Genomic DNA, 144,179 nt, shown 5'->3' on the forward strand with positions numbered 1-144,179 from the left:
TGTAACAGGTAGAGAGGCTAGAGAAAACTCCATCAGAGCAATCCACCTAATTCACTGGGCGCGTGCCTCCCCCGAATCCCCCCCACCTGATCCTGTCTACCGATGCAGAGAAAGCCTTTGATCGGGTGGACTGGGCCTACCTGTGTGCTGTGCTGGAAACATTGGGCCTACGCACACACATGCTTACTTGGATTATGGCTCTGTATTCGGATCCGAATGCCCAAGTCAAAGTGAGCGGTTTCCTTTCCCCAAGATTCCCGATCAGAAATGGCACGAGACAGGGGTGCCCCCTCTCGCCACTATTGTTCACCCTGGTGCTGGAACCGTTTCTACGTACTGTCCGGGGCGAACTCGGATATCAAGGGACTTACGGTGGGGTGTATGGAACATAAGCTCTCGGCTTATGCTGACAATGTACTTTTCCCCCTCACAGAACCCCTGATTTCCTTGCCTAACCTGATGAGGGAACTCCAACACTTCGGGACACTTTATAACTTTAAAATCAATTATACAAAATTGGAGATATTACCTATCCAATTGACGCCTTCCCTGACTGACAGGTTGCGTACTGCCTTTCCATCTACATGGGCCAAAGCGTCCATAAAATACTTAGGTCTACGGCTGACAGACAGGTTTGACACCCTATACTCCACTAACTTCCCCTCCTTACTAAAAGCTGTGAATAAAGATTTGGCCCTATGGACTAAGACGGCCTTCACTTGGATGGGCAGACTCAATATCATTAAAATGAACATTCTCCCACGCGTGCTGTTCTCTATGCAGATGGTACCTGTAGCCCTACCTTAGACCTTCTTTGCCCAGCTATCCAGTCTGATATCAAATTTTGTTTGGAACAATAAGAGACCGAGAATTGCAATTAGATTGTTAAGTCGCCATAGAGACTCAGGAGGCCTGGGCCTCCCTGATGCTTAAAGATACTACAGGGCAATAGTCCTCCAGAGAATACTGAACTGGCGCTTCCATACTCAATCCAAATTATGGGTCTCTCTTGAAAAATATATGGCGGGGAGAAATTTGACCTATGCGCCGTGGCTAGCACGGGAACACAGGGGTCTGTCCACCTTTACTTCCCCGCTGACGATCCAGGCCCTGAGAACCTGGGACCGACTTAATGCCAACTTGACACTAGTGTCCCCTGTGCCCCCACTGGCCCTGCTGGGGGTTACTTATGGTTCCCCCTGGGGGGAACAGGCTGCTTTCTTTGGCCCCTGGGCGGATGATGGAGACGCTAGTTGTGGTAAATTAATACAGAATGGTAAACTAATGTCCCTAGAACTCAAAGAGATCGAAGGGGGAGCTTCCCTATGGACTTCTGGTGGTATAGGCAACTCCACCATTTTTTTAAAACACAGGGAGTCTCTATACGGGACATCTCCTCCCTCACACCTTTCGAACGTCTTTTCATAGCGGAAGAACCAATACCACACATGGTCTCTGAACTGCTTAACTCTGCGTCTCCCACAGTGAAGCCTGCTTACATCAGAGCCTGGGAATGGGACTTGGAGATAATTTTCACCCCTGCCCAAATATCTTGCCTCTACCAACTTACCTGGTCCAGCTCAATTGACTCCAAGAAATGAACTACAAGCTACTGATGCGCTGGTACTGTGTGCTGGCAGATTTAGCAAGGATATACCCATCCACGTCAGATCAATGTTGGCGGGGCTGTGGTCACAAGGGCACTCTTCTGCACATTTGGTGGGATCGCCCTGTGATCAGACCTTATTAGGAGGACATTAAATCTCTGATCAAAGAAATTACAGGCATAGATATTCCTCTGTCCCTGATTCACTTCCTGCTACACATTCCTCCCATGCCAATGAACCAGTACAAGAAGAGTGTGCTGTTTCATTTGCTAAATGCAGCTAAGCGGCTGCTCCCTACTTTCTGGAAGTGTCCGCAAATCCCAAGTAGGGAGGAGTGGGGTTGCAGGGTGGGTGACATCCAGGAGGCAGAGGGGTGGATTGCCACTTGCAGGGGGGCCCATGACCGCTTCACCGCAATCTGGCAGCCCTGGACAGTGTATATATCGGACCCTGGACACATCCCATCCAGTTTGGATGTGGCCCTCCTGGAACTGGCGGAGCCATCCCTAAAGGGAAGCTCCCGGGGCTTACAGATGGGGAACAGGAGCTGAGGAGACTCCAACACTCAATTTATCATTTCATTAATCATGGGCGGGGGGGAAGAGGTGTTATTCTCTCTCTTCACTCATCCTCTTCATCATCCAGCATGTATGGAGAGGTTGACGGGGCTCGGAGAAGAGGCGGAGTCGGACGAGAGGCTTCAGGTATGCTCTAAACCTTTCTTTTCCTCACTTGACTACTTCCTAATACTTTATGACTTGAATTGTTATGGCTGCCTATTTGCAGATGGTCAATATGTTGAGTACCAGGTGACGGGTGAGGAATGGAGGAATTGGGTGGCCCAACAAGAACTGGCGGTCTGACGCCATGGGACAACCTGGCTTGAGAAGGGAAATGGCACTTTGGTGCCACTATGACGCAGGCCTGCCCCCCTCTCCCCCCGCATGCGGCCGTCTGGGATGCCGCCGGTCCCACGTGAAATACCGTGAACATTAAAAACTGACCAAGCGTATCACGCGTGAGAACCCCTTTCAGAAGGACAGACCTGTCCTATACTGAACGAAATAGACTGCGGGATGGTATTACCCAGCCCAACAAACAAGTTGAACTACCATGCTGACCCGTCCCCTGATAACTACTTTCTCAATAACCTAAGCAGTATCAAGTTAACTTATGACTGTTGACTATTCATGTTCTTGTTTCCTCTACAAACGAAAAACAAAATAGGAATGACTGGAGTATTATGTATCAACCTTACCTACAGCAAATGTTTATCCTCTTTGTTCATTTTCATTATTCTTATTCTTTTACATGTACATCGAGATGTAATACCCTGTCTCCTATAAATAAAGATTGTTTAAAAAAAAAAAAAACCTAAAACTCATGACCAACGCGTACGTAAGTTCCTTATCTCTGGTTTCATTTTCAAGTTCACTTCCTAAACAACAATAATTTTACTTGATCAGCAAAATGATAAACTTAAAGGTGCAGCGAATCTTAAGCCTCATACACATGATTAGTGATGGACGAACTTCCGACGGGACGTTTCGCGAACCGGAACGTTCGCGGCGGGCCCCATTGACTTCAATGGGAGGCGAACTTCGCAAACCTACAGGTCAAATTTGCAGCCACAAAATAATTAATAGCTGTGCAAACATAGTCTCACCACATGGCCAATGACATAACACATGTATGAGGTGAATCTGGGATCGACAACTACAAGCATTCTTTTTTTATATGGGAAATTGTTGTGACAATTCAGGACTGTGGAGCACATGAAGGCAATGGAGGAGAGGGAAGGTCAGGGGCCAGGGTAGGCAAAGAAGAGGGTGCAGGAGATGATCACCAGCAGCGTGACATACAGCAATGACACCTGCACCGTGATAGAGTCATCTGACAGCAGCACCGTGATAGAGAGCACTGACATCAGCAGCGTGACATACAGCAATGACACCTGCACCGTGATAGAGTCATCTGACAACAGCACCGTGATAGAGAGCACTGACATCAGCAGCGTGACATAAAGCACTCACACCAGCACCGTGATATACAGCACTGACAGCAGCACTGTGACAGAGAGCACTGACATCAGCAGCGTGACATAAAGCACTCACACCAGCAATGTGATATACAGCACTGACAGCAGCACCGTGATAGAGAGCACTGAAATCAGCAGCGTGACATAAAGCACTCACACCAGCACCATGATATATAGCACCGACAGCAGCACCGTGATGGAGAGCACTGACAATCAGCAGCGTGACATAAAGCACTCACACCAGCACCGTGATATACAGCACCGACAGCAGCACCGTGATAGAGAGCACTGACATCAGCAGCGTGACATAAAGCACTCACACCAGCACCGTGATATACAGCACTGACATCAGCACCGTGATATACAGCACTGACACCTGCACCGTAAGCAGCCCCAGGAGGAAGTCAGCACAGCACAGGGATGGTGGGAGCCCCTCATAATGAGCATAGCACAGGGATGGTGGGAGCACCTCAAAATATGCACAGCAGAGGTACAGCCCCAGGAGGAAGTCAGCACAGCACAGGGATGGTGGGAGCCCCTCATAATAAGCAGCACCAGTAGAAATATGACACCACTCAACCTCTTCAAAGAGGAGGGTACGGGCATATAGTACGGTGTGCTTTTTTTGGACAAGGAGGTGAGCCAAATGAAGAAAGAAGGTCTCTGTGCTCGATTAAAAAAATTGTTTATAGACATATACATGGTCTACTGGTCACATGTGTTGAATTCCTCCGAGATCCATGCCTCATTCATTTTTAGAAATGTGAGGTAGTTAACACTGTTGTGAGCTAGGCGAGTACGCTTATCGGTCACGATCCCCCCTGCTGCGCTGAACGTCCTTTCGGACAGGACACTGGATGAGGGGCAAGCCAACAGTTCGATTGCAAATTGGGCAAGCTCTGGCCAGAGGTCAAGCCATCCCACCCAGTAGTCCAGGGGTTCATCACTCCTCAGAGCGTCCACATCGCCTGTTAACCCAATGTAGTCGGACACCTGACGGTCTAGGCGTTCCCTGATGCTGGATTCGGATGACACCTGTCGATGGGTCGGCTGAAAGAATGACCTCATATCCGAAGTCACCAACACATCTTCAAACCGGCCTCTTCTTGCAGGCGCTGTTGGATTGGTACCCGCAACTCCTTCTCTGGGAGTGGGAATTGCTCCTCTGCCAGCGCACGCAAAAGCAGAATGCAGCATTTCTCAAAGCAAGGCCTGGAAGTGCTGCATTCTGACAGCCCTCTGTGACGGCGGTAACATTTCCGCCATTTTGTGTTTGTACCGGGGGTCTAAGTACGTTGCCACCCAGTACTGGTCCTTGAACCTTATGCTTTTTATATGGGGGTCCCTATTAAAACACTGGAGCATGAAGGCCCCCATTTGCACTAAAGTGGAAGCGGTGTGGTGGCCTGGCTCCTGCTCATCATCCAGGATAATGTCGTCCTCTTCATTCTCCTCTCCCCATCCACGCACAACAGTGATCCCAGAAAGGTTTAAAGCATGCTCTTCTTGCTCCTCATCCACCCTGGCACCATCCTCCTCTGACTCTTCTTCAGACTCCTGTTGTTGACTTGTCTCAGATAGAGTAGCCCCCCCCTGGGAATTCATCCAGCATTGCGACTTCCTCATCTTCCCGCTCCTGCTCCTCCACAGCTTGATCAATGACACGATGCAATGCACGCTCCATAAAGAAGGCATAAGGTACCATGTCACTGATGGCGCCATGGCTGCGACTGACCAGTTTGGTGATCTCCTCAAATGGGCGCAGAAGTCTGCATGCGTCGCGCATGAGCAGCCACTGGCGCGGTGAAAAAAACCCCAGCTCCCCAGAACCGTTTCTGCCGCAGAGTTCATACAGGTAGACGTTAACTGCACGTTTCTGCTGGAGCAGCCTATCAAGCATATAGAAGGTTGAGTTCCATCGCGTCGGGCAATTGCAAATAAGACGTCTGACCGGCAGATTGTGTCGCCGCTGAATGTCAGCAAGGCGAGCCATGGCCGTGTAAGATCTTCTGAAATGGGCCGAGATTTTCCTTGCCTGCCGCAAGATGTCCTGGACCCCAGGGTATTTGACAAGGAATCGCTGCACGACCAAGTTTAAGACGTGTGCCATGCATGGCACGCACGTGATTTTGCCCTGTTTCAATGCGCTAAGCAGATTGGCACCATTGTCACACACCACTTTACCAACTGTCAAATTGAGGGGTGTTAGCCACTGATCTGCCTGTGAACGCAAAGCTGAAAGGAGTGCCGGGCCAGTGGGGCTCTTGGCTTCCAGGCACAACAGATACAGCACGGCATGGCAACGTCTCACCTGGCATGTCGAATAGGTTCTGGGGAGCTTGGGCGGTGCAGCGGAAGAGATGCTAACAGCGGAAAAGGAGGAGTCAGCTGAGGAGGAGAGGGAGGAGGATGGAGTAGGAGGAGGAGAAGAGTCAGGCCTGCATGCAATCCGTGGCGGTAAATCCAAATCTACATGGGTGCCACGGGTTACATGCTTGACGGCCGTCAGAAGGTTCACCCAGTGGGCAGTAAAAGTGATATACCTTCCCTGCCCGTGTTTGCTAGACCACGTATCTGTGGTCAGATGTATCTTGGCACCGACACTGTGTGCCAGAGATACATTCACTTGCCACTGAACATGGCCATATAGCTCTGGGATGCCCTTCTCTGAGAAATACTTCCTTCCTGGGACCTTCCATTGTGGTGTTCCAATGGCCACAAATTTGCGAAAAGCCTCCGAGTCCACCAGTTTATATGGCAGTGGCTATGAGTTCTGACAAGCCAGCCGTCAACCGTTGGGCAAGAGGGTTATCCGGCGTCATCATTTTTTTACGCTCGAACATTAGGCCCACGGAAGCCTGCCTTTTTGCAGAAAAACGTGAGCTTGGCGTGATGGGAGGTGGAGTGGAGGACAATTGTGAGGAGAGAGGAGAAGGAGAAGTAGAAGACGAGGCTGGATGGTGAGAGCCTGCAGTGTGGCTTTGTGTGTTCCGTTGCTCCCACTCGGCTCGGTGATGGCTGCTCATGTGCCTTCTTAAGGCGGTCGTCCCTAGGTGAGTGTTGGGCTTACCACGACCAATGCGTTGACTGCAGAGATTGCAGATGGCAACGCTATTGTCAGCAGCGGACACGTTAAAAAATGCCCACACTGCGGAGCCATGTGCCGGTGTCCTGGGAGCGCCAGATGTGACCATACATGGTCGATGAGTCGCTCCTGATACATTTGCAGTCTGCTTTGTCCCTCCTGTGCAATGTAAGTTATTCCTGCTTCTCCTCCCTATCTGCTGGTCCATATCTCCCTCTGAACTCCCCTCCTCTTCCTCTCTTGTGGGCACCCACGTGACATCACTAGACACGTCATCATCAACGTCACCTTCCCCACCGCTATAAGTAGAGATCTATGAGTAGGCAGCAACACCGGGGACCAACCTCCTCCTTGGGCTGATCTGGGTACTGTCGTCAGACTGCTGAGTAGCGGTTGTTGCTACCTCCTCTTCCTGATCCAATACCAAGAGTGGCTGTGCATCAGAAATGTCCTCTTGATATGGATCGGAAAATAATTCCTGTGACTCAAGCGGAAGGTATGTGGTGGTGGTGGTGGTGTTGTTGGTGGTAGTGTCTTTGGGGGTGCACATAGAGAGTGAAGAAGAGGGTGCAGATCGAGAGGATGAGGAGGGTGCAGAAGAGTAAGGCTGAGCGAGCCACTCAACCAAGTCTGGTGCATCCTTTAAAGTAATTGAACGCACCTTCTGCAACTTCCCACTTTGGCTCAAACCTGTTGCTCCTGCCCTACCCCTACCACCCCTGCGGAAGGGCCTGCCTCTTCCTCTGCCTGTCATTTTTTAAATGACCCTGTGACAAAACTCTCAGTCCCTATACCGATGAAGGACTGCTGCAGTATAGGGCAGCGGTCAGCAGTAGTGCACCTCAACCTTATGTATTGTGGACCGATACCAGTCCTTATAGAATGGCAGACTGTACCTCACTCAACCCTATGTACTGTAGTACCCTATACCTTACCAGTCCTTATAAGGACCTTTGTGGACCAAGTAGGTTGTGTGTGAGTGATTAGCAGACTGTACATCAGTCCCTATACCGATGAATGACTGCTGCAGTATAGGGCAGCGGTCAGCAGTAGTGCACCTCAACCCTATGTATTGTGGACCGATACCAGTCCTTATAGAATAGCAGACTGTACCTCACACAACCCTATGTACTGTAGCACCCTAGACAGACCAAGTTACCAGTCCTTATAAGGACTTTTGTGGACCAAGTAGGTTGTGTGTGAGTGATTAGCAGACTGTACGTCAGTCCCTATACCGATGAAGGACTGCTGCAGTATAGGGCAGCGGTCAGCAGTAGTGCACCTCAACCCTATGTATTGTGGACCGATACCAGTCCTTATAGAATGGCAGACTGTACCTCACTCAACCCTATGTACTGTAGCACCCTAGACAGACCAAGTTAACAGTCCTTATAAGGAGCTTTGTGGAACAAGTGGGTTGTGAATGATTAGCAGACTGCAGCAGAAGGGCAGCAGTCAAGTCTAATATTCTTTCTATATTTGGAAGAAAGAATATTATACGTGTATAAGCCTATTACCATACCACTGATACCAGTCCTGAAAAGAACCTTTGTGGAACTAATAGTAACAGCTACTGATTAAACTGACCCTCACTGCCTGACACACTGCTTCCTGCCTGTCCCTATATAAACTGACAAAACAGAGGCTACTGGAACAATAACTGGAATAGCACTTTTGTGGACCTGATAGTAACAGCTAATGATGATGACTAAACTGACTGTCCCTACAGCAGACACACTGTCCTGTCCCTTTATCTAAACTGACAAAAGACACTCAGGCTGCTGCAACAATCACTAGCACAGCACTGCCTATCCTGAACTACACCTAACACCTATACCAGTCCTGAAAAGAACTTTTGTGTACCAAATAGCTAGCGATTTGGGTCACCGTAATCTCTCCCTGCTCCACACAGCAACCTCTCCCTATAGTGACAGAAGAAAGAATGTAAAATGGCCGCCGGATCGGGTGTATTTATAGGTTAGGGGGAATGTCCAAGTGTCCATGTGCTGTAATGTCTCAATTGGCTGTCCTGTACCTCATGATGGATGTGTCATCATAGGTCAAAGTTCTTTTACACAGTAAACGCAGAAGTCCGCCGGGCGAACGGCGCCAATAGTCCGCCGAACGGGCAGACCGCGAACAGCTGAAATTTGCCGCGAAACGACCGCCGGGCGAACCGTTCGGCCATCACTACACATGATCAGATTTCCGATGGGAATTGTGTGATGACAGGCTGTTGGTGGAAAATCCGACTGTTTGTATGCTCCATCGGACAATTGTTGTCGGATTTTCCATGGACAAGTGATGGATAGCAAGCGTTAAAATTTTCCACGGATAAATGTCTATTGTTGGATTTTCCCGAACGTGTGTACACAGGTCCGTCGGGCAAAAGTCCAAAGTACAAACACGCATGCTCGGAAGCATGGACGAGCCAGAAGTGGTCTGTCTTGTAAACTAGCATTCGTAATTGAGAATTAACATTTGTGACATGGCAAATTATGAAATCTTGAAATGCAGCGCACACACTCCTTTAATGGGATAATGAAACTGCTTTTGCTGCTGATACTGATGGAGTTATTGCAAAGAAGTTTTCAAAGGCTTTTTTTTCTAGTGATATCAAGAATAATATTTTTTTTTTTTGGGGGGGGGGGTTTATTTGGGCAAGTTACCACAACACCATTATCCCATAGTTTTTAAGATCAAAGATACAACTATGTTGGTGTCCCTTGTCAATTTTACATTGTATTTTTTTAAATGCAACTGCCTACTCCCAAAATGTCATTTGAAGTAAAACACATAGCCAAGTATTATTCTACACTATTTTTTTATTGTGCATTAAAAAGGGTAACAAATAAAATTAGACATGCTCTCTGCCAATAGAACTTAACCAAAAAGTGCATTCTATGCATCCAAAAATATAGAAAATATAACAAATCAAATCATTATTATTCAACCAAAAAATGTAATAAAAGCCTCATGCATGTGTCCTGCTTCTTTATATAGGGGGTCAACAATGCCAAGAGTTGGTGAAAGCAGGGGTCCATCATCAGGAGATAATACCATAAAAAAACTTTTGGAATTATTCTGCTGGAGCTCCCACAGCAAAGGCATATGACATAATTGGTCACGATTAATAAAGCAACCAATTTTTGGTCCAAGAACTCCTCCTCCTCCTGTTCCTGGACTGAACTTGGGTCAAAGCAATAACTCCAAGGCCAATAATAAATAATGCGTTATCTCCTCCTATTCCCCAACATGTCTGGTTGATGAAGAGCCTCTCAGAAACAAACTGAAAAGCACAAAATGAAAAGCGCGAAACACTCACCAAACTTCTACTAACACGAAATTAGCAGAAGGAGCCCAAAGGGTGGCGCTAAAGGGCTCAAAAACCACGTAGTACATCACAACGTTTGTGTTTGTTGGCCGACAATTCCTTGCCGTTTGTATGCAAGACAAAATCCAGGCACACGTAAAAAAGTCAAAAGTCTGAGGTTTGCAAAATACAATATGAACAGAAGAGGGTCTTTTTTACATGCCCCTTTCAACTAGTATTTCAATTGTCATGAACTTAACCCATTAATGACAGTTCAAACCATTGCTGGGGCAATGAACTTCATTGTACCAGCAATCAAAGTTTAAAAATCCCTGATCACCCAATTTGTCTGCCGCAATGTCGCAGTGCAGTGCAGTAGCACTCAATTACTAGCAAAAAAAAAGTCCCTAAATCCTTCCTATAGTTTGTAGATGCTATAACTTTTACGCAAATCAATCAATATATGCTAATTGGGATTTTTTGGACCAAAAATATGTAGCAGAATACATATTGGGCTAAATTGATGAAGAAATTCGATTTTTTTAAAAAAATGTATTGGGTATGTTTTATAGCAGAAAGTAAAAAATATTGTTTTTTTTTTTTCAAAATTGTTGCTCTTTTTTTGTTTTGTTTTTTAGTGTCCTTAACAGCTCAGCTTCCAGGCTCTTAACGAGCAGCCATCCTTGTGCGTGGCCCTCTTACTGAAGAGTCCTCCCCTGGTTGCTTGTTGCTGGGCCTCTCCAAACCTGAATCGGCACCGGAAGACCTTAGAATCCTCCTTCCAGTTACTGTGCCTCGAACTAGCCACTTCCGAAACTCGGAAACGGATGGATCCGCACTCCAGGCCATGAGGACCTCTGGGGGCTGGTCAGGAGGACCAGGACCATGGAGTCGGCAACAACTTCCGGACCGGAACCCAGAACCACGTGACTTCAGCACCTTAAGTACCTTCTCCTGGAATACACAGTGGAAGCAACAAGCCCACTGATTGGCTCAGAGAGAGAGATTGGTACGCAATGCGTCCAACCAGACTGCATTCTAATGCCTTTCACAGGTGCAAACCCCACCTATGACCAGGCAGAACCTTGATACAGCTCAGCCAAACTGATGCCAAAGCATAATTTCACACAATTAACCCCAAAACTCAACTAGTTTTGGGCAAAAACTAAATTTACATACATAGCGGGTACTCATCAGGACTACAGGCGCTACACTGTAAAAAATTTCAATGATATGCACCATCAAAAAATGGTTTTGGGAGTTAATTGTGCCCATGAAACCTATACCAATAACATTCTTCCAGATGAAATGATTGAACACCCTCAAAGAAGCCCTTCAGAAATTCCACATCCCAAAAATACTTATTCAGTGACATCGGCATCAGGGGCTTCTGTAAAAATAGCTTAATATTGCAAAAGCTTTGAAATGATAATTGTGTGACAAATTTCTTAATTATATCTGAGTCAGCTTAAATCAAACTATGTGATTTATTGTACACACAAAAATAGGAAAATAAGTACAATAGTTGTACATTAATACAAAATAAATGTAGCTTCAGATAAGTTCAAAGATATGAAATAAAGTTCTTAAAGGCGTTTGAAACCATGTGCTCCTGGTCTTCAAAATATAAAGATGGTCGATTAACCCTTTTTGTGCAGAAGAAAGTCTGCATGCTGTAAAAGAAGATGTGAGGTAGCTGGCAGGCAAGATGGAAAGAGAGCTTCTTCAAGAAGCTTTTACTTTTTATAAACTCAAAGCCTTGTTAAACTTTGTGCCGAAAAATACACACTCCATTTTCTCTCACTACTCCTACCATCCAAGGGTGAGGGTCAAGAGAGTAGAAACATGAGAAACATGAGACCAACATCTTGCTTAACTTTAACCACTTCAGCCCCGGACCATTTGGCAGCTCAATGACCGGAGGACTTTTTACAATTCAGCATTGCGCTGTTTTAAATGGTAATTGTGCGGTCATGCAATGTTGTACCCAAACGAAATTTGCGTATTATTTTCCCACAAATAGAGCTTTCTTTTGATGCTATTTGATTGCCTCTGCAATTTTTATTTTTTGCGATATAAACGTAAAAGAGACCGAAAATTTAGAAAAAAAATTATATTTTCTACTTTTTGTTATAAGAAAAATCCAATAAACCCAATTTTAGTCATAGATTTAGGCCAAAAAGTATTCAGCCACATGTCTTTGGTAAAAAAATGTCAATAAGCTTATATTTATTGGTTTGCGCAAAAGTTATAGCATCTGCAAACTAGGGTACATTTTCTGGAATTTACGCAGCTTTTAGTTTCTGACTGCCTATCCCATTTCTTGAGGTACTAAAGTGGCAGGCCAGTACAACCCCCCCCCATAACCCCATTTTGGAAAGTACACACCCTAAGGAAATTGCTAAGAGGCATGTTAAGCCCATTGAATATTTTATTTTTTTGTCCCAGGTGATTGAATAATGACAAAAAAAAAGTTGTCACTAAATGATATATTGCTCACACATGCCATGGTTATTTGTGGAATTGCACCCCAAAATACATTTTGCTGCTTCTCCTGAGTATGGGGATACCACATGTGTGGTACTTTTTGGGAGCCTAGCTGCATACGGGGCCCCAAGCGCGCCTTCAGGATTTCTAAGGGCATAAAATTTTGATTTCACTCCTCACTACCTATCCAAGGTCTTGAAGGCAATAAAATGCCAAGATGGAACAAAACCCTCCCAAATTACCCCATTTTGAAATGTAGACACCCCAAACTATTTGCTGAGAGGCATGTTGAATCCATGGAATATTTTATATTTTGCCACAAGTTGTGGGAAAATGAAAAAAAATTTTTTTTTGCACTAAATTGTCACTAAATGATATATTGCTCAAACATGCCATGGGCATATGTGGAAATACATGCTAAAATACATTCTGCTGCTTCTCCCAAGTATGGGGATACCCCATGTTTGGGATTTTTTTGGGAGCCTAGTCGCATACAGGGCCCCGAAAACCAATCACCACCTTCAGGATTTTTAAGGGCGTAAATTTTTGATTTCACTCCTCACTACCTATCACAGTTTTGAAGGCCATAAAATGCCAAGGTGGTAACCCCCCCCCCCCAAAATGACCCCATTTTGGAAAGTAGACACCCCAAGCTATTTGCTAAGAGGAAAAGGATTTCAAAAGCTGCGCCACAACCCTTATTAACTGCCTTAACAAATATCAATAATGAGTTAATGTGAATAAATTTAATATAAATCACATTAAATACACATAAATAAATAAGAAAACATCATAGGTCACAGTTCATCAACCGAAACGGAAAAGAACAAACAGGGCTTGTAAGATAAAGTCCTCTATCACAATTCTTTCCAGGACAACGCAGTGAATCCACACAGAACAGCAAACAAGTGCCCGTCACCAAGAAGTGGATGCGCTTACCAGATGGAAGCTCAAATAAAGCCTTATAAATGAATCATTTGTGTCCTTCTCCTTATGTCATAAGCTCATGGATCAGCTAACCCCAATGTGTAACAGCGTTCACACAAACATTTCCCACATTCAGCGATCCCAGATATCACTATCAATGGCTCAAAAAGAAGAGGAAGCCCTCATAGTGTAACAGTGCTTAAATAATTTATTAAAACATGTGGATAATTGCACTTACATTTTAGAATCCATTCAAATAAAGCATAAATTAAAAACGATAAGCTGGCTGGTATTCAATGTCGTTCCCCATTGACAACGTCATTTGTGACGAAACACATCTGGGAAGGCACGCAGTGACGCCAACGTGCTGTACGAGGGGAGGACGGGCTCCCTAATGCTGGCCGGCTTATCAGTTTTAATTTATGCTTTATTCGAATGGATTCTAAATGTAAGTGCAATTATCCACATGTTTTAATAAATTATTCAAGCAGTGTTACATTATGAGGGCTTCCTCTTCTTTTTGAGCCATTGATAGTGATATCTGGGATCGCTGAACGTGGGAAATGTTTGTGGGAACGCTGCTACACATTGGGGTTAGCTGATCCATGAGCGTATGACATAAGGAGAAGGACACAGATGATTCATTTATAAGGCTTTGTTTGAGCTTCCATCTGGTAAGCGCATTCACTTCTTGGTGACGGGCACTTGTTTGCTGCTCTGTTTGGATTCACCGCGGTGTCCTGGAAAGAATTGTGATAGAGGACTTTATCTTACAAGCCCTGTTTGTTCTTTTCCTTTTAGGTTGATGAACTGTGACCTATGATGTTTTCTTATTTATTTATGTGTATTTAATGTGAGTTATATTAATTTATTCACATTCATTCATTATTGATATTTGTTAAGGCAGTTAATAAGGGTTGTGGCGCAGCTTTTGAAATTCTTTTCCAGTCTATTTGAGTGTGTGTATCCCACTTAGAGCTGTGGCCTTTATTTAGTTTTAGAGTATTTGTGTTTGTTTGTACCTGAGCGCAGTTTATTTCCAATTCCATATTTTCTTAGAGACATGTTGAGTCCATGATTTTATTTTATATTTGCCACAAGTTGTGGGAATATTACAAATCTTTTTTTTTTTTTTGCACAAAGTTATCACTAAATGACATATTGCTCAAACATGCCATAGATACATTCTGCTGCTTCTCCTGAGTACGGGGGTACCACATGTGTGTGGTACCAAGCACCGCCTAGGCAGGTACAGACGTTCACTCATCATTCGTGGTTTCAACTTGTTTATTTTTTTTGCTTTATCAGGAAACCACACCATTTATTAGAACACTGCACAAGAAAGGGAAGGAATATCATTAAGAAATATGGTGTACATAAACTATTGTTAACATCCGTCTTATCATCATTATTTTGTGTGTCTTGATTAAACAGGGAGTAACCTACCAAACCACCTATTTCTATATACCCCTCCAGGAGCTGCAGGACCAACAGAAAGAGGGAATCCCTCAGATTATATAGAATATTGTTATAAATAATATTATGTTATTGTAACTTATATTATAATAATATAGTCTTTATTGTACCACTACATTGAAAGCTCCCACATTGCAAGTGTTACTTGCTCATTTATGTCTAGGGCAACAATATAAGGAAATATACTTACCTGATGTTTTGCACCTCCCTGCAGGTAGACTTCCCCACAGCTTCTCACCCCTTCATTCTAGCAGGGTCCTGAATTCATTGAGAAGAAAGCTTGGTCCATAGACCTGCTCTGGACATGAAGATGCCCAAGTGAAAGTCCACTTCAGGATTATGGGGGAGTGCCGTCTGTTGTAGGAGGACAAAATTCACTTAGTGGTTTGCCCTGTTGACCTTCTCCCTCCCAAACTCATTTGATTGAAAAATCAAAGGAACCAGGTGGAAAATTGTTGGGAGAAAGCAGCTGCATCCAGTCAGAATAGGTATTCTGACAACCACCACCGGAAGCTTTTAGAATACAATAGCACAGCAGAGGGTAACACTCCATCCACACTACTGTATGGATGAAAAAATCTGTTAAGATTTGTCAATCAGTGTATGGCCAGTTTAACCTCCCTGGCGGTATGATTATTTCAGATTTTAGGTGCTGAAAGCGGTACCATTATTTTGCATGAAAATTTAGCGTTTTATATTGTAGTCCTGTAATTCTTAGGAATAACTCACTTAAATCTGTCCAAACCAGAGTCTAGCAGACATCCCCGGTATGATAAAGTTTGAAAAATTAAATCATAAATTATAATATAATAAATAACTATAAATAATTATACCAAAAAATAATATAACAATAATAAAAAATATTCAATAATGTAATCACATCAAAAACACTGAAATTTGCTCAGTTGCAGAATTGTCACTGTCATTACTTTTCAGTATTTGATGACGGATCTCCCCACAAATCACTATCGCTCAATTCTGCGAGTGATTCTAATTTATTATCGCTGTTTTCTAGCTGGTCTAAAATCACTTTTGATGTAAAGGTACAGTTTTGGTTGCTATGGACAATCTCCAGTTTCCAGTCATAAAGAACAGTTTTTATATTATAAAACTGCATGCAGGGCACTGGGCAGACCACTAGGGACAAAGGGGATGTGAAATATTTACATACAGCAATGTAATTTGTAAGATTACATTATACTGTATGTATGTATACTGTGTGTTTCACTTTTTGAATTTGGTGCCGTTCTACGTCCCTGTGCGTCGCAACGCTTGCAGGGAACGGAGCTCGGCGATCTGATACATCGGGAGGAGGACGGCTCGCTCGTACAGCGGGGGGACATTGCTGGATCCAGGGGACAAGGTAAGTAACATCTTTCCTGGATTCTGCAATGCGAATGAGCCAAACTCGGGAATATCGCCAGGGGGGGTTAACCTCCCTGGCGGTATAATTATTTCAGAATTTAGGTGCTGAAAGTGGTACAATTATTTTGCATGGAAATTTGGCGTTTTATATTGTAGTTCTGTAATTCTTAGGAATAACTCACTTAAATCTGTCCAAGCCAGAATCTGGTAGACATCCCGGGTATGATAAAGTTTGAAAAATGAAATCATAAATTCTAAAATAATAAATAACTATAAATAATTATGCCAAATAATATTATATTAATAATAAAAATTATTCAATAATGTAATCAAATCAAAAACACAGAAATTTGCTCAGTTGCAGAATTGTCACTGTCATTACTTCAGTGTTTTATGATGGATCTCCCCACAAATCGTTATCGCTCAATTCTGCGAGTGATTCTAATATATTATCGCTGTTTTCTAGCTGGTCTAAAACTGCTTTTGATGCAAATGGACAGTTTTGGTTGCTATGGACAATCTACATTTTCCAGGCAGAAAGAACAGTTTTTATAATATAAAACTACATGCAGGGCACTGGGCAAACCACTAGGGACAAAGGGGATGTGAAATAATTAAATACAGTATGTAATCTGTGTGTTTTACTTTTTGAATTTGGCGCCGTTCTTCGTCCCCCGTGCGTCGCAACGCACAGAGGGGGACATCGCTGGATCCAGGGGATAAGGTAAGTACACAGCGATGCAATCCCAAGTCTGGCTCGGGGTTACCGCTAATGGTACTGAATTTTCACCCCGAGCCAGACTCAGGAATACCGCCAGGGGGGTTAATGCTAGAATGGGCTATTGGAGGCAGTATGTAATCTGTTTCATAAGTAGAGCTACTTTTTTTAATCTGTACATACCACCAAACAAGAGAGTTCTGTGACTCCTGGAGCTGTAGGGATGATCTATTGATGTATTAGCCGTCAGGTGAAACCAGAGCTCACAGCTGGAGTCATAGGCATGCAGCATATCCAGAAATGTCAGATGCTGAACATTCAAGCAAAAGGCGTATCTCTGCAAGAGCGTGAAGAATTGATTTACTGGCAGAGGAAAGGAAAGTCAACAAACAATGTAATGTCCTGCAAGCCACCTCTATACTAAAAGCCCAAATCGGGTCTCTCAAATGACACTCTTATTTTTAACCAGCAGCTAGCGTTGCACATGTCTCATAAACCATGCAAAGATCATACAATATTCTAAAGTATGCTGCGCTTTCAAACATAAAATTGAAATAGTGGAATGAAAAAATGTAAAGATGTGCTATATGTCAACAGCAATAAAGTGATAAGGTGCTAGTTACAAACAATATTCCAAATAAAGTTCTTTCGTGTGGGATATGATAAAACGTCCATATGGTGAGAAAGAGCAATCAATAAAATCCTAAAAACAATATGAGGGTGAACCACACTAAAAAATCCTTATTACAATATTATGTACATGTCTAATATACATATATGTGAGAAAAAGTGCTTCAATGTGCTGTGCAATCCAAAAAAGTTCAAAAGTGCTCCAATGTAATCCATGTGATTCAGTGGTTGCTGTGATACCAATCCAATCTTAAGGTGCTGCGTATGCACTCAGGTGTTTCTCCCAGGTAGTGGCTGCTCACCTTAGAGCGTGTGACCTTGCTGATTAGGCTTGGTCAATGCACGCATTGGAACCTGTAAATGGTTTAGTGGTAAATCCGGATTCCTGTGGTAGCCGCACTCTGTGCTTCATTATGGTAATGGAGTCCCCTTTTTATGCCTCAATACTATGAATAGAAAAAGGAGGACTTCTTTGAAGCACAATCAGAAATTGGGAGGATTTTTGGGTAAAAGAGATAAATAAAATAAAAGATATAAATAGAGGCGATTTATTGAAGGATAATACTAGCAACAAGACTCAAAAAAATGATACCCTGAGCCAGACTCGGGAATACCGCCAGGGGGGTTAATGCTAGAATGGGCTATTGGAGGAAGTATGTAATCTGTTTCATAAGTAGAGCTACTTTTTTTTTTATCTGTACATACCACCAAAAAAGAGAGTTCTGTGACTCCTGGAGCTGTAGGGATGATCTATTGATGTATTAGCCATCAGGTGAAACCAGAGCTCACAGCTGGATTCATAGGCATGCAGCATATCCAGAAATGTCAGATGCTGAACATTCAAGCAAAAGGCGTATCTCTGCAAGAGCGCGAAGATTTGATTTACTGGCAGAGGAATGGAAAGTCAACAAACAATGTAATGTCCTGCGCGCCACCACTATACTAAATGCCCAAATTTGGTCTCTCAAATGACACTCTTATTTTGAACCAGCAGCTAGCATTGCACATGTCTCATAAACCATGCAAAGATCATCCAATATTCTAAAGTACGCTGCGCTTTCAAACATAAAATCCAAATAGCGGAATGAAAAAATTTAAAGATATGCTATATGTCAACAGCAATACAGTGATAAGGTGCTAAGTTACAAACAATATTCCAAATAAAGTGTTTTTGTGCGGGATATGATAAAATGCCCATATGGTGAGAAAAAGCAATCAATAAAATCCTAAAAACAATATTATGGTGAACCAAACTAAAAAATCCTTATTCCAATATTATGTACATGTCTAATATACATATATGTGAGAAAAAGTGCTTCAATGTGCTCCAATGTAATCCATGTGATTCAGTGGTTGCTGTGATATCACTCCAATATGAAAGTGCTGCATGTGCACTCAGATGTTCCCCCCAGGTAATGGCTGCTTGCAGTGCTACAATGTGCTGTGCAATCAAAAAAAGCCAAACTAAAAAATCCTTATTACAATATTATGTACATGTCTAATATACATATATGTGAGAAAAAGTGCTTCAATATGCTGTGCAATCAAAAAAAGTTCAAAAGTGCTTCAATGTAATCCATGCAATTCAGTGGCTGCTGCGATACCAATCCAATATTAAGGTGCTGCGTGTGTACTCAGGTGTTCCCCCCGGGTAGTGGCTGCTCACCTTAGAGCGTGTGACCTTGCTGATTAGGCTTGGTCAATGCACGTATTGGAACCTGTAAATTGTTCAGTGGTAAATCCGGATTCCTGTGGTAGCCTCACTCTGTGCTTCAATATGGTAATGGAGTCCCCTTTTGTGCATCAATAATATGAATAGAAAAAGGAGGACTTCTTTGAAGCACAATCAGAAATGTTGACTAAGGCCGCGTACACACGGGCGGACTGTTCGCCCAATCTTGTCCGCTGAACAGTGTTTGGGCGGGCAGTCCGCTCGTGTGTGGGCTTTCAGCGGACAGTTTCAGCGGACAGTTGGACGGACAAAGTCTTTCGGAAATTCCGAAAAACTGTCCGCTGAAACTGTGTTTGAGCGAACAGTCCGCCCGTGTGTAGGCTACTTTCGAAATGAGCAAACTGTTCCCGCTCGGAGGAAAGTCTGCTCATTTCGAGCGCGTGTGAAGGTAGGCGGGGCCCGCGACGGAGACGTCGCGGGCTCCGCCGCCTGGAATGGGCTTAAAGGGGAACCCCAACGCCGAAAAAAATCGGCGTGGGGGTCCCCCCAAAGTCCACAACAGACCCTTGTCCGAGCACGCTACCCGGCCGGCCAGGAAAGGGGGGCGAGCGAGCGCGCCCCCCCTCCTGAGCCGTACCAGGCCGCGTGCCCTCAACATGGGGGGTGCCTTGGGGAAGGGGGGGCCGCGCGGCCCCCCCACCCCAAAGCACCTTGTACCCATGTTGATGAGGACAAGGGCCTCTTCCCGACAACCCTGGCCGTTGGTTGTCGGGGTCTGCGGGCGGGGGGCTTATCGGAATCCGGGAGCCCCCTTTAAGAAGGGGGCCCCCGGATACCGGCCCCCCACCCTATGTGAATGAGTATGGGGTACAATGTACCCCTACCCATTCACCTGTGAAATAAAGTACAAAAAAAAACACAACACAGGGAAAAAATATTTTATTGCACAGCTCCGGGGGTCTTCCGTCTTCGGGGGTCTTCTCCCCGGACTCCTCCGCTATCTTCGTGTAGCTCTTTTGCTAGCGGAGGAGTCCGGCTTTCTTCCCCCCCTGCCGCCGGCCTCTTCTCCCGACTTCGGGGGTCTTGTCCCCCTCTTCGGTTCTTCTGCCGGGCCACCGCGCCTTCTTGTAGCTCTTTTGCAGGCGGTGGCCCGGTCTTCTGTCGCCGCTGCCTTCCGTTCTTCTGTCGCCGCCTTCGGTTCTTCTGCCGTGCCACCGCGCCTTCTTGTAGCTCTTTTACAGGCGGTGGCCCGGTCTTCTGTCGCCGCTGTCGCTGTCGCCGCCTTCCGTTCTTCTTCTTCTTCTTGTTCTTCTTCTTCTTCTCCAGGAGATGTTGACACGTCGCTCTCTCCGGCCGGAATGCCAGAGCCGCGCTGTGCGGTCACTTATATAGTTACAATGGGGCGGGGTCACATGGTATATGTCACATGGGTTGGTCACATGGTGACCCCGCCCCCTTACGATGTCATAGTCCCCATGTGACATCAACCCATGTGACCAACCCATGTGACATATACCATGTGACCCCGCCCCATTGTCACTATATAAGTGACCGCACAGCGTGGCTCTGGCATTCCGGCCGGAGAGAGCGACGTGTCAACATCTCCTGGAGAAGAAGAAGAAGAAGAAGAAGAAGAACGGAAGGCGGCGACGGCGACAGCGACAGCGGCGACAGAAGACCGGGCCACCGCCTGTAAAAGAGCTACAAGAAGGCGCGGTGGCCCGGCAGAAGAACCGAAGGCGGCGACAGAAGAACGGAAGGCAGCGGCGACAGAAGACCGGGCCACCGCCTGCAAAAGAGCTACAAGAAGGTGCGGTGGCCCGGCAGAAGAACCGAAGAGGGGGACAAGACCCCCGAAGTCGGGAGAAGAGGCCGGCGGCGGGGAGGAAGAAAGCCGGACTCCTCCGCTAGCAAAAGAGCTACACGAAGATAGCGGAGGAGTCCGGCGAGAAGACCCCCGAAGACGGAAGACCCCCGGAGCTGTGCAATAAAATATTTTTTCCCTGTGTTGTGTTTTTTTTTGTACTTTATTTCACAGGTGAATGGGTAGGGGTACATTGTACCCCATACTCATTCACATAGGGTGGGGGGCCGGTATCCGGGGGCCCCCTTCTTAAAGGGGGCTCCCGGATTCCGATAAGCCCCCCGCCCGCAGACCCCGACAACCAACGGCCAGGGTTGTCGGGAAGAGGCCCTTGTCCTCATCAACATGGGGACAAGGTGCTTTGGGGTGGGGGGGCCGCGTGGCCCCCCCTTCCCCAAGGCACCCCCCATGTTGAGGGCACGCGGCCTGGTACAGCTCAGGAGGGGGGGCGCGCTCGCTCGCCCCCTTTCCTGGCCGGCCGGGTAGCGTGCTCGGACAAGGGTCTGTTGTGGACTTTGGGGGGACCCCCACGCCGATTTTTTTCGGCGTTGGGGTTCCCCTTTAAGTCCATTCCCGGCGGCGGAGCCCGCGACGTCTCCTTCGCGGGCCCCGCCTACCTGTACACGAGCTCGAAATGGGCGGATTTGTCTCCGCCTTACGTGGGCGAGTCCGTTCATTTCAAAAGTTGAGCGAACTGTTTGGCAAACAGTTCGCTGAAACAGTCCGCTCGTGTGTGGGCAGGTCCGCTCATGCAAATTTTGAGCGGACTGTTTGCCGAAACTGTTTGACGAACAAGGTTGGGCGAACAGTCCGCGCGTGTGTACGCGGCCTAAGATGTTTCAACATAAAGGTTATCGGGAGGATTTTTTGGTAAAAGAGATAAATAAAATAAAAGATATAAATAGAGGTGATTTATTGAAGGATAATACTAGCAACAAGACACCAAAAATGATACAGGTACCTGTATTGTTCTGGATTACAACTTACAGAATAAGGGGGTTGAGAGAATCATTCAGAAATACTGGAATGTTTTAAAACAGGACACTCAATTTAAAGGGTCTATATCAGAAATACCAGCGATAGTATATAAAAGGGCACCCAATCTGAGTGACATACTGGTGCATAATGTGGTAGAACCTCCTCCCTCCAAACCCAAAATGTTTTGGGATATAAAGGGTTTCCACAGCTGTGGACGTTGCTATATTTGCATTAGGGTTCCCAGAAACACCAAGAAAGTAAAAGAATTCACAAATCCGCAAAATGGTCGACAATACACGATCGGGGATTTCATCTAATGTGATACGGTTGGAGTTGTCTGTGCAGTAAAATGCCCATATGATTTTATCTACGTTGGTAGAACAATAAGGGCATTAAAAGAATGCATGGAAGAACATGTAAGGAACATCATTAAGGGATTCAACAAACATTTTCTATCCAACCATTTTAGGGCATGTACATAATAAAAATACAGACGGCATGCAATTTTGGGGCATAGAGGCACCCTAGCGACACTGGAGAGGCTCAAATTATATAAGGGAAATTAGCAAGAGAGAATTATGGGTCTTTATTGTGGTAAAGACCCAACTAGAAAATCAATTTTGGCTGAGGTTTTACACTAAGCTTACACATGGGCACTTGAGCCCGAGCAACTAAAATTTCAGCTGATTTTCCCTGCCTGGAAAACCCAGGTGCTCTGTACAGCTTCCCATATACATGAATGGCTGTGTGTGGCTGTATTTGGGGAAACATGAGCACAGCATATACTGTAGATTACACAGTATGTAAAAATGTGAACATTTTCTATTTCATGCATATCCCCCTACGCCATACTTGTTCGAACTCTGGCTTATACCCAAGTGTAGCTGCTTATAGCGATTTGATATCTATTGGTGGCTGTACACAACACTTGGACTTTCCAAGCGTGGGAAATAGGCTGAAAGGTACATTGTGTGGGCTCAGGCACCAGTGCCCAAGCCCTACTGGTTTGTGACAATGGAGAATGATGCCTGTGTAATGTGTGTTCAGAAAATCTCTTGTAATCTCCATCAGGGGCCCATGTGACAGAATGAACACATTAAGGAGTCAGGGTAACAGCTATGTCACCCTATAACAGAAAGTGCCTGTACAACAGGGACAGACATATTTTTGGTGGGTGCTATGTTGGTGCCAGAAATATATGAGAGGGAGAAAATGCGGCATGTGCAGCATACCACATTCCATGCTGTTGTGGGCATGACCAAAATATGGGTGTGGACAAAGTAGTGGCTTTATATTGCTTTTGGTCTGTAGTGTCCCACCTTTTCCCTTTTGTGTAGACAAAATAGGGCCTTGGGCCACACTAAAGAGATTGTTGGAATAAAATAAGCCCAAATGAGACCAGCAATAATAATAATTACCCCCCGGAATGCAACAAAAATAAATGCATATCACAATAATTAATCTCCAGCATGGCACAATAATTAACACCAACAGTGCACAATAATTAACCTCCAACCTTGCACAATAATTGACCCCTTAACGTGGCACAATTAAGTCCCAAATGACAGGAACAGCAGCACACCGACATAACGAAAGTCCTTTTATTGAAAAATTGTTAGAGGTACCCAAAAGTACAGGACATACACCACAAGTTCAACAGCCAGGGCTAAGGTTGACACATTTCACACAACTACATTGTGCTTACTCCTAACGATATGATTAAACAAAATGTAGTTGTGTGAAACACGTCAACCTTTGCCCTGGCTGTAGCAGTTTTGGTGTATGTCCTGTACTTTTGTGTACTTCTACCAATTTTTCAATAAAAGGACTTTCGTTTTACTTTGGGGTGCTGCCGTTCCTTTCTTCTAGTTCCTACAAGGCAGGCGAGCCAAGACGTGTACCCGCATGTGGAGTCCCACCCATCTAACCTCACTTGGATTTGCTCAACTGGAGCGGTGGCTCCCTTTGTTGTTCATTCCAATTAAGTCCCACAGTGGTACAGTAATAAACCCCAAAACGGCACAATAAGTCCCAACATGACACAGTAATAAACCCTCAGGAACTACACAATAATTACCTCCAAACATCGTTTATTAAGAAATGTACAGGACTATAGCAGTCAGTGAGCCCCCTTCATTGTGAAACATACAGAGTCTATAGCATATGTGTGTGTGGTTTTGTTGACGTGTTTTATTGCTGCTGTAAAGAGTACCTGGAAACATTTTGTTGTATATATACAATGACAATAAATTATATCTATCTATACCTAGTTGATCCTGCCTTCAGCTGTCCTTCCCATCTTTTCTGTGTCCTCGCTGCAGCCTGAGATTGTGTAGACTAGCTGTTGCAGTTTTAGTTCCCTTCTAAGCTCTTCATTTCCTACTTTTTCTTATCTGTGCAGCCCATGTAACTAAAGAGTCACATGTGAGGGCTTATACACAAAGGTAAATTACACCCTCCCTTCTCCTCCAAGTTCTATTGCTAAACACTATATTTACCTACTTACAGGTTCTTTTTTTTTTTTTAATTAATGTTTATTGAGGAAAAGAAGCATGTACAATAACATAATAAACAATACTTAAACCCGCGCAGGGGACAGGTAAATCACAGTATCAACAGCCATGGTTCAAAACAAATTACTGCCCACGAGAGCCTAGTTAATAAAGGCAGCATATGAACTGGAACCATCGACAGGATTTCAAAGGCACATGACCAGGTGATCGGCATGAATCACTGTCGCTGGAACCGTCCAGCCTCTGCGGTGATAAGAATACACCCTTCTCTTCCATTATTAAAGAGACAATACAATTGACAGATATAGAGAAAAAGAAAAGAAAAGGAAGAAAGGAAGAAAAGGGCAGGAAAGAAAGAATACAGAGAAGTGTGGGGGATGTGAAGGTGGGGAAGGAGGGGAGGGGGGGGGGATGCAGGTCCGCCTCTGATATCAGCCCCAAAATTACCTTAAAAACCTTAAATGTTACGATTACATCACAGTGGTTGAGACATTATTTCTGCATAGCTAGAGGAGTTTTTAAAGGCAACCCAACAGGCCCAAATTTTTGTTGCCAGCTCAGATTTGCCACGGAGGGAGAGAGTCAGGTCCTCCATGTAGTACGTGGCATCCACGTTGAGTAACCAACGTCGGAGCGTAGGGATCTTCCTCAGTTTCCAAAATTGAGGAATGAGGGTTTTTGCGGCATTAAGGAGGTGGGGTGTAATTGATCTTCTATAAGGGCCTGTTGGCTTCCCCGTGCAGTGGAACAAAACATACCATGGGTCATTAGGAACCTCCCATCCCTGGATCTCTTTAATCCAATATAGAATCGTTAGCCAGAATGGACGGATCCTCGGGCAGTACCACCAAATATGAGCATGAGTGGCCTCCTCACCACACTCCCGCCAACACAGTGGTGAGGACAGGGGGAAAAACCTATGCAATACAACAGGCGTGTAGTGCCATCTGGTTAAAAGTTTATACGCCATTTCCGACGTTTTAGACGATCCGGAGGAGGTATGTGCCAGGGCTAGGATTTGTGATTTTTGGGACAGCAAAAGTTCCATTTGTAAATCCCGTTCCCAGTTGCGTAGGAATGTGGGCGTATTATTAGAAGTGAGGGACAGCAGAGCTTGATAAAAGTACGAGATTAGCTTCTCAGTAGGGTCAGTGTCGGCAAATGCGGTTTCCAAAGGCGTAAGCTCCGCCAAGGAGCGTAAGGGTTTTGGGAGCGAACGAACAAAGGCCAATAATTGATGATGTTTCCATTGGTCCATGTATGATATGGGAGAAGCACTCATGATGGTAGAGAGCGGCAGAATGCCAGAGGGGCCGGCGACTTGATGCAGGTAGATGATATTGCCCAGCTGCCATGGATGAGTTTGAGGGTCCATATTACCAGGTGGGAAGAAGTTGTGTCCTATCAAGGGCATCAGGGGGGAATTATACGACCAACCATGTGTCTTACACATAGAGTCCCATACCATCAAGGATGACTGCGTGAGCAGTGACATAGTAGGCAAGAGAGTCCGGAATTTCCTCGGGATCCACAGGTGAGAAACCTGTCGGGCGGGGACAGAGATGTTTAACAGTTCCGATTTGGACATATTAATTTTAAAATTTGAAACCAAGCCATAGGCCGAAAACTCAGACATAAGATTGGGAAGGGTGATCAGCGGTTGTTGTATATAAAACAATATGTCATCAGCGTATGCTGCGTATTTGTGTTCCGTTTTGCCTATTGATATACCATGTATGCTCGGGTTGCGCCTGATGAGGGAGAGGAATGGTTCCAGGGAGATCGCGAACAAAATTGGCGAGAGTGGGCATCCCTGGCGGGTACCATTGTACAAGGTAAAGGGGTCACTAAGGGTGCCATTAATTCGTATTTGAGCAGTGGGACGTTGGTATAAGGCCGATATTTTAGAGCGCAAAGAGGGGCCAATTCCTAGATGCGCCAGCGTTGCCATCAGATATTCCCAGTCCACCCTGTCAAACGCCTTCTCAGCATCTGTGGAGAGTAACAGGGTGGGCTGGGAGGTCCGCCGTACATACGCCATCAAGGAAAGTGTGCGAAGAGAGTTATCCCGCGCCTCCCTCCCCGGGATGAACCCCGTCTGGTCCCGCGAGATCCATTGTGGTGTCAAGGGGAGCAGCCGGTTCGCTATGGCTTTATCATAAATTTTTGCGTCAATGTTCAATAGCGAGATAGGGCAGTAGCTCGCGCAATCACTAGGGTCTTTGCCCACCTTGGGTAGAACAGTGATGTGGGCATGAGTGGTTTCCGGACGAAGGTCTCCGCCGGTCAGGGACACATTAGCATAGTTGGTCAAGTAAGGGAGCAGTATGTCGGCGTACGCTCGATAATAAGTCACCGTGAGGCCATCAGGTCCTGGGGCCTTGCCACAGGCCATGCCCCTCATGGCGTCCAGGAGCTCTGTTGATGTAATACAGGCGTTGATAAAAGTCTCTAAACGTCTTGGCTATTTGGGGGGTATCAAACACCAGGTCTCCCGAGGGGGTCTTAACCTTAGCAATGAATGCCGCGTTCTTACGCTGTCGCACCGAGTTGGCCAATAGCCTGCTGGGTTTATTCCCCCACTCATAAAACCGTTGAGCCACTAACCGAGAGCGTCGTTTTTGGTCCAAATGAAGGAGGGACTTCAGGGTCTCCCATTTTTCAGTCAGGGTGTGGAAAAGGGCCGGGGTCTGATTCAGTTTGTGTTGGCGTTCCAAGCCTCTTTTTCCTGGATCCCAATTCCATAAACTTACCCCTAATATACACCTTATGGGCCTCCCATAACACTCCCGGGGAAACGTCAGGGCTTACGTTAGTCCTAAAGTAAAACTCCAAATCCCCCATCACCTTTTTGTCCGCCTCCTCGGCTATCAGGTCTTCATTCAACTTCCAATTAGTGGATTTCAGGGGTATGGACTCAACTTTGACAGTTAACGAGATAGGTGCGTGATCTGACAGGGGAGAGGAGTCAATGCTTGACTTCACTATGAGCGGAAGGTGTTGATGATCAATGAAACCTAGATCAATTCTGGAATACGTTTGGTGTACAGAAGAATAGTAGGTAAAGTCCCTTTCCCGCGGGTGAGCGATTCTCCAGCCACCCCTAGAGGTGTCCAAAGTAGGTTCCAGCGGAACATTAAAGTCGCCCGCTAATAGGATACATCCACGGGCAAAACTCTGCAAGGAGTTGAGTGTGGAGGCAAGAAAACTCGCTTGATTCTTGTTAGGGGAATACAAGGTAGCTAGGGTACACGGCATGCTGCCCAGGGTGCCCCGCAGAAACAGAAAGCGCCCCGCAGGATCGCTCAGCATAGCATCAAACGTGAACGCGGTTCCCCTACGAAACCCAATGGCCACACCCTTTGCTTTGGAAATGTCGGAAAGGCTGTAGTACCACGTTGGGTACTTCGGGGAGTGTAGCCTGACTAGGGTCGTATGTGTGAGGTGGGTCTCCTGGAGGAAAACCACGTCCCCCCGCAAACGACCCAGCTCCCTATATAAATTGTGTCTCTTTCCCGGAGCGTGGAGGCCCCTAACGTTAAAAGATACAAGGTTCACCGTTGCCATGAGGTCTCTGGGGGAGGAACCGCGAACACCAACATGTAACCAGTACAGTATAGAGGCGGACCACCGCTAAATGGGGTGGAGAGGGCAGGGAAGGGTGTGGGAAGGAGCCAGGGGAGGGGGGAGGGAGAAGAAAAGAAGAAGGAAAAGGAACAGAAAGAGAAAAGACCACATAGTAGTGAGAAAAACAAAAAATACCAGAAAAAATGCTGTCTGACAACAGCTAGTGTTGCACGCATAATCATGCCGTGTGAGAGCGGGCTACAAGCCCGCCACAGGGCCCCCGCGCCCCCCACCCCAGAAGGGGCAAGGACACCAGGGTCAAAAAGGGGGAGACGGGACTCAGGCAAACTGGACACAAACCACACCATAGGGGTCTGAAGCACAGCCCAGTGGCCCGGTGCCGACACCACAGCAGATAACTCACATCATCCAAAATATAGAACAGTAGAACGCCTGTATAATAGAGTACGGAACTAGGGCGGTAAAGCATGCAAGGGGAAACCGCAATCCAACCGAGTGTAAAAAACTAGGGGAGAGAAAATAAAAAATAAAACAACAGTAAATAAAACATATGCACAACAAAGTCAGAGGACCCAGAACGAAAAGATAGCAATGTCCACCCTCAGGTAGGGGGCCCCAGGGAGGCACAAAGGTGTAGTTGGCACAGCAAGGTCTGGCTGGCTAGGTCCAGCAGCCGCTAAAAACGGTCCTTGGCTACATACAACCAAGGTAGGGAAGACATCACCCCCTCAGTACGTTGGTAAACCTTGCGAATGCAGCCCATAAGCCAGCGCGGGAAAGCCAGCGGCAGGGCATTTCGTTGTTTCAAGGGCGGTGATCCTGGGCAGAGGAGCGACGAGCACGACCCACTTTCTGCCATCCCTGGTCGGCTCCATTGGGTAAAGGCGGGATGCTTCTTGTACACTACACTACATTTGTATTTTCTCTCATACACTCATTTTTAACAGCCATCCTGCCAGCCAGGTAGCTCTGGGATATCAACATTCAGATCGTTGCAGAATCTGGGCAGGTCTTCTGGGAAGCGAAGTATCGCGGTTCTGCCATCCTTAGAAGCAATCAGGGCCGCAGGGAAGCCCCACTTATATTTAATGGACGCCGCCCGAAGCAGTTCCGTGAGGGGACGCAGGGCTCTGCGTCTATCCAAAGTCTCCCTCGCCAAATCGGGAAAGAAGGATAACATCGCCCCATCGAAGTCAAATGGCGTGGCGCCCCTAGCCTTCTGCATGATCAGCTCCTTCTCGGGATAATGGTGGACCCGGCATATGACGTCACGTGGGATGTCCGTGGTGAGGTTGCAGGGTCGAAGAGCTCTATGCACACGATCAATCTTTAAGGGGGCATCTGCCGCTCGGCCAAGGAGGCTGTTAAAAATGCATCTGACAGACGGTAAGAGGTCATCATCCCCAGTTGTTTCAGGGAGACCCCGAATCCGAACGTTATTGCGTCTGTTACGATTCTCTTGGTCTTCGAGCTTGTAAACGGTCGTTCGATGAGCAATTGCAAGTTGACGTGTAGTCGCCTGCAAAGTCCGAATAGCGTTCGCATGTCGATCCAGACGTTGTTCAGATTCTTCGACCCGCAGCAATACTTGAGACAAGTCCGCTCGGACCGCGGAGACCTTCTTAATGACCCGCTCCAAGTTTAGCAGCATGGAGGCCAGGTCAGAGGTGGTAGGCATGCCACTCACCTTCGTCGCCGCACCGGCAGAACTAGGCAGGTCCTCTTCGTCGCCCGAGTCCGCAGATGATTCAGGTGAGCGTGGTCTCCGTTCCGGCCTATCGCGGGAGGCGGGATCTACTCCACCTCGCGGCCTAGGCCGTCCTGTCCCTCCGCATCTTCAGGTTCCACGGCAAGGAACCGCTTAATCGATCCCGTGGATGCACCTTTCTTGGGCAGGGACTTGCCCGTTCGCCGGCCTATCGTCAGGCGAGAAGGATGTGAGACAATCCGTGTATTTTAGGCTATTTTAGCGGTGTCGGCCCCGGAGCTCACAGAGCACACGTCCGCTCTATTGCATCGCCAGGCCACTTACAGGTTCTTTTATTCCCATCTGTGCACCATTGGGAAGATTTCCCTTTACTTTTTGTCCATAGACACAACAGGAAGTGAGAGTAAATCCCTCCAACGTGAGGGAATCTCTGGTTGTCACCAGAACTAGCAACGTCATTGAAAGTTTTCCCGTCCATTATCATAGCTTCAAACTGTTCCTATTCTGGAGGAATTTTCCTTTTTTTGGAAGTCTCTCTGTCCCTCTTTCCTCCTCATTTGTCCCTTATTTTGTCTGATGTATATACCTGTATAAAATGCATTATTTATCTCTCATATTGTGTTTTACTGTGCTAACATTTCATTCAATTTTTAAATGATTGTAACTGCATACTTCAGAAGTCAGTAAAAAGAAATAGAAGTGGTAAAAAAAACACTTGTGGGTTAAAACAATAATTTTTTGTGTATAAATTCTCCATGCAACTGGGGTTTGACAGGGGTGTGACTTTTGCCTACATACCTTTTTGTTAATAGGGATCATTTTAGATTTTCTTTCACTCTCTGTAAAAATGGTAAAAAGGATAAATAGAGAGGGTGAATTTCCATAATGGAAACACAGACAGCATAGCAATAAAAACCTGACATTTGTTCCAATCCCAGACTGGCTGGAACAGAAACCGGGGCATCCATGGTTTGTGAATAAAAGGAGTAATTCCCATGGGAAGACTGGAGGGGCCCAGTACCTCCTGATTTAAATTGGTCTATCTGGTCTGGCCATGAGCTGGGAAGTCAAAGAGCCCACGGTGTCAGTGCCCACTGGGAGTTGGTCGCCCCAGGAGTGCCCCTAGTATCATTTGAGCATTGGAAACCCACTGTGAGAGCATATAGCGAAAGCATTTAAGCTTTTTTTCTGCACTGTGCCTCTTTGGGCTAGGCCTTTTGCCTAAGTCCGGTGCAATTTTTCCAGGCCACAGGGCCCAGCCTATGCACCTGTACTGTCACTTATTTGTATAATTTTTTTTTTCTTCACTTTTGTTTGCGTTTCTTTTTCTCACTGGGATGGAAGGTGGGGGTTCTCAGGCCTAACCTGAAATCTGGGGAGCGAATGTGTGGCCATTAAGTTCCTTCTTCCCATGAACTGGGGTGGTCTATGTTTGGGGGAGACCCTCACCTAGTACTCGTTGGTTGGCCTTGGCTGATCTTGAGGCGTTTTTGCTAGGAGGTCCAAGTTGAGCCTTGCGCCTGTTAGAAGCCTTGCGCCCCTGAGGATAGCAGGATAGAGTCCTACTTCTTTGGGAAGTGGACTAAAAGGTTTTTTATCTTAATGCATTCTAATTAGGGGGTGCCTCCCCAGCAGCCCCTGATGCCGAGTACACACGATCAGACTATCCAGCGGACTTAATTCAGCAGACGGACTTTGAAGTGGAGGTCCGCAGGACTTTCTAAATGAGTGGACCTGTCCACACACGACCGGACCTTTTCAGCGGACTAGGTCCGGCGGACAATCTGCCGGACAATGGCGGGAGTCCACCAGACTTTTGAAATCAATGAACTTGTCCCCACACGGAGTAAAGTCCAGCTCCAGGTAGCCGGGACTAATGAAGGAAGTGAATGTCGCCGCCTCCATCAGTGAGATTAACACCTCGCTGACCCCATCCCCTGGTATGGATTTAAAGGGGAACCCTTACACTGAAAAAACGGCGTGGGGGTCCCCCCAAGGTCCATAGCAGACCCTTATCCGAGCTCACAGCCCGGCAGGTCAGGAAAGGGGGTGGGGACGAGTGAGCGCCCCCCCTCCTGAGCCTTACCAGGCCGCATGCCCTCAACATGGGGGGTGCTTTGGGGAAGGGGGCCCCCTGCCCCAAAGTACCTTGTCCCCATGTTGATGAGGACAAGGGCCTCTTCCCAACAACCCTGGCCATTGGTTGTTGGGGTCTGTGGGTGGGGGGCTTATTGGAATCCGGGAGCCCCTATAATAAGGGGGCCCCCAGATACCGCCCCCACCATGTGAATGAGTATGAGGTACGAGGGGAGGTACTCCTACCCATTCACCTGGTGAAAAAAGTGTAAAAAACAAAACAAAACACAACACAAGTTTTTAAAATAATTTATTAGACAGCTCCGGTGGTCTTCTCTTCTTCCATCTTGGAGGGTCTTCTTGCCGGACTCCTCCACTATATTCTGCTCTTTTGCTAGCGCTTTTACTAGCGCAGAAGCCCAGCTTTCTTCTTCGTCATTGCTGCCCTCCGGAGGATTTCTTCCGACTTCTGGGTCTTGTCCCACTGTTCGGGGATTTTGTCCCGCTCTTCGGTTCTTCTTGCCGGGCCTCCACTCTCTTCTTATAGATCTTTACTATTGTTGGCCAAGTCTTCTGTCGCTGCCGCCTTCTTCTCTTCTTCTCTACTTCTCTTCTTCTCTTCTTCCTTGCGATGTTGACACGACGCTCTCTCTGGCCGCAATGGCAGGGATGCGTTGTGCGGCAAATTACATAGGGACAAAGGGCGAGGTCACCGGGTGATGTCACCTGGTGGCCCTGACCCTTATGATGTCACAGTCCCAGCATACTCCAGGACTGTGACATCATAAGTGGCGGGGTCACCATGTGACATCAGCCAGTGACCCCGCCCCTTGTCCCTATATAAGTCGCCACACAACACACCCCTGCCATTGCGGCCAGAGAGATTGTCGTGTCAACATCGCAAGAAAGAAGAGAAGAAGAGAAAAAGAGAAGAAGGTGGCGGTGACATAAAACCGGGCCAACACTAGTAAAAGAGCTATAAGAAGATAGCAGAGGACCAGCGAGAGGAACTGAAAAGTGGGACAAGACCCCCGAAGAGCGGGACAAGACCCCGAAGTTGGAAGAAGACCCCCGGGCAGCGGCAACGACGAAGAAGGAAGCTGGGCTCCTCCAATAGTAAAAGAGCAGAAGATAGTGGAGGAGTCTGGTGAGAAGACCCCCAAAGACGGAAGAAGAGAAGACCACTGGAGCTGTCTAATAAATTATTTAAAAAACTTGTGTTGTGTTTTTTTATTTACATTTTTTTTCACCAGGTGAATGGGTACCCCATACTCATTCACATAGAGTGGGGGGCCAGTATCTGGGGGCCCCCTTATTAAAGTGGGCTCCCGGATTTCCGATAAGCCCCCACCCGCAGACTCCAACAACCAACGGGCAGGGTTGTCGGGAAGAGGCCCTTGTCCTCATCAACATGGGGACAAGGTGCTTTGGGGTAGGGGGGCCGCAGGGCCCCCCTTCCCCAAAGCACCCCCCATGTTGAGGGAACGCAGCCTGGTACAGCTCAGGAGGGGGGTGCTCGCTCGTCCCCACCCCCTTTCCGGACCTGCTGGACTGTGTGCTCGGATAAGGGTCTACTATGGACTTTGGGGGGACCCCCACGCTGTTTTCTCAGCGTTGGGGTTCCCCTTTAAATCCATACCAGGTGACGGGGTCAGCGACGTGTCAATCTCACCGATGGAGGCGGCGACATTCACGGCCACATTCACTTCCTTCGCTAGTTCCGTCTACCTGGAGCCACGTTCAAAATTAACGGACTTTACTCCGTGTGTGGGCAAGTCCGTTCATTTCAAAAGTCCGGAGGACTAGCACACAGACGGGCGTTTTGAGTCAAAACTTCTTTCTAAGTCCGCCGGACCTTTGGGAACAAAAAGTCCGCCGGAGCCCACACACGGGCGGATTGTTCAGCGGACTCTGGTCCGACGGATAGTCCGATCATGTGTACGCAGCATAATACTAACCTTGAGCCCCATCTCTCTCCAGCGATGTCTACATTTCCCTCAGCTGTCCGGGACTCTCCTCCCGTGTCTGTCCATCGGTCAGTAAGCCAATCAGGGGAGAGAGAAGGTGGCCCGGGTCAGGGCTCCATGTCTGAATGGATACACGGAGCTCTGACTCAGCTTGGGTGCCCCATAGCAAGCTGACCTTGTCTGTAGTACAAGTGTTCTAAAGTGATACTAAAGAAAAAAATATATAACAAATACGTAAATACTTACCTGTTCTGAGTGATATAACTTTTTAAACAGAACGCTTTATATGGCTGGATATAGTTCAGGCTTATTTATGCTCATATTAGTTTTCCCTATTCTAAACTGGCATTTATATAAATCATTTGTTAACCACCTCAGTACAGTGCAGTTACACCCCCTTCCTGACCAGACCAATTTTCAGCTTTCAGCGCTCTCACACTTTGAATGACAATTACTCAGTCATCCAACACAGTATCCATATGAAACTTGCGTCCTTTTTTCCACACAAATAGAGCTTTCTTTTAGTGGTATTTAATCACTAGTGGGTTTTTTATTTTTTGTGCTATAAATAAAATAAAACGTAAATTTTGTGAAAAAAATGCCTTTTTCTTTGTTTCTGTCATAAATTTTTGCTAATTATTAATTTTTCTTCATAAATTTTGGCCAAAATTTATACTGCTACATATCTTTGGTAAAAATAACCCACATTAGTATATATTATTTGGTCTTTGTGAAAGTTATAGAGTCTACAATCTATGGTGCCAATCACTGAAAATTCATCACTTCTGATCAGGCCTTCAGTACATCAGGTGTATCTCATTTCTTGAGACTCTAACTAGTCAGGAAAGTACAAATACCCCCCAAATTACCCCTTTTTACAAAGTAGACATCCCAAGGTATTAAGTAAGTAGCATGGTGAGTTTTTTTAAGTTGTCATTTTTTCCCACAATTCTTTGCAAAATTAAGATTTTTTATTTTTTTTTATTTTTTTTTACTAAATTGTCATATTATCAGGTTATTTCTCACACACAGCATATGTATACAACAAATTACCCCCCAAAATACATTCTGCTACTCTTCCAGAGTACGGCGATACCACATGTGTGAGACTTTTACACAGCCTGGCCACATACAGAGCACCAACATCGATGTAGTACCTTCAGACGTTCTACGAGCAAAAATTACGCATCTCATTTCTCAACCACCTATTACACTTTTGAAGGCCCTGGAGTACCAGGACAATGGAATTTCCCATAAAATCACCCCATTTTGGAAAGCTAACACCCCAACGTATAATCTGTGAGGCATAATGAGTCTTTTGAATGGTTAATTTTTTTCCAGAAGTTTTTGGAATATGTGGAAAAAAATTAAAACGCATTTTTTTTTACACAAAATTGTCAATTTATAAGATATTTCTAACACATAGCATGTATATAGCAAAAATTACACCCCAAAATACATTCTGCTACTCTTCCCGAGTATGGCGATACCACATGAGTGAGACTTTTACACAGCCTGGCCACATACAGAGCACTAACATTGATGTAGTACCTTCAGACGTTCTATGAGCAAAAATTACGCATCTCATTTCTCAACCACCTATTACACTTTTGAAGGCCCCGGAGTACCAGCACAATGGAATTTCCCATAAAATGACCCCATTTTGGAAAGCAAACACCCCAACGTATAATCTGTGAGGCATAATGAGTCTTTTGAATGGTTCATTTTTTTCCAGAAGTTTTTGGAATATGTGGAAAAAAATTAAAACGCATTTTTTTTTTACACAAAATTGTCAATTTATAAGATATTTCTAACACATAACATGTATATAGCAAAAATTACACCCCAAAATACATTCTGCTACTCCTCCCGAGTATGGCGATACCACATGTGTAGGACTTTTACACAGCCTGGCCACATAGAGAGGCCAAACATTGAAGTAGTACGTTCAGGCGTTCTAGGAGCATAAATGACACATCTCATTTCATTCCTACCCATCACACTTTTGAAGGTCCTGGACCACCAGGACAGTGAAATTACCCACAAAATGACCCCATTTTGGAAAGTAAACACCCCAACGTATATTCTATGAGACATGGGCTGCAAATAGGTACTCGGGTACTCTGATGGGCTGGAGATAGGTACTCGGGTACTCAGGTGGACTGTGACAGATACTCGGGTACTCAGATGGACTGGAACAGGTACTCGGGTACTCTGATTGCCTGGTGACAGGTACTCGGGTACTCTGATGGCCTGGTGACAGGTACTCGGGTACTCTGATGGCCTGGTGACAGGTACTCGGGTACTCTGATGGCCTGGTGACAGGTACTCGGGTACTCTGATGGCCTGGTGACAAGTACTCAGGTACTCTGATGGCCTGGTGACAGGCACTCTGATGGTTTGGTGACTGGTATTTGGGTACTCTGAAGGGCGGTGACAGGTACTCAGATGAACTGTGACAGGTACTCGGGTACTCAGATGGGTTGTGACAGGTACTCGGTACTCTAATGGACTGTGACAGGTACTCGGTACTCTAATGGACTGTGACAGGTACTCGGTACTCTAATGGACTGTGACAGGTACTCGGTACTCTAATGGACTGTGACAGGTACTCGGTACTCTAATGGACTGTGACAGGTACTCGGTACTCTAATGGACCGTGACAGGTACTCGGGTACCCTGATGGGCCGTGACAGGTACTCGGGTACCCTGATGGGCCGTGACAGGTACTCGGGTACCCTGATGGGCCGTGACAGGTACTCGGGTACTCTGATGTGCCGTGACAAGTACTCGGGTACTCTGATGTGCCGTGACAGGTACTCGGGTACTCTGATGTGCAGTGACAGGTACTCGGGTACTCTGATGTAACGTGACAGGTACTCGGGTACTCTGATGTAACGTGACAGGTACTCGGGTACTCTGATGGGCCGGGACAGGTACTCGGGTACTCTGATGGGCCGGGACAGGTACTCGGGTACTCTGATGGGCCGGGACAGGTACTCGGGTACTCTGATGGGCCAGGACAGGTACTCGGGTACTCTGATGGGCCGGGACAGGTACTCGGGTACTCTGATGGGCCGGGACAGGTACTCGGGTACTCTGATGGGCCGGGACAGGTACTCGGGTACTCTGATGGGCTGGGACAGGTACTCAAATACTCTGATGGACTGTGACAGGTACTCTGATGGACTGTGATTGACAGGTACTATGAGGGGTGGTGACAGGTCCTCTTTATTGGGGGGGGGGGCAATCAGTATGTTTGGTGTACACTGTATGCGGTAACGAGATGTTACCGCAATCTCCTCCTCACACACGATCGGTGTGTGAGGAGGAGAACCCGGTAACATCCCGTTACCGCGGTTTGTTTACATTTTAGTGATCGGCTGTGAAAGGATCACAGCCGATCACGTGGGTAAACAGCCAGCCAATGGCTGTTTACCAGTGTCGGTGACGAGCAGTGTTCCCGGGGAACACGCCGCCACCGACGTGCACGCGCAGCGCGCTCGCGATCGCGCGCATGCGCCGTGCACGTAGGGGGTGTGACCATCTGTGATCGGCCGTGACTTCATCACGGCCGATCACGTGGTAAGCAGCCATAACGAATGGCTGTTCACCCCCTTCGGTGGCGAGCGGTGTCTCCGTGACACGCCGCCACCGAAGAAACAGGGATGCGCGCGCACGATCGCGCGCATCCCTGTTTAAACGGGAGGCCGTCATATGACGGCCTCCCGCCACAATAGCTGCGCCGCCTGGCCGTCATTTGACGGCCGGCGGTCAGCAACTAGTTAATCAAATGCTTTTTTTCTCTACAGTGCCTATTGTTATAAACATGCAAAAAAAGATCAAATTGCAAAAGGTAAGTTACGTTTATAAACGGTGCACCAGAAAACATGCATAGACCAACAATGCACCTCATTCCCGGCTGTGACCTGAGCTGTGTTTGGACAGCTCAATTCATAGTGACAATGTACAGAGCCAGTCAGAGTGGCTCTGTAACTTGTGTTCGCTGTGAAGCAGAGCCATAGAAATGTAAACACTTCCAGTGTTTACAAAACTTTGGCCCTTTTTTAAGGGTCGGTTCACACTGCTGCGAATTCTATTGTGAATTTGAGCCATTGCAATTGCTCAAATTTGCAAGTCATTTAAATAACATAGTTTTGCTGTTCAGATCAATGCGTTGCGAGTCTAAGCTGCGTACAAAAAGGTTCCTGTGTGATGCAAATTCAGCTCCATAGACTGCAATTGAACTCGCAATGAAACCACAATTGTCCATTCACATCACTGCAATATTCATTTTTTTTGCTTCCCCCCTACTCCTCACATCCATTCCTCCTCACAGCCCCTCCCTTCCCCTCACTACCTCACTTCCTGTTTTTTGTCCATGTGCTGTGCTGGTCAGTGTTATATTTAATGCCAACATGCCCAGCAGTAGCAGGAAGACTGGCGTTGAAAATGAGGATCTGATCAGGCTGGTACAACAAAGACAGTACCCCTGGGATAGCAGGGACCCACGACACAACGATTCTGGAAAAAAGAACACAGGAAGGTAAGAGATTGTCAACATCCTGTTTCCAGAGTGGGACAGCCTGACACCTAATGTCCAGAAAGACCTGCGTATGTTTAACTGCCCCTCTGCACACTGTTAGGGTATGGTTAATGTTAGGGTTTGGATTAGGGTTCAGATTAGGGTTAGGCTTGTTTTTGTTAGAATTTAGGGTTCAGATTAGGGTTAGATTGGTCACAATTAGGGTTAGGGTTCAGGTTAGGGCTAGCTTGGTTACAAGTAGTGTTAGGGTTAGGATTAGCGTTCAGATTAGGATTAGGGTTAGAGTTCAGATTAGGGTTAGCTTGGTTACAATTAGTGTTAGGGTTAGGATTCAGATTAGGGTTAGGGTTCAGATTAGGGTTAGGGTTAGCTTGGTTACAGTTAGGGTTAGGATTCAGATTAGCGTTCAGATTAGGGTTAGCTTGGTTACAATTAGTGTTAGGGTTAGGGTTAGGATTAGGGTTCTAGAAAACTAGAAACCAATCATCTGCGAAGTACAGCAAATAAAATGTACCTAGAAATTACATGTGATTGATTATTTACGGTTTCTTTTTTTATTATATATTTCAGCTTTTCTCACCAGGAGTGATAACAAGACCCTAGAAAAACTCATAAGTAACTGTCATGGCTGGCTTAGCCCTTCCTTCTCTGGGCTGGCTGCTCAGCTGTCGGCTAATTGCCAGCTCTCATCTCTCTCCACAGTTACCAGCTGTTTCTGATCCTGCTCGTCTGACCTGCCTACTTAAAGCTGTCCAGCTCACTTCACCTCTGCCTTCGCCTTGGTCACATCACAAGAAACCATCTCCTCCGGTTCTGTTTAAAGACTGGCTTGCTGACATCCCTTCTGGCTCCTTATCCTGCTTGCTGTTGCTCTACTTGGATCCCTGGCTTCTGGCCTGGCTGATTACCCGATCTGGTTATTGAACTCTGGCCTGGCTGACTACTCGATCCGGTTACTGGACTCTGGCTATGCTTTGACTACGCTTTTTCTATTTACCTTTTTATTTTTATTTAATAAACAAGTGTGATCTAAGTTGTACTTCTGTTTCGGTATGATTCATGGTTTCTGTCAATAATACAGCTGAATTTGATATTCCTTCTGTGATATCAGAAATAAACAGAGGACAAAAAATGGGAGATATACTGTATAGATGTCTAAAAATCAATAAGTGGGAAAGCACAGTGGCTCAATGGTTAGCACCTGTGCTTTACAGCAGTAGGCTCACAAGTTCAAATCCCAACCATGACACTGCCTACATGGAGTTTGCATGTTCTCACTGTGCCTACATGAATTTCCATGCAAAGCACACTCTGAGAGGCACCTGTGCCAACCACTTTGTTGAGAATGCAGTGAGCAGCCTCTCAGCACAGAACCAGGAAACTAGTAAAGATTAATGTAGCAATGTCCACCTTAGTGATTTCCAGCTTCAATGGGAATCAGCCAGATATGTTATATACAGTGCCTAGAAAAAGTATTCATACCCTTTGAAATTTTCCACATTTTGTCATGTTGCAACCAAACATGTAAATGTAACGTAAATGTATTTTTTGGGGATTTGATATGGTAGACCAACACAAAGTGGCATATAATTGTTAAGTAGAAGGACAATTATAAATGTTTTTCACATTTTTTTACAAAACAATATCTGAAAAGTATGGCGTGCATTTGTATTCACCCCCCTTTACTCTGATACCCCTAAGTAAAATCTACTTGAACCAATTGACTCCAGAAGTCACCTAATTATCAAATAGAGTCCACATGTGTGTAATGTAATCTCAATATAAATACAGCTGTTCTGTGAAGCTCTCCGAGGTTTGTTATAGAATCTTGGTGAACAAACAGCATCATGAAGGCCAAGGAACACACCAGACAGATCAGGGATAAAGTTGTGTAGAAGTTTAAAGCAGGGTAAGGTTATTAAAAAAAAAAATCCCAAGCTTCGAAAATCTCACAGAGAACTGTTCAATCCATCATCTGAAAATGAGAAGTGTATGGCACAGCTGCAAACCTACCAAGACATGGGTTACATAGTTAGTCAGGTTGAAAAAAGACACAAGTCCATCCAGTTCAACCTTAAAAACAAATAAATAAAATAAAAAATAATCGTACAATCCAGATACCCAATTTTATGCCCACAATTGATCCAGAGGAAGGCGAAAAAAAACCCAGCAGCGCATGCTCCAATTTGCTACAGCAGGGGAAAAAAATTCCTTCCTGATCCCCCAAGAGGCGATCGGATTTTCCCTGGATCAACTTTACCTATGTTAGTACCTAGTTATATTATGTACCATCAGGAAAGTATCCAGGCCTTTCTTAAAGCAATCTACTGAACTGGCCAGAACCACCTCTGGCGGGAGTCTATTCCACATTTTCACAGCTCTTACTGTGAAGAAACCTTTCCGTACTTTAAGATGAAATCTCTTTTCCTCTAGACGTAAAGAGTGCCCCCGTGTCCTCTGGGTTGACCGTACAGAGAACAACTCAACACCAAGTTCACTATATGGACCCCTAATGTATTTGAACATGTTGATCATATCCCCCCTTAATCTCCTCTTCTCAAGAGTGAATAAATTTAGTTCCTCTAATCTCTCCTCATAGCTGAGTTCTTCCATGCCTCTTATCAGTTTGGTTGCCCTTCTCTGCACTTTTTCCAGTTCCTCGATATCCTTTTTGAGAACTGGTGCCCAAAACTGAACTGCATATTCCAGGTGAGGTCTTACTAATGATTTGAACAGGGGCAAAATTATATCTCTCTCTCTGGAGTCCATACCTCTCTTAATACAAGAAATGACTTTGCTCGCTTTGGAAACAGCAGCTTGGCATTGCATGTTGTTATTGAGCTTATGGTCTACCAAAACCCCCAGATCCTTCTCCACTATGGATTCCCACAGTTGTACTCCCCCTAGCATGTATGATGCATGCATATTCTTAGGCCCCAAGTGCATAACTTTACATTTATCAACATTAAACCTCATCTGCCACGGGGGGCAAGGGCGGCGGCGTCATGACGTAGGAGCCGCTGCACGCTGATCTCCCGAGATCCCCACTCTCTCTCCCCCTCGCTACGCTCTCGTCGATGCTGGGCTGGGCGTGACTTTCTTGGTCCACGGAGAGCTCCAGCAACGCCGCGCGGATGCGAACCTCGCTGCGGCGGCCTCCATGATCCAGGCATATGCTGATAGCTACCTCTCTCTCGGCGAATGGGCGGAGGATCGGACGGATGCTTACCCTTCGGTGATGAAGGCCCTCTGATCGGCAGACAGCTGTATCTGAAACTTGGTGTCAGGAGAGGAGCCGTGTATCCAAGGAGCTGTGTCTGCGCTTGTCGGTGCTTGGCGTTCGGTCTATGATGACAGGACAGCGGTAAGACAAGCGGTCTGAAGGGGAGGGGGACAGCCCAAAGCTGGAGGTGGTTTAAAGACACTATACCTGATAGGAAGGGTTCTGTCCCCCTGGTTATAGCTCGGGCTCACCTGTGAGTATCCCCCCTCCCCTCCCTTTAATGGCATAAGAAGGCTGTTACCTAAGGTCTATCTTCGAAGGACAGTGTCTCTTTGCATACTCTAAATTTGCCGCTGCTATAAATGTGCGTGGAGAGGAGCAGGGGAAGCCATAATAAAAGGAAGAAAAATAATCTGCTGGCTGTTGGAAACTCGCCTTAGCTGCTAAACCCTTTTTTTTAGTTGAATACAAAATTACAACTGAACTTGTATGCATATAACCTAAGGATGAAGTGTGCGCTGTTGTGAACAAAGGAGGTTGGATACACCCCGATGCTTTGTTATCTGACGCAAGAGTTTCTTTTGCAGGAAAAACTTATCTAAAACCTTTTCTGGCTGTGTGACTGTGTAGACTGCCTCCATTTAACAGTTAAAGGACTGGATATATGTTTGTTTTTTGTTTTTCTCTGATTTTAGGGTGGGAAAATTTGTCATCAAAGTAAGATCAACTCAGTATAATAGCTGCATTAATATTAATATCAACAACTTTTCGCTGCTTAGCCTATCATACTATAGGTATAATGAGGTTGGATGCATCCCGATGTTTTGTTATCTGACGCAAGAGTTTCTTTTTGCAGGAAAAACCTACTTAAAACCTTTTCTGGCTGTGTGACTGTTTTGATTGTCTCCATTTAACAGCTGAAGGACTGGATATATTTTTGTTTTTTGTTTTATTTTTGATCTCTGGGTGGGAAAAGTTGTTATCAAAGTAAGATGAACTCAGTTCAACAGCTGCAATAATATTATTATCAACAACTTCTCGCTGCTTAGCCTATCACATTTTAGGTATACCGTTGAGTTAGACGGCATGGACTTTGATAGAAGATCTATCCACGGCGTGGAAAGCAGCTGAATTAGGTCCCATCCCCCCCCTCCCCTTCTTATTTTTTTTTTTTTTTCTGAGAGTAAGCTAGCCGTTGTTGTTGTTATCCTTGATCTAATTGTATTTCATTGTGGGTGGTTCTAGGCCTCTGGGAGATTTTCAGTGGTTCGGACGTAGGTATACTAGATTAGGTTGGAGGTAGGAGGGAAGAGCAGGAAGGAAGGAAAAGAGAGGGGGCTGATAGTAAAAAGGAATACCTGGTGAGCGTTAGATAAAGGGAGGAGGGTTTTCAGTCCTGTCAAAATGAGGGGAAAGACAAGTAAAGTTAACAAGACAGTCACCCCGGCTACAAGTCCGGTCGGGATTCAAAAATATTTGGCTGAAAATTCTAGTATAAGAGAGGATGAAGGGACCGATAGCCCCAGAACAGAAAAATCTATTCGCTCGGGCGCAAGTAGACAGAAGGGGGAAGAGGGAAGGGGGGTAAAAAATCCCACCATAAAGTCAAGTGAGCTTAAAAAAAAAAGCGGGGTAAATCTACAGAATGTAGAAGTAGACCAGGATAATCCCCGGGGAGAGGGGGAGGTGGTTAATAGGGAGACAGAAGAAATGGTTCCGGATAGCCATAAAGAAACCCCCCAACCCCCACAAATCAGGGAGATGCTCTCTGAGATGTTCTCGAGAATGGAGATCTCCCTAAGGGCAGATATCGCAACAATAAGAAGCGATATAGGTTTGGTATTGGGGAGAGTTGAGGAGTTAGAAAACAGAGTCGAGACTCAAGAGAGTAAGATGGAGGGAATCCTAGAGCAGATAACAGCCCTCCGGAAATCAAATAGAACAATTAGATATAAGCTGGAGGACCAAGAAAATAGAAGTAGGAGGAAGAATATACGGATAAAAGGTCTCCCCGAGACATATGGTGGGTCCGCCCTGGGAGAGATAGCTCAACAGATTTTTAACCCTTTATTGGACAAGGAAGTCACAGCCCCTTTGAAAATTGATAGAATACATAGAATGACTCGACCCCGGGGGATTAGAACAGAAGCACCTCGAGACGTTATAGTGAGATTTCATAATGTAGTAGAAAAAATGCAGGTAATGAGAAGAGGGAGAATACAGTCTGGGGTGGTCCATGAGGGCACGGAACTGCAGATTTACCCTGATTTAGCGGGTGAGACATTGGGAAGGAGGAGATGCTTAAAACCACTCACTGAACTACTGAGAGCGGCGGACATCCCATATCAATGGGGATTTCCTGCATGCCTCATAGGGAAGAAAGAGGGACGATCTTCAGTTCTGCGCTACCCTGAAGACCTCCCAGAATTTTGTGAACAGTTAGGTATAGACCCCGCCCCTCAGATAGAATGGGGTAGTGAAGATGTATTAGGGGCTGAAGGGAATAGTACCCGGGGGAGGAAAGGGCAGGGCCGACCGAACAGGTGGAGTCGAAAGTAGATTACTGGAATTGAGCTGAACTGATGAATTCGCACTGAGAGTTGAGGGGTGCGGGGGGGGGGGGAGCTGGGGGGAGGGAGGGAGGGAAGGCGAGGGGAGTCTTGGGCGGATAAGGGTTCAAGCTCCAGGGATACTATGGGGGTGAGGCGAACACAAACAGCGGCCCACCAATGCCATAGGCTTAACGGGAAGGGGGGTGTCCTACCCAGTCTCACGAGACGTTCCATTATAGGACAAAGGGGGAGTAGGGAGGGGAGATGGGGGGAGGGAGGGAGAGGGAGGGGGGTGGTTTTTGGTTGCTTTTTGGGGCTCTCACTCGGTCCTCCCATGGGACTAGCGGGGACAGGCACCACTGGATCCACTAGACGCTTAAAAAGGAAAAGAAAAAGGAAAGAAGAAAGGGAAAAAAATAGGGAGGGGAATTACCCCTGTAGAGAGATATGGTAGTCCTTAATGTTGTTACGTATAACGTAAGGGGTTTAAACTCAAAAAGGAAAAGATTCCGGGTAAATGACGAACTGCAATATATGGATGCAAATATAGTGTGTTTGCAGGAGACGCATATAACATGCACTTCTGGGGTTAGACTGAATTCGGCCAATTACCCGGTGTGGTTCTATGGGGATTCCCCATCCCCCTTTTCGAGAGGGGTTGCAATAGGGTTCAGTAGAACAACAAGATTTAACCTAGATGAGCGACTGGTGGATCCGGAGGGTCGTTACCTGTGCCTAAAAGGTATGCTGTTTAATTTTAAATGTACAATTGTTAATATTTATGCCCCAAACAAGAATACGGGTAGATTCTTGAAGAAAGTTTTGAATAAAATAGAAGACTTTAAAGAAGGGAAATTAATCCTGGCAGGTGATTTCAATTGGAGTATGAACCCTAAAATAGATACTACAGGGGCGGGGCCTAGGATATCCGAACATAAACAGAGGATGTTTTTAAGGGCGTTAACTGCATACCAATTACATGATACTTGGAGAACACTGCACCCTAAAGATAGGGATTATACATGTTTCTCCTCGGTCCATGGTTCCTTTTCCCGAATAGATTATATTTTCCTGGAGCATTCATTTTTAAGGGCACTTAAGAAGGCTGAAATAAAGATAAGAACTGTTTCAGATCACGCTCCTGTGTTGATCCAGTTGGAGATCGGGGGGGACCATGGACCGAGGTTGAATTGGAGACTGAATGAATCTCTACTACAGGATAAAGATACAGCAGAAAGGATTGAGCAGGAGATTATACAATTTTTTAGTCTGAATGATATACCGGAAACATCTAGCCCTGTATTATGGGAAGCGCACAAGGCAGTCATAAGAGGCGTATTAATAGGGATTGGCGCAGGGAAAAAGAGAGAGAGGGAGAAGAAGAAATCCCTATTATACGAGGAAATTCAGAGATTGGAACAGTTGGGGAGACCATGGGGGCTTCGGGACACCCAAGACTTAATAACAAAAAAACGTGAGTTAGAGGATTGCTTAGAGCAGAATAGGAGATCGATCTATCATATTCTGGGAAGAGAAAGGTACCAATGGGGGAATAAATCAGGTAAATGGCTGGCTAGGAGGGTGAAGGAAAAAAAAATAGAACTTTCATCCCAAAAGTAAGAAATGCTGCGGGGGACTTACAAAATATGCCAGATGATATTGTTAACACATTCTTCACATATTATCAGGGCCTGTATAATATCGGGCAACAGGATAAGGTTGAGAATCAAGTAGAGGAGGGAATAAAGGAATACTTAAATCGGTTAGATATCCCCAGGGCCAAGCAATTAGAAATGGAAGCATTAGAAGCCCCAATAACAAGGGCGGAGGTTGAGAGGGCGATCAAAAATACAGCTAAAGGAGGGTGCCCGGGGCCCGATGGTTTCCCGATCTCATACTACAAACAATTCCAAAAACAGCTAGTCCCAAAATTATGCGACTATTTTAATGCAGTGGGGAAGGGTGAAGAATTTCGCGAAGAAACACTTCGGACACATGTGGTCCTGATCTTAAAAGAGGGAAAGGACCCGGCGGCAGTAGAAAGCTATAGGCCAATTTCTTTATTAAATTCAGATATTAAATTGTTTGCAAAAATTATTGCAGAGAGATTGGGACCACATGTGCCAGAATGGATATTGCAGGACCAGGTTGGATTTATCGAGGGGAGAGAGGGTCGAGATAACACACTAAAGACCATTATGCTATGCCAAGAAGCGGTAAGACGGGGTACCCCTGCGGTACTCATGTCAATAGATGCGGAAAAAGCATTTGACCGAGTGGGGTGGAGGTTCTTGTTTGAAGTCCTGGAAAGGTATGGAGTGGGGGACCGTATGAGGGGTTGGGTAGATGCCCTTTATACCCACCCTAAAGCTAGAATAAGAATAAATGGGGCCCTGTCCTGCCCCCTCGAGTTGTTCAATGGGACAAGACAGGGCTGCCCGTTATCCCCATTATTATTTATATTGTCGCTTGAACCCCTGTTGAGGGCCATCAGGATGAATCCAAACATTCATGGGATATGGGCCGCTGAGAGGGAGTTCAAGGTCGCGGCGTTTGCCGACGACCTTTTGCTCTACATTTCTAACCCCGGATCTTCCATACCAGCAATAATGGAAGAACTATCAAATTATGGGAAGGTCTCTAACTTTAAGGTTAATATATCTAAATCCGAAATTTTGAATTTGAATATTTCAATAACAGAGCAGAGCCGCCTTCAGTCTAAATTCCCCTTCAGATGGTGTGGGAGGGAATTGGTCTATTTGGGAATAAGGCTGACAGCAGAGGTGAGTGATCTGTTCGAGGCCAATTACATACCCTTATTAAATAAAATTAAACAACATTTGGAAAGGTGTCAATATAAAGCTCTATCATGGACAGGTAGAATAAACGTAGTTAAAATGTTTATTTTACCAATTTTCACCTATACATGCCAAATGATCCCAATAGTGTTACCACAGGTTTATCTAAATAAATTAAAAATTTTGATTAATAGATTTATATGGAAAAAAAAAGCGGCGAGGGTGGCTCGGAATACCCTGATTAGAAGTAAAGAAAGGGGAGGGCTGGCAATGCCGGATCTCCAAAAGTATTATGAGGCCATAGCAATCTCTCGAATACCGGACTGGATTTATAATAAAAAGGGTAAGGACTGGGCTGAATTAGAAATTAAGTTAAGTAGAAGGGAATTAGGGGAAATAGTATGGATACCTGCAAAACACAGAGAATTAGGCCCTAACACAAGCACACTCACAAAAAATTTATTTCAGATATGGGACACAATAAACAAGCGACACAACTGGGAACACAACTCACCATTAATGCCACTACTGGATACTAAATTTTTTATCCCAGGTCAAGAGGAATATTTATATTATAGTAGTTGGGTTAAGAAAGATAACATTAAAGTACAGGAGGTGATGGAAGGTAATAGGATGTGCACATACGAAGAAATTATAGGGAAATGGGGACATAAACCATTAGACAAATGGAGATATTTTCAATTATATTATTTCATTCAGTCTTTACCACAGCCACTACGGGGTATGGAACAACTTAGACCGTTGGAGAAGCTATTAGTGAACCGTCAGTGCCTTCAAAAAAGAATCTCAAAATTTTATAAAATTCTAATAGAAAGAATAGAGCAAAATTACCCCCCCTATCTAGAAAAATGGGAAAGCGAAATCGGGTCCTTAGGTAACGATGGCCATAGAAATAGGATAATTAGACGAACCTATTCGGTTACCGTAGATTCGCAAACACGAGAGATGTCATATAAACTTTTAACAAGATGGTACATAACCCCACAACAAGGAAATAAAATATGTAGTGCGACCCCCCGGCTATGCTGGAGAGGCTGCATGGGGGAGGGGTCTTTTGCCCACATATGGTGGTTGTGCCCTAAGATACAGATATTTTGGGATAAAGTAATAGAAACTATTTTTGAAATAACAGGGGAAAGGATTAGGAGGGATCCATGGGTATGTTTGTTTCATGATATAGAAAAAGGAGAGAAGGAGTATGGGTATTCCTTGATACCCTCTTTATTAAATGCTGCTAAATCATTGATACCGCTTAGATGGAAAAGATCTGACCCTCCCTCAATGAGGGAGTGGGCAGATAGACTAGAAAAGATTCGAATCATAGAAGAGTCAATGTACAAACTGGATAACTTGGAGGAAAGGTACCAGAATAAATGGCGTCTTTGGGTATTGTTTGGTAAAACTGAAAGTTATCTGAAGATGGTGGAATGCTAGTCAAAAGGAGTCCCATGGAGTAGGATCGAGTGAGAGAGGGGTGGGAAGGGGGGGGGGGAGGGAAAAGGAAGATAACCTGTATAAGAAATGATGTTGTATTTATTATGCGAAATGGTTTATATATGAATTGTGGTTTTTTGTAAATTTTGGAAAATCTTATAAATAAAGAATTAAAAAAAAAAAAAACCTCATCTGCCACATAGTCGCCCAATTAGACAGTGTATTGAGGTCGGCTTGTAAATTGGACACATCCTGTAAGGACGTTATTCCACTGCATATCTTGGTGTCATCTGCAAAGACAGAAATATTACTTTTGATCCCAGACCCAATATCATTTATAAAGATGTTAAAAAGTAAGGGTCCCAGCACTGAACCTTGGGGTACACCACTGCTAACTTTAGACCATTCAGAGTAAGAGTCATTAACCACTACTCTCTGAATTCTGTCTTTTAGCCAATTTTCTATCCATTTACAAACTGATATTTCCAAACCTGTAGACTTTACCTTACACATGAGCCGTGTGTGGGGAACTGTATCGAAATGCTTTTGCAAAATCCAAGTATACAACGTCCACCGCCACCCCTCTGTCCAAAGTTTTACTTACCTCCTCATAAAAAGAAATCAGATTTGTCTGACAACTTCTGTCTTTCATGAATCCATGTTGTCTGTTGCTTAAAGTGTTTTTGTTCAGCAAGAACTCGTCGATGTGGTCTTTTATTAAACGCTCCAGTATCTTCCCAGCTATAGAAGTTAAGCTAACAGGTCTATAGTTACTTGGTAAAGACTTTGATCCCTTTTTAAATATAGGCACCACGTTCGCCCTGCGCCAATCCAGTGGGACTATTCCCGTCATTAATGAGTCCCTAAAAATTAGATACAATGGCTCTGAAATTACAGAGCTCAATTCTTTTAGGATCCGTGGGTGGATGCCATCAGGGCCAGGTGCTTTATCCACCTTTATTCCTGTGAGGAGGAGCGCCCCTTTATCTGACTTCTTGGCCCGGCCTGGAACTTTCACTGGAAAAACTCTCTTCAATCGATCGGGGTGGTTATTCAAAAAGGAACCAGACACACACACTGGTTGATTCTGAATATGCACACTTTTAATTTCCTGTTATCAGTCTTTTATGGTTCAAAACATTGTATTACATTGTATTACAAGCCAATGAGATTTAGACAAGCATTCACCAATCAAATAGCGTTGACATTCTAGTGCGTCTAGTGCGTCATACAGTCTAGCGGGTTTTTTTAGGGGAATTCTGATATAAGGTTTCCAGACATACAGACATATATTTTTATATATGACCTTAAGATTACTTATTTTAACACATATAAAATCACCTTATGAACTTATCACTTCCTATAAAATTTCTAACCACAGACACATCCTGTTTTTGCAGACATCTGCAGATCTGCAAAAACAAGTGCCACCGTGAACAATTATAAGTAATATGCTTTTAACTCTTGAAGCTCTTAATATGTATTCCTAGCATAAGCTTAAAGGATGACTCTCCCTACCCTTACAATCCCTCCTTTGATCATGAAGGACGAAGTCCTTTATTGATCATTCTCAGTACCACCTATGTCCTGAGTACAACATGGCCTTGACTGTGTCTGGCTCTGTGTCTGGCTCTGAGGTGGAAAGTTTGATCTTGGTAGCCTTGCCCATCAGACAAAATATAATCTTAATGGTAGCATAGATTGCAATTCCCAGGATAAGTATGATGATGAGGATCATTCCTACTTTCTTAAAGAAATTCATGATACTATCCCAGAATGAACCAAACCAACCTCCCACTCCAGAGAATGGATTCCAGGAGTCTCCCAGACGTCTCATTCGGTCCTGCAATTTTGCCCTCTCATCATTGTGTCCCTTTATTATTTCATAATAATCCGTTATTTGCAGGTCCTCTGAAGGCCGTGTTAGATTATTCATATATGTGCAACACAGGCTTCTGTCCCCTGTAACATCACAGAGCCCAGTGAGGATCATCATGATTCTCTCCTGTCTCTGTTTAATGATTTCTTGCTCAAACAAAATCTTTCTCAGTTCCTCATTTAGCAATCCTATGTCTATGGCAGTTTTATTCATCCAAGAATCCACTAACATCCCGAATTCATCCACCTTGGCGAGAGCATTGTATATACCTGCTCCACCAAATGATGCAAATACCTTATCCCACCAGGTAGTAATTTCCCTCTTGTGCCTCCCGAACTCTAAGTGGCCATGCGCTGGTACCATTGCGACAGGAGAATCTCCTGTTGTGGTTCCCATGAAGGGTATCATTTCTACAAGGGTACACCAACCAGCTGTTTTCCTGTCCATGGGGTAGGGAATAGTGGTGTGGCACCATAAGCCACAACAAACCATCCACCCATGTGGGATATGAGGTGCTGGTACTATTTTGGGGAAACTTCGTTTGGATCGGAGTCCTACAAGACACAGCCAATCTCCCAAGGAGGGGGTATCATTCTCCTCTTCCCCCATCCAAGGGTTTTTCATATGTGTGTCTTGCAGCCATTCAAGTGCTCGGGATAAATTATACCCTCTGGCACATTTGGATATATTATAAAGGGACATATTGGATATCCGATCATCTTGGTTAGGGATATTATGTGTAAGTAGTCCTTCTACTTCTATTGTACCATTTAAAGCTAGGGGCAAATCTAACATGGTGAAATTCACCAAAGCATCTCTACAGAACTGAGCATTATAGAGATCTCTCCCTGCTCCATTTAAGAAGCAGAATTGGGGTTTCCTGGTATATCCAGTGAATAACAGGGGCTTGTTAATTGTGGTTGTATTGGCCAAAGGGACCTGCTGGGTGATATCTAGCAGCTGTTCTAGGGTGATGGGCCTTCCAACCATGGGAACTGAATGTCGGCCCGTGCCCATATGAGAACATACCCAACATTCAGAATGATTCTGCATCCTTGCGAAAGCATGCATCATTATGAAGTGATGTGGGATGGTATCGGGGACTGAATAGGTCTCTGGGTCTAATTGAGCTCCATTATTATTGCTGTTCAAATTTGGTTTTAGGATCTCTCTCCTTGCCTCTCGAAAAGACAATAATTTTAGGTGTGATTCTGACAAAGGGTATTCAGATTGCCTGTGGGACCTTCTATGTTGTATAGTAATATCAATACCCCTGGCTTCCATTTTCTGTTTTTTAAGTTTGCTCACAATTTTTTTTGTTACTAAACTATCAGGATTCATACACCAGGTTTTGTTCTCTCCTTCATATGTTCCTGACAGTACGAAGGCTGTTATATTACATATCCCATCCCTCCTCTGAAAGCGATACTCAGTTACTACTGCAGCTTGGGCTCTAGACATTGTATATTCTGTCTGTATACAGCAAGGATGATCATGCATCACTCTTGTGGGTGTTGCTCTTGTTACTCTCTCCCTGATCTCTATACTGTTATTCCTACTCATTCCGCATGAAGATGTAAGCCAGCACCCAAAAACAGTTAATAAGAATACCTTCATGGTTAATGCAATTGACAAAATAAGAATAACTTTAACATTGCACCTCCTGAGCTTTGTGAATTGGGGCTTGGGGGTTCCTAGTAGGGAGACAGCTTGCCTGTGGGTCAGAGGGGATCTGGGGCAGGGAGTGATGGGATCAGTGTCTCTTCGGGTTCCGAGGGAAAGGGGGTCTGGGGCAGGGAGTGATGGGATCAGAGTCTCTTCGGAAAGGAGGGAGTGGGGGGGAATGGCAGGGGGTGGTTGGGTCAGTGTCTCTCCGGATCCGTTTGGTCCTGGCTTTGGGTCCATCTCTGGTTCCTGCTGCTGTGGCGCTTTCTTTATCCTTGATGCGTGGATCCATTGCGGGCCTTGCTCGGTCAGAATCGCTGTCCTGGAGACCTTGAGGACTTCAAATGGACCTTGGAAGATGGGACCCGGTTGCTTGCGGACTGCAAGTTGCTTGATCAACACTTTGTCTCCTGGTATGAAGGGGTGCGTCGGCTCTGAGGAAATAGGGAAGAAAGTGACAGCAACTCTATCATAGTTTTCAGTAAGGCTACTTACCAGATGTCTCACATGCTCTTCCTGTAAGGAATATAGGTTAGACTCCTCACCTATTTTAGGGGCTTTTTGTGCTGGCCTACCCATTAGGATTTCAAAAGGTGAGAGACCTGTCCTGGCATGAGGGGTGGTCCTTATCTGGAAAATTACCCCTGGCAAGAAATGAAGCCAGTTCTTCATAGTACCCTGTGTGGCCTTCTTTAGCTTGTCCTTAATGTTCCTGTTCATCCTTTCCACTACTCCTGCACTCTGGGGATGGTATGGAATGTGAAGTTTCCATTGTATCCCCAGGATTTTTACTAACCCCTGGGTGAGTTTTGCTGTGAAAGCTGGCCCTTGGTCAGAGTATATGGTAGCAGGTAAACCAAATCTACTGATCCAATGATTGATTATGCACCTGGTGGCTATCCCTGCAGTTTCACCCGTCACTGGAATAATTTCTGGCCAAGATGAAAATTTGTCCACGATAACGCAAAGAAATTTTATATTGCCCTTTTGTTTTGGCATATGCGTGAAATCTATCTGAATATCTTGCAGGGGACCCAAAGGGGGTGGGAGATGCCCATGTAACCCATATTTCGGACCTTGAACATTGTTTTGTGCACAGGTGAGACATGAGTTCACTAGCTGACTAACCAGAGAATGTGCTTTCTGTGTGCAAAAGCTTTGGTTATACAGTTGCAAAAGGGGCTTTTTCCCTATGTGCCCAGGACCATGAAGATATGACAGGATCAAGGGAGCAGCAGCTTCTGGGATCCCTATGGTTCCCTCCTTGTTTGACCATAATCCATCCGGATTACGTGTCAAACCTGCATGAACCCAGGCATCTATATCTTCTTGTTGTGCCTTTCGTTGCATAAGAGAAACTATCGAGTTGAAATCAGGAGAAAGGAAATCTGTTGAGAACAACATTTGAGTTTCCTGTACAGGTGCCCTACTAGCTGCAGCTTTGGCTGCTGTGTCTGCCAAATTGTTACCTTTAGTAGTTTCTGTCTTGTCATAGGAGTGACCTTTCACTTTTATAATATTAACTTTGGATGGTAAATGGAGTGCTTGCAGTAGGTCTTCCACCCACTTTTGATTGGCAATTTGTTTGTTGTCTGCGGTTTTAAACCCCCGATTAGTCCAGATCATTCCATAATCATGGGCCACACTGAAAGCATATTTACTGTCAGTGTAAATGTTCACTTCCTGTCCCTGAAATAACTGACATGCTCTAGTTAAGGCATGTAGCTCAGCTTGTTGTGCTGAACTGGCTGTTAGTGGTTTCGCTTCAATAATTACATCAGGCAAAGTAACTATTGCATACCCTGTTTTGTACGTGTTATCTGAGGGCCTTGAACAACTTCCATCAACAAAAATGTCTAAAAATTCAGGGTTGGGAGTGTCAGTGAGGTCTGGTCTTGGTGAAGTTGTATTGGTCAGTTCTGTAGAACAGTCATGGGTGGGAGTGATTGCAATGGGCAGTCTCAGTAAGGAATGTAACAGTCTAACTGCTGGTGTGGTCTCTGAGCATGACTTGACTGTGAGTCCATGTGTGTTTAATAGCACTATCTCATATCCACTGGATCTTTGAGCTGTCATGTGCTGTGTTGACATGTTTTGTAGAAGATGCACTACAGTGTGTGTGGTATACAGAGTGGTTTCAGCCCCGAGAGTAATTTTTGATGCTTCCTTTACGGTCATAGCACAAGCAGCCACAGCTTGCAAACAAGCTGGCATGCCTTGGACTTGAATTGGTAGTTTCCTTGAAAGGTAGGCCACGGGTCGGTAGTGAGTGCCGTGCATTTGCGCTAGAACCGCAGCAAATGTAGGGCCCCTGACCACACAATATAACACATAAGATTTTCTGTAATCTGGCAAACCCAGTGCTGGGGCACTGGCCAAGGACTGCAATAGAGAGTTAAAAGCTTGCGTCATTTCCTCAGTATATGTGACCTGTTTTGGGGCAGTCAATGCAGTGGCAGGGCGTAGGATTGAGTCATAAAAAGAACAGTCTGGGATCCATTGTCTGCAATAAGTAATCGAGCCGAGAAAGGAAAGGAGTGCCGCCTTATCCTTTGGAGGACCAAGGCAGGTCAGCATCTTGACGCGCTCACGAGACACTTGCCGCGTCCCACCTGAGATAATACATCCTAGGTATTCCACCTTGTCCCTGCACCATTGGATCTTTTTCCGAGACGCCAAATGGCCCTTGAGAAACAGATGGCTCATCAGGCTTTGCGTATCGGCTGAACACTGCGTCCTGCTCTCACTACACAACAGTAGGTCATCTACATACTGTAGCAGTACTGATCCCTGAGGGGGTACCCAATCATCCAATGTGGCCTTCAAAACCATAGAAAAGGCTGCCGGACTGTCTACATATCCCTGAGGAAGACGACTCCAGGTCAGTTGCAGTTTCTGACCCGGGGAACTTACTTCTGGTATCATGGAGCAAGGGTGGCTCCAAGTGAAAGCAAAGATTTCCTGAAAATCTTCATGTACATCAATGCTGAAAAAAGCATTGGATAGGTCTAGTACCGTGTAAATGGTGGATGAGGCAGGTATGCTTAAAAATATGCCCGAAATGTCCGAAACTAAAGGCGGAAGGGGCTGTATGCATTTGTTTATTGCCCGTAGGTCCTGCACCATCCTCCATTCCCCATTGGCCTTTCTAATAGGATTGATGGGAGTGTTCCAGGGGCTGATGATTGGTTTGAGGATTCCCCTTTGTAAGTAATCCTCAATTTGTGGCTGTATACCCTGTAATTTTTGAATGTGTAATGGGTATTGTTTCTGAAAGACGGGAGAAATGTTGGGCTTGAAAGTGGGGACATATGGAGTGCATTTGATATGTCCTACATCTGTCTTGGACTTCGCCCAAATTGGGTGAGTCTCCAGGGGGGCTGGTATGGACATGTAGTAAAATGTCAGATCCCTTCGTTTAGGCATGGTCAAGTCACAGTTAACTGCTTTAGCTGTCATACCCCCTTGTAAGTCAAATTTGATGGTCAGTCCTAGAGATGACATAAGATCTCTCCCCATCAGACACAAGGGGCATTCTGTTAAGATGGCAAAAGTTTGTTTGGTCAATAATTTACCTTCTAGATCTGTCACCTCTAGAGGTGCAGTGATCTTGTGTGAAACATCAGTCCCATTTATTCCCACAGAGCATCCCTCGGTACAATTCTCATTGATAAATTTGGGGTCATTTAAGCTACTGCTACTAGCTCCTGAATCAATTAAAAATGTCACCATGTGTCCTTCAACTTTTAAAACTACTTGTGGAAGTGTTTTCCAATGAGAAGAGAAAAAATGCATTACCAAGGAGGGAATTATATGCTCCGGGCATCCCTATGTTCTAGGGTGGAAAGGGTTATGGGGATTATTATCCCTGTACCCTGGCCAGTCCATCTGAATTAAATCTACTGAATTTCTCGGCTCTATAGGTTGCCTATCAGTATGTTGCTTTGGATAAGATTGATTTGGAGGGCGATCAGGAGTTCTACTTTCACTTTGTATGTGAGCAGGTATCCGTTCTTGCGGATAACCCGTGTTGTTGTTGTGGTGTTGCTGACCTCTCCCCTGGTATCTGCCTCTGAAATCAGCTCTCCTTGGACCACCTCGCCGGGGTCTGTGGCCCTTTCTTTGAGGACAATCAGATTTCCAGTGGGAAGGATCCCCACAGTTAAAACATCCTTGATTGTCATAGGGCTGAGGATATGACCCTCGTGGTCGGTCATTGAGAGCAGGAAACATGGCAGAAATACCAGAGGAGACCTCAGGTGTGGTTTGCGTGAACAATCCCCCTTTTGTATGGAAAACCCCAGAGGATGCTCGTTTTTTCACATCCTCCATAAATTCTTTAGGACTCTGTGTAGCCCAATCAGAATTAACAAATTTTATAATTTGTGTGACTTTAGGGTCCCCATTATTCATGGCTGTACTGACAAACAATTGTGGGCTATCTATTTCACAGGATGTGTAAATTTTAAACAACCGTGACACAAAGGAATAAAAATCTTCCCCTGTTTGTTGTCTACATGCAAGCAAATCATTTATGGGCATTTCTGGTTTATATGCTTTTCTCCAGGCGGCTAGGAGTTTGTTCCAAAAGCCAGCCCAATCTTCCTCATCTTCATATAATTTACACTCCCGTACCCAGTCTGTGACTTTCAGTTCTGCAGTAGTTTCAGGATCTACAGCAGTTATAATAACTTCCAAATCTTCTCCTGACATCCTTGCCCCCTGGCAATATCTTTTAAGAAAGTTTACAGCTGATTTGGGATCTTTTTTAGGTTTAGGACATGTTTCCTTAATTTCCTTGACCGTGCCCAGTGGCAAAGTAATTTGTACCTGTGTAGTGCCCATAGTGATAAGTGGAAATTTAAAGGCTGTTGCATCTTCTGACACTAATTCAGTCTCATCTAAGGTTTTCTGTAAAGGCATTTTAAGGTGACTCATTTTTAGAGAGAGATCTTCTTGTGAATCCTCTATGCCTTCTTCCTCACTCTCTGACCTGATAGGAGAGCGAGAACGACTCCTAGAACTATGTCTCTGAATCACTTGGGCCGTTTTCATCTGAAAACGAGTCTTCATTTGTCCTTCTTCTGTTATTTGACTTAAAACCCTCTTTTTCTCTTCCTCTATCTCCTCCCTTTTATGCTGTCTTTTTAAATTCTTTTCTTTTGATAATCTCTGCCTTTCTTCCTCCTCCTCAAGTTCCCTTTGTTGTTTATGCATTGTTCTATTGAATTCTAATGACCTTCTAGTATCCTCCTCCCGTCTCAACCAATTTTCACCCTTTTCCTCTGCTATGGCTACTAAAGCTCCCATAGTTAACTCATCAGAAGGGTAAAGTTTTGTTCTACTTTTAGGAGATTCTGTATCCGTTTTAACCATGGCATAAGGTGGTGGGGGTGCCAATGATTCATGATTAGTTGCAATCCTTCCTGCATGCCCATAAGGGGTTGCAACAGGAGCAGACGGCACTGAGGGAAGTCTGGAACCTCTGTAAATTGTTTGAGGAAACCTCTTTTTATATTCTTTTAACGCTTTTGACCATATTTTGTAACATTCAATCATGTAATCATTATCATGGGGAAACGGTGGATAATTGTACTGTTTGTGTTGCCCACAAATTTTAGTGACCTCCTCCCAATCCTCTTGGCAACAAGGGCCATCAGTAGTTAAACCTGAAACTTGAAGAATATGAGCTCTGGATAATATGTTTGCCCAGAAGGGTTCAGTACAATGTTTTCCATAATTTCCCGACACGAAATCAAATGGGGTGGGCTGTTCCAGCTTACCTCCTGGACCTCCCTTACCCAGCTGATTTCCCATATTAAATTCTTATACTTTAGCTTATAGTATGACTTCTATTTATACACATCAACTTCAGAACACACTCTTAATGATTTAGGACAGACTATAAATTGTTCACCTGTCCTGAACTCAATGGTACTCCTAACACCTTTAACAGTTAAACCTTCTTGAAACACAAAATTATTATGTATATTAAACCTTAAAGTCTGTATCCGTGGGACTCCCTCACGGAATAATGGACCTTTTCCTATTTTATGGAAATATCCTCCAACAACACTAGACACCAAATATGTTTGAGAACCTTTGTACACAAATAACAGGCCTGTTAAACACTCGGGACAACGTTCTGCGGTCAAATACGCAGGACTAGGTCCAGACATTAATTCTAGAGGTTTCCAGTGAACAGTCCTTTATAACTGAAAACTTAAACTATATTTTTCCCGGCCATCCTAGCGAGGAAAATTCATCCTATTACTGACCCCGGCCCGCCTAGCGAGGGTCTCAACTCTTATAACTCTTTAACTTAGCGAGCTTCCTTTTTTCAAAGACAGAGACAGATTATATCACCGTTTTGAAAACCACAATCAAGTACATGAAGTGTTCTAGGTACAGCATTAAAACAGGCAAGTTTCTCAAAAAAACTTATAAAAAGTAATTTCAAAGAAAACTCACCTGTTCAATGGCTGACCATCCCACTTCTGACACCACTTGTGAGGAGGAGCGCCCCTTTATCTGACTTCTTGGCCCGGTCTGGAACTTTCACTGGAAAAACTCTCTTCAATCGATCGGGGTGGTTATTCAAAAAGGAACCAGACACACACACTGGTTGATTCTGAATATGCACACTTTTAATTTCCTGTTATCAGTCTTTTATGGTTCAAAACATTGTATTACATTGTATTACAAGCCAATGAGATTTAGACAAGCATTCACCAATCAAATAGCGTTGACATTCTAGTGCGTCTAGTGCGTCATACAGTCTAGCGGGTTTTTTTAGGGGAATTCTGATATAAGGTTTCCAGACATACAGACATATATTTTTATATATGACCTTAAGATTACTTATTTTAACACATATAAAATCACCTTATGAACTTATCACTTCCTATAAAATTTCTAACCACAGACACATCCTGTTTTTGCAGACATCTGCAGATCTGCAAAAACAAGTGCCACCGTGAACAATTATAAGTAATATGCTTTTAACTCTTGAAGCTCTTAATATGTATTCCTAGCATAAGCTTAAAGGATGACTCTCCCTACCCTTACAATTCCGTCTAAGTATTTCTGGACCATATCACTTTTGAGCCATTGTGGATCATTTGGGGCTGTGTCACTATCACCCCCATTATGGACATGCGCTCCCCCATGCTCTTTTGTGTACACAGAGCTGAAGAAAGTGCTTAATAAATTAGCCTTCTCTTTGTCCCCAGTCACCAACTCTAGGTTGTTTTGTAAAGGGCCTACATGCTCAGACTTGACCTTTTTACTATTAATATATTTGAAGAATTTTTTGGGGTTTGTCCTACTATCTTTTGCAATCTAAGAAAAAACTGGGCATATAGCTCAGAACAACCAAGAGGAAACAACCTCAAAGAGATAAATTTCCAATTGGTTCAGTGGGAACAGGGACTATTACGGTATCAGAAAATATTGTGAAACAATCGTTAAAACACAATTACATTTTATTATAATTTAATCCATATAACAGATAATACAAAAACATTGCTGTAGCAGAACCACATTATTAAATCCAATCACAGGACCCAATTGGTTCACGTTCTAAACAATTAAATGTTTTACGGAGATACAGAGATGACGCATAAATCCGACCGGTTTCGCGGTACTAAGAACACCGCTTCCTCAGGGAACGTCACTTTTATAAATCTAGTATGAAAAATATATATATAAGTATACAATAATATCATACAAAATATCAAGAAGTTTTTTACAGAAAAAAGAGATAACAGTAACAGCAGTAGTGAATAGACAATACATCAGCATTACATTAGAAAAAATAGTGTTGGATCATAACTCACCCCTGGAGCTCCCAACCCACAGCACACGAGCGACCTACTTCGAGACACCCTCAAAACAGGGTGCCCCCCCTAAGGGCGGACACGGGGGGCAAGGTGGAGAGATCTGAGCAGCGCATACAAGGACTGAAAAAATAATAATGATGCAATGGTCCATTTAGATGGTGTTCAATAGAGAGGGATAAATATATCAGAGACCATGGGCTGGTAAGATAGAGCAGTATAAGAGAATGAGTAAAGAGATGGATAGATAAGATCTCTCATGTTGACAAAAGGCACCCAGTGAGCCATGGTCAATAAACGCAGTGTGCACCTCAGAGGATTATTATTGTTTAAGCGGAAGACATACCCCAAATACATTGGATAGTTAGATCAAATACTTCTAAGGTGTCACCAAATTTTCTATAAGGGATATCCAGAATTTCAATTACAGATTTTTCCTGGTTCAGAATAAAGGGTAAGCATAGTTAGTCAATGACCAAGCATTTAAACGGACCAGGAGAGGAAATGCATGTAGCTGAAACATATATAGAGTCAGAATGAAGGGACAATACCTGAAGCTCAGAAGTCCTACGCATTGCTCGTCTCCACACAGGCAGCGCTCTGAAGATTCAAATCTCGAGCGCGCCATTTAAACCCCCAACCCGGAAGTGTTCAGGGCACAGTGGTGTGCTCCTTAATCCTGTCCCCGCATCACGGCGCATGCGCGGATGTACTCGTGCGCACGGCCGACATATTCCCCATGAACGGAAGACCAGGGGGAATGTCTAGGGGCGTGGCTGGGCGGGGATTTGTGTGACACATAATCCCCGTTCACCATCGCCTCAACCAAGCAGGGATCAGTCCGGGTCAGGCAGCCTGCGCATTGTATTGCGCTCCCATGTAAAGCTGCAGAAAATGTCTGCAGTGAAATGGGAGGTGTGAAAATCACACCAGGGTGCCACACGTCCGCCCAAGGGGGGGAGAACAAACTCCTCAGGTCTATCCAGCTGCGGGACAGGGAAGAACCAATAGGGGAAAGCATAGCAGAGTCATGATCCAAGACTGTAGTACAAAGTTTATTGCTGTGAATGGACTGGGGAGTGTCACAATGACGCGGACCCCCGTCACCAAGCGGGGCGGCAACAAAGGCCACCCTCACCTGGTGGCTCAGGCCGGCCGCAGGTGACAATCGCCAGACCAAACCAGCTAACAAACAAAAAAATATATATATAAAAGTCCTAAAAGGACCGTCCTCAGAATAGCACCTGAATCGTATAGATTCCACATTTAAAGGGGAACCAAATTTTACTTTAAATAAATATGAAAGTTACTAAATAGTGATATGATATCACAAAATCAGTATAACCAAGCGAGTATTAGCGTCTAATGGCAAAGAATTCTAATACTAGGAACGACAGGAGGGGGGGAAAAAGGGGGAAAAAAAGGTGAGCGTAAGAAAAACGTGAAAATGAAACGGAAAGAAGAAGGAAAGAGAGGAAGAGGTAGGGGGAGGGCTAATGTCACTTCCCCCACAGAAACCCTCTTCAGTCCAGTGCCCTCAAACCAAATGCAAGCTTCTATGGCATTACCTGCATTTTTTAAAAAGGGGAGAGAAAGTGTACAGTGTACATGTACAACATATAGCAACTTCAAAGAAAACATATATAGGAATGGGCTTCATTTAGGCCAGGGGGGGTGAGAGCATTCAGCCGCTCTATCCATAATGCTTCGCGTCTCAAAATGGCCTGATCCCAATTACCCCCTCTGGGGTCCTGTGGGATAACTTCAAGGACAAAGAATTTTACTAAATCAAATTGAAATTTGTGGTGTATACCCACATGGCGACCTACCGTGGTCATTTTCCCATTGGTCGAATAGTAGAGATGGTCACCCAAGCGCTGGCGTAATTCCCTGATGGTCTTCCCTACATAAAATGCTTGGCAGGCGCAGACCATCAGGTAAACCAGCCCTCGGGTGCCGCAATCGGCATGGTGTGAAGGCCGAAACATCTCTCCATTCGGTAATATTGTAACCCCTCCTTCTTGAATCCATGGGCATTTAGAGCATTGGCCACATTTATAAGTGCCTCTGGGTCCCTCCAAAGGTCCAGAGGGTATTTGATAGTGACTTTTTGTTAATTCATCACGGAGAGAGGTGGCTTTTTTAAAAACTAATTCTGGGGTAGATTTGACATAGTTTCCTAATATGTGATGTTCAGTCAATAAGTGCCAATGTTGGGACAGAATATGCCGAAGTTGTTGGTGGTGAGCAGAATATTTTGTTATTATTTTAGTGGTAGGGGGCTGTTGTATACGGGCAGGGCCATAGAGCAGTGACTGGCGACTACGGGAAGAGGCTTTATTGAAGGCCTTTCTAAGATTAGTGGGGCTGTAGCCTCTAACTAACAAACGGTCCCGCAATAGATTGGCCTGTCTGTGAAAATCCCCGTCCTCAGAGCAGTTCCGCCTCAACCTTAGATATTGGGCAAAGGGGATGCTGCGAACTAGAGGGCGGGGATGTGCACTAGAGGCATATAGAATCGTATTTCCAGCGGTGGGTTTACGGTAAAGGTCTGTGGTAAGAGAGCCCGAGGGATGTTTCAAGATATTTAGATCTAAAAATGAAATATTGTTGTTATCCGCCGTATAGGTGAATTGTAAATTAAATTGGTTTATATTAAGAACCTTGATGAAACTATCAAGGTCCGGTCTGGTGCCGGACCACACAATGAATAGGTCATCGATGTAACGGTACCAGCACAGGACAGAATCCAGAGAAGGTTGCAAGGTATCCTCCCCAAAGATAAACCTTTCCCACGCGCCTAGGTAGAGATTAGCATACGAGGGAGCACAGGAGGTGCCCATGGCCACCCCCTGTTTTTGTAGAAATAACTGATCATTAAATAAAAAATAATTCCTCGTAAGGATAAATTTAAGCAATTTCAAAATGAAACAGTTGAGTGGCCAGGAGGCAGAGACCTGCTCCTTTAAGAAAGTTTCAACCATCCTGACACCCTGCTCGTGGGGGATGCTCGAGTATAGAGCCTCGACATCAACTGCCACGAGCAGGGCATCAGGAGGGATCTGGATACCCTCGATATGCCTCAGCAGATCCATTGTATCTTTGATGTAGGACGGTAATCCTACAACATGAGGCATAAGGAAGGTGTCCACGAAACGGCTAGCATTTTCCGTCAAAGAACCCAGGCCTGATACAATGGGTCGGCCTGGGGGAGTTTGTAGATTCTTATGGGTTTTTGGTAGGGTATAAAAAGTGGGGGTACGTGGGGTCACAATGTTGATATATTTTAAAGTTACCTCGTCAATGAGGCCCTCATGATATGCGCCCATTATCAATTGGCGAAATTCTAAAGTGAAGGATTCAATCAAAGAAAAATCGATAGGGGAGTACCAAGATGTGTTATGTAGCACCAAGTAACACATTGTTTGATACTGTAGATGTGTCATGAGAACTAGGTTGCCCCCCTTATCGGATTGTTTGATGATTAAATCTGGGTGTTTTTGAAGTGTCCTGATTGCCGATTTTTGTCGAGGAGTTAAATTGGACGGCTGATCCGCCCATTTATATTTCTTAAGAGATTTGATAGACTCGTGTAGGAAAGCCCAGATGGCAGGGCAAGTCATCAAATCTGGAAATGCGCGAGACTTGGCTTTAAGTGTTTGTTTCTTCTGTTTAGGCCCAGATGGGTCTGATAGCTCGGGACCCTGACCGGAAGGCAGGGGATTTAGTCCCAAGGTATTCACAGTGTCCTCATCTGTGGCACAGGCACCCTCATCATAGAGGAGCATCAGGTCACGTAAGGCCCTGAACTCTTCCATGGTGAAACTTTTAGTACGCTCGGCTAGTTCTTTTTCTAGATTTAATTTTTTACGTTCAGGATCATAAATGAATTTGTAAGTGAGATTGCGAGCGAATAAATATAAATCTTTAATTGTTTCAAAAATGTCTATGGGTTCAGATGGGCAAAAGCCAAGACCGAGTTGTAAAACATATTCCTCCTCTATTGTTAATGTGATTGACGTCAAATTAATAATGTTTAATGAAGATGCCTGATCAGGGTGTGTTTCATTGCTATTGGGAGGGTACTTGGGGTTTAGGTTTTGTGTACAAAAGCGTCTAGGCTGCCTTTTCTGGTGCCTTCTGGATGGGTTGAGGTTAAAAGGTTGGAGGGAAAAAGGGACTGGATTTGGGGTTGCAAGAGTTTTGGAATCACACTGTGTAGTGTGGAGGCCGCTGTGTCTGATTTGTTAGAGGAAGAAGAAGGAACTGTTGTACGTATGGCCTGTGAGGCTTTAGCCGATTTCCCCAATTTTCTGTCTTTTTTAGGGTCTTTATGGGGGTGCCCATTTCCAGTGAGTGATCTCTTACGTGGGAGGGTGGGGCCGTAAGACTGAGTATATTGAGATAGGGACTGTGATGATAGAGAGGATAAGGAAGAATCTGATTCGGATAATTCCATTGGTGGTCTAGTTAGGGGTTGGCGAGCATATGCAGGATTTCTCCTGTTATAGGCTCGACCAGCCCATTTATATGCATAGCCGTCAAGGAAAGCTTGTTTATCCAATGAGAATTTACCTTGTTTTTTAAAAATAATTTCCTTATTTAATATCTCTAAACGGTCTCTCAGTTCCTTCCATTTTTCTGAAAAGGTAGTGGAAGTAGTGATATCCGGATATTGCTGTAGTAATCTATCTATTTCTTCATCTAATATGGACATATCATTCGAGTGCTGGGCCATCAATTGCTTCATTAGTTCTATGCTGCATGAGGTCAGGGTCTCTTCCCAGATTTTTTTAAAATCAGTGCTGGGATCTTTTAAAGTAGGGAATACTTGTATCCGAAGGCCCAAAGGGCATATCTTTTCCTGCACATAGAGTTTGAAATATTGCATATGCCAATGAAGATGGGATTTTCTTTTTAACAACTTAAATATTTTTTCCAAAAAGATTTTGATATCATCGTCTAATTTATGACTAGTTAGACACTCAGCCTGTAAAGTGGACATGAAATCACCCCAGCTTGATCCTAAAACATCCATAGTACCAAAAGGATAATGAAATGATCGACTTGTACTCACCAGAGCGCTGTACCCAAAGGATATACAGAAAAGCAAGAACAAACAAGGAGAAAGACAAAATAACTATAGGTCATTAATAAAGATTCAGGTTATAGTCTGAAGGACGAAAATTCTATATCATTAGACAGTTTATACCTTAAACAATTATTGTAAGTGAGGCATACAAGAAAGTTTGGATCCCACAATCCATGGAAGAGTTCAGGGCCTTACGTGACCTGATGCTCCTCTATGATGAGGGTGCCTGTGCCACAGATGAGGACACTGTGAATACCTTGGGACTAAATCCCCTGCCTTCCGGTCAGGGTCCCGAGCTATCAGACCCATCTGGGCCTAAACAGAAGAAACAAACACTTAAAGCCAAGTCTCGCGCATTTCCAGATTTGATGACTTGCCCTGCCATCTGGGCTTTCCTACACGAGTCTATCAAATCTCTTAAGAAATATAAATGGGCGGATCAGCCGTCCAATTTAACTCCTCGACAAAAATCGGCAATCAGGACACTTCAAAAACACCCAGATTTAATCATCAAACAATCCGATAAGGGGGGCAACCTAGTTCTCATGACACATCTACAGTATCAAACAATGTGTTACTTGGTGCTACATAACACATCTTGGTACTCCCCTATCGATTTTTCTTTGATTGAATCCTTCACTTTAGAATTTCGCCAATTGATAATGGGCGCATATCATGAGGGCCTCATTGACGAGGTAACTTTAAAATATATCAACATTGTGACCCCACGTACCCCCACTTTTTATACCCTACCAAAAACCCATAAGAATCTACAAACTCCCCCAGGCCGACCCATTGTATCAGGCCTGGGTTCTTTGACGGAAAATGCTAGCCGTTTCGTGGACACCTTCCTTATGCCTCATGTTGTAGGATTACCGTCCTACATCAAAGATACAACGGATCTGCTGAGGCATATCGAGGGTATCCAGATCCCTCCTGATGCCCTGCTCGTGGCAGTTGATGTCGAGGCTCTATACTCGAGCATCCCCCACGAGCAGGGTGTCAGGATGGTTGAAACTTTCTTAAAGGAGCAGGTCTCTGCCTCCTGGCCACTCAACTGTTTCATTTTGAAATTGCTTAAATTTATCCTTACGAGGAATTATTTTTTATTTAATGATCAGTTATTTCTACAAAAACAGGGGGTGGCCATGGGCACCTCCTGTGCTCCCTCGTATGCTAATCTCTACCTAGGCGCGTGGGAAAGGTTTATCTTTGGGGAGGATACCTTGCAACCTTCTCTGGATTCTGTCCTGTGCTGGTACCGTTACATCGATGACCTATTCATTGTGTGGTCCGGCACCAGACCGGACCTTGATAGTTTCATCAAGGTTCTTAATATAAACCAATTTAATTTACAATTCACCTATACGGCGGATAACAACAATATTTCATTTTTAGATCTAAATATCTTGAAACATCCCTCGGGCTCTCTTACCACAGACCTTTACCGTAAACCCACCGCTGGAAATACGATTCTATATGCCTCTAGTGCACATCCCTGCCCTCTAGTTCGCAGCATCCCCTTTGCCCAATATCTAAGGTTGAGGCGGAACTGCTCTGAGGACATGGATTTTCACAGACAGGCCAATCTATTGCGGGACCGTTTGTTAGTTAGAGGCTACAGCCCCACTAATCTTAGAAAGGCCTTCAATAAAGCCTCTTCCCGTAGTCGCCAGTCACTGCTCTATGGCCCTGCCCGTATACAACAGCCCCCTACCACTAAAATAATAACAAAATATTCTGCTCACCACCAACAACTTCGGCATATTCTGTCCCAACATTGGCACTTATTGACTGAACATCACATATTAGGAAACTATGTCAAATCTACCCCAGAATTAGTTTTTAAAAAAGCCACCTCTCTCCGTGATAAATTAACAAAAAGTCACTATCAAATACCCTCTGGACCTTTGGAGGGACCCAGAGGCACTTATAAATGTGGCCAATGCTCTAAATGCCCATGGATTCAAGAAGGAGGGGTTACAATATTACCGAATGGAGAGATGTTTCGGCCTTCACACCATGCCGATTGCGGCACCCGAGGGCTGGTTTACCTGATGGTCTGCGCCTGCCAAGCATTTTATGTAGGGAAGACCATCAGGGAATTACGCCAGCGCTTGGGTGACCATCTCTACTATTCGACCAATGGGAAAATGACCACGGTAGGTCGCCATGTGGGTATACACCACAAATTTCAATTTGATTTAGTAAAATTCTTTGTCCTTGAAGTTATCCCACAGGACCCCAGAGGGGGTAATTGGGATCAGGCCATTTTGAGACGCGAAGCATTATGGATAGAGCGGCTGAATGCTCTCACCCCCCCTGGCCTAAATGAAGCCCATTCCTATAAATGTTTTCTTTGAAGTTGCTATATGTTGTACATGTACACTGTACACTTTCTCTCCCCTTTTTAAAAAATGCAGGTAATGCCATAGAAGCTTGCATTTGGTTTGAGGGCACTGGACTGAAGAGGGTTTCTGTGGGGGAAGTGACATTAGCCCTCCCCCTACCTCTTCCTCTCTTTCCTTCTTCTTTCCGTTTCATTTTCACGTTTTTCTTACGCTCACCTTTTTTTCCCCCTTTTTCCCCCCCTCCTGTCGTTCCTAGTATTAGAATTCTTTGCCATTAGACGCTAATACTCGCTTGGTTATACTGATTTTGTGATATCATATCACTATTTAGTAACTTTCATATTTATTTAAAGTAAAATTTGGTTCCCCTTTAAATGTGGAATCTATACGATTCAGGTGCTATTCTGAGGACGGTCCTTTTAGGACTTTTATATATATATTTTTTTGTTTGTTAGCTGGTTTGGTCTGGCGATTGTCACCTGCGGCCGGCCTGAGCCACCAGGTGAGGGTGGCCTTTGTTGCCGCCCCGCTTGGTGACGGGGGTCCGCGGCATTGTGACACTCCCCAGTCCATTCACAGCAATAAACTTTGTACTACAGTCTTGGATCATGACTCTGCTATGCTTTCCCCTATTGGTTCTTCCCTGTCCCGCAGCTGGATAGACCTGAGGAGTTTGTTCTCCCCCCCTTGGGCGGACGTGTGGCACCCTGGTGTGATTTTCACACCTCCCATTTCACTGCAGACATTTTCTGCAGCTTTACATGGGAGCGCAATACAATGCGCAGGCTGCCTGACCCGGACTGATCCCTGCTTGGTTGAGGCGATGGTGAACGGGGATTATGTGTCACACAAATCCCCGCCCAGCCACGCCCCTAGACATTCCCCCTGGTCTTCCGTTCATGGGGAATATGTCGGCCGTGCGCACGAGTACATCCGCGCATGCGCCGTGATGCGGGGACAGGATTAAGGAGCACACCACTGTGCCCTGAACACTTCCGGGTTGGGGGTTTAAATGGCGCGCTCGAGATTTGAATCTTCAGAGCGCTGCCTGTGTGGAGACGAGCAATGCGTAGGACTTCTGAGCTTCAGGTATTGTCCCTTCATTCTGACTCTATATATGTTTCAGCTACATGCATTTCCTCTCCTGGTCCGTTTAAATGCTTGGTCATTGACTAACTATGCTTACCCTTTATTCTGAACCAGGAAAAATCTGTAATTGAAATTCTGGATATCCCTTATAGAAAATTTGGTGACACCTTAGAAGTATTTGATCTAACTATCCAATGTATTTGGGGTATGTCTTCCGCTTAAACAATAATAATCCTCTGAGGTGCACACTGCGTTTATTGACCATGGCTCACTGGGTGCCTTTTGTCAACATGAGAGATCTTATCTATCCATCTCTTTACTCATTCTCTTATACTGCTCTATCTTACCAGCCCATGGTCTCTGATATATTTATCCCTCTCTATTGAACACCATCTAAATGGACCATTGCATCATTATTATTTTTTCAGTCCTTGTATGCGCTGCTCAGATCTCTCCACCTTGCCCCCCGTGTCCGCCCTTAGGGGGGGCACCCTGTTTTGAGGGTGTCTCGAAGTAGGTCGCTCGTGTGCTGTGGGTTGGGAGCTCCAGGGGTGAGTTATGATCCAACACTATTTTTTCTAATGTAATGCTGATGTATTGTCTATTCACTACTGCTGTTACTGTTATCTCTTTTTTCTGTAAAAAACTTCTTGATATTTTGTATGATATTATTGTATACTTATATATATATTTTTCATACTAGATTTATAAAAGTGACGTTCCCTGAGGAAGCGGTGTTCTTAGTACCGCGAAACCGGTCGGATTTATGCGTCATCTCTGTATCTCCGTAAAACATTTAATTGTTTAGAACGTGAACCAATTGGGTCCTGTGATTGGATTTAATAATGTGGTTCTGCTACAGCAATGTTTTTGTATTATCTGTTATATGGATTAAATTATAATAAAATGTAATTGTGTTTTAACGATTGTTTCACAATATTTTCTGATACCGTAATAGTCCCTGTTCCCACTGAACCAATTGGAAATTTATCTCTTTGAGGTTGTTTCCTCTTGGTTGTTCTGAGCTATATGCCCAGTTTTTTCTTATATACGTATTGGGACGATGGTATCCTATTGATTTTGGAGGCTTTTTGACTAACTATCTTTTGCAATCTGTCGTTCGTTTTGAATTTTTGCATCCTTGATTTCCTTTTTACATATTCTGTTAATTTCTTTGTAACATTTAAATGACACTAGTGATCCTTCATTTTTATATTTTTTAAAAGCTCTTCTCTTACAGTTTATAGCTTTTTTAACTTTGGCCGTGAGCCACATAGGTTTTGTTTTTAGCCTTTTAAACTTATTGCCCATGGGAATATACTTTGCAGTGAGGTCCCAAACAGTCTTTTTGAAGAATTCCCATTTCTGTTCTGTGCCCATTGAAGCGAATATTCTCTCCCAGTCTAAGTCCTGGAGAGTAGCCCTCATCTTTGGAAAATTTGCTCTCTTGAAGTTAAGTGTTTTTATCTTTCCCGTATGTATTTCTTGTTTAGCGCTAACATCAAAGGAAATGATGTTATGATCACTGCTACCCAGGTGTTCCCTTATCTGGACATTAGTAATAAGCTCTGCATGGTTTGAGATTACCAGGTCCAACAGAGCTTCATTCCTAGTTGGGGCCTCAATAAACTGGACCATAAAATTTTCCTGTAATAGGTTTATCATTTTTTGCCCTTTAACTGTCCCAGCAGTGCCATTACTCCAGTCAATTTCTGGGTAGTTAAAATCCCCCATTATTATCATCACTGTCCCAGCCCTTGCAGCCCTTTCCATCTGTGCAAGGAGCTGAGTCTCCACCTCCTCTTTCACATTGGGTGGTCTATAACAAACTCCAACGATTAACTTTGAACTACACCCATCTAAATGCAGTTCCACCCATAATGCTTCGGACTCATCACACTCTCCATCCACCAGGTCCTCTTTCACACTTGCTTTGAGATCCCTTCTCACATAGAGACAGACCCCTCCACCTTTCCTTTTTACCCTGTCTCTCCGAAAGAGTGCATAGCCAGGAATATTAATAGCCCAGTCATGTGAGGATTGAAGCCAAGTTTCAGCAATACCGATTACATCATAGCTCTCCTCATGCACCACAGCTTCCAACTCACCTATTTTGCTTGGCAGACTTCTGGCATTGGTGTACAAACACTTTAATGCATTATTACATTTTGCTCTGGTGTTTTTCATATTATTTTTAGTAGTACAACTTGCACTATAGTTTTCAACGGCTGTTTGCAACATGGGAAATTTCTTGTCACCTGCCATATCCCACCCCCCATCTATCCCCATTCCACCCTCCATTAATGTCTGACCCCTAACTGACCTGTCTGCCCAATGTACTTCTGGTTCACCCTCCCCCCTCAAACCCAGTTTAAATATTCCTCCAGCCTTCCCATAAACCTCTTCCCCAGCACAGCAGACCCCCTTCCATTCAAGTGCAAACCATCATTAGCATATAGGTTGCACCCCAATGAAAAGTCAGCCCAGTGCTCTAGAAACCCAAATCCCTCCTCCCTACACCAGGTCTTTAGCCATGCATTCAGCTCTCTAATCACCCCCTGCCTTTCCTGTGATGCGCATGGCACAGGCAATATTTCAGAGAATATCACCTTGGAGGTCCTTCCCTTCAACTTGCAGCCTAGTTCTCTAAATTGATTCTTAAGGAGCCTCCACCTTCCATGTATACGGTCATTGGTTCCAACGTGGACCAAGACTGCTGGGTCATACCCAGCCCCTCCCAGTAATTTATCCACCCGGTCCACCACATGCCGAACCCTAGCACCAGGGAGACAGCAAACTATTCGGTTGAGGCGATCCTGGCGACAAATTATTCTATCAGTCCTTCTGATTATAGAATCCCCTATAACCACCAACTGTCTAGGCCTATCTGCACTCCCCTCACCTCCTCTACTAGATGGGCTGCTCTCCCGGCTGTTAGGGGGAGCAGTGACATCTAGGGCTGCCATCTCTGTGTTTGCCACCTCCACATTTTCACCCAACTCGGCAAATTTGTTTTGATGCACAAACACAGGACTGGCCTTCCTTTTCTGCGAGCCCCTTCCACTCCCTCTAACTACATTAACCCATCTTCCTATGCGATAATCCTGACTTGCCCCTCCACCCTCCACATCATGGGTGTCCACCTAAACTGACAGATTGGGCAAGGAGAGCATTAATCAGAGAAGCAACCAAGACTGAAACACTGCACATCACCCTGAACACACCATCCCCACTGTGAAACATGGTGGTGGCAGCATCATGTTGTGGGGATGCTTTTCTTTAGCAGGGGCAAACAAGCTGGTCAGAGGTGATGGGAAGATGAATGGAGCCAAATACAGGAGTATCTTAGAAGAAAACCTGTTAGAGTCTGCAAAAGACTTGAAAATGGAGCGAGGGTCACCTTCCATCAGGAAAAAAACAACCCTTAATATGCAGCCAGAGCTACAATGGAATGGTTTAAATCAAAGCATATTCATGTGTTAGAATGGCCCAGTCAAAGTCCAGACCTAATTCCAATTGAGAATCTGTGGCAAGATTTGAAAATTGCTGTTCAGAGGCTCTCCATCCAATCTGACAGAGCTTGAGCTATTTTGGAAAGAAAAATAGGAAAAAATATCACTCTCTAGATGTGCAAAGCTGGTAGAGACATACTGAAAAAGACCTGCAGTTGTAATTGCAGTGAAAGGTGGTTCTACAAGTATTGACTGAAAGTATGGGCTGCATACAAATACACGCCACATTTTTCACATATTTGTTTGTAAAAACAAATTGAAAACCATTTATCAGTTTCCTTCCACTTAACAATTATGTGGCACTTTGTGTTTGGTCTTTCACATACAATTCCAATAAACTACATTTATGTTTTTTGTTGTAACATGACAAAATGTGGCAAAGTTCAAGGGGTATGAATACTTTTTCAATGCACTGTACAAGGTTACATTGGTCGAAGCTGGAGTAATGTAGCTATGTATAAAATATCCATACTGGAATTTACCTTTAAATATATTTCTCAATAGCAGAGGATCTAAATCCATTTTGTGTGCACCAAATCTCTTTGTAATCCCAGTTGTTCCCTTGTAAAGGTAACACTGACAGAATAACTGTGCTGTGCAGAGAGCAAAGATGTGGGAAAGACTCATCAGACTTCCCCCAGAAAACTACAGGAGGGGGCAGATAAAAGACCAGTCACCCCGCATAAGGAGCAGCAGTGACCAGTCTTTATTAACAGGAATTTCACAGCTAGTAAGGAGACAGCCCCCAGTCCCCCAATAACTGCCTGAGCCCAATCTCAAACCAGCGATGTGCACAAAAGCCTCGGCTGTCCCTGGTCTCTCCATTCTCATTGGCTGAGACAGAAGCGGGAGCCATTGCCTCCCACTTCTGTGAATCACAGCCATTGAGCCAATGAGGAGAGAACAGGGGCAGGGCCAAGCCATGGCTGCGTGTGAATGGACACACAAAGCAGCAGCTCTGGAGCAAGTCTGCTCGGGTGCCCCCATAGCAAGCTGCTTGCTGTGGGGGCACTTGGCAGGAGGGAGGAGCCAGGAGCAGTAGCGGGGGACCCAAGAAAATGAGGATCAGGGCTGCTGTGTGCAAAACCACTACACAGAGTACGTAAGTATGACATGTTTGTTATTAAAAAATTACCCCGTCTACTCAACAGAACCAGTCATTAGACTGGCTTCTGTTGAATGGTCCTGCTGGAAAACCAGCATTCGATCAATGCTTTCTGCCAATAGCTGCAGGTCTGAACTGTGTATTCTGATGGGGGCTGGCCCCACTGTCAGAACACAATAGCCCAGTGGGGAAGATCCCTACATCGACATCACTTGTATGCATACGGGAAAAAAACTGCCCATGAAAAAAACTGCTTTAGACAGCACATAGGAAGATAAGACAAAGTACTACATGTACTTTGTCCCCTGAGGAACAGGGTATGTATGATACCCAATATGGAAGCACTGCACCCCTTGAGGAGTGAAATGAAATACAATAAACACAAAATATGTGCTTTGTGAACTTTGCAATATTTTCACGTGGGTGAATCATACATATCATATATCAAGCGCCTTTTTCTGTATACTAAAGGGTGTTGTTAAACCTTAAAGGGGCAACTGGTAAACACCACTGTTATAGCCTCAGTATGGAAACATATAATTTTAAAAGGGCAGCACCGTCTTTTCTTGGACAATTTTATCAAGCATATGTCTGAGAAATGAGCTATCAAGACATTAATTTGTATGTTCGATTGGCAGAATTGTTCATACTGTAACATAAAAGGAGAAACTGTTGGCTGTAATAACAGATGGTGCAGGAAAACAAACCATTATCTATGTGTGACGATTCTGATGAAAGCCAAAGGTATACGCATTAGAGATGAGGACAAAGAACTGTATATGTAAGTCCCATTTATATTGAAATTATATTCTCTAGCACTTTATTAAGCCAAACTAAATTTGTTATGAGTGTCTCATCCTATGGATCCATAGCATAGGGTTATCAAGGAGCAAGATATCACCACTGAGGGAACCTTTCAGCTATTTTAAACTTTTAAAGTATCATACATATGCATACTCAGAAAGCCACAAAAGCATTTGTTTTGTGTAGAGTGAAATATACCTAGTTGATCCTGCCTTCAGCTGACCTTCCCATCTTTTCTGTGTCCTCGCTGCAGCCTGAGGTTGTGTAGACTAGCTGTTGCCATCTGCTGAGCAAGCTCCAGTTTCAGTTCCCTTGTAAGTTCTTCATTTCCTACTGGGGTAGCCCATGTAACAAGAGTCACATGTGAGGGCTTATACACAAAGGTAAATGACACCCTCCCTTCTCCATGTCTTCCTATTGCTAAACATAATGGGGGACAGGATATAGTTTGCTGATTGTTAGAATATTAAAATTTATATATGGTTTGGGTCTTGAGTATGATTGACTTGCTAATTTATATCATTATATATTCTAGATATGGATAAAGTGAAATGGGTGTATATGTGTATGTACATATATATATGTATGTGTATGTGTGTGTACATATATATGCGTATATATGTGTATATATATATATGTATATTTACATATATTTATGTAAAAGTGTTTTTAAAGCTTCATATGCATTTCATGGGAAGTAGTTCTATGTACATTTCACATATGGCTGTAATTTAGAGCCAGTTGATCATTCCCCTCCCCCATTGTAAGAGGTAATGTTACATCCTTGTCTAAAAGACAGAGTTTCAGTATGATACATGTTATTTCTTTATATTACAGTATTTCCTGATTAGGATTATCATTACGTACATTGCATTTTAAACGTATATAATCAATTTACTGATAAATGTAGAATTTGGTTTAGAAGATAGGAAACTTGTATTGTATAACTTAAATGGTTTAATACATGGCAGTTTTGCCATCCCAATGGAATGTTTTGATTAGAAACGGTTTTGTATTTCAACATCCTGTTGGATGAGGTGGGAGGGAATTTGCTCATTCAGAATTCGCGGGCTTTCCCTGTGGTACAACAGGGCTCAGTTAAACCATTCTTAATTGGGAAAAGGGTGGGGGTTTTTAGTTTTAGGGGTAGAAAATACAGACAGGCAGTTTCACAGGGCAGACTTGCAGAGACACAGACTGACACAGACTTGGAAGGAGAAGCTGACAAACTTTCTTTCACACACACACACACACACAAAGATAAATTTATACAATCTTCATTTTAAGAATAAGAAACTTATCGATGCTATTTTATATTCTACATTTTGACACTGTTCTTGTAATATTTTGCTATTTTTATTATTAAATCAATTTTGGTATTTTTACACGAGAACTGAACGGATTTTCTTGGAACTTTCCTCATCAATATGAATTATTGAAATATAGTTATTAATACAGTAATAACTCAATTTCTACATTTTTGGCGAGCCTTGCCAGTGTCAATTTATCCGAATATCGAACTTTTTTTGAAAAATTTCTACTTTCGCTTGACGAGAGGGAATAGAAGCACAAACATTGACTATTGAGTCAAGCTTCAGAAGAAATCGAAAAAGCACATTTTTGGCATCATTGAATTGAACTTGGAAGAAAAAGAATTATCAAAATTGGTGAGACGTTTGCGCACGTGCAAGAAAATCTGTTTCTTGATGAAGTTTTCCCACCAAGAGAGGGAACGTGTGTTACATGAATGAAGCTTATCCTACATTGGTAAGTATGAATCTTATTCATGAATTGTCTGATGAGAGTGAATTAGAATTTAAAAATCTGTCAAAGTTTGTTAAAGATGATGAATTATGGTGTTATATGTTCAATGAATGCTTACAAGCTAATATCAAAATACAAAAGTCAAAATTTACTTTTAAGAAATTCAGCAAACAGGTTAGGAATTTGATTAAATTGATTAAAGTTTATGATACAATGATATCAGGAGTTCCTGAAAAAAATGTAGTTTGTACTAAGGGGAAAACAGAGACTCAGGTATGTTTGTCTGAGTGGATAGATGATTTGCAGAGTGCAATTCAAATAAAGGATATTCAGTTGTCTGAGTTACAGAATAATGTAAAGTTTAAAACAGAGTCAAGCAAGAGTTTAGAGATTAATGTTAATGCAGATTCTATGCGGAAGTCTTTTGTACAAGATAAGCGGTCTATCAAGGTTGATGACCAAGAACAGAAAGGTTTGTTTAAACCAAAATTATCTTTGGTACCAGTTAAGCGGTCTATAGGAAAATATGACCAGGAACATGAAGTTTTGCTTAAAAGAAAAATATTAAATAAAGTTTCAGCATGTAGATATATTTTAGACAAACAAAGGGAAAATGGCATTCAAAGAGTTGCCACGTGTGATGCCACACCCAGAGATGATGAGCTACACGTCACAGGCGGAGCTAAAGGTTCAGAGCAGACAGGAAATGTTATTCCCATACATAGTACACAAAGGAAAACTTTGGAAGTAGAAAATACAGAACATATTTCTGAGCAATTTATTCTTTCTTCTTCAAACAATAGTTTGATTGATTTGCCTTATGCCTCAGAAGTCAAACAGATCAGTACATTGACTGTTAATGACAGTTCAATCAATATGACAAACAATGATGAAAATGAGAGGGATGGATTACTTCCATCACCATCAGGATTTAGGGAAAAAGGTTCTGAGTCACCTCCAACATTAAAATATGTGACTTCACTTTTAATAGATGAAAGTGGAAGGCCATGGTTACATGGTTTATTAAATGGTAAGAATACTAAATGGTTAATAGATTTAGGATCTGAACTCAGTTTAACTAAACACAAATTATCTGTGAATATGGATTCTTCAAAATGTAATTTAATTGATTTTAATGGAAAAGAAAATACTGTTGCAGTTAAAGTTTCTGATGTGACTCTCGAAATTCCCGGAATTTTAAAAACAAATATAGACATATGGTGTTGCCAAAATACAGAGAATATTTTAGGCATGGATGTGATTAGTAAATTAGATTGGATTATTGATTTAAGTAATTCTACTATATGGAAAGATTCATCTAGGCCCAAATCTATGTTAATAGATTCCTCAAAGTACAGTAACGTTGGAAGTATTTGTACAGCAGTCGCTGACATGTCTTCAGATTTTAATTGGCCACACACAGGAACCAATCTCGAATTGGAACAATCAGTTAGAGCACATAAAAGTCTTTGGAGTCAGACCAAAATGGATACAGGTTTGTTTAAAGATATTGAGATAGAAATTGAGGGAAGAGATCCGAAGCCCCAAATTCAAAATAAGTTGCCACAAGAATCAATAGGTCCTGTTTTTGACATTGTACAATCATTTTTACAGCAAGGAATATTAAAGAAGGCACAATCAGTGGTAAATAATTGTATTTGGCCTATCAAGAATGCTGATGATTCGTATTCTATATCAGTTGATGTAAGATCACTGAATAAATGCATTACAAATAACAAACCTATTGTTCCTAATTTAAATTTAATGTCACAAATGGATGCCAAGGCCAAAGTATTTTCAGTACTGGAAATAGCCAATAGTCATTTTTCAGTACCATTGACAAACAGCTGTCATTATAAACTTGCTTTCAGCTTTGATAAAGAAACTTATGCATTCACTAGAATAATTCCAGGATTAGATATCAGTGATGGTTTAGTACACGAGTGCTTGGAGAAAGTTTTATCAAAATTTTCTAGACCAAAATGTATTTTCCAACATGTGGACAAAATTTTGCTGTCTACACAAAATACAGAGGAACATGTCACTCTGTTGATGGAGTTATTTACTTTGTTACAAACAGCAGGGTTGAAATTGAACACAGAGTCAGTTCAGTTAATGAAAAATAAAGTCAATTTTCTTCATATGCAAATTAGTCAGGGACAGAGACAGTTATCACAGGAAAAAGTTAGAAACATTTCTGCTATTCCAGTTCCAACATCTTACAAGGCATTATATCAATTTTTGAGTGAAGTACATTTTTGTAAAGAGTTTTTACAGGAATATGATGATAAAGTTAAACCATTAATGGATTTCTTGAAACAAAAAGATACTGTGTTTGATCAATGGACTCAAACCCAGACAAATGCCTTTGAAATGTTGAAAAAAGATTTGCAGAATGCTGTCTCATTGCATGCAATTGAAATTGGAATATCTACACCTGTTCTAATGTCTACTAAGATATCTGAGAATTCCATATCAGTGATTTTGTCTCAGGTAAAAGATGGTGAACCGGAAATAATAGGTTTTTTCTCCAGAGGATTGACGAATATGGAAAAGACTTTTGACACAAATATGAAGCAATTGTTAAGTGTTTATTTTGCAGTCAAAGTAACAGAAAAGATTGTGAGATCTAGTAGGATCATATTACAGACACCTTATCGGTCAGTAAAAATTATTTTAAAGAGAATTCATTCAGGTGAATTATATGACAAATATTGCCCATTTTTTAAAACTTTACAATCTAAACCCATACAGGTAGATGTGATAACAGAACATTCTCAGTTAAATGTATTTAGAAAGCCTGTAAATGGTATTGTTAGAACAAGTGCTGAGAGAGGCTGTGAGCCAGGATTTGTTAATGCTATTAAGAATTGTTCATCAGGTATGTGTTACCCAAAGCATGGTTATACTATTCAGCAAAAATTCTACAGAAAATGCTGAATTAGAAAATGCTAGAAGTACAGTACAACACGCATTACTCTGAAATATTAAAGAGGAGAAGTAAATATATAGTTTGCTTCAATCTTCTAGGGTTGAATTAAAACCTTTTCTTTCGTTTGATAAAACAAAGGTTTTATATCATGACAAAAAAAGAGAAATTGCGTCTTGTTATAGTTTAAATACACAAATTAATAAATTAAGGAGTATTGGTCAGTTTAAGAAAAATAGAGCAAAGTAAGGTAATTAGAAATGTTATTATTAAAATATGTTTAGTATGTCATAATAAAATATTAGAATTTTGGTATGTTAAATGAATAAATAAAAGAAGGTATATTTTGCATTTATTTAAATTCAAAATAATGATACTGCATTCTTTTTTAGGATCTGACTTGTAAGTCACCAAAAGAAAGAAATTTTATATTTCTAGACCTTCCAGATGAAAACAAAATATTGAAATTTAAGAATATCAGTTCTGGGAGAAGAATTGACAGAAGAGATTCATTCGTTATAATTATTGTTGTCTTTCTATGTTCAATAAAGTTTTTCAACTTTACAGAGTGCAAGAAGAAGAAAAAAAACCCTCAAGAGAACCTCTGATAAGAGAGGACATTTTAAAAACAATGGACTTTTGATTTTTTGACTACTGATGAAATAATTTATCCATCAGATATTGCAGTTTTTTTATATATTATTTTTATGTGACAAGATATGGTTCTCATATCAAGATGAGATATTTTTTACACATCAATTTTTATAAACACGTAGTGTATTTTCAGAGTTGAAAGGGTTAAACATCCTTTCAATAGAGTCATTCTAGTTAGAGAGAACATCTGGTGTTAATTAAGACAGAGTACATTTTTCTTAAAAGTCATATAGACAAGTTAGGAGTAACTTTTACATTGTAATATGTAACTATTTAGTTTTGAAATCATCTCACATATATGAACAAATTGAAGTTAAGAAACATATTTTATGTTTAATTTTGACAAGATTTATGCTAAACATAATTTGGAGGGAAAAAATATGAATCATATATTTTTGAAGTGATATTCATATTTCAAAGTATTGTACAACAATGTTACATTTATGAATTATGAAATTAAGGGGATTGATTTATTTGGTAAAAGAATAAGAAAATAATAAGGGTGAAAATATTTTTTATGGTATATGAAGCAAAAGGTTTATGAAATTCACTTTTCCTTGTATAGAATCAAAATTTGAAAATATACATTCAAGTCAATGATCTAATTGTATGGATGAATACAAATGTGATGCGTTTGAGGTATGAATGGATTTAGAAATGGATTTAGATTTAGATTCAGATTTAGATTCAGATTCAGATTCAGATTTTGATAACAGATTTAAAATGAAAAGATTGTTTAATCATTCATTTTGAGAGGGAATTGTTAGAATATTAAAATTTATATATGGTTTGGGTCTTGAGTATGATTGACTTGCTAATTTATATCATTATATAGTCTAGATATGGATAAAGTGAAATGGGTGTATATGTGTATGTATATATATATATGTATGTGTATGTGTGTGTACATATATATGCGTATATATGTGTATATATATATATATGTATATTTACATATATTTATGTAAAAGTGTTTTTAAAGCTTCATATGCATTTCATGGGAAGTAGTTCTATGTACATTTCACATATGGCTGTAATTTAGAGCCAGTTGATCATTCCCCTCCCCCATTGTAAGAGGTAATGTTACATCCTTGTCTAAAAGACAGAGTTTCAGTATGATACATGTTATTTCTTTATATTACAGTATTTCCTGATTAGGATTATCATTACGTACATTGCATTTTAAACGTATATAATCTATTTACTGATATATGTAGAATTTGGTTTAGAAGATGGGAAACTTGTATTGTATAACTTAAATGGTTTAATACATGGCAGTTTTGCCATCCCAATGGAATGTTTTGATTAGAAACGGTTTTGTATTTCAACATCCTGTTGGATGAGGTGGGAGGGAATTTGCTCATTCAGAATTCGCGGGCTTTCCCTGTGGTACAACAGGGCTCAGTTAAACCATTCTTAATTGGGAAAAGGGTGGGGGTTTTTAGTTTTAGGGGTAGAAAATACAGACAGGCAGTTTCACAGGGCAGACTTGCAGAGACGCAGACTGACACAGACTTGGAAGGAGAAGCTGACAAACTTTCTCTCACACACACACACACACACCCACAAAGATAAATGTATACAATCTTCATTTTAAGAATAAGAAACTTATCGATGCTATTTTATATTCTACATTTTGACACTGTTCTTGTAATATTTTGCTATTTTTATTATTAAATCAATTTTGGTATTTTTACACGAGAACTGAACGGATTTTCTTGGAACTTTCCTCATCAATATGAATTATTGAAATATAGTTATTAATACAGTAATAACTCAATTTCTACACTGATTCACTAAGAAGCTAACAAAAAAGTTTAGTTTTAAAGGGGTTGTAAAGGTTTGTTTTTTATTTTCTACATAGGTTCCTCTAAGCTAGTGCATTGTTGGTTCACTTATCTTTTCCTTCGATTTCCCTTCTAAATGTTTTTTTTCTTTGTCTGAATATTTCACTTCCTGTTTCTCCTCAGTAAACTTCTCACCATCATCTGAGCTGGTGGTTAGTCAGCCAGAACAGCTTACTGAACAGCTTACTGAGGAGGAACAGGAAGTGAGAAATTCAGACAAAGAAAACAAAGAAAAAAAACATTTATAAGGGAAATCGAAGGAAAAGGTAAGTGAACCAACAATGCACTAGCTTAGAGGAACCTATTTAGAAAATAAAAAACGAACCTTTACAACCCCTTTAACTTAATTCAGCATTAAATATATCAAATGTAATTACTAATACCTGTAAGGTAAAAAGAGCCTTAGGTGAAAATGCTGCAGCGGCGGCTTCTGAAGAGCACGCACTATACGTTTTTCAAAGTTAAAGTTATGCCTGAACTGCAGTTTAGTTTGGGTACAATTGTCTAAATTTAGACTTCAGCATCAGTCTGACTGGACTGTGAGATGTTCAGCCTGGCCACAGGGAGCACTGTCTCTTCAGGCATGGAACTATGGTCTGGTTAGGTGCTTAAGTTGCTCTCTCTCTGAGCCAGCCCAGTGGGAGTGGCGCTCTTGCAGTGCTTTCTGGGAGAGGGTATTTAAGGTGCGGAGGTCACGTGGTTCAGGGTTAAGGTCCAGAACGATGTACTGACTTCATGGCCCTGGTCCTCCTGACCAGCCCCCAGGAAGGCTATTGCCTGGGGTGCAGATCCACCCGATTTTGATGTCTCAGGGCTGGCTAGCCCGAGGCAAGGAAACTAAAGGAGGATTCTGAGGTGGTTAGGTGCCGTCTCCGGTTTGGGATAGACCCAGTAACTTCAAGCATTCCAGGGGAGGACTCTTCAGAAGAAGACCACATATGGGTTGGTTTCTTAGTAAGAGCCTGGAAGGGCTGAAGTACCCAAGAGAATCCGGTCTCCTGGATATCGCCAAGCTGGCTGAAAGATCCAGGTATCCTACAAGTGTTTTTCAAGTTTAGTTTCCCTACATGTTCTACAACAACGTCTTTGGCAGAGACATATCTTCCATGTTCTAAAACAACGTCTGTGGCAGAGACTTGTTCCTGAGTAAGCACCTTGTTGGCTGCTAGGCCTTGTGAGAGAGGGACTGTACAACTTGAATGAACATCCAGTTGCGAATGGCTATTCTATGGATGCAGTCAAAGTAAGCAAGTTCTTCAACATTTTGACTTTGACACTAAAGCCCCGTACACACTATCAGATTGTCTGCTGAGTTTTTCCTTCAGATTTACCAAAATCATGTAGTAGAAGGGCCTGCCTGATTGCATACACATTGAAACTCCTAAGGTTTGACCGCATATTATATGGTTTTGGTAAGTCTGAAGGAAAAATCAGCAGACAATCTGATAGTGTGTACGGGGCTTAAGAGTACCTGAACTTCCTTTCCAACCCTCTGATCCCAAGTTAAGAGACTGTTCATTGTCTACATTTTGAAAATAAAATCCATTCAAGTGGATCTGTTGTCAGTCTCTCGAGTCACTGGGCCATTTACTATGGGACACCCCTAGACATGAAATGAAGAGAACAGAAGGTAACGGTAAGCCCAAATCTAAACAGCAGCTCCATCTGGGGTAGTGCTACAATGCTTTCTGAGCAAAATGAAAGCTAGTGTCAATCATCTTTGACTCTGTCTGCGCCATAATAATGCACAAAGAATACACATTTTATGTACAATAAATATTCATAGGGAGATTTTTCAAACAGGAATGTAATGGGATTTTATAGATGCCAGTAAAGTCCACCAAATTAGTAAAATTTAAAACCTGTATATTTTATTCGTGGAAAATGTTAAAATCCATATACACATACAAATTGTAAATGTGTGAAAATAAATATAGCCAATAGTGTTGCATTGTACTGAATTCCAAATGCACTTGGGTTTTCTACATGTTTCGCTGAATTGGCTTCTTCAGGAAGTGTTAAAGTGCAACAGTACAAACTATATAAAGAAAGTATATATGGGAAAAACTTGTGCGCTGCTATGTGAAAAAATGAAGCATCAAAAAAAAGTGTGTGTGAAAAGACTCAGGACAATGCTGTTTGTGAACAGCTGCAACCACTCAAAAGTGTACTCAAAGCACTAAGTATGCAGAATAAAACAAGAAATAATGCTGCACTTGTTCAATGAATAAATAACACCCAGTAAATATATTACTAATGACTGAAGTCCAAATGCAGATTAATAAGTGAAAAAACAAAATGCAAAAAATAGTCCAAGTGAAAAAAAAATAGGTTTGTAAACAAAGCGACTGAGTAGTCTGTAACTTGATAGGAGAACAAACATCAATCCAAAACCGAATAAAACCAAGGAAAGTATTTATAGATTGGCCGCTCATCTCCAGGAATAACCAAAGGTCATATAGGGCTCAACAGATAACAGACGGGGATTCCTGCTGGTACGTCTGCGAAGACGCCCTTCGATACCAAGCCAAGACGTTACTCCAGATATAATCCTGGGATTGGAACATCATGCGATCACCACTGTATATTCCTACAGGTCTAAGCAGGCTCTCTCCAATAAGATTGCTTCTTGTATAAGTGTCACTCAGAGGGAACAAATACATCCATAGTGCAATATTGCCAGTGAAATTAACAAGTTTTATTTAAAAATCTGCTTACATAAGAGTAAGATAACATCCGCAGTTACAAAAAGGAGTAGTGACACTCTCCCCCTCACTGCGCTTCCGTTCTCGATCGCAATATAGCAGGCGACCAGAATCAGGTAAGAGTCTGCTAAATCAATATTGGCCCATAAATGCATTTGATATTTCTCGTGAAGGTGACATAATGGTACTATATTCACTGCAGTGTAATAGGCATGTAAATTGGGGACCGAGAGACCACTGTTGATATCACGGACGTATAGAACTTATTTATTAATTCTGGGTCTATTGGAGCCCCAGACAAATTTCAGAATTTTGCTTTGCTGTACGCGAAAAATATGTAGAGGGACCTGGACCGGTAAAACTCTGAAAAAATAAAGCAGTTTTGGAATATAAGTCATACGCACTGCCATAATTCTACCGAACCAAGATAATTGGAGATGGGTCCAAGAGGACAGCATATCTGATGGCTTCCTAAACAAAGGAGGGAAATTGGCTTGATAGAGTCCTGCATATGTCAGAGTAAGCCTAATCTCCAGATAAGGCAACAAAGGTACCCACTGAAATGAGAAGCGATTTTTTTTAGGGTTGCCAATTCCTAGGGTGGAAGGTTAGTCGACATAGCTTTAGGGTTAGGATTCAGATTATGGTTAGGGTTAGTTTGGTTACAATTAGTGATAGGGTTAGGGTTCAGGTTAGGGTTAGTTAGGTTACAATTTGGGTTAGGATTAGGGTTCAAATTAGGGTTAGGGTTCAGGTTAGGCTTAGCTTGGTTACAATTAGGTTAGGATTAGGGTTCAGATTAGGGTTAGGGTTAGCTTGGTTACAATTAGTGTTAGGATTAGGGTTCAAATTAGGGTTATGGTTAGCTTGGTTACAATTAGGATTAGAGTTCAGGTTAGGGTTCATATTAGGGTTGGGGTTAGCTTGGTTACAAGTAGGGTTCAGATTAGGGTTAGCTTGGTTACAATTAGTGTTAGGATTGGGGTTCAGATTAGGGTTAGGGTCCAGATTAGGGTTAGGGTTAGCTTGGTTACAATCAGTGTTAGGATTAGAGTTCAGACTAGGGTTAGGGTTAGTTTGGTTACAATTAGGATTCATATTAGGGTTATGGTTCAGATTAGGGTTAGGATTAGGGTTCAGGTTAGGGTTAGCTTGCTTATAATTAGTGTTAGGGTTCTGGTTAGGGTTAGCTTGGTTATGGTAAGGGTTATCTGTATATTAGAGATATGTTATAGGAAGATAAATATGTACACAAGCACATACACACTCTGTAAAATAATGACAATAGTACGCACGCGTGAACAGTAGCAAATGTAATTAATTATTTTAACCAATGAAAATAGACACCATGTAGTATGTTAAGCAGAGTAGAGTTTTGTTAACCTTTTAAGCCTCAATTGCATCTAGCTGCCACAATAGCTGCCCATTTTCTGACTAGTGATGGATGAACTTCCAACGGGATGTTTCGCGAATGCGGACAGCGAACGCGGCCGATAGTTCGCGAACCGGAACGTTCGCGGTGGGCCCCCTTGACTTCAATGGGAGGCGAACTTCGCAAACCTACAGGTCAAATTTGCAGCCACAAAATAATTAATAGCTGTGCAAACATAGTCCCACCACATGGCCAATGACATAACACATGTATGAGGTGAATCTGGGATCGACAACTACAAGCATTCTTTTTTTATATGGGAAATTGTTGTGACAATTCAGGACTGTGGAGCGCATGAAGGCAATGGAGGAGAGGGAAGGTCAGGGTAGGCAAAGAGGGTGCAGGAGATGATCACCAGCAGCGTGACATACAGCAATGACACCTGCACCGTGATAGAGTCATCTGACACCAGCACCGTGGTAGAGGGAACTGACATCAGCAGCGTGACATACAGCAATGACACCTGCACCGTGATAGAGTCATCTGACAACAGCACCGTGATAGAGAGCACTGACATCAGCAGCGTGACATAAAGCACTAACAACAGCACCGTGATATACAGCACTGACAGCAGCACCGTGATAGAGAGCACTGACATCAGCAGCATGACATAAAGCACTCACACCAGCACCATCATATACAGCACTGACAGCAGCACTGTGATAGAGAGCACTGACATCAGCAGCGTGACATAAAGCACTGACACCTGCACCGTAAGCAGCCCCAGGAGGAAGTCAGCATAGCACAGGGATGGTGGGAGCCCCTCATAATGAGCATAGCACAGGGATGGTGAGAGCCCCTCATAATAAGCAGCCCCAGTAGGATGTCAGCATAGCACAGGGATGGTGGGAGCCCCTCATAATAAGCAGCCCCAGGAGTAAGTCAGCACAGCACAGGGATGGTGGGAGCCCCTCATAATGAGCATAGCACAGGGATGGTGGGAGCACCTCAAAATATGCACAGCAGAGGTACAGCCCCAGGAGGAAGTCAGCACAGCACAGGGATGGTGGGAGCCCCTCATAATATGCACAGCAGAGGTACAGCCCCAAGAGGATGTCAGCACAGCACAGGGATGGTGGCAGCCCCTCATAATAAGCAGCCCCAGTAGAAATATGACACCGCTTCAAAGAGGAGGGTACGGGCATATAGTACGGTGTGCTTTTTTTGGACAAGGAAGTGAGCCAAATGAAGAAAGAAGGTCTGTGTGCTCGATTAAAAAAAATGTTTATAGACATATACATGGTCTACTGGTCACATGTGTTGAATTCCTCCGAGATCCATGCCTCATTCATTTTTAGAAATGTGAGGTAGTTAACACTGTCGTGAGCTAGGCGAGTACGCTTATCGGTCACGATCCCCCCTGCTGCGCTTAACGTCCTTTCGGACAGGACACTGGATGAGGGGCAAGCCAACAGTTCGATTGCAAATTGGGCAAGCTCTGGCCAGAGGTCAAGCCTGCCCACCCAGTAGTCCAGGGGTTCATCACTCCTCAGAGCGTCCACATCGGCCGTTAACCCGATGTAGTCGGACACCTGACAGTCTAGGCGTCCCCTGATGCTGGATCCGGATGACACCTGTCGATGGGTCGGCTGAAAGAATGACCTCATATCCTAAGTCACCAACACATCTTCAAACCAGCCTCTTCTTGCAGGCGCTGTTGGATTGGTACCTGCAACTCGTTCTCTGAGAGTGGGAATTGCTCATCTGCCAGTGCACGCAAAGGCAGAATGCAGCATTTCTCGAAGCAAGGCCTGGAAGTGCTCCATTCTGCAGCTCTCTGTGACGGCGGTAACATTTCCACCATTTTGTGTTTGTATCGGGGGTCTAAGTACGTTGCCACCCAGTACTGGTCCTTGACCCTTATGCTTTTTATACGGGGTCCCTATTAAAACACTGGAGCATGAAGGCCCCCATTTGCACTAAAGTGGAAGTGGTGTGGTGGCCTGGCTCCTGCTCATCATCCAGGATAATGTCATCCTCTTCATTCTCCTCTCCCCATCCACGCACAACAGGGATCCCAGAAAGGTTTAAAGCATGCTCTTCTTGCTCCTCCTCATCCGCCCCGGCACCATCCTCCTGTGACTCCTCTTCAGACTCCTGTTGTTCACTTGTCTCAGATAGAGTAGCCCCCCCTGGGAATTCATCCAGCATTGCGATTTCCATATCTTCTCGCTCCTGCTCCTCCACAGCTTGATCAATGACACGACGCAATGCACGCTCCATAAAGAAGGCATAAGGTACCATGTCACTGATGGCGCCATGGCTGCGACTGACCAGTTTGGTGATCTCCTCAAATGGCCGCAGAAGTCTGCATGCGTCGCGCACGAGCAGCCACTGGCGCGGTGAAAAAAAAACCAGCTCCCCAGAACCGGTTCTGCCGCAGGGTTCATACAGGTAGACGTTAACTGCACGTTTCTGCTGGAGCAGCCTATCAAGCATATAGAAGGTTGAGTTCCATCGCGTCGAGCAATCGAAAATAAGACGTCTGACCGGCAGATTATGTCACCGCTGAATGTCAGCAAGGTGAGCCATGGCCGTGTAAGATCTTCTGAAATGGGCCGAGATTTTCCTTGCCTGCCGCAAGATGTCCTGGATCCCAGGGTATTTGACAATGAATCGCTGCACGACCAAGTTTAAGACGTGTGCCATTTATGGCACGTGCGTGATTTTTCCCTGTTTCAATGCGCTAAGCAGATTGGCACCGTTGTCAAACACCACTTTACCAACTGTCAAATTGAGCGGTGTTAGCCAGGCGTTCCCTGATGCTGGATCCGGATGAAACCTGTCGATGGGTCGGCTGAAAGAATGACCTCATATCCTAAGTCACCAACACATCTTCAAACCAGCCTCTTCTTGCAGGCGCTGTTGGATTGGTACCCGCAACTCCTTCTCTGAGAGTGGGAATTGCTCCTCTGCCAGTGCACGCAAAGGCAGAATGCAGCATTTCTCGAAGCAAGGCCTGGAAGTGCTCCATTCTGCAGCCCTCTGTGACGGCGGTAACATTTCCGCCATTTTGTGTTTGTATCGGGGGTCTAAGTACGTTGCCACCCAGTACTGGTCCTTGATCCTTATGCTTTTTATACGGGGGTCCCTATTAAAACACTGGAGCATGAAGGCCCCCAGTTGCACTAAAGTGGAAGCGGTGTGGTGGCCTGGCTCCTGCTCATCATCCAAGATAATGTCATCCTCTTCATTCTCCTCTCCCCATCCACGCACAACAGGGATCCCAGAAAGGTTTAAAGCATGCTCTACTTGCTCCTCCTCATCTGCCCTGGCACCATCCTCCTCTGACTCCTCTTCAGACTCCGGTTGTTAACTTGTCTCAGATAGAGTAGCCCCCCCTGGGAATTCATCCAGCATTGCGATTTCCATATCTTCCCGCTCCTGCTCCTCCACAGCATGATCAATGACACGACGCAATGCACGCTCCATAAAGAAGGCATAAGGTACCATGTCACTGATGGCACCATGGCTGCCACTGATCAGTTTAGTGATCTCCTCAAATGGCCGCAGAAGTCTGCATGCGTCGCGCATGAGCAGCCACTGGCGCGGTGAAAAAAACCCAGCTCCCCAGAACCGGTTCTGCCGCAGAGTTCATACAGGTAGACGTTAATTGCACGTTTCTGCTGGAGCAGCCTATCAAGCATATAGAAGGTTGAGTTCCATCGCGTCGAGCAATCGAAAATAAGACGTCTGACCGGCAGATTGTGTCACCTCTGAATGTCAGCAAGGCGAGCCATGGCCGTGTAAGATCTTCTGAAATGGGCCGAGATTTTCCTTGCCTGCCGCAAGATGTCCTGGATCCCAGGGTATTTGACAATGAATCGCTGCACGACCAAGTTTAAGACGTGTGCCATGCATGGCACGTGCGTGATTTTTCCCTGTTTCAATGCGCTAAGCAGATTGGCACCGTTGTCAAACACCACTTTACCAACTGTCAAATTGAGCGGTGTTAGCCAGGCGTTCCCTGATGCTGGATCCGGATGACACCTGTCGATGGGTCGGCTGAAAGAATGACCTCATATCCTAAGTCACCAACACATCTTCAAACCAGCCTCTTCTTGCAGGCGCTGTTGGATTGGTACCTGCAACTCGTTCTCTGAGAGTGGGAATTGCTCCTCTGCCAGTGCACGCAAAGGCAGAATGCAGCATTTCTCGAAGCAAGGCCTGGAAGTGCTCCATTCTGCAGCCCTCTGTGACGGCGTTAACATTTCCGCCATTTTGTGTTTGTATCGGGGGTCTAAGTACGTTGCCACCCAGTACTGGTCCTTGATCCTTATGCTTTTTATACGGGGGTCCCTATTAAAACACTGGAGCATGAAGGCCCCCAGTTGCACTAAAGTGGAAGCGGTGTGGTGGCCTGGCTCCTGCTCATCATCCAGGATAATGTCATCCTCTTCATTCTCCTCTCCCCATCCACGCACAACAGGGATCCCAGAAAGGTTTAAAGCATGCTCTACTTGCTCCTCCTCATCTGCCCCGGCACCATCCTCCTCTGACTCCTCTTCAGACTCCGGTTGTTAACTTGTCTCAGATAGAGTAGCCCCCCCTGGGAATTCATCCAGCATTGCGATTTCCATATCTTCCCGCTCCTGCTCCTCCACAGCTTGATCAATGACACGACGCAATGCACGCTCCATAAAGAAGGCATAAGGTACCATGTCACTGATGGCACCATGGCTGCGACTGACCAGTTTAGTGATCTCCTCAAATGGCCGCAGAAGTCTGCATGCGTCGCGCATGAGCAGCCACTGCCGCGGTGAAAAAAACCCAGCTCCCCAGAACCGGTTCTGCCGCAGAGTTCATACAGGTAGACGTTAACTGCACGTTTCTGCTGGAGCAGCCTATCAAGCATATAGAAGGTTGAGTTCCATCGCGTCGAGCAATCGAAAATAAGACGTCTGACCGGCAGATTGTGTCACCTCTGAATGTCAGCAAGGCGAGCCTTGGCCGTGTAAGATCTTCTGAAATGGGCCGAGATTTTCCTTGCCTGCCGCAAGATGTCCTGGATCCCAGGGTATTTGACAATGAATCGCTGCACGACCAAGTTTAAGACGTGTGCCATGCATGGCACGTGCGTGATTTTTCCCTGTTTCAATGCGCTAAGCAGATTGGCACCGTTGTCAAACACCACTTTACCAACTGTCAAATTGAGCGGTGTTAGCCAGGCGTTCCCTGATGCTGGATCCGGATGACACCTGTCGATGGGTCGGCTGAAAGAATGACCTCATATCCTAAGTCACCAACACATCTTCAAACCAGCCTCTTCTTGCAGGCGCTGTTGGATTGGTACCTGCAACTCGTTCTCTGAGAGTGGGAATTGCTCCTCTGCCAGTGCACGCAAAGGCAGAATGCAGCATTTCTCGAAGCAAGGCCTGGAAGTGCTCCATTCTGCAGCCCTCTGTGACGGCGGTAACATTTCTGCCATTTTGTGTTTGTATTGGGGGTCTAAGTACGTTGCCACCCAGTACTGGTCCTTGATCCTTATACTTTTTATACGGGGTCCCTGTTAAAACACTGGAGCATGAAGGCCCCCAGTTGCACTAAAGTGGAAGCGGTGTGGTGGCCTGGCTCCTGCTCATCATCCAGGATAATGTCATCCTCTTCATTCTCCTCTCCCCATCCACGCACAACAGGGATCCCAGAAAGGTTTAAAGCATGCTCTTCTTGCTCCTCCTCATCCGCCCTGGCACCATCCTCCTCTGACTCCTCTTCAGACTCCGGTTGTTAACTTGTCTCAGATAGAGTAGCCCCCCCTGGGAATTCATCCAGCATTGCGATTTCCATATCTTCCCGCTCCTGCTCCTCCACAGCTTGATCAATGACACGACGCAATGCACGCTCCATAAAGAAGGCATAAGGTACCATGTCACTGATGGCACCATGGCTGCGACTGACCAGTTTGGTGATCTCCTCAAATGGCCGCAGAAGTCTGCATGCAACGCGCATGAGCAGCCACTGGCGCGGTGAAAAAAACCCCAGCTCCCCAGAACCGGTTCTGCCGCAGAGTTCATACAGGTAGACGTTAACTGCACGTTTCTGCTGGAGCAGCCTATCAAGCATATAGAAGGTTGAGTTCCATCGCGTCGGGCAATCGAAAATAAGACGTCTGAGATTTTCCTTGCCTGCCGCAAGATGTCCTGGACCCCAGGGTATTTGGCAATGAATCGCTGCACGACCAAGTTTAAGATGTGTGCCATGCATGGCACGTGCGTGTTTTTTCCCTGTTTCAATGCGCTAAGCAGATTGGCACCGTTGTCAAACACCACTTTACCAACTGTCAAATTGAGCGGTGTTAGCCCCTGATCTGCCTGTGAACGCAAAGCTGAAAGGAGTGCCGGGCCAGTGTGGCTCTTGGCTTCCAGGCACAACAGACGCAGCACAGCATGGCAACGTCTCACCTGGCATGTCGAATAGGTTCCGGGGAGCTTGGACGGCGCAGCGGAAGAGACGATAGCAGCGGAAAAGGAGGAGTCACCCGAGGAGGAGAGGGAGGAGGATGGAGTAGGAGGAGGAGGAGAAGAAGAGTCAGGCCTGCATGCAATCCGTGGCGGTAAAACTAAATCTACACGGGTGCCATGGGTTACATGCTTGACGGCCGTCAGAAGGTTCACCCAGTGGGCAGTAAAAGTGATATACCTTCCCTGCCCGTGTTTGCTAGACCACGTGTCTGTGGTCAGATGTATCTTGGCACCGACACTGTGTGCCAGAGATACATTCACTTGCCGCTGAACATTGCCATATAGCTCTGGGATGCCCTTCTCTGAGAAATACTTCCTTCCTGGGACATTCCATTGTGGTGTTCCAATGGCCACAAATTTGCGAAAGGCCTCCGAGTCCACCAGTTTATATGGCAGTAGTTGGCGGGCTATGAGTTCTGACAAGCCAGCCGTCAACCGTTGGGCAAGAGGGTTATCCGGCGTCATCATTTTTTTACGCTGGAACATTAGGCCCACAGAAGCCTGCCTTTTTGCAGAAAAATGTGAGCTTGGCGTGATGGAAGGTGGAGTGGAGGACAATTGTGAGGAGAGAGGAGAAAGAGAAGTAGAAGACGAGGCTGGACGGTGAGAGCCTGGAGTGTGGCTTTGTGTGTTCCATTGCTCCCACTCAGCTCGGTGATGGCTGCTCATGTGCCTTCTTAAGGCGGTCGTCCCTAGGTGAGTGTTGGGCTTACCGCGACTAATGCGTTGACTGCAAAGATTGCAGATGGCAACGCTATTGTCAGCAGCGGACACGTTAAAAAAAGCCCACACTGTGGAGCCATGTGGCGGTGTCCTGGGAGCGCCAGATGTGACCGTACATGGTCAATGAGTCGCTCCTGATACATTTGCAGTCTGCTTTGTCCCTCCTGTGCAATGTAAGTTATTCCTGCTTCTCCTCCCTATCTGCTGGTCCATATCTCCCTCTGAACTCCCCTCCTCTTCCTCTCTTGTGGGCACCCACGTGACATCACTAGACACGTCATCATCGACGTCACCTACCCCACCGCTATAAGTAGAGATCTCGGAGTAGGCAGCAACACCGGGGACCAACCTCCTCCTTGGGCTGATCGGGGTACTGTCGTCAGACTGCTGAGTAGCGGTTGTTGCTGCCTCCTCTTCCTGATCCAATACCAAGAGTGGCTGCGCATCAGAAATGTCTTGATATGGATCGGAAAATAATTCCTGTGACTCATGCGGAAGGTATGTGGTGGTGGTGGTGTTGTTGGTGGTAGTGTCTTTGGGGGTGCACATAGCAGAGAGTGAAGAAGAGGGTGCAGATCGAGAGGATGAGGAGGGTGCAGAAGAGTAAGGCTGAGCGAGCCACTCAACCAAGTCTGGTGCATCCTTTAAAGTAATTGAACGCACCTTCTGCAACTTCCCACTTTGGCTCAAGCCTGTTGCTCCTGCCCTACCCCTATCACCCCTGTGGAAGGGCCTGCCTCTTCCTCAAGAAGAATTGTTAAAAGGAAAATCACTGCGCTAAAACTAAACTGGGCTTGCATTTGGCACCCTACATTGCTTTTTTATGTTTTATCTGAATTTGTGATCACATATTGTTTTTATGTCATGGTTGTTATGACCCTTCTTAAATAAACCCAATGGTTACCGTCTGACCTGCACCATTTGGAGCCTTTTTTTCTTTTTTCTCCCCTTTTGAATACTCACCGCATTTGGGGCGATACCCCAATGTGAATAATTGGACCCTGCCGATCCTGGAGACGCATGTCCCAACGTCCAATATTGGAATTCTGCACAAGTTGGAGATAACGTGGCGATCCATGAGAACCATCATTAACCTGTAACATCGGATTGACGTCACCTGGGATTACAAGCGTAGTTGACCCACTGTCGTATGACAGATGAGTCCACTCTTTCTGGTAAGAGTATTTATTTATTCTTTCTTGAAGTTACTTCAGACAAGCTGTTATGCCCAGTCCAACTGAATTGTGCAGTATCTGATCCTCTTATTGGGAAGACCAACAGTGTTGTTCATCCATTATTCAACATATGTGGACTGTCTTTTTGGGACTCATATTCATAATCACTAATACTCACTAGTAGTCACGTGTTTTATACACATATTGTGTACCAAGTGAATCAATATTTGTATTTTTGTTTACCCATTTTTTGTGCACTTTATCATTAGTATGCGGTATAGTATTGGTTCCACTACTAATACTCTTTAAATATTCTCCTTTTTCCTCACTTATTTAGCGCTACACTATTTGTCCCCTCTGCCTCTTCCTCAGCCTGTCATTTTTTAAATGACCCTGTGACAAAGCTCTCAGTCCCTATACCGATGAAGGACTGCTGCAGTATAGGGCAACGGTCAGCAGTAGTGCACCTCAACCCTATGTACTGTGGACCTATCCAGTCCTTATAGAATGGCAGACTGTACCTCACTCAACCCTATGTACTGTAGCACCCTAGACAGACCAAGTTACCAGTCCTTATAAGGACCTTTGTGGAACAAGTAGGTTGTGTGTGAGTGATTAGCAGACTGTACGTCAGTCCCTATACCGATGAAGGACTGCTGCAGTATAGGGCAACAGTCAGCAGTAGTGCACCTCAACCCTATGTACTGTGGACCTATACCAGTCCTTATAGAATGGCAGACTGCACCTCACTCAGCCCTATGTACTATAGCACCCTACACCAGGTTATTACCAGTCCTTATAAGGACCTTTGTGGAACAAGTAGGTTGTGAATGATTAGCAGACTGCAGCAGAAGGGCAGTCAAGTATAATATTCTTTCTATATTAGGAAGAAAGAATATTATACATGTACAAGCCTATTACCATACCACTGATACCAGTCCTGAAAAGAACCTTTGTGGACCTAATATAGTAACAGCTACTGATTAAACTGACCCTCACTGCCTCACACACTGCTTCCTGCCTGTCCCTATATAAACTGACAAAACAGAGGCTACTGGAACAATAACTGAAATAGCACTTTTGTGGACCTGATAGTAACAGCTAATGATGATGACTAAACTGACTGTCCCTAGAGCAGACACACCGTCCTGTCCCTTTCTCTAAACTGACAAAAGACACTCAGGCTGCTGCAACAATCAGTAGCACAGCAAACCTATATACACCTAACACCTATACCAGTCCTGAAAAGAACTTTTGTGTACCAAATAGCTAATAGCTTTGGGTCACTGGAATCTCTCCCTGCTCCACACAGCAACCTCTCCCTATGGTGACAGAAGAAAGAATGTAAAATGGCCGCCGGATCGGGTCTATTTATAAGTTAGGGGGAATGTCCGTGTGTTCTTGTGCTGTAATGTCTCAATTGGCTGTCCTGTACCCCATGATGGATGTGTCATCATAGGTCAAAGTTCTTTTACACAGTAAACATGGAAGTCCGCCGGGCGAACGGTGCCAATAGTCCACCGAACGGGCGGATGCGCACAGCCGAAATTCACCGCGAAACAACTGCCGGGCGAACCGTTCAGCCATCCCTATTTCTGACATAAAGTACTCAGCAAAATCCTGCCAAACATTTTCCCCACTGTAGCTGCCACGGGTTCTGATCTCTTCGAGGTCATGCATGCATCAAAGAGTCCTCAAATATGTACCCATCTCAAGCACAGTCAAAATTGTGCAATGCACAGGCTGCTTGCACTGCACCAAGGGCATACTCAGGCAGATAGGTGAGTGCAGGAAATGCCACTTATTTGCAAGTATACTAAAAGCACAGTCCACTACACATCTTGCCCTTGTTAGTCGGTAATTAAATACCCTCTTTTCAATGGTAAATCCTCTTTTGGCATATGGCCATAAAAGTTGCTCCGAAATACGTAATGCCTCATCCTCCAGAGATTGATTTGTTCCAGGTAGTGGTTGATTATCAGGAAGGTTCAGTGAGTTTTCATGAAGCATCTTGCCAAAAGAAGAATGAGAGAAGATGCTTGAGTCAGAGCTACATTCATATGAACCTATATCCACATAGGTAAATTAATAATTGGCATCAGCCACTGCCGTTAGGACGAATGAGAAATACTTTTTGTAATTAAAGTATTTGGAGCCACTACGAATTCGGCTGATTATTCTTATGTGCTTTCCATCTACTACACCAACCCAATTTGGGAAATTGTACCGCTTCCAAAAAACTTCAGCTATTTTAGTCCAGTCTTCCCTTTCAGGTTTCATGCACAATAGAACTCACGGACGATTTTTCCAGCTTGTATTTATATTGTAAACTAGTAAATGAGTTGTCGGGTAGCTAGGTACCTGAAAGGAAAGAGAAGCATAATTAATAGGCCAAGAGTGGCTCAGCTGCCACAAGGAAAAAACCTTATGCATTCACTGGCAACGTGGCTTTTCTTAAACCAGTGCTGGAATTGCAGTTTGATATAAATAGTGATATCTCTGATACACCCAGATAGTAGTTCCGGATCTTCCCAGCATACACCAATCACAGCACCTACTTCACAGTTAAAGTCTGTAACTTCTGGCACTTTTTTAGATCAAATGAAGGGTCATATGCAGACCCAACAAACACTTCATACAAGTCCACCCAAGACTCACAAAATCAACAAAAGATGACGTTAAATATGGTCAATTTGTCATCTTATTCACTCAATAAGCACCAAATGAGCATCCTTGCACGTGGCCTCACTTTTTGCCCAGATTTTAATCTTTACAAGTTTGGGGCAATCAAGGACGTTCATCTTTTTATTCGTAAGATTCTGTTAAAAAGCCTTTATGCCAAAAAACAAAACCTTGAACCTGGATATACACATATATGCAGGCACTGCACAATCTTATTAGTCTATTAGAAGTAAATGAACCTGAAAACCTCATTGACTCTATTGACTTGGAGGCCCTTCTTACAGTAGTAGATGAAGTGCCTAGTGGACACATTAAATCACACGATCTTGATCTTTCATGAAAAAAGAAATTGACTCTATATCCGTCACCTAGCTCAAATCATAATGCCTCCGCTTTTCTTAAACTTGTTACAGCAGACATAAGAAAGATGCATAGGTTTCCTCAATCTCATGTTAACCTGGACCATGTCGAATGAGTTGCGCTCGAGCCGCTGGCTCGTGACCACAACATTGTCATCAAACCGTCCGACAAGGGCGGCAATGTTGTGGTCATGGACAGCGCTGACTGATGTCGAGATCTGTATGAAGCTAATTTCTAACCCTGAATGGTACCGACCCATTCAGCAGTCACTTCTTAATAAATTCACTCAAGAAGGGGGGAATTCATCAGAACCAGCTACCCCAAAGAGGCCACCTTCTACCTTCTACCTAAACTACATAAGCAACAAGTTAAACCCCCTGGTAGACCTATTATATCCGGTCACTGTAATCTCACTGAAAATCTTAGTTGAGTAGTAGACAGTTATTTGAAGCCCTTGGTTACTTGTCTGTCATCCTATATATGTGATACAACCCATTTTCTACAGACTCTTCAGGATTTGCATCTTGAGGAGGGTGTCCAATTAGTTACAATATATGTTGAGTCACTTTATTGTACCATCCCTCACATGAAAGGCCTTACGACAATATGTCATGTAGTGTCGCAATTTAGCCTACACAGAATACATTATGAGGAAAAAATTGATGCATTAACTCACATTCCCCCCAAAGTGTACATCACCACTGCACTGAAATTCCCCACCACCTATACCCTCAGCTGCTACTTATACAGAAATTATATCAAATCAGTGTGATAATTCTCATTAACACCCCTTTCACACCACACCGCACCTTGCGTTGGCGGTAAAACGCCGCTATTTTTAGCGGCGTTTTACCGCCGGATTTGCGGCGGATTTGCGGCGCATTTCGGCCGCTAGCGGGGCTGCTAGTGGCCGCGAAAGGGTTAAAACCGCCGGCAATACGCCGTAATAGCGGCGTTTTGCCGTCGGCATTACAGCGCTGCCCCATTGATTTCAATGGGCAGCAGCGGTGGAGGAGCGGTAAACACACCGCTCCTTCACCGCTCCAAAGAAGCTGCTGGCAGGACTTTTTCTGACGTCCTGCCAGCGCACCACTGTAGTGTGAAAGCCCTCAGGGCTTTCACACTACACACAATGGTGCAGCTTCTTTAGGGCGTTTTGCAGGCGCTATTTCTAACGCTATAGCGCCTGCAAAACGCCCTGGTGTGAAAGGGGTCTTAAGCCAGAAAATTATGTGACACGTAGCGCTCAATAAGTGAATAATTAAACTCACACTACCTAAAAAAATATAGCATTCACATATACACCTATAAAAAGTGCTGCTCATGCAAATATGTGTATATAAATATCTCACAATATAAAAATATATATACCTATAGCAAATATTTGCACTGGAATATCTGGGTTAACTATTTTAGGTATATATATTTCTTGTGAGATATTTATACACACATATTTGCATGTGCAGCACTTGTTATAGGTGTATATGTGAATGCTATATTTTTTTTAGGTCGTTTGAGTTTAATTATTCAATTATTGAGCGCTACGTGTCACATAATTTTCTGGCTTAAATGAGAATTATCACACTGATTTGACAGAATACATTATGAATTCTCTTGAATTCGTACTCTACCATAATGTCCTTTGCTTTGACGGTTCCCACTACCTCCAGGTACAGGGCGTTGCGATGGGGACTTGTTGTGCCCCATCGTATGCCAATCTGTACCTGGGGGAGTGGGAATGTTCACTAATGAATCATTATCAATCTACACGGACCATGTACTTACAGGGAAACGATACATTGATGTGTTCCTGATACGGGGCGGGTCAGTTGAACTATTACACACATTTTTAGCTTCCATCAAAGTTAACAAATCTCAGTTTGTTTCAAATATACCAGCTGTTACATTTAGAAGCACACCTTCTGTAGGTGATAAGGTAGTTACCAGCAAATACCAACCCCACGGAGGTGATACATGCAAAATGTTAGGCATGTTCTCCTGTGGTGGCTGTCCTTACTGCCAGTCAGAGGCGGCTCTAGGATTTGTGAGGCCTTAGGCAAAACTTACACATGAGGCCCCAATCATGCCCATAATGGGAAAAAAATTCAAGCAATAAAAATGGCTGCAAAAAGATGCACAGATCTAGCAAACAGTTCATCTGCACCACTTCCAGGGCACCCTCCTCACCCATCAGACATATGCAGCCATTAAAACATCTGGGGCCCACCAAGGTGGCAACCCCTCTAAGAATTTCCTGTGTCTTGGGAGAATGGGGAGGAGATGTCACTGAGCCATTCCATATCCGCAGAGGAAGTAGAGCGGGGGGATCCCAGCACAGTGCAGGGGGAGCAAGAGTAGGAAAGGGAGACAAAGAAGAGAGGAGAGAGAGGGGAGGGGAAGAGAGAGATTGTGAGAGATAGGGGGTGGGAAAGAGAGAGAGGGAAGGGGAGCAAGACATTGTGAGTGAGAGGGGGAGAGGGGGCGAGAGAGGGGTAGATAAAGGGTGCACAAAAGGGGGAGAGAGTGGTGGAAAGAGGAGAGGAGGGGAGGGGGGAGAGAAGGGAGGAGAGAGAGAGAGAGAGGGGGGGAGGAGAGAAAGGGTGGGCAAAAGGGGGAGAGAGGGGGAAGAGGGAAGGTAGAGGGGGAAGGGAGGAGAGAGGGAGGGAGGGAAGAGAGGAGAGAGGGAGGAAAGGGAGGAGAGAGGGAGGGATGGAGAGGGAGGGATGGGGAGGGAGGGAAGGGAGGATAGAAGAGGGGAGGAGGAGGAGAGGGAAGGAGGGGAGGAGGAGAGAGGGAAGGGAGGGAAGGGGAGGAAGGAAGGGAGAAAAGGGAGGGAAGGAAAGGGAAGGGGAGGGAAGGAAAGGGAAGGGGAGGGAGGGGAAGAGAGGGAAGGAAGGAGAGAGGCAAGGGAGGGAGGGGGAGAGAGGAAGGGAAGGAGAGAGGGAAGGGAGGAGAGAGAGAAGGGAGGGAGGAGAGAGGGAGGAAGGGAGGAGGAGAGAGGGAGGAGGAGGAAGGGGAGGAGGAGGCGGGAGGAAAGGAAGGGGAAGAGAGGGAAGGAGAGAGAGAGGGAAGGAGAGAGGGAAGGAGAGAGGGAAGGAGAGAGGGAGGGAAGGGAGGGAAGGGAGGGGAGAGGAAGGGAGGGGGAGGGGAGAGAGGAAGGGAGGGGAGGGAGAGAGGAAAGAAGGGAGAGAGAGAGAGGGAAGGAAGGAAGGGAAGGGGAGGGACGGAAGGGAAGGGACAGAGAGAGGGACAGAGAGAGGGAAGGAAGGGAAGGGGGACAGAGAGGGAGGAAGGGAGGAAGAAGGAAGGGAGGGGAGAGAGGGAGGGAAGGAAGGGAGAGAGAGAGGGAAGGAAGGGAGGGAAGGAGGGAGGGAGGAGAGAGAGAGAGGGAAGGAAGGGAGAAGAGAGGGAAGGGAAGGGGAAGGGAGGGAGGGAGAGAGAGGAGAGAGGGAGGGAAGGAAGGGGAGGGAGGGAGAGAGGAGAGGGAAGGGGAGGAGGGGGAAGAGGGAAGGGAGGAAGGAGGAAGGAGGAGAGAGGGGAGAGGAGGGAAGGAGAGAGGGAGGGAGAGAGGAGGGAGGGGAGGGAGGGAGGGAAGAGAGCGAGGGAAGGGAGAGAGGGAGAGAAGGGAGGAAGGGAGGGATGGGAGAGAAGGGAGAGAGAGAGGGGTGGTAAGGGAGAGAGAGAGAGTGGGAAGGGGTAAGAGAGAGGAGGTGGTGAGAGAGGGGAGGGAGAGAGGGGGGTAAGAGAAAGAGGGGGAGGGAGGGAGGGGAGAGGAGAGGGGGGGTAAGAGAGAGAGGGGAAGTGAGAAAGAGGGGTGAGGAAGGGGGAGAGAGATCTAGAGATTTGTCCCTGTTGTAGCCCCTGGGGGGGAGGAGAGAGAAGTGTAGAGTGCTAGGGGGTGGGGACCGGAGAGTGCTGGGGTCCAGAGAATGCTCGGGGTGGGGGGCGGAGAGTGCTGGGGCCAGAGAATGCTCGGGGTGGGGGCGGAGAGTGCTGGGGGCCAGAGAGTACTGGGGGGTGGGGGGCAGAGAGTGCTGGGGGTGGGGGCAGAGAGTGCTGGGGGCCAGAGAGTGCTGGGGGGTGGGGGCCAGAGATTGCTGGGGGGTGGGGGGCGGGGAGTGCTGGGGGCCAGAGAGTACTGGGGGGTGGGGGCGGAGAGTGCTGGGGGCCAGAGAGTGCTGGGGGTGGGGGCCAGAGATTACTGGGGGTGGGGGCAGAGAGTGCTGGGGGGTGGGGACCAGTGATTGCTGGGGGGTGGGGGCGGGGAGTGCTGGGGGGTGGGGGGGAGAGTGCTGGGGGCCAGAGAGTGCTGGGGGGTGGGGGCCGGAGAGTGCTGGGGGTGGAGGGTGGAGAGTGCTGGGGGTGGAAGGTGGAGAGTGCTGGGGGTGGAAGGTGGAGAGTGCTGGGGTGGAAGGTGGGAGAGTGCTGGGGGCAAGAGAGAGCTAGGGGGTGTGGGGTGGAGAGTGCTGGGGGCCAGAGAGAGCCACAGGGGGTGTAGGGTGGAGAGTGCTGGGGGCCAGATAGTGCTAAGGGTGGGGGGTGAAGAGTGCTGGGGGGGAGCTTGAGAGGGGAGGCAGAAAGAATTGGAGAGCAGGGGGTGCTGGCGAAATAAGGGTGGAGCCAGGGAGGACAAGAATGGGCTGGAGAGCAGGAGGGGAGGAGCCAGGGAGCAAAGGGAGGGGCTGAAGAGCAGGAGGCGTGGAGAAAGGGAGCACAAGAAGGGGCGGAGCCAGTGAGCACAAGGAGGGGCTGGAGAGCAGGAGGGGCGGAGCCAGGGAGCAAAGGGAGGGGCTGAAGAGCAGGATGCGTGGAGAAAGGGAGTACAAGGAGGGGCGGAGCCAGGGAGCACAAGGAGGGGCTGGAGAGCAGGAGGGGTGCAGCCAGTGAGCACACGGAGAGGCTGGAGAGCAGGAGGGACGGGGCCAGGGAGCGCACGGAGGGGCGGAGCCAGGGAGCGCACAGAGGGGCGGAGCCAGGGAGTACAAGGAGGGGCCGAAGAGTACGGGGGATGCAGAAAAAGTTAGATAGGAGTGGTGGAGAGACTGCACATAGATAGTGGAATTGATTTTTTCATATTCCTCCATGCAACCGCTGAATGATCACCTCTCCTCCCTGCAGACATTCAGCGGCTGTATGGAGTAATATGGAAAAATCAATTCCACTATCTATGTGCAGTCTCCCCACAGCTCCTCCTATTCAGGCACACAGGGAAGGCTGCACGGCATGGGCACTCACCTTTCCTCTGGTCGGCAGCATAAGAGTTCCTCCCTCTTCACACTCATGGTGGGACTATCCAGCTGGGTGGTTTTTCAGCAACCACCCCCCCCCCACTCCAGAACCAAATAGGAGGCAGGTGCGGAGGAGAGGTCTGGTGAGTGGCACAAGAGAGAAGCTCAGGTGAGGGTCCCACATGGATATGCCGCCCTCATGCCGTCTGTCATCCAGCCACTGCGCCACCTAGAGGACTCTACTGTCCCGCTCCCCGCACTTGCTGCCACCGCATTGATCACAGGCAAATTAGTCGATTGCGAGGCCCTTGAGACTGCGGGGCCTTAGGCAATCGCCTAATTTGCCTAATTAGAGAGCCGCCTCTGCTGCCAGTATATGGACAGATGACAAAAATTTTGATTAACCCCATGGGCAACGTTTCTACCCAAAACATTATGTTAATTTCAAAACTCCTGGCGTAGTGTACCTGTTCACATGTGAATGTGGCTGCTACTACGTCGGGAAGACAATCAATGAATTTTGGAAGAGAATTTATCAACATAGTCTAATTATTCGCAAATGCGACCCAGATGCAGTCATTGGCCAACATATGGCCACAATGCATCCAAATTCACTTCCAAAAGTTCATTCTTTGGCATTAGATTGAGTGCATTTTTGCCCTAGGGGAGTCATCTTCAATAAACGCCTCATCCACTGTGAATCCCAGTGGATTTTTAATCTCCGTGCCACCCAACCGCCTGGGTTGAATGAAGCATTCAACTTCAGATCTTTTCTCCCAGGCTTTACATCAGGGGTCTGTGAGTTAAATGTATAGAACCCTATATAACTATATTACACTACACGCTTTAATTTAGATTTTCAATAATTTTCCATCTATTACTATTTTTTTTATTATTATTTTAATTTTTATTTATATTAATTTCATTTTTATTTTCATTTCCTCTCATTTTCCAGTATAATCCTTTCTTATTTTTTGCTATTGTTTAGGATATTTTTTTTTGTTTTTGCAATTCGCTATTTTCTGTAAACACTGGCTTGTAACGTTTTCCATCCATCCACATGGTGGCTCCTTATCTGTTTCTGCTCTTGTCTTTGCATGGACACCTGTTGGGTAAGCTCTGTCAGTATGGGCTCCCTTGATGATGGACTATGTCCGTCTTTCAGCCAGCCCTCCCACTGGGCGGAGCAACTCTGTGTTCTTTTTTTGCCTAGTGCCACAAGCCAAGAACTCTTCCCCACCGGTGATGCGGGGATGCGTGACATAATCACACCCTCATGGGCGTGGCTACGCCGCGCACCACCGCGTCAGGAAGGCACACTGGTTCTTGCAGTCACCTGTGTTTACACAGCTGATAAAGTGAGATGTTTTAGGTGCACTCTGATTGGCCTACACTGGACACAGCCGGTGTTGTGCCATATAGTGTCCGGCCATCATATAGCGTCCGCCCCATACTGCGCATGCGCTGTACGGAGCAGACGAAGCTTCGGAAAATCTGCCGTGAGTGGAGGTGGTGGCCCCACCATCCAAGCGGACATAGGGTTGTGAATATTAGAGGGCCCCTCGCGGGCGAGCTTTGCTCGCCAAACGCTTCGGGCTTGACCTCGCTGCGCTTGGCTCTTTTATATTCCTACTCTATGTCCACTTGGATAGTGGGGAAGGAACCTGGACTCACGGCGCAGGCGCCGTTCATCCTTGGCAATTTTCGGAATCTGTGTTGCTGTGTACTGCGCATGCGCAGTACACAGTGGACACTATCGGATGGGGGACCTTATATGACAAGACACCTGATATTTAAGTGCTGACACCTGGATGGTTTCGTTAGTCCACCGGCTGTGTACCTAATGTCTGCATCATATGCTGGCCTCAGTTACAAGGTAAATTCATCTTTTTATTATACCATTGAGCGGAGCACGGACTGGCTCTGAGCTGTGTACTTTGCTGCACATTACCAATTCATTACTCTTTATACGTTTTTATACATGCACCTTTTTTGAGAGAGGGACTCTCTCCCTCCCTTATCATTATCTCCCCAGTGCATATTCCTGCTACTGTGGTAGTCACCAGGCGTCTTTTGTGGACATGTTCTAACAACTGGGCCATGGATACATGCCCTTACCATCCGCCCTGTTTATGTGTTTGGATATATGCAGCCAGCGTGTACCAAATTCTTTGTATTTTTTTTTCTATCTTGGTCAATCGGTAGTGAATCTATGATATGTAAGTACTTTTGGCTTTGTTTGTACACTACTGATAAAAATTTGCTGACAACTTATATATCTTATGGATGTTGTTAGATGAACATTACTAAGTATTTCTATATTTATATTACAGATATGAACATAAGTACCCAACTTAAACATCACCCCTGAAGAAAGAAAATATATTTCCTAAACATGTTGAGTTTATGTCATAATAATTAGCTTGCCAACCTGCATCTGGTTTGGTCAATGCTCTCTTTGACAACAAGTTTGGGTCATTATACACAATTGCTCATTATTTATCTATATTGATTCATCGATGCACTGTCATAAGATTTTTTGATCTATTGTGTCTATATATATTTTTTTTCTACTATTGTATGATTAATAAAGTTGGCACCTTTGTGCCTTTTTTATATATTAATTTATCCAGTTTTGATTCTGTACACTTTATTTCTGCCATACAAAGTCCAAGGGGGCGTCCCCCCAATGCATTTTAGTGCATGTTCTCTATAGCAGTGGTCATCAACCCTGTCCTCAGAGCCCACTAACAGGCCAGGTTTGCAAATAACTGAAATACATCACAGGTGATATCATTTGCTGCTCAGGGATTGCAGTATTCTAGTCTGCATCTCCCCAAGGTAATACATAAAACCTGGCCTGTTAGTGGGCCCTGAGGGCAGGAGTTGATGACCACTGCTCTATATGATGCTATCAAGGATGTTGGCAGTAGTGATGGCCGAACAGTTCGCCCGGCGGTCGTTTCGCGGCGAATTTCGGCTGTTCGCGGTCCGCCATTTCGGCAGACTATTGGCACCGTTCGCCCGGCGGATTTCCGTGTTTTTACTGTGTAAAGGAACTTTGACCTGATGACACATCCATCATGGGGTACAGGACAGCCAATTGAGACATGACAGCACATGGACACTTGGACATTCCCCCTAACTTATAAATACACCCGATCCGGCGGCCATTTTACATTCTTTCTTCTGTCACTATAGGGAAAGGTTGCTGTTTGGAGCAGGGAGAGATAAACCGCTAGCTATTTGGTACACAAAAGTTCTTTTCAGGACTGGTATAGGTGTTAGGTGTATATAGGTTTGCTGTGCTACTGATTGTTGCAGCAGCCTGAGTGTCTTTTGTCAGTTTAGAGAAAGGGACAGAGCGCTGTGTCTGCTGCTATTTTAGGGACAGCCAGATTAGTCATCATCATCATCATCATCATTAGCTGTTACTATCAGGTCCACAAAAGAGCTATTCGAGTAACCAGTAATTGTTCCAGTCTCCTCTGTTTTGCCAGTTTGTATAGGGACAGGAAGGAAGCAGTGTGTCAGGCAGTGAGGGTCAGTTTAAACAGTTGCTGTTACTATTAGTTCCACAAAGGTTCTTTTCAGGACTGATATCAGTGGTATGGTAATAGGCTTGTACACATATAATATTCTTTCTTCCAAATATAGAAAGAATATTATACTTGACTGCTGCCCTTCTGCTGCAGTCTGCTAATCATTCACAACTCACTTGTTCCACAAAGCTCTTTATCAGGACTGGTAACTTGGTCTGTGTAGGGTGCTACAGTACATAGGGTTGAGTGCGGTACAGTCTGCTGTTCTGTAAGGACCGCTATCGGTCCACAATAGATAGGGTTGAGGTGCACCACTGCTGACCGCTGCCCTATACTGCAGCAGTCCTTCAGCAGTATAGGGACTGACGTACAGTCTGCTAATCAGTCACACACAACCTACTTGGTCCACAAAGGTCCTTATAAGGACTGGTAACTTGGTGAAGGGTGCTACAGTACATAGGGTTGAGTGCGGTACAGTCTGCTGTTCTGTAAGGACCGCTATCGGTCCACAATACATAGGGTTGAGGTGCACCACTGCTGACCGCTGCCCTATACTGCAGCAGTTCTTCAGCAGTATAGGGACTGACGTACAGTCTGCTAATCAGTCACACACAACCTACTTGGTCCACAAAGGTCCTTATAAGGACTGGTAACTTGGTGAAGGGTGCTACAGTACATAGGGTTGAGTGAGGTACAGTCTGCTGTTCTGTAAGGACCGGTATCGGTCCACAATAGATAGGGTTGAGGTGCACCACTGCTGACCGCTGCCCTATACTGCAGCAGTCCTTCATTGGTATAGGGACTGATGTACAGTCTGCTAATCAGTCACACACAACCTACTTGGTCCACAAAGGTCCTTATAAGGACTGGTAACTTGGTAAAGGGTGCTACAGTACATAGGGTTGAGTGAGGCACAGTCTGCTGTTCTGTAAGGACCGGTATCGGTCCACAATACATAGGGTTGAGGTGCACCATTGCTGACCGCTGCCCTATTCTGCAGCAGTCCTTCATCGGTATAGGGACTAAGAGTTTTGTCACAGGGTCATTTAAAAAATGACAGGCAGAGGAAGAGGCAGGCCCTTCCGCAGGGATGGTAGGGGTAGGGCAGGAGCAACAGGCTTGAGCCAAAGTGGGAAGTTGCAGAAGGTGCGTTCAATTACTTTAAAGGACGCACCAGACTTGGTTGAATGGCTCGCTCAGCCTTAGGCCGCGTACACACGGGCGGACTGTCTGGCCAACTAAGTTCGTCAGACAATCCGACAGACAGTCCGTCCTACTTTCTAATGAACGGACTTGACCACACATGATGAACAGACAGTCCGCTGAAAGCTTGCGCGACGACGTGTACAGAACGTATGACGGGACTAGAAATACGACGTCCAATACACTGCAATGCAACCTTCGGCCGTGTAAATCCTTTCTGAGCATGCGCCATACTTAGTCCGTCCAACTTGCCTACTCACGAGCGGACTGTCCGCTGAAACCAAGTTTGGACGGACTGTATTACGGAAATTCCGAAAGACTTAGTCCGCCAGACTGTCCGCTGAAAAAGTCCGCTGAAGCCCACACACGAGCGGATTGTCCGCTGAAACACGTTTCAGCGGACTAAGTTGGACGGACAGTCCTCTCGTGTGTACGCGGCCTTACTCTTCTGCACCCTCCTCATCCTCTCGATCTGCACCCTCTTCTTCACGCTCTGCTATGTGCACCCCCAAAGACACTACCACCAACAACACAACCACCACCACCACCACCACATACCTTCCGCTTGAGTCACAGGAATTATTTTCCGATCCATATCAAGAGGACATTTCTGATGCACAGCCACTCTTGGTATTGGATCAGGAAGAGGAGGTAGCAACAACTGCTACTCAGCAGTCTGATGACAGTACCCAGATCAGCCCAAGGAGGAGGTTGGTCCCCGGTGTTGCTGCCTGCTCCGAGATCTCTACTTATAGCGGTGAGGAAGGTGACGTTGATGATGACGTGTCTAGTGATGTCACGTGGGTGCCCACAAGAGAGGAAGAGGAGGGGAGTTCAGAGGGAGATATGGACCAGCAGATAGGGAGGAGAAGCAGGACTAACTTACATTGCACAGGAGGGACAAAGCAGACTGCAAATGTATCAGGAGCGAGTCATCGACCATGTACGGTCACATCTGGCGCTCCCAGGACACCGGCACATGGCTCCGCAGTGTGGGCTTTTTTTAACGTGTCCGCTGCTGACAATAGCGTTGCCATCTGCAATCTTTGCAGTCAACGCATTAGTCGCGGTAAGCCCAACACTCACCTAGGGACGACCGCCTTAAGAAGGCACATGGGCAGCCATCACCGAGCCGAGTGGGAGCAACATAACACACAAAGCCACACTGCAGGCTCTCACCGTCCAGCCTCGTCTTCAACTTCTCCTTCTCCTCTCTCCTCACATTTGTCCTCCACTCCACCTTCCATCACGCCAAGCTCACATTTTTCTGCAAAAAGGCAGGCTTCCGTGGGCCTAATGTTCGAGCGTAAAAAAATGATGACGCTGGATAACCCTCTTGCCCAACGATTGACGGCTGGCTTGTCAGAACTCATAGCCCGCCAACTACTGCCATATAAACTGGTGGACTCGGAGGCCTTTCGCAAATTTGTGGCCATTGGAACTCCACAATGGAAGGTCCCAGGAAGGAAGTATTTCTCAGAGAAGGGCATCCCAGAGCTATATGGCCATGTTCAGCGGCAAGTGAATGTATCTCTGGCACACAGTGTCGGTGCCAAGATACATCTGACCACAGACACGTGGTCTAGCAAACACGGGCAGGGAAGGTATATCACTTTTACTGCCCACTGGGTGAACCTTCTGACGGCCGTCAAGCATGTAACCCGTGGCACCCACGTAGATTTGGTTTTACCGCCACGGATTGCATGCAGGCCTGACTCTTCTTCTCCTCCTCCTCCTACTCCATCCTCCTCCCTCTCCTCCTCAGCTGCCTCCTCCTTTTCCGCTGCTAGCGTCTCTTCCGCTGCACCGCCAAAGCTCCCCAGAACCTATTCCACATGCCAGGTGAGACGTTGCCATGTCGTGCTGCGTCTGTTGTGCCTGGAAGTCAAGAGCCACACTGGCCCGGCACTCCTTTCAGCTTTGCGTTCACAGGCAGATCAGTGGCTAACACCGCTCAATTTGACAGTTGGTAAAGTGGTGTGTGACAAGGGTGCCAATCTGCTTAGCGCATTGAAACAGGGAAAAATCACGCACGTGCCATGCATGGCACACGTCTTAAACTTGGTTGTGCAGCGATTCCTTGTCAAATACCCTGGGGTCCAGGACATCTTGCGGCAGGCAAGGAAAATCTCGGCCCATTTCAGAAGATCTTACACGGCCATGGCTCGCCTTGCTGACATTCAGCGGCGACACCATCTGCCGGTCAGACGTCTTATTTGCGATTGCCCAATGCGATGGAACTCAACCTTCTGTATGCTTGATAGGCTGCTCCAGCAGAAACGTGCAGTTAACGTCTACCTGTATGAACTCTGCGAAAGAAACAGTTCTGGGGAGCTGGGTTTTTTTTCACCGCGCCAGTGGCTGCTCATGCAGGAGATCACCAAACTGGTCAGTCGCAGCCATGGCGCCATCAGTGACATGGTACCTTATGCCTTCTTTATGGAGCGTGCATTGCGTCGTGTCATTGATCAAGCTGTGGAGGAGCAGGAGCGGGAAGATGAGGAAGTCGCAATGCTGGATGAATTCCCAGGGGGGGCTACTCTATCTGAGACAAGTGAACAACAGGAGTCTGATGAGGAGTCAGAGGAGGATGGTGTCGGGCGGATGAGGAGGAGCAAGAAGAGCATGCTTTAAACCTTTCTGAGATCCCTGTTGTGCGTGGATGGGGAGAGGAGAATGAAGAGGATGACATTATCCTGGATGATGAGCAGGAGTCAGGCCACCACACCGCTTCCACTTTAGTGCAAATGGGGGCCTTCATGCTCTAGTGTTTTAATAGGGACCCCCGTATAAAAAGCATAAGGGTCAAGAACCAGTACTGGGTGGCAACGTACTTAGACCCCCGGTACAAACACAAAATGGCGGAAATGTTACCGCCGTCGCAGAGGGCTGTCAGAATGCAGCACTTCCAGGCCTTGCTTCGAGAAATGCTGCATTCTGCTTTTGCGAGCGCTGGCAGAGGAGCAATTCCCACTCCCAGAGAAGGAGTTGCGGGTACCTATCCAACAGCGCCTGCAAGAAGAGGCCGGTTTGAAGATGTGTTGGTGACTTCGGATATGAGGTCATTCTTTCAGCCGACCCATCGACAGGTGTCATCCGGATCCAGCATCAGGGAACGCCTAGACCATCAGGTGTCCGACTACATTGGGTTAACGGCCGATGTGGACGCTCTGAGGAGTGATGAACCCCTGGATTACTGGGTGGGCAGGCTTGACCTCTGGCCAGAGCTTGCCCAATTTGCAATCGAACTGTTGGCTTGCCCCTCATCCAGTGTCCTGTGCGAAAGGACGTTCAGCGCAGCAGGGGGGATCGTGACCGATAAGCGTACTCGCCTAGCTCACGACAGTGTTAACTACCTCACATTTCTAAAAATGAATGAGGCATGGATCTCGGAGGAATTCAACACATGTGACCAGTAGACCATGTATATGTCTATAAACAATTTTTTTAATCAAACACACAGACCTTCTTTCTTCATTTGGCTCACTTCCTTGTCCCAAAAAAGCACACCGTACTATATGCCCCTACCCTCCTCTTTGAAGAGGTTGAGCGGTGTCATATTTCTACTGGGGCTGCTTATGAGGGGATCACACCATCCCTGTGCTGTGCTGACTTCCTCCTGGGGGTTCTTATTATGAGGGGATCACACCATCCCTGTGCTGTGCTGACTTCCTCCTGGGCCTGCTTATTATGAGGGGATCACACCATCCCTGTGCTGTGCTGACTTCCTCCTGGGGGTTCTTATTATGAGGGGATCACACCATCCCTGTGCTGTGCTGATTTTCTCCTGGGCCTGCTTATTATGAGGGGATCACACCATCCCTGGGCTGTGCTGACTTACTCCTGGGGGTTCTTATTATGAGGGGATCACACCATCCCTGTGCTGTGCTGACTTCCTCCTGGGGGTTCTTATTATGAGGGGATCACACCATCCCTGTGCTGTGCTGATTTTCTCCTGGGCCTGCTTATTATGAGGGGATCACACCATCCCTGTGCTGTGCTGACTTACTCCTGGGGGTTCTTATTATGAGGGGATCACACCATCCCTGTGCTGTGCTGACTTCCTCCTGGGGCTGCTTACGGTGCTGCTGTCAGTGCTGTATATCACGGTGCTGGTGTGAGTGCTTAATGTCACGCTGCTGCTGTCAGTGCTGTATATCACGGTGCTGATGTCAGTGCTTAATGTCACGCTTCTGATGTCAGTGCTGTATATCACGGTGCTGCTGTCAGTGCTGTATATCACGGTGCTGATGTCAGTGCTTAATGTCACGCTTCTGATGTCAGTGCTCTCTATCACGGTGCTGCTGTCAGTGCTGTATATCACGGTGCTGATGTCAGTGCTTAATGTCACGCTTCTGATGTCAGTGCTCTCTATCACGGTGCTGCTGTCAGTGCTGTATATCACGGTGCTGATGTCAGTGCTTAATGTCACACTTCTGATGTCAGTGCTCTCTATCACGGTGCTGCTGTCAGTGCTGTATATCACGGTGCTGGTGTGAGTGCTTAATGTCACGCTGCTGCTGTCAGTGCTGTATATCACGGTGCTGATGTCAGGGCTTAATGTCATGCTTCTGATGTCAGTGCTCTCTATCATGGTGCTGCTGTCAGTGCTGTATATCACGGTGCTGATGTCAGTGCTTAATGTCACGCTTCTGATGTCAGTGCTCTCTATAACGGTGCTGCTGTCAGTGCTGTATATCACGGTGCTGGTGTGAGTGCTTAATGTCACGCTGCTGCTGTCAGTGCTGTATATCACGGTGCTGCTGTCAGTGCTGTATATCACGGTGCTGATGTCAGTGCTTTATGTCACGCTGCTGATGTCAGTGCTCTCTATCACGCTGCTGTTGTCAGATGACTCTATCACGGTGCAGGTGTCATTGCTGTATGTCACGCTGCTGATGTCAGTGCTCTGTATCATGGTGCTGCTGTCAGATGACTCTATCACGGTGTAGGTGTCATTGCTGTATGTCACGCTGCTGGTGATCATCTCCTGCACCCTCTTCTTTGCCTACCCTGGTCCCTGACCTTCCGTCTCCTCCATTGCCTTCATGCGCTCCACAGTCCTGAATTGTCAGAACAATTTCCCATATAAAAAAAGAATGCTTGTAGTTATCGATCCCAAATTCACCTCATACATGTATTATGTCATTGGCCATGTGGTGGGACTATGTTTGCCCAGCTAATAATTATTTTGTGGCTGCAAATTTGACCTAAAGGTTTGCGAAGTTCGCCTCCCATTGAAGTCAATGGGGCCCGCCGCAAACTTTCCGTTTCGCGAACTATCGGCCGCGTTCGCGGTCCGCGTTTGTGAAACATCCCGTCGGAAGTTCGTCCATCACTAGTTGGCAGCAACAACACACTAATCAATTTCTCTAAATTTCTTCTTTGAATTGTGGAAGTAAGCAATTATTCTATCCCTCGCTCCCTCACTCCTTCCTTCCCTATAACTCCTCAATCTACTTAATTTCCTTTTTAGTAGGATGTATCCAACATATGAATTTCCATCTAGTGACTAGGGATGAGCCGAACACACCCCCCCCCCAGTTCGGTTCGCACCAGAACTTTTGAATGGACCGTAAATTTTAGAACCCCATTGAAGTCTATGGGACTCGAACGTTCTAAATAAAAAGTGCTAATTTGAATGGCTAATATGCAAGATATTGTCCTAACAAGGGTTTGAGGACCCAGCTCCTGCCCCAGGGGACATGGGTCAATGCCAAAATTGTTTTTAAAAATGGCCGTTTTTTCGGGAGCACTGATTTTAATGACGATTAAAGTGGAAAAAAAAGTGAAATATTCCTTTAAATATCGTGCCTGGGGGGTGTCTATAATATGCCTGTGAAGTAGCACTTGTTTCCCGTGTTTAGAACAGTCCCTGCACAAAATTATATTTAACGGAAATAAGTCATTTAAAACTGCTTGCGGTTTTAATGTAATATCTAGTTCCGGCAATATGGATGAAAATCATTGAGAAAAATGGCATGGGTAACCCCCCCTGCCCATTACCAGCCCCTTTGGGTCTTGTACGGATATTAAGGGGAACCCCGTACCCAAATAAAAAAAAGGAAAGGCGTGGGGCCCCCCAGGCCCTATATACTCAGAACAGCAGTATACAGGCGGTGCAAACAAGACAGGGACTGTGTAGGTTTGTTGTGCTAAGTAGAATCTGTTTGTAATTTTGAACTGGTACATTTTTAAAGTGTAGCTCCAGTCAAAAAATCTATTTTTAAGCTTTTTGGAAAACATAGGGAAGGGTTATCACCCCTGTATAATTTTTTTGTCCGTCTGTCTTTTTTCATCTCACTTCCTGTTGTCTCCTTCCGTTTGCAAGTAGGAGACGTTTGTAAGTTGATTTTGAAATTAGGGGCCTGCCCTATATGCTCTGCAGAAATGGTGGAACAAGGTGTTGGTGTTGCCACAACACTGTAAGTCCTCACAGTTACCCTCGGAGGGCACAGGAACGGGCCCTGCTGTGAAATATTATATCAAGAATTGTAATTACATGCCCCTATTAAACAAGGGCTGAAAAATTGGGCCTTAGACACTGCTTGCTGGTTCCACAACACTGCAACCTCTCCCAGATACTCTAGTTTGAGTGCAGGAACGAGCCCTGCTCAAAGCATTGCATCAAAAATTGTATTACATGCCCCTGTTAAACAGGGGCTGAAAAATTGGGCCTTAAGCACTGGTGCCACGATACTGCAACCTCTCCCATTTACTCTATTTGGAGTGCAGGAATGAGCCCTGCTGCAAAGCATTGCATCAAAATTATAATTACACACCCCTGTTAAACAGGGGCTGAAAAATTGGGCTGGTGGCATCACCCAGAACCAAAAATGTTCTTCCAAGATATCAGCGGGATCATTGGGGAGGAAGAGGATAGTCAGTCAATATAACAGGACAGTCACTCAGCATCAGCATAGGCAGTCTTGAAGGGATGTGACATTTCCAAAAAAATTATTTGGTTACATCAGCTTCAGGTGCTTGGTAGCTGGTGGTGATCCAAGACTGATTCATCTTTATGAAGGTCAGTCGATCAACTGAGTCGGTGGACATGCGCACCCTGTGATCAGTTACAAAGCCACCAGCATCACTGAAGGTGCGTTCCGAAAGAACGCAGGATGCAGGACAGGCCAGTAGCTCAATTGCATACTGTGCAAGCTCTGGCCAGTGATCCATCCTCAAGACCCAGTAAGCCAGAGGATTTTTGGTGAGAAAGGTGTCCAAGTCTGACCTTGCCCCAAGGTATTCCTGCACCATGTAAATCAGACGCTGGCGATGGTTGCTGGAACTGATCATACCTTGGGGCTGCGGACTAAAAAATTGTCTGAACGCATCGGTCAGACGGCCACCTTCTCCACTGCTCCTTCTGACCGAAGCCTCAGCGACACGTTGTCCAGGACCAGGAGTTTGTAACCTCCCAGTCTCTGGGAACGCGTTGCACAGACCTTTCTGCAAGGCCTCCCGGAGATGTCTCAATCTCTGCTCCCTCTGCGGCAGCAAGATAAGGTCCGCAACATTACCCTTGTACCGTGGATCAAGGAGAGTGGCCAGCCAGTAATGGTCCCTCTCCTTGATCCGACGAATATGAGGATCCTTCCGCAGGCTCTGCAGGATCAGTGAGGCCATGCAGCTTAGGTTATCTGAGGCATTCAGTCCGGAATCCTCTTGGTCACTATGGACAACATGATCTGCAGCCACCTCCTCCCAGCCACGTAGAAGTCCACGGGTTTCTTGGGACTGTAAATCATCCCTACAAGACTGCTGCTGCTACTGATGCTGAGTGCCAAGCTCCACCTCCATGCTGACACAATCCTCCTCGTCCTCTTCCTGTGTGATGGGTGGGACAGCAGGAACACAGTCTGGGGCCTTGAGAGGCAAGGAAGTCCTCCTCTTCCTGCCTCTGTTCTGCCTCAAGTGCCCTATCCATTATTCCATGCTGCGTATGCTCCAAGAGGTGGACAAGAGGTACAGTGTCACTGATGCATGCACTGTTACTGCTCACCATCCTTGTGGCCTCCTCAAACGGTGACAGGACAGTGCATGCATCCCTGATCATGCCCCACTGGCGTGGTGAGAAAAAACCGAGCTCCACTGACCCTGTCCTGGTGCCGTAGTCACACAGGTACTCATTGATGGCCCTCTTCTGCATGTGCAGCCACTGCAGCATGGCCAACGTTGAGTTCCACCTGGTGGGCATGTCACATATAAGGCGGTTCTTGGGCAGGTTCAACTCCTTTTGGAGCTCAGCCAGCTGAGCACAGGCATTAAATGATCGGTGGAAATGCACACAGACTTTCCTGGCCTGCTTCAGGACATCCTGTAAGCCTGGATACCTGCCCACGAACCGCTGCGCCACCAGGTTAAGGACGTGAGCCACACAGGGCACATGGGTCAGTTGTCCCTGTCAGAGGGCGGAGAGGAGGTTGGTGCCATTGTCACAAACCACCATTCCTGGCTTAAGCTGGCGTGGCATCAACCACCTCTCAGCCTGCCCCTGCAGAGCTGACAAAATATCTGCCCCAGTGTGGCTCCTGTCCCCCAAACAAACCAGCGCAAGCATGGCATGGCATCTTTTTGCCTGCATACTTGCGTAGCCCTTTGAACGCCTATGGAGCGCGGCTGGTTCTGAGGACAGAGCACTGGAAGAGGCCACGGAGGAAGAATAGGAGGAGGGGTGGAGGAGAGAGGTGTGTAGCATTTTGGAGGCGTGGTGGCGGAACAACTACTGCACCTTGTTCTGCATCCTTCCCAAGTGCCAAAAGAGTGACCCAATGGGCCGTGACAGATAAGTAACATCCCTGTCCATGCCTGCTGGACCATGAGTCAGTGGTAATGTGCACCTTACCGCTGACCGCCCTGTCCAGCGAGGCAAGGACATTGCCTTCCACATGCCGGTAGAGAGCCGAGTCTACCAACTGAAAAGGCAGCAGTTGAAGTGCTAGCAATTTAGCCAAGATAGCATTCAACCACTGGGCATGTGGATGGCTGGGAGTGAACTTCTTTCTACGGTCCAGCAGCTGGGGCAGGGAATTTTGCCTGCTACAATTGGACGCGGGTGTACTGCTAGCCAAGTACCCGCAAGCACTTGGCTGTGACACACCTAATTCTACACCTTCATTCCTCTCAGTGCAGGTTTCAGAGGGGACTGAAGGTCTAGTGGAGTTGGAGATCCCAGCTGATCAGGAGCAAGGAGAGGTCTGCTTCGTTCTTTCGTGTGGGTCTTTAAGGTACGCTTGCCAACGAGCTGCATGGCAGGTCAACATATGTCCGTTCAAGCATGTGGTGCCCAAGCAGCTAATGTGTTGGCCACGTGAGATATGCTTGAGACATATGTTGCAAATAGCAGCGGATGCGATCTGATGCACTTGTCTCAAAAAAGGCCCACACCAAAGAACTTTTGGAATAACGCACAGAGGCAGCGCCCTGCACAGGCGGAGCTCTGCTGTGTTATTCAGTCGGTGTGCTGCCCCTAAGCTGGCCGCAGAGGGCATCCTGCCTCATTGGAGATGTGCCTCCTCCTCCTCTCTCCTATCAGGCACCCACATGGAGTCAGTGACCTCATCATCCCCTCCCTCTTCATCACTGGAGCAAACCTGGCAGTATGCTGCAGCTGGTGGAACATGACTGCCAGTTTGCTGTCCTTCTTGAGCATCCCCTCTCTCTGCGCTCACGCTACTGCCTTTCTCTAGCTGAGTATCATCATCAGAGCCTTCAAAACACTGGGCATTCTCCTGGAGCATGTACCCAACACTGTGCTCAAACAGTTTGAGGACTCCTCAGGAGGACATGTCTAGGGAAGGAGTGACTGATGATGACATTGAAACGAGGGAAGAGGATGCGGTGGCAGCTGCTTTGCTAGTCCCCTCACCCTGGGTGAGAGAGGATGAGGAGGATGAAGAGGGCTTGGTCATCCACTCTACCAAGTCTTCGGCATGATGCGGCTCAACACGTCCAGCTGCCGTAAGGACAAGTGTGTCCCATGGCCATGTGCTGATGACGATGCACCGCGTCCATGACCAGCACTGTTGTCTCTAGACACAGAGCCTGCTTGCCCTCTTTTATTGGCTCGTGACTGTCTGCCTCTCCTTGTTGGCCTTCCAGACATAGTAATGGCCTGCAGGGAGATGGGAAAACCAGCAATTGGGTAGTGTATATTGTGCTGTGCTGGAGGCACACAACACCCACTAACTCCTGCAGATTGCTGTATTAGAGAACTCCAGCAATAAAGGGTAGATACAGGTGTGCCTCCAGCACAGTATACACCTGTATCTACCCTTTATTGCTGGAGTTCTCTAATACAGCCATCTGCAGGAGTTAGTGGGTGTTGTGTGCCTCCAGCACAGCACAATATACACTACCCAATTGCTGGTTTTCCCATCTCCCTGCAGGCCATTACTATGTCTGGAAGGCCAACAAGCAGAGGCAGACAGTCACGAGCCAATAAAAGAGGGCACCTGTATCTACCCTTTATTGCTGTTCTCTAATAGAGCCATCTGCAGGAGTTAGTGGGTGTTGTGTGCCTCCAGCGCAGTATACACAACACCCACTAACTCCTGCAGATGGCTCTATTAGAGAACAGCAATAAAGGGTAGATACAGGTGTATACTGCGCTGGAGGCACACAACACCCACTAACTCCTGCAGATGGTTCTATCAGAGAACAGCAATAAAGGGTAGATACAGGCGTATACTGCGCTAGAGGCACACAACACCCACTAACTCCTGCAGATGGCTGTATTAGAGAACACCAGCAATAAAGGGTAGATACAGGTGTATATTGCAATGGAGGCACACAACACCCACTAATTCCTGCAGACGCCGGAACACTACACAAGGCCGGCGCTGGCTGGCGTTATATAGTGTGGGGCGTGTACTAAACACCGTGAGCTATAGTTGGCCACAGGCATCCTGCCTGTGGCCAATTATGGCTCTCCTCGCTGCCGGTGCTGTGATTGGCCAAGCATGTGGGGTCACAGTGCATGCTTGGCCAATCATGAGCCAGCAATGCACTGTGATGGCGAAGTGCATTGTGGGCCATGAGCGCCACACGAATTTGGCGTGAACGGCCCACAGAGTTCTGGCTTCGCCGAGCGGGTGAACAGCCGTTGTTCGAGTCGAACATGCGTTCAACTCGAACACCAAGCTCATCCCTTCTAGTGACACAATGAGTAATTAGTAAACTTTTAGGTTTTAGAGCACCTAAGCAAGTTGGAAGGAGGAGGATGTTAATGTCTCGGGAGCACCTGTCAAAGTACCTGCTGAGGAGGAAACTGTGGACTGCAGCCCTTTGCACCAGTCCCCAATGGAGCAGCCTGGTCTAGAGCGGTCCTTGGTGGCAGAAGCATCACAGGCTCCAATCCCAGGCACAAGAGGATACTAATACTCCGTTAGTGCACAGGTCAAATAGACGCCCCTCAAATAATAGGAGTGCTCCATCGGTGGAGGATGATGGCACTGGGCAGCTGCTCAGCATTGTTTTCAGGAATTTTGCAACAAATGAAGGCACAATGCTGCCCTCACACATTGTAATGAGTTTGGTTCCTCTAGTAAAAGAGGTCCTATCTGAAAAATATTTTGCTGTGAGAATGACAGTACAGCAATGTATACACTTATTCTGTGTTCCCAGACCAAAGCCTTACCCTTCGAGTTTTGACAATGTAACCAGTATTTATAAAATAAATACTTCAGGAATCCCACATCCCATTCTGTCCCCTATAACCTCTGTAATTGAACCCATTCCTACTGTGATTTTTTTTCTGCCCGTCAGGCCTCTCAATATCACACCTCCAATACCCCTCACCAATTCAGAGTTCTCCGTAACCAGCAGACCATCCAAGATACACATTGCACAGCTGTCAACATCAAGCGAAGCCCATAGTAGTGTAGCGCCAGCTCCTGAAGAGCATGTGCTATGTGTTTTTCAAATTTAAGGTTACACCTGAACTACAGTTTGGTTTGGGTACAATTGTCTAAATTTGGACTTCAGCATCAGTCTGACTGGACTATGAGATGTTCAGCCTGGCACTAAGGGGGCACTGTCTCTTCTGGCGGGCATAGAACTATGGTCTGTTTGGGTGCTTAAGTTACTCTCTCTCGGAGCCCACCCAGTGGGAGTGGCACTCTTGCTGTGCTTTCTGGGAGATGGTATTTAAGATGCGGATGTCACGTGGTTGGGGGTTCTGGACCAGAAGGATGTACTGACTTCATGGTCCTGGTCCTCCTGACCAGCCCCCCAGAAAGGCTATGGCCTAGGGTGCGGATACACCGGATCTTGTTGTCTCGCAGCTGGCTAGCCCGAGGCAAGGAAACTAAAGGAGGATTCTGAGGTGGTTGGGTGACGTCTATGGATTGGGAGAGACCCATTAACTTCATAGCATTCCAGGGAAGGACTCTTCAAAAGAAGACCACGTACGGGTTGGTTTCTTAGCAAGAGCCTGGAAGGGCTGAAGCACCCAAGACTCCAAGAGAATCTGGTCCCGTGGATATCACCAAGCTGGCTGAAAGATCCAGGTATTACACGAGTGTTCTACAAGTTTAGTTTTCCCACATGTTCTACCACAACGTCTGTGGCAGAGGCTTATTCTTGTATGTTCTACAACAACGTCTGTGGCAGAGACTTGTTCCTGAGTAAGCACCTTGTTGGCTGCTAGGCCTTGTGAGAGAGGGACTGTCCAACCTGAGTGAACATACAGTTGCGAATGGCTATTCTCTGGATGCAGTCAATGTAAGCAAGTTCTTCAATATTAACTTTGACACTAAGAGTACCTTAACTTTCCTTTCCAACCCTCTAATCCCATTTTAAGAGACTGTTCATTGTCTATGTTTTTTGCAAATAAAATCCATTTAAGTGGATCTGTCGTCAGTCTCTCAAGTTACTGCTACAGTAGCAACTATTATATCCCAAGATCCACATCTTTTTCTCCAATCGCCTCTCAATCAACGTCAATGGCTCAGATGTACTCACCAGTGGCCTCAAAAATTCCTCAAATGGCCTCGCCTGTGCCTCAAATTGATTCTCAATATACAGTGGAGGGGAGAGATCAGCGTCAGCAGCACTGTGGGCTGGATCTGTAGTGCCCACAGCGCTGCTCACCAACAATTAACCCTGCAATTGCCTGGCAATACTCTGCAATACCCAGCAATACTCTGCAATTCCCTGCCAATACTCTACAATACTCTGCAATTCCCTGCCAATACTCTGCAATTCCCTGCCAATACTCTGCAATACTCTGCAATAATCTGCAATACTCTGCAATACTCTGCAATAATCTGCAATAGCCTGCAATATCCTGAAATACTCTGAAATACCTAGCAATACTCTGCAATACCCAGCAATGCCCTGACAATACTCTGCAATAATCTGCAATATCCAGCAAAACTCTGCAATACCCTGCCAATACTCTGCCATAAATTGCCATACCCTGCAATACCCAGCCATAGTCGGTGATACCCTGCAATACCCAGCCATACTCGGTGATACTCTGCAATACCCAGCCATACTCGGCCATGCTCAGCCATACTCTGTGATACCCTGCAATACCCAGCCATACTCAGTGATTCCCTGCAATACTCGGTGATACTCAGCCATACTTGGCTGTACTTAGCCTCTTTCTGTTGCCAGGCTGTTATCACCGTACACAGGAAAAGTAGGAGAATCTATTTTGGGGTGTCATTTTTGCTATGTACATGCTATGTGTTAGAAATATTGTATAAATGGACAAATTTGTGTTAAAAAAAAAATGCATTTTAACCACTCCCCGCCTGCCGGCCATCATATGACATCCTTGATTTTGTGCGGGAATATCTGAATGATGCCTGTAGATACAGGCATCATTCAGATAGCTTTTTCAGCCAGTGATTCCCTACACCATAAGAACGATCATAGAGGCTGTTCCACTGCTTGATCGTTCTTACAGGAGGCGAGAGGGGACATCCCCCCCCTCCCGCCGCCCTCCGGTGCTTCTACCGACTCGCCAATACGATCAAAGCCAGAATCTTTTTTTTTTCCAGGTCTTATGGACCCCATATCTCACTGTAAAGAGGACCTGTCATGCCATATTCCTATTACAAGAGATGTTTACATTCCTTGTAATAGGAATAAAAGTGATCAAAAAAATTTTTTTTGAGGAAAAAAGTGTCAAACTAAAATAAAGTAAAATGAATAAAAATTTTTTTTTTTTTTTTTAAAGCCCCCTTGTCCCCATGTGTTCGTATGCAGAAGCAAACGCATACATAAGTCCCGCCCACATATGAAAACGGTGTTCAAACCACACATGTGAGGTATCGATGCGAATGTTAGAGCAAGAGCAATAATGAAAAAAAAGGAAAATAAATCTTGAATTTACAAAGAATTGTGGGAAAGAATTACAACTTCAAAAAACTCATCATGCCTCTTACTAAATACCTTGGAATGTCTTCTTTCCAAAAAGGGGTCATTTGGGGGGGTATTTGTACTTTTCTGGCATGTTAGGGTCTCAAGAAATGAGATAGGCCATCAGTACTTCAGGTGTGATCAAATTTCAGATATTGGCACCATAGCTTGTGGACTCTATAACTTTCACAAAGACCAAATAATATGCACCAATTTGTACTTATTTTTACCAAAGATATGTAGTAATATAAATTTTGGTCAAAATTTATGAAGAAAAATTACTAATCTGCTAAATTTTATAACAGAAACAAAGAAAAATTCATTTTTTTTTTACAGAATTTTCGGTCTTTTTTCTTTTATAGCACAAAAAATAAAAAACCCAGCGGTGATTAAATACCACCAAAAGAAAGCTCTATTTGTGTGAAAAAAAAAAGGACAACAATTGCATATGGGTATAGTGTTGCATGACTGAGTAATTGTCATTCAAAATGTGACAGCAATGAAAGCTGAAAATTGGTCTGGTTATTAAGGGGGTTTAAGTGCCCAGTGGTTAAAGTGATATCCCAGATTAAAACCTTAACTAAAAAATGGGAGAAGACAGTTTTAGAAGAAGCACAGCGCTCAGAGGCAAGATATGTGGCTGACCCAACTGACAATACCAAAAGATCAAGGCTAGCAGCTCAATCTATGCTTAAAGACCTGTCACTACAGTTAGCAGAGAATAAAAGATTTTTCTTACAACAAACTCACTTTGAAGAGGGGGAAAATATGGGACATATGTTAGCACTTCTGGCCAAATCCCAACAAGCATCTTCTCACATAGGAGCAATAACAGATACCCAAGGGGTGCCACATTACTCCATCAAAGACATCATGGATGTCTTCAAACGATTTTTTCAGGATGCTTACTCATCCAAAGTCCAACCTTCACAGGAAGACATCTGTTCATTTCTAGATAAATAACCCATACCCTGCCACTACTTCGGACTCGGCTCTACTAAATGCTCCCCTGACTGAAGATGATCTGATTGAAGCGCTAGATCATGCACAAAATGGCCGGGCACCCGGATCTGACAGCTTACCGTCAGAAGTATACAAACGTTACTCAACACAACTTATCCCCACTCTCCTAAAAGTCTACAACAGAGCATTCAAAACTGGGTCTCTCCCTACAGCCATGAATGAGGCCCTCATGATAGTACTGTTGAAACCTGGTAAAGATGCCCTATCACCAGACTCATACAGACCTATATCATTACTCACATTTGATATCAAGCGGTTGGCCAGGATTCTAGCTAACAGACTGGCTAAATGTATACAACACAAGTAATTCATAGAGATCAATCAAGTTTCATACCGACAAGATCTACATCTCAAAACTTACATAGACTGTTTCTAAACCTCCAGATCCCCACTGACAACTCGGGCAATAGAGCCATCTTCTCATTAGATGCTGCTAAAGCATTTGACAGCATCGAATGGCCCTATTTATGTGTTGGCTAGATTTGGGGTGGGGACGTCCTTTTTGAAATGGGTCCAGCTGTTATATAGCTCCCCATCGGCAAGAATGCACATCAACGGGGACGTGTCGACCTCTTTCAGGCTCCACAGAGGCACATGACAGTGAGCACCCCTGTTGTTTGACCTCGCTCTGGAGCCATTAGCCATACATATTAGAGCAGCACAAAACATTACAAGATTTCAAAGAGCCCCCAGGCAAGATACTGTTTCTCTGTATGCAGACAATACATTAATCTACTTGGGTGATACTGACAGCTCCTTGCGGAATGTAATGAGCTTAATAGCTGACTTCAGAAAACTGTCCGGATTTAGCATCAACTGGAAGTCATATTAATGCCCCTAGACACGTTACTGAAAACCCTTACCTGATTGTGCAACAGATATTGTCATGGTTGAGGAATTCTGCTACCTAGGTATACAAGTAACTTCAGATCCTACACAATACCTAAAACTGAACATGACCCCATTACTTCAAAGATTCAAATTGAAATGTGCTGCATGGAAAAAGTTACCCCTTTCTGTCACGGGGAGGGTACATTTAATTAAAATGGTATGGGCCCCTCAGCTTCTCTATATATTTCCCAATGCCCCCACATGGATAACACACAGATGGTTCACACAAATAGACGCCCAGTTCAGAGACTTGATTTGGGGCAATAAACCAGCACGTATTAGACTAAGCTCCCTACAGCTAGCTAAAGATCAGGGAGGCATGGCGGTTCCACATGCCAGATATTATTTTGTAGCATCCCAAATGCAACACCTGGGTAACTGGGGGGGGGGGGGGTGTGGACACCTCAGACCCCATAAGAGCCTTATTGGTCCCCACAGAGTCTAATCTCTCAGCGCTAGCCCTTTTGGAAGCAGGACTAACACATATGCCAAATAATCTCCTCACCATCGCGCTACTAAATACTCTATGGAAGTATGTCAGATCACTACTCAAAGTTAAAGGGGTATGTCCCTTCACCCCCATTTGGAGAAATAAATATTTTATATAGCTCCTTAAGCTTGAACTTCCGCTCATGGGAGGAAGCAGGCATCCATTATATCACCCAACTGTACACTGGACCCATACTTAAATCCTTCACAGATCTTAGTTCTCCCTCCATAGAACACAGTTCTATAAATGCCTCCAACTCAGGAATGCTGCTCAATTTGAGGGTAGAATATCCCCGCTCGCGCCGACAGTGCACCCTCTGATGAACGATTTACTGCTGACGGATGAGAGGAAGGGTATGATTTCAAGGGTATATGTGAGATTACTCAATTCCACACATGATGCCAGTACACTTCCTTGTAGAAAGGGATGGGAAATCGTTTTGGGACCTATAGATGGTGACACCTGGGAGCTATGCCTGACCTCCGCTCCATTAGTATGAGAATGAGCATCACAAAGATTATCTCACCTATATCTACTACACAGGGTATACAGGACCCCAACCCATTTACACAAATGGGCACTTAGAGAAACCCAACTATGCCCGAAATGCAACAGTCACAGAGGCGATCTATTACACATGGTGTGGAAATGCCAAAGACTCTTCAGGTATTGGCAGTATGTTCTTAATACTATATCCCAAGTATACCAGTTGCCGATCCTACTGGACCCAGTTGTATGCCTGCTGGGGGCCTTAGAGATACCTTCACTATCACCTAACAGTCACATTGTGGTTCTACGCCTATTATATATAGCTCGTAAAGCCATTGCGAGACTATGGATCACCCCAAGGGTACCAGCGGGCAGGCAATGGGTGCAATTGTTAAATGGTTTGCTTATACGTGAAAAGCTCACATATCAACACCATAATGCTCTGAACAAAATTCTACTCAATGTGGCAACCTTGGTTAGACATCCCGGGTCTAGGCCCAACCCAACTAGTGAAAGACAGACTCTTACAAATGTGAGACAAACTCAGGGAATCGTAAACAAGATGGGCTATGAGACATAACATATCCTCTGAAGAGCTAAGCAAGAGGTGTCACGGTGGACACAACACATTTTCAGCAAAGTTTATTAACTTAAGTTCACTTAGGTCCCTTAGGGACATAGTTGTTTTATGGTCATCTTACCTTTTTAATGCACAATGGTATATATTTGATATCCGATCATTAGTACATCCAGGACATGCAATTCAGGTTAATAACCTTTTCTTTCTCCTATGATGCTAATTTACAAGCAGTACTTCACAATACACAGCATATGAACTGATAAGAACTCATGGTATTATACGCCTGTTAATGTATAAGCTATTGAAATGTAAAAGAAACTCTATTTAAAATTTACGCTACAAGTAATACCTGAATGTATGTACACTTACTCAGTTTGTTTCAATAAACTCCTTTTTTTTTATAAAAAAAAAAAAATTATTAAGACTATTAACCACTTGCCTACTGGGCACTTAAACACCCCTCCTGCCCAGACCAATTTTCAGCTTTCAGTGCTCTCACACTTTGAATGACAATTACTCAGTCATGCAACACTGTACCCAAATGAAATGTTTGTCATTTTTTCCCACAAATAGAGCTTTCTTTTGGTGGTATTTGATCACCTCTGGGGTTTTTATTTTTTGCGCAATAAATGAAAAAAGACAGAAAATTTTGAAAAAAAAAAACGCATTTTCTTTGTTTCTGTGATAAAAATTTTCAAATTATTAATTTTTCTTCATAAATTTTGGCCACAATTTATACTGCTACATATCTTTGGTAAAAATAACCCAAATGAGTGGATATTATTTGGTCTTTGTGAAAGTTAGAGAGTCCACAAGCTGTGTTGCGAATCGCACAAAATTGATCACATCTGATGTACTGGTGGTCTATCTCATTTCTTGTGTCCCGAACAAGCCAGGAAAGTAAAAATACCCCCCAAATGACTCCTTTTTTGAAAGTAGACATTCCAAGGTATTTAGTAAGAGGAATGGTGAGCTTTTTGATGTTGTCATTTTTTCCCACAATTCTTTGCAAAATGAAGATATTTTATTTTAATTTTTTCCACAAAATTGTCATTGTAATAGGTTATTTCTCTCACATGGAATGTGTATACCACAAATAATGCCCCAAAATAAATTCTGCTACTCCTTCTGAGTATTACGATACCACATGTGTGGGACTTTTTCCACAGCCTGACCACATAGACAGGCCCAACATGCAGGGAGCACCGTCACGTGTTCTTGGAGCATAAATTACACATCTAACTTGTTGACTACCTATTACACTTATGAAGGCCCTGGAGCACCAGGACAATGACACGTGACACCGACGTGGCACTGATGACAGATGGCACTGATACGTGGCACTGATACATGGCACTGATGACAGATGCCACTAATACTTGGCACTGATGACACGTGACAGATGGCACTAATATGTGGCTCTGATGACAGATGGCACTTATACGTGGCACTGATGACACGTGGCACTGATGACAGATGCCACTAATACATGGCACTGATGACACGTGACACTGACAGATGACACTGATACCTGGCATTGGTGACACTAATAACAGATGGCACGTGACACTGACAGTAGGCACTGATGACAGATGGCACTAATATGTGGCACTGATGACACGTGACACTGATATGGCACTGATGAAACTTGGCACTGATGACAGATGGCGCTATGTGGCACTGATGGCACTGATGACAGGTGGCACTGATGACAGATGGCAGTGGGGGCAGATGGCACTGACAGGTGGCAGTGGGGGCAGATGACAGTGGGGGCAGTGGGGGCAGTGGGGACAGGAGGCCGTGGGGACAGATGGGCACTTTATTTTCCTTTTTTTATTTTTTACACTAACCGCTGTGAGATCTCACAGCAGTTCATCTCTCCCTCCTCACACGCTGTCTGTGTGCGGAGGGAGAGCGGCGATGAGAGATGATCTCATATGTTTACATATGAGATCATCTCTCATTGGGCACGCTGATCGCGCTGTAAACGGCCGCTGTGATTGGCCGTTTACATCGATCTGTGACTGGCTGTGTCTGGGGGACACGGCCAGAAGAGAACTTCCCCCATGCTCACCCGCGGCGGTGCGCAGAGGGGAAGTAAATAGGAGGACGTCCAGGGACGGCCTCCCGGCAGTTAGCGTCCGCTCTGTAACCGTCTTTCGGCTATAGGGTGGGCGCGAAGTGGTTAAGACTAGTATAAATTAGTGGTTTAAGGTGGCAAGGAATTACAACATTTTATTTATGTACATTTTCTGTTTTTTATCACTTTATGTCACTTATGATTATATGAATGTAGCACTGACCACCGAAGGAGCTGCTGGTTTGATTGGGCTTACAGTTTCCTTCTTCTCCTCAATTTGCGTCTAGGGGTTTCCTGTGGTAGATGACCCAGTAACTTTTGAGACTGACAACAGATCCGCAAAAACGGAAAATTGTATACTCACCTTTCCGTAATTTTCCTTTCCTGACGCATCCCATGGCAGCACACACAGTGGGTTGTGACTCCGCCTCCACAACCTGATAGGACTGGTTAGCTATAAGATTTGAAGAGGAGTCCACCGTTGCATTCTCAGTAACTATCACCTTAGAGGGGTGGGATCCTGTGTGCTGCCATGGGATGTGTCAGGAAAGGAAAATTACGGAAAGGTGAGTATACAATTTTCCGTTTTCCTGACGCATCATGGCAGCACACACAGTGGGAAATAACTCGCTACATGGGAGGGTGCTTTTAGAAGTTTTTTTATTTACTCAAGTACAGGATATAGATGAGTTTGATTGAATAATTGATCTCCCGAACTCAACCGTGGTTAATTGAGCCGGATCTATCCTATAGTGAGACATGAATGTGGTTTTTGATGACCAAGTTGCTGCCTTGCAAATAGTCTCTGGTGATACTCTGCTGTATGCTGCCCATGAGGTCGCCATCGCTCTCGTCGAATGCGCTTTCAGGTTTTCCGGTATTGGAAGGTGTTGAACTAGATATGCTTTCTTGATGACTTTAATCAACCATGAGGATATTGTTCTTGAAGAAGCCGCTTGACCTTTTTTGGCGCCATGCGGAATGACTAGGAGGTTTTCTGACTTCCTGAATGGAGCGGTAGCCTCCAGGTAGGCGGATATTGCAGACTTCACGTCCAGAGGGTGTGGATTTCCATCTGTGTTGAGGAATACGGGAAGATTGATCTCCGGATTAAAGTGGAAGCTAGATGCTACCTTTGGCACAAATCGTTCCGAAGGTCTGAGTACGACCCTGTCTGGGAAAAAAACTAGGTGTGGTTCTTTGATTAGTAGAGCTTGCAGCTCGGAGACCCTTTTGGCCGATGTGATTGCAACTAGAAACGATAGTTTTAGTGTCAAGTCCCATAGGGATATTGATCCCCCCGTCGAGAAAGGTTCTTTGGTTAAAGCTTCCAGGACGATCGATAGGTCCCAGGTCGGAAAAATTGGTTTTCTAGGAGGCCTTATTTTTAGGCATGCTTTCTGAAACTGAATGATGAGGGGGTTTAAAGCCCACTTGATTCCTGTCATTGCGGATATGGCAGAGACATGAACTTTTAAAGTGCTTGACCTTAAGCCTTTCTCTAGGCCTAGTTGTAGGAATTCTAACACCTGAGAGACTGAAGGAGAAAGGGGATTCCAGGACTGTAGTTGGGCTATTGCAGAAAATCTTTTCCAAATCTTATTATATATGTTGTTTGTCGATTTCTTCCTTGCTTGTTGTAAGGTGGATATTACTCTTAATGAACAACCCTGATCTAGTAACCTTTCCCTTTCAGTTTCCAAGCCGTCAGGTGTAGTCGTTCTGGTGACGGGTGTAGAAATTTCCCTTGTGAGAGCAAGTCTGGGAACAGTGGAAGTGGAAGAGGCTCTTCTGTGTTCAATTGCAGGATGGTCGGAAACCACGGTCTTCTGGGCCAGAAGGGCAACACTGCTATTACCGTGGAAGACGAAGTCCTCAGTCTGGCCAGAAACCTGGCTATCAAGGGCACCGGAGGGAATATGTAACCTAGGCGAAATTCCCAAGGATGGTGGAGACAGTCGATCCCTGTTGCTGTTGGATAGGCGGTCCTTGCTAAGAAGTGAGTACATTTGCGATTCGCTGGAGTCGCTGCCAGATCTATATCGGGAACACCCCATTTGTGTGTCAGCAGAGTAAAGGCCTTGTGACTGAGAGACCACTCGTTGTTTGAAATAAATATTCGACTTAGATCGTCCGCGAGTTGGTTGTGAATTGCGGGTACGTAAACTGCCTTCAGATCCGTCAGGTAGACTTGGGCCCACTCGATTATAGGCCGTACCTCCTGCATTAGGACTTTGCTTCTTGTGCCCCCTTGCCTGTGGACATAATTCACAGCCACTGTGTTGTCCATACGCAGGAGGACATTCTTCCCTGAAAGGAGGGGACTGAAAGTTAGAAGTGCTTGCCATGCAGCCCTGAGTTCCAGAACATTCGAGACTATCCCCTGTGGACAGAAGGGCCAGCGGCCCTGTGCTCCCCGATCTAGATGATACGCACCCCAGCCAAGGTAACTGGCATCTGACGTTACTATTTCTGGGAGTGGATGAACGATAGGACGACGGCGAGTTAGATTGTTGGTTTGAGTCCACCAACGTACTGACTCCTTGACTGCTCTGGTGATTGTTATTTGTTGTGACATGGACACCCCGTTCCATTGTTTTAGGAACGAGTTCTGGAATACCCTGGAGTTCCATTGGGACCACTGAACCATTAGAAAGGTTGATGACATTGAGCCCAGAATACAGCATTTTCTTGCAGATAGGTGTTCTACTGATAGTAGCTTTCTCACTTTGCGGATAAGAGGACGAATTTTCTCCTGGGGAAGCCCTACTGTGTTGGATCTGGTGTCCAATTCGGCTCCTAGGAAGACCATCTTCTGCACTGGGACCAGGCTGCTCTTCCTCCAATTCACTATCCACCCGAATTGCTGGAGTGTGGAAATCAGAATTGAACGATGTCGTAGGAGTATTTCTCGACTGTCTGCTAGAAGAAGAATATCGTCGAGGTAGTGTAGGACTCTTAGACCTCTTTCTCTCAATAGTGCTATAACCGGAAGTAACACCTTTGTGAAGGTCCTGGGTGCCGTTGATATCCCAAATGGGAGGCTTTTGAATTGAAAGTGTTGCCTGCCTATCGCAAAGCGTAGGTACTTTTGAAAGGTTTGATGCACTGGAATGTGTAGATAGGCGTCGGATAAATCGACCGAGAGCATCCAATCCTTCTCCCCTATTGCTAGTAATATTGATTGGAGACTCTCCATCCTGAATGATTCGACTAGAATCATTTGGTTTAACTTCTTTAAATCCAACACGGGCCTCAAGTCGCCTGTTTTCTTTGATACCAAGAAAAGGGGAGAGTAAAACCCCTCTCCTCTCTGCTCCTGTGGAACTTCTATAATTGCTTGCTTCTGGAGCAACTCCATAACGTATCTGACTAACAGCTTTCGCTTCAGGCGCGAAAAGGGTAGTTTGGTAGATTTGTAGTGGTTTTTTGGCGGTTTTCGCTTGAATTTCCACCTGTGACCTTGCTGAATGGTGGATATCGCCCAGGGTTCTTTTATTTTGTCTATCCAAGTTTGGGCAAATAGCCTCAGCCTCGCACCAACTATTGCGGGCTGGGCATGCGTGGCATCAAAAAGATTTCTGTTGGTCTCCCGGCACGGTTGTCTTCGATTTTTTGGACTCTCACAAAAGAGGGTTGTGTGCTTCGCCAATTCCGTTTGAATTCTTTTCCGGGTCTATAAGACCTTACGTCCCGGTACCTTTCCGGAAGGTGACGTCTGAAGGGCGGATTTTTTTGTTGCCTGGATCTTCTGTCTGACGGTATTAGACCCGATTTTCCCCCCGTGACCTTTGATATTGCGGAATCTAATTTTGAGCCAAAAAGGTTAGTGCCATCATAAGGGATCTTACACCAGCTGGTTTTGGAAGTCGCATCAGCAACCCAAGGTTTTAGCCAGAGAGCCCTTCTGGAAGTTACTGAGGCCAGCATTGCTCTTGCTGATGACCGAATAACGTCCACCGCCGCCTCCGCTACGAAATCACCCGCAAGGCTGAGTTCCTACAGTGCTGAAATGATTTTGTCTTGGTCCGCTGCTTCTGCGATTAATTTTTCAACTCCAGATGTCCAGGAGGTGATGGCTCTACCGACCGCTGCTAGAGCGATTGCAGGCCTACAGGCCCCCCAGCTGCTGAGTAGGCTTTCTTAAGGTCGAGATCGATTTTGCGATCCATCACATTTTTAAATGTTACGGCGTCCTCTATTGGTAGGGTTACATGGCGCGCTAATCGCATCAGTGAAGAGTCTACCACGGGAGCGGAGATAAGAGGGTTCACTGCTGGCTCTTTTAGGGGATAGAGCTTCGCTAATCTGTTGTTTAAGCCGGATTTCTTCTCTGGTTTTTGCCATTCATCTCTTATGAGCTCTTCTAGCTCTTCGATAAAGGGGAAGACCTCAGGGTCTTTTTTTAGGTTAGGGAAGTATTTCCTTAACTTAGGCGGGACATCTCTCTCTTCCTCCCAACCGATCGCTTCCTTAACCGATTTCGCAAAAGGGTTTATTAATGCAAAGTCGAAAACTGTAGGGGTCAGGGGATCCTCATCCTCTGGGGAGTCATCTGGATCCTGAGGAGAATGAGAGGTTGAGGCTGAGTTAGATGACCTGATTGGATCATAAGCTGTCACCTGTAGGATTGTTTCTTTAACTGAGTCTCTTATAATATTGGAGGCTTCTCTAGCGTCAGCTTCCTTGTCCCGAGTTGCTTCCTCCAGACAGACTTGGCAAACAAGCTTACTAGGTAATGCTTGCGCTCCACAGACCCAACAGGTATTAACCGCAGGACGGGTATGGTGTTCCTCTCGATGAGAGGATGGCGGTTCTCTGTGATGACGGGAAGACCTTGACCGACTTCGCCGAGAGTGAGAGTGTCTTGAGGGGGAACGTTCCTTTCTTTTAGAATGGGATGACCCCGAAGACCTGCCAGAGCTACCAAAATGAAAGGGTATTAGTGGCAGAGCTCTCTTTTTTCTCCTCTTCGCTACTTACCAATCCATACGCCCCCTTACCTTACTGTTCTAGGATGGTCTACTAAGGCAGCGGTCTCCATGAGAAAGAATAGAGTACACCTATGACCAGAGGTTTTCAGTATAAGAGCCAATGCAGAGTATGGGCAGAAGGTGCAGCAAATAAATGAATGGCAAAGTGCATAAAGATGAAAGGAAGAGGCTTACCAGAGTTCAGGAGGACTTGTCTTGCAAGGCAGCAGGCTGTGTGCAGAGATCAGGATGGTAGATGGCGTGGAAGGCACAAGCAGCACTTGCAAACGAAAATGTCATTTTTTAAATAGCCCGCCGTCGCTGGAGGTGTGACGTCACCGCCGCGCATGCGCACTGGCCGTCTGCGCCGCCCTGCGCCATCTTGGATGCTGGCAAATACAGAGGGCAAGGGGAAAACGTCACTTCCTGAGCGCCGAACGTCCGGACGAAACCGCCATGATGGAAGGGTCACAGCGCCGTGGAACTACAGGGCTCAGCGTGCCCAAAGGGGAAAAAAGGAAGAAAAACACCAAAAAAAAGAAAAGGAAAATTGTGTGTGCTGAGGACTGAAAAACAGAAGGTAGGCAGAGACAAGGAGACATGCTGGGGAGCACGACAGATAGGAAGGGGGAGACCGCTGCAGACTTTACAACCTTTTTAAGGTTTTTTTTTTTTTTAAAAGCCCGCTGCTTTATAATTTTTTTGCCCCTGAGACCACCAGAGTGGGGCTCCCTGCGTTATGGCTCCTTTAGAGACCGTACGGACAGGGACTTCCAAGTAGGAGAGGCTGAACCTAGCTGGGGTGGTGCGGTAAGGGGTTCCATGCTAACCGAACACGAAACGTAATGTCCCATACAGGTGAGGAAAAAAAGGAGAATGCAACGGTGGACTCCTCTTCAAATCTTATAGCTAACCAGTCCTATCAGGTTGTGGAGGTGGAGTCACAACCCACTGTGTGTGCTGCCAGGATGCGTCAGGAAAAGGGATTTTTATTTGCAAAAATGTAGACAACGAACAGTCTCTTAAAATGGGATCAGAGGGTTAGAAAGGAAGTCCAGATACTCTAAAGCCCCGTACACACGAGAGGACTTATGTCCGACAGACTTCCGAAGGAGTTCTGCCGGAGTTCTGCTGGAGTTCCGACAGAGTTCTGACGGACTTTTCGACTGAGCGGACTTGGCCACACACAATCACACTAAACTCCGACGGATTCAAACGTGATGACGTACGACTGGACTCGAATAAGGAAGTTCATAGCCAGTAGCCAATAGCTGCCCTAGCGTCGGTTTTAGTCCGTCGGAATAGCATACACACAAGCAAATTTTTCGAAGGGACCGGGTCCGGCGGAGTTCCCTCAGAAAAATTTGAAGCATGTTCCATATTCTAAAGTCCGTCAGACTTTGGCGAATCAAAAGTCCGTTGCAGCCCACACACGATCGAATAGTCTGACGGAATCAGTCCGTCGGACTTTGGATGTTGAAAAGTCCGCTCGTGTGTACGCGGCATTAGTGTCAAAGTCAATAATGAAGAACTTGCTTACTTTGATTAAATCCAGAGAATAGCCATTCACAGCTGGATGATCACTCAAGTTGGATAGTCCCTCTCTCACAAGGCCTAGCAGCCAACAAGGTGCTTAACTCAGGAACAAGTCTCTGCCACAGACGTTGTTGTAGAACATGTAGTAATATGTCTCTGCCACAGACGTTGTTGTAGAACATGCAGGAAACTAAAACTTGTGGAACACTCGTGTGATACCTGGATCTTTCAGCCAGCTTGGCAATACCCACGAGACTGGATTCAGTTAGGTACTTCAGTGCCACCAGGCTCTTGACCTTCTTCTGAAGAGTCCTCCCCTGGATAGCTATGGAGTTACTGGGCCTCTCCACGACCGGAGATGGCACCCAAACACCTCAGAATCCTCTTTTTAGTTTCCTTGCCTCGGGCTAGCCAGCCCCGAGACAATAATAGCCTTCCTTGGGGCTGGTCAGGAGGACCAGGACCATGGAGTCAGAACATACTTTTGGACCGGAACCCTGAACCACGTGACATCCGCATCTTAAGTACCCTCTCCCAGAAAGCACAGCAAGAGTGAAACTCCCACTGGACGGGCTCCGAGAGAGAATAACTTTAAAGCACCCAACCAGACTGTGGTTCCATGCCTGCCAGAAGAGACAGCGCCCCCTATGGCCAGGCTGAACATCTTAGGCTGCGTACACACGCGCGGACTGTTCGCCCAACTTTGTCCGTCCAACAGTTTGAGCGAACAGTCCGCTCAAACTTAGCATGGACGGACATGGCCACACACGACGAACGAACAGTTTGCTGAAACCGTGCGCGATGACGTGAACGGCACGTACGACGGGACGAAAAATACGACGTCCTATACACTGCATTATAACTTTCGGCGTGTTAAGCCTTTCTGAGCATGCGCCAAACTTAGTCTGTCGAACAAGCCTACACACGGGCGGACTGTTCGCTGAAACAAGGTTTCAGCGGACAGTTTTTCGGAATTTCCGAAAAACCTTGTCCGTCCAACTGTCCGCTGAAACTGTCCGCTGAAGGCCCACACACGAGCGGACTGTCCGCCCAAACACTGTTCAGCGGACAAGGTTGGGCGAACAGTCCGCCCGTGTGTACGCGGCCTTATAGTCCAGTCAGACTGCCGAGGTCCAGATTTAGAACAATTGTACATAAACCAAACTGCAGTTCAGGTATAACCTTAAATTTCAAAAACATAGCGCCTGCTCTTCAGGAGCCAGTGCTACATGATTAACCACTTGCTTACTGGGCACTTAAACCCTCCTCCTGCCGAGACCAATTTTCAGCTTTCAGCACTGATGCACTTTGAATGACAATTACGCGGGCATACAACACTGTACCCAAATTACATTTTTATCATTTTTTTCCCACAAATAGAGCTTTCTTTTGGTGGTATTTAACCACCTCAATACAGTGCAGTTACACCCCCTTCCTGACCAGACCAATTTTCAGCTTTCAGCGCTCTCACAGTTTGAATGACAATTACTCAGTCATCCAACACTGTATCCATATGAAACTTGCGTCCTTTTTTCCACACAAATAGAGCTTTCTTTTAGTGGTATTTAATCACTAGTGGGTTTTTTATTTTTTGTGCTATAAATAAAATAAAACGTAAATTTTGTGAAAAAAATGCCTCTTTCTTCGTTTCTGTCATAAATTTTTGCTAATTAGTAATTTTTCTTCATAAATTTTGGCTAAAATTTATACTGCTACATATCTTTGGTAAAAATAACCCACATTAGTATATATTATTTGGTCTTTGTGAAAGTTATAGAGTCTACAAACTATGGTGCCAATCACTGAAAATTGATCACTTCTGATCAGGCCTTCAGTACATCAGGTGTATCTCATTTCTTGAGACACTAACAAGTCAGGAAAGTACAAATACCCCCCAAATGACCCCTTTTTACAAAGTAGACATCCCAAGGTATTAAGTAAGTAGCATGGTGAGTTTTTTAAGTTGTCATTTTTTCCCACAATTCTTTGCAAAATGAAGATTTTTTTTTTTTTTTTTTTACTAAATTGTCATATAATCAGGTTGTTTCTCACACACAGCATATGCATACAACAAATTACACCCCAAAATACATTCTGCTACTCTTCCAGAGTACGGCGATACCACATGTGTGAGACTTTTACACAGCCTGGCCACATACAGAGCACCAACATTGATGTAGTACCTTCAGACGTTCTACGAGCAAAAATTACGCATCTCATTTCTCAACCACCTATTACACTTTTGAAGTCCCTGGAGTACCAGGACAATGGAATTTCCCATAAAATGACCCCATTTTGGAAAGCAGACACCCCAACGTATAATCTGTGAGGCATAATGAGTCTTTTGAATGGTTAATTTTTTTCCAGAAGTTTTTGGAATATGTGGAAAAAAATTAAAACGCATTTTTTTTTACACAAAATTGTCAATTTATAAGATATTTCTAACACATAGCATGTATATAGCAAAAATTACACCCCAAAATACATTCTGCTACTCTTCCCGAGTACGGCGATACCACATGTGTGAGACTTTTACACAGCCTGGCCACATACAGAGCACCAACATTGATGTAGTACCTTCAGACGTTCTACGAGCAAAAATTACGCATCTCATTTCTCAACCACCTATTACACTTTTGAAGTCCCTGGAGTACCAGGACAATGGAATTTCCCACAAAATGACCCCATTTTGGAAAGCAGACACCCCAACGTATAATCTGTGAGGCATAATGAGTCTTTTGAATGGTTAATTTTTTTCCAGAAGTTTTTGGAATATGTGGAAAAAAATTAAAACGCATTTTTTTTTTACACAAAATTGTCAATTTATAAGATATTTCTAAAACATAGCATGTATATAGCAAAAATTACACCCCAAAATACATTCTGCTACTCTTCCCGAGTACGGCGATACCACATGTGTGAGACTTTTACACGGCCTGGCCACATACAGAGCACCAACATTGATGTAGTACCTTCAGACGTTCTACGAGCAAAAATTATGCATCTCATTTCTCAACCACCTATTACACTTTTGAAGTCCCTGGAGTACCAGGACAATGGAATTTCCCATAAAATGACCCCATTTTGGAAAGCAGACACCCCAACGTATAATCTGTGAGGCATAATGAGTCTTTTGAATGGTTAATTTTTTTCCAGAAGTTTTTGGAATATGTGGAAAAAAATTAAAACGCATTTTTTTTTTACACAAAATTGTCAATTTATAAGATATTTCTAACACATAGCATGTATATAGCAAAAATTACACCCCAAAATACATTCTGCTACTCTTCCCGAGTATGGCGATACCACGTGTGTGAGACTTTTACACAGCCTGGCCACATACAGAGCACTAACATTGATGTAGTACCTTCAGACGTTCTACGAGCAAAAATTCTGCATCTCGTTTCTCAACCACCTATTACACTTTTGAAGTCCCTGGAGTACCAGGACAATGGAATTTCCCATAAAATGACCCCATTTTGTAAAGCAAACACCCCAATGTATAATCTGTGAGGCATAATGAGTCTTTTGAACGGTTAATTTTTTTCCAGAAGTTTTTGGAATATGTGGAAAAAAATTAAAACGCATTTTTTTTTTACACAAAATTGTCAATTTATAAGATATTTCTAACACATAGCATGTATATAGCACAAATTACACCCCAAAATACATTCTGCTACTCCTCCTGAGTATGGCGATACCACATGTGTAGGACTTTTACACAGCCTGGCCACATAGAGAGGCCGAACATTGAAGTAGTACGTTCAGGTGTTCTAGGAGCATAAATGACACATCTCATTTCATTCCTACCCATCACACTTTTGAAGGTCCTGGACCACCAGGACAGTGAAATTACCCACAAAATGACCCCATTTTGGAAAGCAAACACCCCAACGTATATTCTATGAGACATGGGCTGCAAATAGGTACTCGGGTACTCTGATGGGCTGGAGATAGGTACTCGGGTACTCTGATGGCCTGGTGACAGGTACTCGGGTACTCTGATGGCCTGGTGACAGGTACTCGGGTACTCTGATGGCCTGGTGACAGGTACTCGGGTACTCTGATGGCCTGGTGACAGGTACTTGGGTACTCTGATGGCCTGGTGACAGGTACTCGAGTACTCTGATGGCCTGGTGACAGGTACTCGGGTACTCTGATGGCCTGGTGACAGGTACTCGGGTACTCTGATGGCCTGGAGATAGGTACTCGGGTACTCTGATGGCCTGGTGACAGGTACTCGGGTACTCTGATGGCCTGGTGACAGGTACTCGGGTACTCTGATGGTCTGGTGACAGGTACTCAGGTACTCTGATGGCCTGGTGACAGGTACTCGGGTACTCTGATGGCCTGGTGACAGGTACTCGGGTACTCTGATGGCCTGGTGACAGGTACTCCGGTACTCTGATGGCCTGGTGACAGGTACTCGGGTAATCTGATGGCCTGGTGACAAGTACTCAGGTACTCTGATGGCCTGGTGACAGGTACTCTGATGGTTTGGTGACTGGTATTTTGGTACTCTGAAGGGCGGTGACCGGTACTCATATGGACTGTGACAGGTACTCGGGTACTCAGATGAACTGTGACAGGTACTCGGGTACCCTGATGGACTGTGACAGGTACTCGGTACACTAATGGACTGTGACAGGTACTCGGTACTCTAATGGATTGTGACAGGTACTCGGGTACCCTGATGGACTGTGACAGGTACTCGGTACTCTAATGGACTGTGACAGGTACTCGGTACTCTAATGGACTGTGACAGGTACTTGAGTACCCTGATGGACTGTGACAGGTACTCGGGTACCCTGATGGACTGTGAGAGGTACTCAGTACTCTAATGGACTGTGACAGGTACTCAGTAATCTAATGGACTGTGACAGGTACTCGGGTACCCTGATGGACTGTGACAGGTACTCGGGTACTCAGATGGGCTGTGACAGGTACTCGGGTACCCTGATGGACTGTGACAGGTACTCGGGTACCCTGATGGGCCGTGACAGGTACTCGGGTACCCTGATGTGCCGTGACAGGTACTCGGGTACTCTGATGTGCCGTGACAGGTACTCGGGTACTCTGATGGCCTGGTGACAGGTACTCGGGTACTCTGATGGTCTGGTGACAGGTACTCAGGTACTCTGATGGCCTGGTGACAGGTACTCGGGTACTCTGATGGCCTGGTGACAGGTACTCGGGTACTCTGATGGCCTGGTGACAGGTACTCCGGTACTCTGATGGCCTGGTGACAGGTACTCTGATGGTTTGGTGACTGGTATTTTGGTACTCTGAAGGGCGGTGACCGGTACTCATATGGACTGTGACAGGTACTCGGGTACTCAGATGAACTGTGACAGGTACTCGGGTACCCTGATGGACTGTGACAGGTACTCGGTACACTAATGGACTGTGACAGGTACTCGGTACTCTAATGGATTGTGACAGGTACTCGGGTACCCTGATGGACTGTGACAGGTACTCGGTACTCTAATGGACTGTGACAGGTACTCGGTACTCTAATGGACTGTGACAGGTACTTGGGTACCCTGATGGACTGTGACAGGTACTCGGGTACCCTGATGGACTGTGAGAGGTACTCGGTACTCTAATGGACTGTGACAGGTACTCGGTAATCTAATGGACTGTGACAGGTACTCGGGTACCCTGATGGACTGTGACAGGTACTCGGGTACTCAGATGGGCTGTGACAGGTACTCGGGTACCCTGATGGACTGTGACAGGTACTCGGGTACCCTGATGGGCCGTGACAGGTACTCGGGTACCCTGATGTGCCGTGACAGGTACTCGGGTACTCTGATGTGCCGTGACAGGTACTCGGGTACTCTGATGTGCCGTGACAGGTACTCGGGTACTCTGATGTGCCGTGACAGGTACTCGGGTACTCTGATGGGCTGGGACAGGTACTCGGGTACTCTGATGGGCTGGGACAGGTACTCAAATACTCTGATGGACTGTGACAGGTACTCAAATACTCTGATGGACTGTGACAGGTACTCTGATGGACTGTGATTGACAGGTACTATGAGGGGTGGTGACAGGTCCTCTTTATTGGGGGGGGGGGCAATCAGTATGATTGGTGTACACTGTATGCGGTAACGAGATGTTACCGCAATCTCCTCCTCACACACGATCGGTGTGTGAGGAGGAGAACCCGGTAACATCCCGTTACCGCAGTTTGTTTACATTTTAGTGATCGGCTGTGAAAGGATCACAGCCGATCACGTGGGTAAACAGCCGACCAATGGCTGTTTACCAGCGTCGGTGACCAGCAGTGTTCCCGGGGAACACGCCGCCACCGACGTGCACGCGCAGCACGCTCGCGATCGCGCGCATGCACCGTGCACGTTCGGGGTGTGACCATCTGTGATCGGCCGTGACTTCATCACGGCCGATCACGTGGTAAACAGCCATAACGAATGGCTGTTCACCCCCTTCGGTGGCGAGCGGTGTCTCCGTGACACGCCGCCACCGAAGAAACAGGGATGCGCGTGCACGATCGCGCGCATTCCCTGTTTAAACGGGATATCATCATATACATCATATGACGTCCTCCCGCCACAATAGGTGCGCCGCCTGGCCATAATTTGACGGCCGGCGGTCGGCATCTACTTAATTACAGCTGGGAGTTTTATTTTTTGCTAAACAAACAAAAAAAGATGCAAAAAAAAAAAATCATGTTTAATAGTTTGTTATAAAATTTTGCAAACAGGTCATTTTTCTCCTTCATTGAAGTGCGCTGATGAGGAGGCACTGATAGGCTGCACTGTTGGCCACTGATAGGCTGCACTGGTGGGCACTGATAGGCATAGTTAAGGCGGCACTAATAGGCACAGATAAGGCGGCACCGATGGGCACAGATAAGGCGGCACTGATGGGCAAAGATGGGCACAGATAAGATGGCACGGATGGGTGGCACGGATGGGTGGCACGGATGGGTGGCACTAAGGGGCACTGATAGGTACCACTGATAGATGGGACTGATGGGCACTGATAGGTGGCTCTGATAGGTGGCACTGCTGGGCACTGATGGGCGGCACTGATGGGCACTGATGGGCACTGGTAGATGACACTGATGGGCATGGATATGTGGCACTGGGGTGCAGCACCTTTGTTGAGGCAGATTGTGGGCACTGCTGGGTGGCACTGTGGGCACTGCTGGGTTGCACTGCTGGGTGGCACTGTGGGCACTGCTGGGTGGCACTGTGAGCACTGCTGGGTGGCACTGACGGGGGGCACTTATTTTTTATTGAGGTGGCACTGGCAGGGGGCAGGTGGGCACTGGCAGGGGGCAGGTGGGCACTAACAGGGCTGGCCGTGATCGGGACTGATGTCCCGATCAAAGGCCGCCGGTGATCGGCTCTTTTTTTTTCTCCTCGCGCTGTCAGCGCGAGGAGGAATAATAGCCGATTACCGGCTCCGTCGAATCACATGATCAGCTGTCATTGGCTGACAGCTGATCAAGTGATAATGGGTCGGGATCGACCCCTTTGCTCGGATCGGTGATCAGGCGAGTCTCATAGACTCGCCGATCACAGAGCGCGCCGCGCGCGCCCCTCAGGGGGCGCGCAGGCCGCTCGTGCACGGGACGACGTCGTCCCGGCAAAGGAGGTCCGCGCTGTAGCCGTCATTCGGCTATAGCGCAGGTCTCAAGTGGTTAAATAAAATTCCAAGATTTAAAGTTTCCCCCTAAGACAGGTGATAGGATAATGTGGTGAGAACATCACATAGACAAAAAGTCACTCTATACTTATAGCATGAAATATGATACACAGGGGTTAAGGGAGTCGTGGTTGTTAACTACAAACCTCCCCCTAATTTTTTCTGTTATAAAAGTTCTCCTTTTTTTTTTCTCCTCTTTTTTTTTTTTTTTACCTTCCCCCTCCCCTAGGATAATCTCACATGTATGTGGAAGTAGATATATAGGGCAGAGAGGTTGGGTCTTTAAGTTGAGATAAAGATATGAGGAAACCAAAGAAGGAGAAATGGAGGAAGTGGAAGAAGTTTTTATTTAGAGATATTTTGACCCTCATATGTTAAACTATATATTTTATATTTCCTCCCCTATGTAAATAAAATAGATATAAATGAAATAAGGACAACAATGATTATGTTGATATTAAAATGTTGTGTTACACTGGTAAAAGATATTTTATTTTTTATTTTTGCTGGAGGGCAAAAGTAGAAAGCCTCACAGCTCGAATATCTCACACCACTCTCCCAGTTAGGCCTGTGCCTATATGGTCCAGTAAGACCAGAAGGTGGTTTCCTGAGGGTTATTAGTGGAGAAGAGGAGTTCCCCTTTCCCCCTTTTTTTTTTTTTCTTTTTTTTTTCCCCTTCCCTCCCTGCCCCCCCCCCCCCTTTTTTTCTCTCCCTCCCCTTATTCCTAAAATGGTGCTGGATAGTATAGTAGTGATGTCCCTGAATGCTAAGGGTCTTAACATACCCGAGAAATGACGTATGCTACTACATGGTCTGAAATATTTCCATGTTGATATAGCTTTTTTCAAGAGACACATTTCAAGACAGACGGACTTCAATATCTCCAAAACAGATTTTACCCGTTGACATACCATACTACTAATTCTATGGCTAAATCAAAAGGGGTCTCTATATTCATTTCTAGTAAAATATCCTGGCACCATCAAATGTCATTGATAGACCCTACAGGATGATATATTTATATAAAGGGCCTCCTGGAGAACAAGCAGATGACACTGGCAACAATCTATACTCCCAATGAAAATCAGGCCTCTTTTCTAGATGAAGCATTAGAGAATAGGGATGGCCGAACTGTTCGCCCGGCGGTCGGTTCGCAGCGAATTTCGGTTGTTCGCGGTCCGCTCGATCGGCAGACTATTGCCGCTGTTCGCCCTGCAGACTCACGTGTTTACAGTGTAAAAGAAATTTGACCTATGATGACACATCCATCATGGGGTACAGGACAGCCAATTGAGACATTACAGCACATGGACACTTGGACATTCCCCCTAACTTATAAATAGACCCGATCCGGCGGCCATTTTGTGTGGAGCAGGGAGAGACTGCAGTGACCCAAATCGCTAGCTATTAGGTCCACAAAAGTCCTTTTAAGGACTGGTATGGTGTAGGTGTAGTTCAGGATATAGGTTTGAGGCACTGCTATTTAGTGATGGACGAACTTCCGACGGGACGTTTCGCGAACGCGAAATGCGAACGGACCCAAACGTTCGCGAAACCGAACGTTCGCCGCGGGCCCCATTGACTTCAATGGGAGGCGAACTTTGCAAACCTTCATGTCGAATTTGCGGCCACGTGGTAATTATTAGGGGGTAAAACGTAGTCCCACCATCTGGACAATGACATAATACATGTATGAGGTGAATTTGGGATCGATAACTACAAGCATTTTTATTTTATTTGGGAAATTGTTCTAACAATTCAGGACTATGGAGCTAATGAAGGCAATGGAGGAGAGGGAAGGTCAGGGACCAGGGTAGGCAAAGAAGAGGGTGCAGGAGATGATCACCAGCAGCGTGACATACCGGAATGACACATGCACCGTGATAGAGGCATCTGACAGCAGCACCGTAATACAGAGCACTGACAGCAGCACCGTGACATACAGCGCTGACAGCAGCACCGTGACATACAGCGCTGACAGCAGCACCGTGACATACAGCGCTGACAGCAGCACCGTGACATACAGCGCTGACAGCAGCACCGTGACATACAGCGCTGACAGCAGCACCGTGACATACAGCGCTGACAGCAGCACCGTGACATACAGCGCTGACAGCAGCACCGTGACATACAGCGCTGACAGCAGCACCGTGACATACAGCGCTGACAGCAGCACCGTGACATACAGCGCTGACAGCAGCACCGTGACATACAGCACTGACAGCAGCACCGTAAGCAGCCCCAGGAGGAAGTCAGCACAGCACAGGGATGGTGTGATCCCCTCATAATAAGAACCCCCAGGAGGAAGTCAGCACAGCACAGGGATAGTGTGATCCCTTCATAATAAGAACCCCCAGGAGGAAGTCAGCACAGCACAGGGATATCATAAGCAGCCCCAGTAGAAATATGACACCGCTCAACCTCTTCAAAGAGGAGGGTAGGGGCATATAGTACGGTGTGCTTTTTTGGGTCAAGGAAGTGAGCCAAATGAATTAAGAAGGTCTGTGTGCTTGATTAAAAAAATAGTTTATAGACATATACATGGTCTACTGGTCACATGTGTTGAATTCCTCCGAGATCCATGCCTCATTCATTTTTAGAAATGTGAGGTAGTTAACACTGTGGTGAGCTAGGCGAGTACGCTTATCGGTCACAATCCCCCCTGCTGCGCTGAACGTCCTTTCGGACAGGACACTGGATGAGGGGCAAGCCAACAGTTCGATTGCAAATTGGGCAAGCTCTGGCCAGAGGTCAAGCCTGCCCACCCAGTAGTCTAGGGGTTCATCACTCCTCAGAGCGTCCACATCGGCCGTTAACCCAATGTAGTCGGACACCTGACGGTCTAGGCGTTCCCTGATGCTGGATCCGGATGACACCTGTCGATGGGTCGGCTGAAAGAATGACCTCATATCCGAAGTCACCAACACATCTTCAAACCGGCCTCTTCTTGCAGGCGCTGTTGGATTGGTACCCGCAAATCCTTCTCTGGGAGTGGGAATTGCTCCTCTGCCAGCGCACGCAAAAGCAGAATGCAGCATTTCTCGAAGCAAGGCCTGGAAGTGCTGCATTCTGACAGCCCTCTGCGACGGCGGTAACATTTCCGCCATTTTGTGTTTGTACCGGGGGTCTAAGTACGTTGCCACCCAGTACTGGTCCTTGACCCTCATGCTTTTTATACGGGGGTCCCTATTAAAACACTGGAGCATGAAGGCCCCCATTTGCACTAAAGTGGAAGCGGTGTGGTGGCCTGGCTCCTGCTCATCATCCAGGATAATGTCGTCCTCTTCATTCTCCTCTCCCCATCCTCGCACAACAGGGATCCCAGAAAGGTTTAAAGCATGCTCTTCTTGCTCCTGCTCATCCGCCCCGGCACCATCCTCCTCTGACTCCTCATCAGACTCCTGTTGTTGACTTGTCTCAGATAGAGTAGCCCCCCCTGG

This window comes from Lithobates pipiens, unplaced genomic scaffold (genome assembly GCF_037356315.1).
Source record: "Lithobates pipiens isolate NorthernLeopardFrog02 unplaced genomic scaffold, aLitPip1_a1.2 Scaffold_16, whole genome shotgun sequence".
Taxonomy (NCBI): Eukaryota; Metazoa; Chordata; class Amphibia; order Anura; family Ranidae; genus Lithobates; species Lithobates pipiens.